Source organism: Peromyscus leucopus, chromosome 14 (assembly GCF_004664715.2).
Source record: "Peromyscus leucopus breed LL Stock chromosome 14, UCI_PerLeu_2.1, whole genome shotgun sequence".
Classification (NCBI taxonomy): domain Eukaryota; kingdom Metazoa; phylum Chordata; class Mammalia; order Rodentia; family Cricetidae; genus Peromyscus; species Peromyscus leucopus.
Genome location: NC_051075.1, coordinates 85967845 through 86112023, shown reverse-complemented (window position 1 = coordinate 86112023; position 144179 = coordinate 85967845). Strand labels below are relative to the sequence as shown.

The 144179-nt window shown below is 38.4% G+C and overlaps 1 protein-coding gene and 1 pseudogene across 1 annotated transcript; both read left to right on the top strand.

Moving 5' to 3' along the window:
* The first annotated feature begins 54027 nt into the window (after positions 1 to 54027).
* Positions 54028 to 134124, top strand: Itgb8 (integrin subunit beta 8). The gene is made up of 14 exons (XM_028880933.2): positions 54028 to 55124; positions 88255 to 88340; positions 94397 to 94571; positions 102509 to 102755; positions 104143 to 104308; positions 104785 to 104943; positions 111637 to 111732; positions 114948 to 115037; positions 119088 to 119222; positions 121478 to 121880; positions 124518 to 124743; positions 125692 to 125798; positions 128630 to 128793; positions 128886 to 134124. Exons 1-14 carry the CDS (start codon positions 54998 to 55000, stop codon positions 129006 to 129008), a joined length of 2304 nt encoding a protein of 767 aa, XP_028736766.1. The 5' UTR covers positions 54028 to 54997; the 3' UTR covers positions 129009 to 134124.
* Positions 134125 to 142386: 8262 nt separating this feature from the next.
* Positions 142387 to 143513, top strand: LOC114701033 (annotated as a pseudogene).
* Positions 143514 to 144179: the final 666 nt, after the last annotated feature.

Here is a 144179-nt window from a genome sequence, read left to right as displayed (position 1 = left end):
CTGAAAGGGAGGAGTGATCCCATGAGACTGTCCAGAGCCTGCACTTGACTAGGTATGTATGCAGGCAAATAATGTGTAAAATAGTACCAATCAGACGAGAGCTGTCAAACTTGCATGAGGAAAGAGAAAGTTCTCCAAATTTCAAGTGAGTCCTCAGTAAGGACTGCTTCTCTATCCCCTGTATCTTCTCCTTTGATGTTATATCTGAAGTCAGGAAAATGGAAGGAGAAAGGCTGGGAAACCCTACAGTTTTTCCACTCTTCCCTGGCCCCAACTGCCATGTGTCAAAAACAGTTGAGTGGGGTGAGAATGGGTAGGCTTGAGCTTGTTTAAGTCTGCCACTTCTCTGACAGCTAGGGTTGTCCTGTAGATGCCAGAAGGTGGGGATTCTACATCTGGTCCCCAACTGTCTTAGTTAAGGTTTCTATTGAAGTGAAGAGACACCATAACCATGGCAACTCTTATAAAGGGAAACATTCAATTTGGGCTGGCTTACAGGTTAAGAAGTTTAGTCCATTATCATCATGGTGAGATGCATGGCAGCATGCAGGCAGACATGGTGTTGGAGAAGGAGCTGAGAGTTCTACATCTTGGTCTGCAGGCAGCAGAAGGAGACTGTGTGTCACACTAGGCTTGAGCATATAGGACCTCAAAGCTGGCATCCACTGTGACACACTTCTTCCAACAAGCCACACCTCAACAAGGCAGTGCCACTCCCTATGGACCAAGCACTCAAACACATGAGTCTATGGGAGCCATACCTATTCAAACCACCACACCAACTATCACTAGCTCAAACAAGAAGCAGATCCCCACCAGCTAAATATATCACTGTAGAAAGAAAGTCTGCCCTTGTCTCACAAAGACATTGCTCACAGTGGTCTTTATGCCAGGTAAGTGACTATAGCTTAAGGAGATATAGTCACATATCTATAGTGGAAACCCATGCTGTCTGATTACCAAACACTCTACTCACTCAATGAACACCAAGGATCACAGAACATGTGACGAAGACCATGAGCACACAAGAAAAGTCCAAATGAATAAACCAAGCATTTAAACCTCTAAGTTTGGAAGAAGTGAGTAATTCATAAAGCAGAAGAGAACTTCCAATGTTTAAAAATCAGTATCCACACAAATCTTCAGAGACAGTGTATCCATCAAAAAAGAACCAGCCTGCTCAGAAAAGAAGAAAATGAGAACACTTGTGTGTAAAAACATGATTACCAAAATAAAGGTTTTACTATAAAGGTTGTCCCAGATAGAGTAAGAGAATAGACCTAAATCAAGATTACATCAATAATCTAGAAAGCGAAATAAATTCTCCAAAAGGCAAAACAAAATGAGAAGAGAATATATAACATGAAAAACAAAGATAAACAATGTAGATAATTGCTGCTAAGATTCCTTCCCAGGGAAATAACATCTACCCATTCTCCTAAGTTCCTAGTGAAAAATTGAGGCATGATTTTGCCAAGTTCATTCTAGGGAACCAATGAGTTTATTAGACTTCCTAACAAGGCATAGATGAGGTATTACTTAAAGGGGAATGGGTACTTCTCCTCTAGAAGGCTGCATCTGGAAAGCCTTTACTCAGCAGGGATTGGGTCTTCCCTGTAGCTGCACAGTTAGGGCCTCTCATCCCCTAGTCTTGCCTAGCATGCATGCATATATATACTTTAGCCTCTTCTTGAGGCCATGTGCAATTAAGGCAGAGTTGCATTCAACAAGTGGTAGGGGCATGGCTGTGTGCTCAGATGAGAATTTCATGCCCTCTCCACCCTTCTATGAGGAGATGTAAGCAGTCAATAAGCCCAGTTGGGATAATCTTTTGCAAGGGGGTGAAGCTAAACTCTCCAAGATGACAATTGTTTACCTCAGGGGACAGTCACTCACAACAATAATGCAATGTGTTCTCCAACATTCTGTTGAAGTTTCAAAGGGAGAAAACAAACTGTGATGAAAAAAAGAATAGGAGAAAAAATGAAAAAATATTACTCTGTATTTTGACTTATTTAAGTAGGCTTTTTCTTCAGGGAAATAACTAGTGATCCCCAAGAGCACACAAGAAACAATAAGGGAAATTCTGCTCTCAATGGAGCCTTTACCAATCTACTCCATTAGGTAAGTGGATCTAAACTGAGGGGCAGGGGTGACTTTTCCCCCAGATTACATCTAGAGACATTTTTACCACAGTTGGTGGGGGACAAAAAGGCTTCTAATCCCTTCAGACCAAAACTGCTGCAGGAACTGAAATCTCTATGCTAGACAACTTCCCATCTAACCAGAGGCCTTGATGACCTTCTATACATGATTCTAGAATTTTCCTTCTCACAAACTCTCAAAGTCCCCCTCCCCCCCCCATACACACTTCCAGGACTTTCTTTTTATAAAACTATGCTCTGGGAGTTTTGAGAAAATCCTGAGAGTAAGCACTGTCTTATGCTTTCAGAGAATATAGAATTTCTCCAGGTTACCCAGGAGGAAACCCACGCATTGGCACTTTCCTTTACTCCTAAGTTCTGTAGTCTACTGAACCTGATTTAACATTGGTTTGCCCTAGTTGTCTCCTTGTGATTTAGTTCAATTTCTTGAACTCTCATTAATTTGCAGAAATTCTTCCTTCTTGGCTAGTTGTGTTATGTGCTAGATTAGTTATGGTTTTATACATTTTCTAATAAACCTTTTGTTATTTTAATGGTCTTTAGAGAAACAAGACAAACACATATTGCATTCAGATTACTATTTTAAAGAAAAAGTTGCTGATTATTTTAAAATTTGTATCCATAGGGTTTATGAGAAGCTAACTGGTATTTGTGAGCATTAATATTTTCAGTATTTTGCTCAAAAAAATCACTAAAAGTGTTTTTGATGTGTTTCAAAATTTTAATTTTGCACTGATATTTTTACCAGTGAAAAGGTGTTCATAGAATGAAAACCTAGTCTAAAGTAACATCAATAAATACCATTACTATAATGTATAACTTTTCAGAGAGTGAGTGAGAGCTTTTATAAGCATAATAGACTCTTGGAGGTCTCCACCCAGGAAATAACTATGTTTTGGTCCTTTTCATTCAGAGAAAACTGCAATTTTGATAGGCTAGATGACTTCTGAGGATAGCTGCACAGTTGACTCTAACTAGAATCTTCTGGTTATATGTTTAATACACCTGCTGATACACTACACTACTTTCTAATTAGAAGAGCAGTGAAGTCTGTTATTTCATCCTGTAATGAGGAAGGAGTTATATGATGACCCAAAAAGAGGGCCTTGTAGAAGACCTCCCTTACTGCAGCTCAGTCAGTGCCAGCTGCCAAGCAATGTTGTGTCACAGTTCATCATTTCTCAAAGAATCAGTAAGCACAGACTATGTTGACAATTTAGAGAACTTCAAAGAAATCCAAAGTATTAGAACTGTGGATCATCAAACCAAGGAAAGACAAATTTTAAAGAATTTTCCCTGTGCTTCTGAGCACATCATTGTGTGTGCCCCTTCCTACTATGTAAGAACCGTTACTTGCTTGCTACCTTCATCCTTGGGGGAGGGGAGCTGAAATGTGACTCCTGTTGCCAGTCCCACTCTTGTGGGAAGTCACTAAGATGTTCTGACTCCCCTTTCCTTGAAGACACAACAAGCCATTTGACTTAATTTCAATAACATTTTTTCTTCTCTCTTATTTGCCAGGCCTGGTCTCTGCATTTGGCCCAAGGGAAATGCTTCTTTCCTTTGTTGGCTGTTCTTGGTGGTGCTGTGTCAGGGAGCTTTCTTGTGCTCTAACAGTTCTCACTTATGAAGCAGACAAGGAGAGAAAATTTAACCCCATGAGCCTACCAGGAAAGTATAAAGATTTCTGCCTTCATTTTCTCCTGGAATGGGCACCAAGAACAATAAAATACAGCTAAAAGCAATTCATCTAGTGTTTAACATATTATTCAAAAATCAATAATCTCTATTATGTATATTCTTCACAAACTCTTGGGTAGGGTAGTTTTATTTTTACTCTAATGTTGTATATTAAAAAGAGAAGGTTGGCACAGGCCTTTAATCCCAGCACTCGGGAGGCAGAGGCAGGTGGATCTCTGTGAGTTCGAGGCCAGCCTGGTCTACAAAGCGAGTTCCAGGAAAAGCACAAAGCTACACAGAGAAACCCTGTCTCAAAAAACCAAAGAGAGAGAGAGAGAGAGAGAGAGAGAGAGAGAGAGAGAGAGAGAGAGAGAGAGAGAGAGAGAAGGTAAGTAAATATGGTATGTTCAGATTCAAAGCCAGTTCATCCCACATGGGACTTGCTCATAAATTCCTTAATCCTTCATTTTAAGTAGAAATAAGTTTTTCACCACAACATTCACTCTCATTTTTTTCTAATACTAATATGTACTTTTATGGCAAACAAGCATTGGATATTCTGTATACAGAATAAAAATGTAAATAAAACAATGGTATGGCTTACATTATATTATTACTGTATTTGGTATCAAATATTTACACATTCCAAAGCGACTGGGTTTCTTAGTGTGGATGAGTCCTTGTGTTTTCATTAGCTCTTGAAAACAGGTGTAACAGAAACAGACTGGTTTCCATCTTCTCATTCCTGGTAAACTCCTTTTCACATTCTCTTAGGGAATGTCCCACTGCCTTCCAGATCAGGACTCCACTCTCATATCATCAAAGGCCTCTGCATATCAGTTCAGAAGGGCTGCCAAGCACAAATGTAGCTGGGTTTCCACTTCCTCACAGCTGAACTTCAGGAGCAGGTCCCAGCCTCCAGATCCCTCTGCCTGTTTTAAGGGAAAAGCTGGTCCTTAAACCTGGCAAGCCAATCTGCTTTGAAAGCAATTGTTATTGCTATTTAAGATGTTAAACCAGTAATTTCTTCTAGCCTTCTCTATTTTCAACACTCCTCCAGGGTCTGCTTTCCCTCATACAGACACACATATAGATATAAACAAATTATAGATATAATTTGTGCCTAAGCTCCTTCTATTAAAAAAAAGAAACAAGAAAAAACCCTAGTGTTTACTTCTCCATCTTGTATTTCCCAATTAGTTTTCTGCAAGTCTTATATAATTATCACTTCATAGGGTTCATTCACTGTCAGTCTACTGAGTTCAACTCCTATTTCTACTTCCTTGAAAAATTATTTTCCTAGCTCACTATGGTTTCATGATTACCACACCCATAATTAACTTTATGTTTCTATCTCATGGTTGCCTTCTATAAAGTCTACTTTAAGGAACTTTTCATTTCTAAATGAAAAAATAATATGTGTAAATTGAGACATTAATGTAGAAAAAGGTATATCTTACTATAACTACATGTATATATTACAGAATTTTTGTAACATGAAAGAAGTTTAATCATGTTTTTCTTTTCAAGAACAAAGAAGGGTATTGAAACTAAATTTATAGAACAAGGTATAAAAAGAAAATAGCCAGAATGTCTTCATGGCCATTAACTGTCTATCTGCCTATCTGCTTACTTATTTTCCTATCACCACTTCATTTCCTGGAGAGTTGCCTACTACTGCATGGTAGTTCTTCCTCTTCTCTAATGATTCTGCTGTAACACTGGCTTCTCTTTCATAGATGTATTGGATTCTGTTTTGGTCTCGACCAATTCTCCCTAGTTGTCCTAATCCAACTTCATCTATCATCTATCCATTTACTAGAAATCACTGTAGATATAACCCAGAAGTAGGTATGGGCCATTCACCCAATGGTCCTACAAGTATTCTCCATGCCCATGTTGAACAAAATCTCTTCTGACATATAGCCTGCTGTTCTTCCAGTGTTTCCTGCCAGGGGTTTAAATCGCCATCTATCCATCTGTTTTTACAACAGGATGATCCCTGAATCCTTCCAGGATCTCACCTGCATGTTACCTATTGTGAATAATGCTGAAATGAACAATTAGTGCACTAATGAGACTTCTCTTTCAATATTATTGGCACATACCCACAAATTGAATTGCTGAATCACATGACAATTCTGTTTACTATTTTCTGAGAAACCACACACTGTTTTCCACAACAACCATAACACTTTACCCTCCTATCAACAGTGCACAAGGGTTCCAACTTCTTCACATCCTCACCAATGTTTATTATTTTCTGTATTTTGGGAGCAGTTATTGTAATCAGGGATAGATTGCACCTCATCATAATATTGACTTGTATTGCCCTAATCATTAGTCATGTACATGCTTGTTGGTAATTTATCTTCAGAAAAAAAAATTCTGTTCGAATTCTTTGAGCAGTATATATCAAGTTTTCTTGTTTTTGTTTAAAGAGTTCTCTGTATAGTCATCTTAATACCCTATCAGATAGATGATTTGTGAATGTTTCTCTCATTCCATGGCTTGCTTTGATATTCTGGGGATAATATCTTTTGCTGCACACAATTACTGTAAAGTCCTATTTGTCTGATTTTTTTCATTAGTAGCACAATTACCTTTATGTCATATCCAACAATTCCTGCTAAACCAAACATCACAAAGTTTTATCCTATGATTTCTTCAAAGAGTTTATATAGTTTTATGTCTTTAAAAAGATTTAATTTTAATTGTTTTTGTGGTATGTGTATGTGTGATGTGCACATGTATGCACAGGTGCCCACAGAGGCCAGAAGAGGGATTCAGGTCCCCTGAGCTGGAGTTACAGGTGATTGTGAGTCACCTAACATGGATATGAGGAACTAAACTTGGGTTCTGTACAAGAGTAGTAAGTACTCTTAACCACTAAGTCATCTCTACAACCCCTAGTTTTATGTTTTGTATGAAGATCTTGGATATATTTTGAGTTAATTTTTGTATATAGTGTTAGATAACAGTCCAGCTTTATTCTTTTACATGTAGATATCTAGTTTTCCCAGAAACATTTGTAACAAAGATTCTTTTTCCCACTGAATGATTTTGAACCACTATAATAATTCAGGAGTAGAATATTGATCATTAGAGGCAGATGGCATGTGGAGGGCTGGAGATAGGGATATAATGATTAAAGAATATAAAGCTATAGTGAGACAAGAGGAATGGGTTCAAGAGTTCTGCTATACGATCCTTAGTAGAAATGTACTATAAAATTGAAAATTGCAAAGAGAATAGATCGTAAGTGTTGTCATCAAAAAAAAAACTTGACAGATACATGGAGTTACAAGTATGTAAATAAGCTTGATTTAACTATACCACAGAACACATATTATCAAAGTATCAAGTTGTATACTATACACATAAATATTTTTCTTTGATTAAAAATATGGAAAAAAGCCCTCTTAATCCAGAACTGACTCTCACTTTTCACTGTGGAGGGACCATCTTATATGCTGCTAGATTCATTTTGCTAATGCTTTGTTAAGAAGTTTTGCTTCAAACACAATACTGTTGGTTAGTAGCTTTCTTTTCTTGTGGTGTTTCTGGCTTTGGTACCAAGGTTCGTGCTGGGCCCATAAAATGACTGTAATTTTTATTTAAGTTTTTTTAAGCTATATGGATAGGCATCTAAGCTGTCCTTTCTCATGTACAGATTTCATTCTTCATTCTATTACTTTCAAGATTGTCTCTGTGTCTTTATAAGTAGCACAGAGTTGTCAGGCTGGCCTTGAACTTGGAGTGAGCAGTCCTTATACACAATTCTACCTATCAAGTGTGGAGATTACTGGCAAGTGTGTGCCACCACACCATCATCTTATTGGTATTTTAACTAATTTTCATGACTCTGCCTTTCTAGTTCTCTTTTCCTATCTTTTGACTGGATAGTTAAGTCCATTTACATACAAAGTGACCACACATATGGAAGGATTTCTCTCATTTTGTTGCTTGCTTTCAGTAGACTTTATTAGTTTGTGTCTCGTTTTCTGTATATTGCTTTTTTATTGTGTTTCAATGATTTTCTAAAATGAAAAGTTTTCATTACCTCTTTGTATCCTATAGTTAAAGCATTGTCACTACCCATTCACAGTTAATGATGACATAAAATTTCATAAAATCATTTAATTATGCACTAGAAGTTCAAAAATGTAACTGAATAATGTTTGTTATGTTTGATTTACTGTGTCTATGTGTGAGTACATGTGTGCCATGCTGCACCTGTGGAGGTCAGAAGACAGTCTGCGGGAGTCACTTCTCTCTTGGTCCCATAGACAGAATCCTAATCCTTAGCCCTTGCAACAAATACCTTTCCTGTCATAGCCATCTCTCCAACTGTAATCCAATAACTTTAGTGCACTAATCCTCCATTATGTAGAAAACAAATTATTGAGACACAAAGCACAGTATCAATAGCTATAACTTTTGCAGTTGCCCATAGATTTACACTTACTGTGATCTTTATTCCATTATTTGGCTTCAAATTACTGTTTGGTGTGTTTTCAAGCCCTCAAATCTCTTATCGTTTTTTGTTTGTTTGTTTGTTTGTTTGTTTGTTTCCTTTTCAGTGCAGATCTCAGGATAATTATCTTAGGTAAGATTTCTATTGTTCTGAAAAAAAAATAACCAAATCAACTTGTGGGAGAAAGGAGTTTATTTCATCTTTCAACATTCAGGTCATACTCCACCACTGATGAAAGTCAAGGCCGAAATTCAAGGCAGGGACCTGGAGAAAGAAACTGAAACAAAGACCATAAGGGGTGCTGCTTCCTAGCTTATGCAACCCAGAACTTCCTGTCCAGTGATGGCACCACCCAAAGTAGGCTGGGAACTCCCACATCAATCATTGACCATACTTACCTACAAGTCACTCTTATAGAGGCATTTTCTAAGTTGAGAACCCCTCTTCCAAATGACTCTAGCTTTTGTCAAGTTGACATTAAAACTAACCAACGTTTTAACAAATCCTCTCAGTTTTTTTCTATCTAGAATGTAAAAATTTTCCATTATTTTGAAAGGCAGGTTTACCAAATACAGGATTCTTATTTAACTGCCATTCATATTTTTAATCACTCTAAATACACCAGCTCACAGCCATCTGTCCACCAGTGTTTCTCCTAAGAAATCTGCTGGTTAAAGTGAGGATGCCCTGTATTCAAAGGTTACCTCTTTTCTGCCTTTTTTCAAGATTCTTTGTAGAGTTTGGCTTTTGCTAATTTGATCATAATCAGATGTAGATCTCTGAGTTCATCTCACTGTAATTCACTGAATTTCTTAGTTGTTTCTATGGATGTCTTCCATCAAATTCAGGACATTACCAACCTCTGTTTCTTCAGATACTGGCCCTTGTACCTTAATCTCCCTTTTCTCCACATGGGATTTCACATGACACGCCAGTAATTGGTGCTACTTGACATGTTATTTAAGAATTTTCATCTTCATTAACTCTTTTTTTCCTCTGATTCCTCAGACTTAGTAAGTTTGAGTTTCTTATTTTTTAATTTTCTTTAAAATTAAATTTTTCTTTTAAAATTAAAATTTTCTTTTAAATTATTTCTTGTGATTGCTCAGGTCACAAACAACAATTAACAATGAGAACATAGATGCCCAGTATTTGAAAGACAGATTCTCTGTGGCCCACTCTGGCTCTGCAAGACATTTATAAGCTGCTTCACTAATACATACCCAGTTGCCCACTGCTCTGTTTACTTAGCCACCATAGTAAGCTTTTCTTAGTATCTCATCTTCTCTGGGTTCCTTTCCTTCCAAGCACGTCCACTTCTATTACCATTGCAGACTTTCCTACAGGTCTCTGAAATGACCTACTCTGATAAACAAAAAAGAAAACCCATAACCAGGCCAGCCATCACAATATCATAAGACCATGTCTCTCCAGATAGATAGATAGATAGATAGATAGATAGATAGATAGATAGATAGATATTCTAATTAAAAGCAGACCTTTAATGGGAGCTCAATTCTTCTCACATCAGCTTATTCAATAGGGAACTGATTAAGAGCTGATGTTAATTGCAATTATCCAATCAACCATGCAAAGCTTTCCACAGAATTTGGAAAGGGAGGGGCCTTGGTGCTAAGTCTCACTGCTTGAGTTCAATTCCCAGGACTCAGATTTCTAAACTAATTATGATATTCAAATCCTGCCAATGTGACTACTGTTTGTTTTCTTCTCTGATAGTCCCATAATCTGCTCATTACTAAAGGCAACCAGCTTGCAAACCATTGACAACTTTATTTGCTGTAATGAATGCAAAGATTCAATGCTATAAAAATATAATTTTCAGAAAATATTTTCTAAATTAGACATGAAAAGATTCAGACCCACTCTCATACCATTTGTTCAGTACATCTGTAGAATTATGAATGCTTTTCAATGATTCCGAATATATTCTCAAACAACTGCTGAATAGTTATAGAAAATTCAACCAAGATTGTCTTCTGCATTCTTTCATATAGACTCTTAATTTTTATCATATTTTACTTAGTATGCATGTATGTAAGTGTGCTTACATGCATGCCCCTGTGCACACATACACATATGCATGTACATGCCATACCACACACATGGAAATTAGAGGGTAACTTATGGGAGTCAATTCTATTCTACCAAGGGAGTCCTGGGAATTGAACTCAAGCAGTGAGACTTAGCACCACGCCCCTCCCTGAAGAACCACCTTGCCACATCCTCTTAAAGTTTCTTTTACCTGATATCCCAAACACTGTGGGTAGGTGTGTCTTTTATGTGTTCTATACATGCCTACTATCAGGAATGACTTTCCTTTGCTGGTAATATTCCCTCTACTATTTAACATATCTTTTCTCATAGTCTCAGCTTAGATTTTTGTAGAAAAGTAAAATTTAAAAATAAAAGAGAAAATACTTTGTGTCACATCTGAAAAAGAAATCATATGTTCTTATAACTTCTTAAGGGAACTGTAATTACTTATGAAGGAAAGACAATAACACAAAACTTTAATAAGAAATCAACACTGGGGTTTGGTTTCTGTGGTAAACAAGGCATAAAGTCTGGAGTGAGGTGTTAAATGCATGTCTAACCTTGAGGGGTTTTATAGTTTTCTTTAAAATGGCAGTGATTGGGGTTTCTCCTTTCCCCTAGAAAAGCCCCATTTCTTCTCTCTAGAACTGAAAAGGGCTTAGTGTGTGTTTGGAGGTTCCTGGGGAATTTCAGCTAACTCTTATGAGGAAAGGGTTTGAAACAATCATTGCTCAACAATTCACTGATCAACCACAGGCTTCTTGTGAGCATCATGAGGATTCCCATAAGCCTCACTGAGGGATAAGTGATCAAAAGAGAATTACCACATCTAGTCATGATTGACATACTGACTGGCACTTGCTAACAACTCTCATCCCCCAAAAAACCTGGTCCTTGCTCCCACATGTTAGAAGGAAACAAGCAATGTGAACTGCAATGGTCATCATGGCTCCCTGACATGCTGGATTCATTAGTACAAATAAAGAGATGGATACCCAAGAAGACAGACACCTGGGAAATCAGAATAATACCCCTGCCAAAAGTATTTGAAATGAAATGTCCATGTTTTGTGGAACAGCATGATGTCATGTTCGTCTAACCACCAGCCACTCTGTTGAGTTTCCATGGTAAGCTCTCTTTTCTTAGCTTGCCATCTTCCCTCTGCTCCTTTCCTTTGAAGCACTTCCACCTCTGCTCTCATTCTAGAATCTTCCACGGCTCTCTGAAACACTCATTCTAAAAAAAACAAGCAAACCCAAATCCTGTGTCCTTCTGCTCTTTAACTCTCAGAGGGCACATTCTGCATATCCTTTTTAAAGGCAGGGAGGTCAATTGGCCTCATTAACTTATCAAGTAGAGATCATGTCTTCTCCCACATGCATCTTCGTGTCCCCTGAGGCATGACTGCCATCTTCAAGGCTTCTCCCTGTCATTTACTGCTCACTATACATGCCTTTTGTTTTATAGCCCCTTTATCTTTAAATGTATGTCATTTGGCTTTGTCCCTTTACTCAGAATCTATGGCTCTTATCTTCTGACTTTCAGGCAATCCTCAACATCTAAGGACAATATTATTATCTGAGCCCAACCTTCCTACCAGCCATACAGCATTCTTCATATACTACATCAAAGTTACTCAGATCTGCTCCAGTCTCCCAAAGATCTCTACTTCCATGAACTTCCACATTGTATTTGCAAAGTTGTATAATAGACCTAGTCAACCCCTAGAATTAAGTAAATTCTAGAACCCTAAATTGTGCCTACATACCACTATTCTTTAGTCCTTTTCCCATTAAAGGCAAAAGAAAAAAGAAAGCAAATCTTCTTGGTTTTCCTTGGCATCATTCCACTTTATTTTCACAGCTTAGTTCTTAAAAGAATGGTCTGCCTGCCTGCCCTAGTTGTTCTTTCTTCAACCTGCTACACAGCGGCCTTCGCCTGCTGCTGACATTTCTAATTCAGGTTCATGTTGTCTTCCCAATTCATGGGTACCACCTCAACTACTTCATCTTTAAAGTTCTTTGCTGGATTTTCTCAACTCCCTTCTCTTCTGCTTTCTTACTTCTAGGATTTTTTTTCTCCTTATTTGGCTCTCTACATATCTGTTGAGGTTTGAATGAGAAATATCTTCCATGGGCTCACATATTTGAGAACTTGATCCCCATTTGGTGGCACCATTTAGGGAAGTTAAGGAACTTAATATGGAGGAAGTACCTCATTAAGAGTGAGCATGAGAGTTTATCATCTTGCCCCATTTCTAGTTCCTCTCTCTCTCTCTCTCTCTCTCTCTCTCTCTCTCTCTCTCTCTCTCTCTCTCTTTCTCTCTTTTCTCTCTTCCTGTGATTATCTGAAGGTGTGATATCTCAGCTTTCTGCTTCTGCCACCTCCCATTATTCCTCCCCTGACAATACAGACTCTCTCTCTGGAATCATATACTCAAATAAGCTATTCTTTCCATAAATTGTTTTTAGTGATGGTATTTTATCACAGCAAAAATAGCCCTTAAATATCATTGTTTCCCAGAGCTCTGTTTAATATTCTAGATAGACTGTCTTCCAAATCAGCTTAATGAGTGCTACTGCTTTACCACCGATCCTTCACACTGGCAGTGTGTGCATTGTAATGCCATAGTGCTTTCCTAAGGTCCAGGCAGGACTTCCCTTTGTCTCCCAAATATCTCCACTTCAGTGTTCTAATGATTTATCAATATACACATGCTCTTTTTTGTGCAATTTAGTATAATAAACCACATAATCAAGAAAAAAGTGACACATCCTAACTCGGGGTTAGAGTTAGGATTAGGGCTAGTCAAAGTTGTCTGATCTATTTCTATAACTGCGCATGCAAACATTATTTATGACCTGGATTGTTACGCCACTTTCCAAATTATATAATAAATCATCCATGTTCATACCCTTATCTTTTATTCCTACCACCCTTTCCTCATCAATAGTCAAAACACTTTAAAATGTGAGAAATACTGACACCACCCAATATAAAATGAAATAGAATAGTATCTCCTTTTAAACTGAAGGTAAATTTTAATATGTTTGCTCTTATTAGCTAGTATAAAAACTAAGTTTTGGTTGTAACACAAACTTCTTTGTGGTGGTATTGTGTTCCCCAAAATATTGTGTACCTTAATAAACTTATCTGGGGTCAGAGAACAGAAAAGCCACTAGTTAGGCAGTGATAACACATGCCTTTAATCCTAGCATTCCAGAGACAGAAATCCATCTGGGATCTCTGTGAGTTCAAGGCCACATTGGAAACAGCCAGGCATGGTGACTCACGCCTTTAATCCCAGAAAGCAAGCCTTTAATCCTAGGGAGTAATGGTAGAAAGCAGAAAGGTAAATAAGGCGTGAGGACCAGAAACTAGAAGCATTTGGCTGGTTAAGCATGTGGCTGGTTAAGCATTCAGCTGGTTAAGCTTTCAGGCTTTGAAGCAGCACAATTCAGCTGAGATTCATTCTGGATGAGGACTCAGAGGCTTCCAACCTGAGGAAACAGGACCAGCTGAGGAATTGGCAAGGTGAAATAGCTGTGGCTTGTCTGTTTCTCTGACCTTCCAGTATTCACCCCAATAACTGGCCTCGGATTTGATTTTATTAATAAGAACTTTTAAGATTCCTGCTACACTTCTTTATGTTAGTCTAGTTTAAAGAGAAATGATCTCATCTATGATGGTTAGCACTGTAAACTTAAGAAGATAAAGTGCTGCCCATCACACAGATGTGATAAATTGCAATGTTATCTGTATGAATAAACCAAGAAAACCATGCACAAGGAGCCTGTGAACTGAAAAGGTGTGCTGTTTAATCCCAAGAGCCATGAAGTGTACAGTTTCACAAGTATCACTCACAGACTTGTAGATGACAGATTGGAAGAAAGAGAGCACAGGCAGAAACCATAAGGAGACAATAACTTCAAATTCTGAATTCACAGCCTGAGCTAGGTCAGCAGTCATGTAAAGATTAAAGATTGTTAAGATTAAAAATCATCTCTTTGTCATGTGAAACTGTTGAGTCAGAGCAAGGGTACAACACTTGGGTTCTTTGAGTGTTTAAGTATTATATATGAAGAGACACGTTTCTTTAAAATTAGTCAATTGATTGTTCTAATTTAAAAACATTAACGTCTCATGTAAACAAGTCAAATACCATCAGCATCAGCCATGGCACTAAAATTAATCATTTCCTTGCTTTCATCCAAAAGTCACCCCTGGAACAACTATTTTTTTCTATACCTCCATAATTTGTAAATCCAGTGGTATCTACATAAAAATGATTTCTCACGTTTATATCAAAAAATAAAACTGTTAAAACATCACTAACTCAGAATGAGTGTAGGCTCTTCATTACTGTTCTGTTTCTTTTCATGAAAGAATACAACTTTATCTATAGCATAATCCAGGGTCAGAACTCAATTAAGGAATTTTGCTTTATTTAATGTTTAGAAAAATATTCACCGTGTAAAACTTACGAAATAACCAAGCCATAGCACTTTGTATGATGATGGCTGAAATGCCATGTAGTCATGAGTAATTCAAGTGTCGTGACACCCTAAGCATCATCTTAGAAAGCTACATAGTCCCTCTCAAAGGGTTAGTTGGAGTTTGATGCTTCAAATCTTTCCTCAGCTATAAATGCTTTAGGTTTATTTTTGTTAAGTTCCTTTCTGATATCTGCACAAATATGATCATGAAAACTTAATTCTTCTGGTATCAAAAAAGTCAACTCACAACTCATTGGTAATAAGCTAATAAAGAAACTAATAACATTAGTGGACATTGACATGATTCACAGAGTAGCTTCCTTCTAACTCCTAGTGCTTCTGCTTTGTTTCCGTGGTCATCCCTCTGGTGGGACTCCTTTACTTTATCCTCTTCTGCATTCCTATATATAGCCTCAACAATACATGCATAGTAAGGCAGCACCATATCTCCAAGCCCTTATTTCACCTGTGGCATCTATGAATAGTTTTACTAATAAACCTGCTCTTCATTAAGCGAATAAAATTATTCCATCGTATTGTGTGTACAATATACATGGATGCAAAGAAGCCAACTTTGCTTAATATGTTCTGATATTCCTCATATAATGATCCATATGGCATTTGAAATTATCCATTGTCACCCATCACTATTTTAACATCTATCACTCTTAAGTTTGAACACAGTATGATCTGTGTGGATTAAGCACATTAGTGACTAACCCCAAGTTACCAATTAACACATTGGTGTCACATTACAGAAAGAAAGAAAAGCACTTCCCCTTGTAGTCATTTAACCAAGAGCAAGTCCAGATTTAAATTCTCCACTTCATGTTCCCTGTGTCTTCTATCTATATGAGTATCTCTCTGTGTGTTCTATGATGTGTGTGTGTGTGTGTGTGTGTGTGTGTGTGTGTGTGTGTGTGTCTGGTGTCTGTCCCTAACAAAGAGCTTCACTCTGCATTTATTGAACAGAACAGAAAATATCACATGGGGAAGAAATGGGATACTTTACAGAAATCTTTAACAGAGTTTTACAAGGGATTAAATCACTGGCTCCAGTGGATTCCAAATGACCCAGATAGCAAACATCATTGTTTATCAATTAATACCCATAAATGGTTGATTTCAATAGCAAACATCATTGCTTATCAACCAATACTTATAAATGGTTGATTTAAATAGTAAACATCATTGTTTATCAACCAATATCCATAAATGGTTGATTTCAATAGCAAGCATCATTTTTTATCAACCAATACCACTAAATGATTGATTTCAACATTTATGGTAGATTCTAGGAAGTTGCTTTCAACTTCTGTATTTGCTTTCAGCAAATGATACACATGTATTACAGGATCTGGGACATGGAAGAGTACATAAGATTGCAGCTATGCATTAGCTTAAGTTGTAAAAGTTGATCATATGGGATATCCAAAGGCAACTGATATTGCTACATTGTTCTCTTAAAGTCAGGTTAAGCTAACAGTTTGAATACATAGGTGGCTAGCAGTCTTAAATCTTAAGTAACTTCAAGGTATATGATTCACTCTGGCTGTGAGGTTCAGCAAAAGTTTGTCTCTAAGAATGTAAGAGATATTTTAAGAATATTGCATTGCCATAAGTTTCCATCACAAAATTGATAAAATGCAGAGTAAAATCTTGTGCTAGTCAGCTTTCCATCACTATGATAAAAAACCTGAAGCAATTAATTGATAAAAATAAAATATTTATTTGGGTTCAGAGTGAAGAGGTTTTGATCTCATCACAGGGCAAGGCACTTCTGTGTTATGTCAGAAGGTTGTGGTGCAGTAAGACCAACACATCACTGGCCAGGGATCAAAGAAGGAAGAAAGAAGATTGAGATGCCCTACGGACCTTCTCTAAGGCCTCACTTCTCAAAAGCTTCCATATTGCCACATGACACCACCTTGGGGGCTAGGCCTTTAATCTGTGGGCCCCTAGAAACATTCAAAATTCAAACTATGGTAAATGTTCTTTTTTAGACTCAGGGAAAAAGATTAGGAGATGAGTTTGAGGGACTTGAAAAAAAAACAAGCATATTCATAGTGATGTTGCTGACATTTTACAAATAGTGTCACATTTTGTGTTTTAAAATTAAGTCTTCATAGACAATAGACAACAGTAGTGTCTTAATTTTTTCTTTTTCAGATAAGAATCCTAAGGCTGCTATCAAGTAGGTAAGTAGAGCCCACATTTTTCAAAATGGAAGTATAAAATACACAAGTCTTAAATGTCATTACAAAAATATCTCTTTAAAAATAAGAACCTGCCTTTTTTAAATTTTGTTTTGTTTTGTATTGTTTCAGTTTTAATTTTTTGAGATAAGGTCCTATGTACACCAGTCTAGCTCTGAACTTGCTATGTGGCTGAGACTGGCACTGAACTCCTGATCCTCCTGATTCAGTCTTTCAAGTGCTGGAATTGCAAGAGTGAAACATGAGACCGATGAAGACATTTAATTCTCAAGTACCACTGTGAAAATTTCAGCAAATTTTAACCCTTAATTGAAAAATAGTTATTTACACCTCTAAGTTTTGTATAAACATCATTCTTCCAAATGCAACAAAATTTCCAAAATGATTGAAAATGAAAACCATAAACTTTGAAGTAGTATTACTTAAAATTATTATTTACTAATGTTCTCCTTAGAGATTGAACTAAACTGACTCACTCTGAGGCAGTCCAGTGAACTTACTAAAAAGTAGGCAGAGTTCATTATGGATACTCAGAAGGAAAAAGCCATGTTCATGTAGATGGTGCCATAAATACAGTAATTATTTTTACTATGAGAAAACACAGCACCTCTAAAACAGAAATTTTGCTTCAGTTATATGTGTCAAAATAAACTCAAATTGAAAATAAAAAAAAGTTCTAGTTCAGTGATAAGAAATAAAAGTTGGAAGTCTTTCTCCAAGAAAGAGAAAAAAGGATTTACCTTAAAGTACCGGAAAGAGAGGGCGTGGGGTAAGGCATGTCTGGCTAATATACAGAGAAGAAATCTTTTGGTTTTCCTGAGTTTGGTTCAGTTAATATGAGGTACAGAGACAGCTATGCTCATCAGTTTTCTGTCACTACAACAATATACTAAGACAAGCTGACTTAGAAAGAAAAACAATTATGTTGGCTCATTGTTTTAGATAATCTGACCATGATCAGGCTGACCCATTACTTGGGGTCAGAGGCAAGCCAGCACATCAAGACAGGAGCACATGCTGGCAAGATCATTTTCATTATGAACCAGCAAGCAAATAGAGCAAGGAGTGGGCTAAGAGCCTACAACCCCTTTCAATAGCACAACTCTTAATGACAGAAGACTTTACCAGGACGAACTTTTAAAGTCTTTGCCACATAGATCACTGGAAACATTCAACATAAATAAGTCAATAACAATGTCCCAGTGATATGCCTTCATGAAGGAAAAGGGTTTTTCTTTGAAGGATAGAGTACAGGAACAGCTTGCTGTTCCCTGTGGGAATACAGGTATTAGGACACAGGAACCAGTAGCTACACGCAGTACTCCAGAAATGCACAAAAGTGAAAGCAGTGAAAAAAACACAGAGGAAAACTTTAAAGTTTAAGGATAAGAACAACCTAGACCAAGCTAGAACTCGGATCCAAGGGGAAAACCTAGGACTAATGTCTGACATAACAAAAGGTAACACAAGCATGTTCGAGGTGAAGTAATTTAATGAGGGGGTAGGATTTACCAATAAAAGATTGCTTTTATGGCATGCTTTTATTGGCTACACAGGAGAAAATGTGGTGTGGGATCCTGGTTTAAATAAACTTTGTTGGAGATCCAGTTATAATAGGCAAGGTATTTCTTATTCTTGACTTTTACTTTCCTTTCCTTTGTTCTGACTATTTTGTAATTCCTGTCTTAGGTAATGACACCACCACTCCCTTCTGAGGAATTCAGAAACAAGGGAGTCATCTTGACTGTTCCCAACTGCCATCATGCCTTAGACTTGTCTTAAAGGACTCTGCAAGTTTGACTTACATAAATGTATTATGGGTGAAAATTTATATTATTTATTGAAATTGAAAATTATTGATATCATAATAAAAATAGTGTTAAAATGGTGAAAATAAAGCAATATTATTAAATTTTTGCACAAATCCACTGTGTTTAGATAAAGGCCAGTTAGCAAATATTATTTATGACATGGGCTAATATCAACCTAAAACTTTCTTCTTAAATAAATTGAGATGGTTGAATTCTTAATTTTCGTACAATATGATCTAATGGCCTATCCTTGTAACTTAAAAGTGCCATCTACAGATGAGTCCAACACTTGGAGAACACTGTGATAAAATTCAAACTTGATAGTCCCATATAATCTTCTTCCGATTACCCTTTTTAATCTCATTTTCTGCTTTCCCACATGCCATACCAACTAAATTCCAGGCGAAGAACTTAAAAGTTGACCACACATTTCCCCATAATGTCTGCTGAGAAAGCTCTTACATCTTTAACAGGTTTTGGACATGAACCCAGCAGGGACACCACCCAAGCACTTCCTTTTTAACCTGACCGTGTCTGTTTCCTTCCTTGGTGTCACTGTGGTCAGGTTTTTCTGAACTTTCTTCTCCAGGAGGCCATTATCTTGGACTTTGTTAGTCAACAAATGAGCCCTAACACAGTCTCTGGGATGGCATAGATGACCCCCTCCTTGCAAGGTCTGCCAAAAAAATTCAAGCCCTTCAAGAGAAAATACTTTTTGTTCTGACCTTTGAAAAATAAGAACCCTGTTGCTCAGGCTCTGTGGAAGAGTGTGGGGCCAAATTTCAGAAAGAGCCAGGTTGTTTGATAGAGCCCATTTCCCATTTCTTCTTTCTGTAATGTCTTACTTTCCTTGGACTCATGACACAACATTTATGTATAGGCTTAAAAAAAAAAAAAAGAAACAAAAAACTTCCCACTCAATTGATGTTTTCTTGTAGTGAATTTGGGGTTTCTGTGATAATTGTCTGTAGCTTGATTCCAAACCACTCAAGTAGCACCTTAACACCAGCACATGGAGACTGACCACAGAACAGAGGAGGCAAGTGAAAGACAAACTTGGTACATTGTTGAGGAGCTTTCCAGATATAGCAAGGGAATAGAAATTAAAATACAATAATGAAAGCCACATAGTGATATTGAACAATGAAAAATTGGGAAAGGAAAAGCGGGGTGAGGGGTTGGGAGTGGGGGGTGGGGGTGAGCTATTAATAAACACAGGCCCTATAGAGAAGATTGAACTATTTCCTAATAAATCCATGGGAAGGAAAGTGAACAGTTTAACTTCTAAGAAACTATAGCCATTTCATAACGTCAATCTTCCAAAATTATACAGTGGTAATTAAATCCCAGACCAGCATGGGACAGTTCCTTTTCCAAATATTTCCCACTGTGTTTGTCAATAGATAAATATATATAATAAATCACCACTCTTACAAAATTTAGTTACTACTGAATGACACAGAAAGTTGAACACAGAGACTTATCCAGAACCCATTTCATTCCTCTTACTATTTGCAATCCATAATCATCTAGGAACAAATTTTGGCTAAAACCCTAGACATTTATATGGGATTTTAATAAAATAACTAATATTTTTTGATTGCCATGAATCCACACAAAATGATAATCCCAGGAGGAATCAAGATGGCTACTGCTTAAAATAATTCTTACAGTACACATGTTGATAAAGTATGATAGGATTGTGCCATTTCTCTGTCAGCTTCCTTCTTTGCAGCATGAAAGGAAAGAGCCTGATGACCTATAAGTTTGAGAATAAAACTAGACTTGTCAGAGTAGAATTTCTTTTCTTTCAGATGAATAAACTATGGCAGAGTCTTGGTAAGGATTACAAAGTGAATCCCAGTGTATACCAGTTTCCACAAGTAGGTGAACCATGACTTCTAACATTGCAGCAGACTCAAAGAACACAGGTGTGTGTGGGGTGTGTGTGTGTGTGTGTGTGTGTGTGTTGTTGTTGTTGTTGTTGGCTTTACAGTTAGATCAGCAAATAAAAAATATATGGGTATTTTCTGTATCCTAAAACACTAACACAATAGTGAGTTAGTCTCCAACTCACTTCTTCTAAAATTTGTCTTTAAATAAAAATTTTTTAAAAGATTAGGTACAAAAGCAACAGACTGAGATAAACAGAGGAAGAAGTATCTAAACTGTAGTAGGGGGAACTGATTGCCCAAGTTTTAGGAAATATAAAGTCATGGGTTACTATTGACTATCTTAGTCCTTTTCGTTCATGGTTAGATGACTCAAAACTTACTATTCAGGGATTCTAAAAACAATGGGCTAATGTGACTTTTAGATGCATAGCATAAGAATCAAAAAAGAAATTCAATGTTAAGTATAGTGAAAGCATAATGATTCTATTACTGTGCTAAAGGAAGTTAAATTTGTAATCATGAAGAAATCAGGTAATAAGTTATGTCTCTTTAGTTCAAGCAATGCATCTAAATCTGAATGGATCACTATCTTTTCATTCAACCTACCGCTGCATATTTATGGAAATTAGGTAAAAATCTACAAAAGAAAATATTCAACTGTAACAGGAATCTTAAAAGTTCTTACTAATAAAATCAAACCTGGAGCCAGGTATTGGGGTGAACATTGGAAGATCAGAGAGACAGAACCGGCCACAGCTACCTCACCTTGCCAGTTCCTCAGCTGATCCTGTTTCCTCAGACTGGAAGCCTTTGAGTCCTCATCCAGAATGGGTCTCAGCTGAATAGCTACTCAAAAGCCTAGAAGCTTAACCAGCCAAATGCTTGACCAACCAAATGCTTCTAGTTTCTGGTTCTCATGCCTTATATACCTTTCTGCTTTCTACTACCACTCCCTGGGATTAAAGGCTCACTTTCTGGGATTAAAGGCATGTGTCACCATGCCTGGCCGTTTCCAGTGTGGCCTTGAACTCACAGAGATCCAGAGGGATTTCTACCTCTGGAGTGCTAGGATTAAAGGTGTGAGTGCCACCATTTTCTAGCCTTTGTATCTAGTGGCTGTTCTGTCTCTGACCCCAGATAAGTTTATTAGGGTGCACAATATTTTGGGGAACACGATACCACCACATTTCCCCTTCTTTGTCTAAAATTAAAAAAGCTTATAAATACAAGAAAAATTATATCCAATAAGTATATACAATATACACAGTCAAGATTACATTAACGATGTCTAGTCCATTAACATTTGACCAATTCAGACAAAAAAACTCAATTAATATATAACAATGTCCAGTCCAGTAACATTTGACAAATTCAGACAAAAAATTTTCATTACTTATCTTATTTAAAACAAGTAGTTCCTTTTTAAAGGTATTTTTTTCTTTTCATAATAGATTCAGTAATCTACCTTTTGTCATTTTTATATCTTCCCCCCTTTTTTAGTATAGATTCAGTGACCATTTATCCTATTATTTCTTTATCTTTTTTCTCAGAATAGACTCAATGATCTATCTCATTTCTTCTTTTTTTTTTAACAAAAACTCTGAATCTAATCTCCATGTTCAGCTTTTTTCCTGACCACTAACAATTAGCAACTTGTAACCAACCGTCATAAACAATGACAATATCCAAAACTCATTAAATGACCAAAAACCTCCCATCCCACCTCTTGGGAATGTGGGCATCGTTTTCTTAAAATTACTTCCTGCTTTCTGGGAGTGAAGACATCTTTAGGGGATCCTGAAAAGAAAATTTTTGGGTTAATTGTCAAGTCCTGTATCATTTGTCCAGTCACTGCATAATGAGAAAGTGCAGGGCTTGTTTCAAGTCCTTGTTCAAGTAGTCTGTCAGGCTGGTTCATCTCAGCTAGTCATCTCAAAATTGTCCTAAGCAATTTGTAGTCCAAAGTCGATCTTTCGGTGGTGTTAATCAGCTTAATGGCTTTACGATAGATAGTCCTTGTGGAATCATCATTGTGAAGTCCTGTTGTCTTTTTGAAGATTTCAAAGTCACTGTTAGACGTGGTCATGGTTCACTGCAGACTTTTTTTGTGTGTGCCTCCTCTGTGGTTTGGAGCAATCACAGTCTGATAAATGTCTGTCTCTCAGAACCATGAACATTCTTCCCTAGAAGAAAAAAATCCTCACAGCAATTTCTTCCCACCATTTGTCTTGAAAAAATTTTCCAAACTGACCTTTGCCGATGCTTTCTGGTAACACAATGGTCCTGGTAATTGTTCTCTGAACAAGCAGCAATAAACTCTTCGTCCCAGGTAGCAGCATCACTGCAATCACCAACATGATGAGAAGCCAACAACTCAGAGCAGCAGCCACTGCCTCCATGGTCCCACCACTGTTTGTGGCTCGGCCCCAGCCGAAGCTTCTTCTAGGTTGGCCTCAAACTCGAGATCCTCCTGCCTCTGCCTTCTTCAGCAACTCCTACCAGTGTATGCCACCACAACTGGCTGAGGGTAGCTCGGATCTGACCTGGGACCCTCAAGACCACAGGCAAGTAGCTTTTTTATGAATTCCTACCCGACAAGTTGGGCACCAGATGTAACAGGAATCTTAAAAAGTTCTTATTAATAAAATCAAACCTGAGCCAGGTATTGGGGTGAACATTGGAAGATCAGAGAGACAGAACCGGCCACAGCTACCTCACCTTGCCAGTTCCTCAGCTGATCCTGTTTCCTCAGACTGGAAGCCTTTGAGTCCTCATCCAGAGTGGGTCTCAGCTGAATAGCTACTCAAAAGCCTAAAAGCTTAACCAGCCAAATGCTTGACCAACCAAATGCTTCTAGTTTCTGGTTCTCATGCCTTATATACCTTTCTGCTTTCTACTACCACTCCCTGGGATTAAAGGCTCACTTTCTGGGATTAAAGGCATGTGTCACCATGCCTGGCCGTTTCCAGTGTGGCCTTGAACTCACAGAGATCCAGAGGGATTTCTACCTCTGGAGTGCTAGGATTAAAGGTGTGAGTGCCACCATTTTCTAGCCTTTGTATCTAGTGGCTGTTCTGTCTCTGACCCCAGATAAGTTTATTAGGGTGCACAATATTTTGGGGAACACGATACCACCATATTCAACTCTTAAAACTCAAGAGAAATAAAACAAGACAATAAAATCCAAAGCATGTACCTATTTGCTGAAGAATGACAGAGAAAGACTTATATATGCTTCACTGTTCTTCCTGCCCCCCACAACATACACAAGCAGATAGGAAAGGAGAAAAAATATCTTTTCAGTCCTATCTCCCTGTAAATTTGTCTTCAATAACTGCAATTAATCCTAGGCCAAACTTTAATTCTCCTGACTCCTAGTCAGCCACATAATATACAAAAGTTACTTTATCTAGAGTGGTGGTAACTACTTTTTGTAGCAGGACAGAGTTGATGACAGTCATGTTTTTTTTAAAGTTTAGTTGGGTAAATAATGATTGACTTAAACAAAAAGTGGAGATATCAAATCTCATTGATTTTACTCCCCATGAAACAATAGAGAACCTGAAAATCCTGCCTCAAAGTGTGTGTGTTTAATGGGGGGAGTGGGAGGCTTCTCATTAAGATGCCATTTTCTTTTTTTTTAACATTTGTGTATGTTTGTTTCTGTGTGGATGCACACGTGTGGATTTGTGCATGCATGCATACTTGTTACAGCATACATGTGGAAGTCAGAAAACAGCTTGTTTGTGGGAGTCAGTTTCTTCCTAACATCATGTTGATTCTGGGGATTGAATTGAGGTCATTGAGTTTAGCAGCAAGCACATCACCTGCTGGGTCATGTCATCAGCCTGATCCTATTTTCCAAAGCAAATTTTTCTCATATTTTCACACTTAAGAAATTCTTAAAATTGTTCCCAATATAATCTTTTGCACAAGATCAGTGGAACTAGAATTCAGGGAATCAGGATAAAATAGCACTGAACATGAGTGAAGGAAGTCATTTAGGGACATAGGAGAGGAAGAGAAAAAGAGAGATACAGACAGAGGGAGACAAAGATGGAGAGCACAAAAGGCACAAACTGCTAAAAGAAGGGGTACAAAGCGGGGGAGAAAAGAAAACAAAAATGAAAGTAACATCACAGAAGGAAATCAAAGGCAAGGATAATAGTCTAAGAGATGAACATTGAAAAAGGAAGAGAATAAGACACAGGAATAAAGTATGGGAAGGGTGGAAAAATGTAAAGCAAAAACAGCAGAGCAGAATGGGACAAACGATGCTTAGGTTTAAGGAAAAGAAAGCACAAAAAGGCTAGAGATCAGCAAAGACTTCTCAAACAGAAAGAGCAAGAGTCTACATTGCAAAGGGGTGAGGGCGGGGTACATAGCAAACAGGAGGATGGACAGGGCAGAGTCACAGAACCCCAGGACTGCTTGTTTCTTTTGTGAGTGAAGTTTAGTACACATGAGTGGAGCCAGCAGATGGATGGGAAATCATTTACTGGCATCCAAAATCCTGCTGTGGTGTTGTTAAGGATCTGGCATAATGGCCTCAGCCTCAGCTAAGGCTATGAGTTTCCTCTCCAGTAAATTATAGCAGCTGTATTTACATCCATCTGCAGTTTGCAAGCTGTTGTAATTCTGATAAGCTAGGTATATAGGTAGGCTAGAAAAATTGAGGACAAAAGAACTTGTTTGTATTGTAAAAAATAAAATAAAATAAATCAATAAATAAAATCATATCTACTTACTGATAGTCTTGCTACTTAGTTTACAAAGTTTGGTGGGGTATTTTGTTCTTGTTTGTTTTCAGACTAAGTTTACTTAACTTTAGGCAATCTCATGAAAATACACCCAATCCTTGAAGTATGGCAATTCAAATTACTACTAAAAAGACCAAATGGTCAAACAAAACAATACTTTAAAGGGATTTTGTTTAAATATCATGGTAAGTTTTAAAGATTGCTTTTGGGGAGACAAAACATGCTTGAACGTGTTCCTAATGACAGGAGATACTTTGTTGCTTAAGAAGTCAAAAGAATTCAAACAGCCAACTCATGCAGCAAGCCCAGGACCCGGCACCAACACACAGCTGCCTCCCAAACAGATCAAGCCAAATGACTGTCTCACCCATTCAGGGGGCCTGATCCAGTTGGGGGCCCCTCAGCCTTTGGTTCATAGATCCTGTGTTTCCATTCATTTGGTTATTTGTCCCTGTGCTTTATCCAACCCTGGCTTCAACAATTCTCGCTCATATAACACTTGGCTTGGTCTGGGAGGGGGGGACTGGTCCTGGCTGGACTGAGTCTACCAGGTCGATCCCGGTCCTCGGGGGAGACCTTGATCTGGAGGAGGTGGGAATGGGGGGTGGGGTGGGGGGAGGGGGAGGGGGGGCGAGAGTGGGAGAACATGGGAATCTGTGGCTATTATGTTGAACTAAATGATGTTGTAAAATAAATTTACTTAAAATAAAAAAAAAAGAAGTCAAAAGAAAGCAGATATAGCTTCATAGCTTGTAGCTAGAACTTGAAACCTAGATATATTTTCTGTTTTTTGATCTTTTCCTCCTTAAATAGCCTCTGAGCAAACTACCCACCAATTGAAGTTTGTCTTCAAGTTCAACTGCAGTTAGGCACTCATTTCTGCTTCTCCATGGGAACAAATATATTGCCATGGAAACAGGATAGCACAGAATACAGATATTACAGAAAGCCCTATAGAAAGAAACAGGCTCCTAACAGGGTTAAATACATAGTACAAGTACTAGCGGGATTTTCTAATGCTAACGATATAATGGCATCTCAATGAGAATTACTTAAAAGAAGATACACTGTGTCCTCATCAAAGAAAACATAAAAGTTTGTCTTTTCATTAAAACAAAATTACTAACCAGAAAATTAGTGGTCCTGATCATTTGCATTGACTATAGAGATGTATTCAAGATTTCCTTTACATTATAGGTTATCTTGCCATACTGAGGTTGTCTTTCATACCATTGTTTGTGCTTTATGATATGTGTGGTTCCCTTGGTGACAGGTGAGAAGTAAGGGTTTGAAATGAGGTAAATCACCAGCATTGCGAATCACAATATGAGAAGGTAGTGGAGATGAGTTCCTGAGCCAGGAATAATTTTATGGGGTTATAATCTAGTGGAAAAGATAAAGCACTATAAATTCCAGGAAGTATGAGGTTTAGGATCCAGAAAAAAGAAAGTATGGACATATTAGGTTGGAAGCACAACTCCAACCAATGTCTTGGAAACAAAATGTCAAGTTTAAATCCAAATACTAATCAAGATTCAAGCCCTCTATTAAAGAATTGAATATTTAGTCTAGGACTAGTTGTAACACCAAAAATAGAGGATGTCTGCAAAAATGGGCACCCTGCAGTGACTTTTAAGCCACAACATCTTTGGGTGTGATAGAGACTGCAGCTTGCCAGGCCCTCCACAGAAACTCTGGATATTAAGCACAAGGACACATAGTTAGTTCCAAACTACATTTAATAACTTTGTGGAGCTCTTAGCATTTGTCTGGCTGCTTAGGATTGGTTCAGAAACTGTGTGGAAGCAGAATGAAACAAGGTTTTAGGAATTTGCCTGGTGCTGAGTACAAGCAGACCTGATTTACCCAACATTACCCCACAACAAGAATTCCATACTTACCAATTAATTTTCAAATGCTTATTATACATAGGGAGAAACATTTGCAATTCACTGGCAAGGGAAAGATTCCCACATATATCCCAAGAAGAGTTTTATGTTTTCAATAGCAATAACATGCATGCTGGAAATTATAGCTTGATATTTTTTGATATTCAGTAAAAAAAATATGATGTCAGGTTCTTTGATAAAAAGCAATGGCATAAACTTCAGTAAAAGAGCAACGGGGGGCTGAGGTCACTTTCTGCTCTTCTGGAGAACCAGAGCTCAGTTCCTAGTGCCCATGTCAGGCAACACACGATTGCCTTCAACTCCATGGAAACTAACACCTTTTTCTAGCCTCCTTACAACACCTGCACACACACACACACACACACACACACACACACACACACACACACACACTGTCTCTGTCTCTGTCTCATCTCTCTCTCTCTCTCTCTCTCTCTCTCTCTCTCTCTCTCTCTCTCTCTCACACACACACACACACACACACACAAAGCTAACCATATTAAAGATGAGACTATATGTCACACCCTTACCTTGTTTTCGAATAGCCTAGAAGCAGTTGTTTATCAGACTCTTAAAGCTGGGAAACAATTTAAACAGAACTGTCTCAGCTTTCAGAAATGATATGATTTCAGAATGGGTGTTTTGGGGGTGAGAGTTGATGTAATTTGACTTTGTAGAGTCCCCTACATAGAAGAACATTTTCACCTGTTATAAGTAAATAAAAACCAATGTGTTTTGAAGTTAAAAATGCATGCAGCCTTTCCTATAATTTTCATGTAAATTCCTATGGTATAATTATAGATGTACTTTTACTAATTTAAAATACAATATATAAAAGTTAACTGAATAGTGAAACAAGAGAGTTAAGTGGGGGTGGAAAATGGGAGGACAGGATAGAGGTGGAAATATGGAGAGAAATAACTAACAATAAAGATACTTTGTAAAGCCATATTGAAATCTGCTACTGTAGGGGCTAATACACACACACACACACACACACACACACACACACACACACACACACACACTTTTAATGAAGCGGCCCTGTAATGGTGGATAATGACTCTCCAAAATACTATAGACTATCAATAAAAAGCCAGTGACTAGAATAGGAGACCTCATTTGGAGTTGTTAATCAGTGGTGTTCCATAGACTCCTCCAAACACTACAGGCTTTTACTATTGCTCTTGGTTATCCTCTAGAATTTGATGGTGAGGCCCTATTGTTGAAGACACCAAATGGTTGATTCATAGAGCAAGGAAAAATCAAGTTGGTACCAATATGGAAGCTTTATCTCTATTGACTAGCTTTCATAGTACTGGAAGATGCTAACCATGTCACCATGAAAAAGTAATCATCAGTCTTATCCAGCTATGAATCCTGCAAGCTATAGTAATGTCCAGCCTGGTAAGATGCACCCAATGATACAATAGCAGCATGAATGTTATGGGAGTGGCCAATCACTTCATGATTGGATTTAAGGCCCTGCTCAACAAAATCAAACTCATTCCTGTCTGGTATCATTAATGGAGCTGAGAACCTGAAGTCAGATATATAAGCCCCATGGGAGAACCTGCTACTGTTATTCTGCTAGTAGAGATAGGCTTAAATCATTTCCTAAGGACTTATCATTATACCTATAGATTCATGCCTCTCTCAGTCTTCATCAACAATTTTTCTTTTTTCAATCAATATCATTAAAAAGAGATCCACAACTGCTCAATGTGCAGAAAATAAGAGATTACAGAAGTCTCAGTTGGCTCTAAATGGAACATATTTATGACACTCTTTCCTTCCAAAGCTCGGGGATCATCAAGGAAGAGGGGCCAGAAAGATTGTGGAATCTACATGGAAACTCTGGATATAGCAGGTAAGTTGCACCTATCAACTCACAGCAGTTGTGACACAAGTCCTGCATAAGATAAAGCTAAACAAAATCCTAGCATGAAGGGCTAAGATGGTCAGGAAGTCCCATCACTAGCTGAGGAGTTATGCTATTGATGACTTCTAGGAGTCAAAGAGCCAGTTTTCTTCAGGAATACAGCCCCTGGGAGGCTACCAGTGCTCCAGCAGATGGCTCTGTACCCATAGACATACTACCAGCACTTAATGGACTCTGAGTTTAAAAACAATACAGTAAATTGGGAAAGAATAACAGTTAGGAATATGGAAGGAATCGGAGGGAGAGAATGGAGGTAGACAGCATCAAAACACATTGTGTTCATGGAATTCTCAAACAAAAAAATAATTGGCAATTATTTATTTAATGGTAAGTAGAAATCTGAAAGTAGAAGGCACGTGGCTTAACAGAAACACTGAAATTTGCTATGATTATTTCAAAGCTAAGAGGAAAAATACAGATCAGAAAGATGACTACATAGAAGAAGCTCCCAGGATTCACCCACTTCTCTTCACAGAGCCATAGCAAAAAAGCTTCCTATTGATGTGAGTGACCACAGTTGAACACTAGAAATCAAGACTACAGAAATGAAAACCCTATAAAATCCAGAGACCTGAGACAGCTGTATAGTAGGCTAGACAAAATATCTTATCACCTACTACCCCCATTCCACAGCCAAAAATGAGGACTCCCCCATTCAAAGGGATAAGTGTGAAAGAGAGAATCTCAGTAAACTCAGTCCGGATGGTGGAAATACTACAAGTTAGAAGTTTCATGGCCTTCACAGGCCTGCAGCCTAAATAGATAAGAGGCCTGATATCTACACAAAAGTCTGGCTTTGAGAAATGAATTCATTACCACACACGGTGTTTTCAGGGACCAAGGGGCATCTTTAAAAGTGTATTGTTTTTATGAATTTAGACTGGTAGGATAATCAAAAACCCATACACATTTTCGTTTTATGCACCTCACAAACTCTACCACACTGGCTGCTACCTCAGGAACCAAACATGACCTAACAGAAGTGACTTTGGCACTACCTATTGAAAATGCTACACTATAGAGCATGGGCATTGCATTGAAGAGAGAAATAGCACCATTCTAAAGAAATGAGGAAAGGATAAAGAACCTGATTTTGGAGAACAAGATTGTGTCTAGTCATATGTGGGTTCCTGCTGGTACCAGGACTGAAATTAGTAGTGAATGGGTATTTGTTAGAAAAATATTGGATTATTTTATTTCCTTCATAAACCTGTAGGTAAAAAAGAATGTTAGTCCCCTCTAATATACACAGGTACTAATAGGGATTCTTAGAGCATGAATGTGAATGCATTGCAGTGAGAGTGATGGCTGGTTGAGCAACTGAACACAGAGACTTAGAAGCAGGAACACACTGTTGTCAGAGACAAAGCTGGACACCAATGTGGCACAGACAGATTTTAATGGGTAAATTTTTCTAGACAATGTCTCTCTCTGTAGCAGGCCTCAAATTCACTATCCTGCCTCATTCTCCTATATGCTGGACCTATGGGCATGGATCACCATGCCCACTAGAGTCAATCTGATATAATAGTGGAAGTTGCCATAACAAAGGAGAGAGTTCAGTGGAAGCTGGACTGAACTCGGGTTTGCACTAAATTGCCTGGGCATCTTACATGGAGATGAAGATTCAGGAAAGAAGGGTGGAGACTTGGTCTAAATGCTAGCAGAGATCATTGGAAAACTTAAATGGAAAAATTACTATAGAGCAAATCTTAATGGTGATGCTTCAAACAGTTACAGTCAGTAGATTAATGCTGATATATATATACATATATATGCACATTTATATATATATGCATATATAATGATGCAAAGAACAAGCAAGGAGGTAAATATTAGTGTTGGCCACCAAAAACTCCAGATACTTATTTTTTTGATGTAATTCTTTATTGATTTGGGGGATTTTACATCATGCATTCCAATTTTGTTCAAATCCCATTCCCTCCATATCCACTCCTCACCCCTGCAGCATATCCCCACAAAACAGTCCCCAAAATTAATTAAAAACAAAACAAAAAGCCCACCTCATTCCTCTGTCTTTCCAACCAACACCTCTTCATTCATCCTCATGGCATCAGGAGCTGTGGTGTGTCACACATTCACCCTTTTTGTCCGATCAACCCACCCACAAAACGTTCACTGCAATGAGTCATTGGTCTAGTTCAAGGACTCTGGCACACCATCATCACTGGACCCTCACTGAAACTCCTCTTGGATATCCTACTGTTACCCAGAGTCATGGAGATCCCGCAGTTATTGCTCTGCGGGACCAATCCCTTTACATACTCCAACAGGCCATAGATGGGGTAGATGTTAGGGTGGGTCAGTCCAAGGCCCAGGATGTGAGTCTGGGTGATAGCTGAGCTATTTGGTCAAGGCCACTGGGCTCCCTCAGGTGAGGGGCACAGCTAGCTCAGGATACTTTTACATATTCTGTATTTTTCCATTTCCCTAGGAATGTAAGGTTTTTGTTTATTTATATTTTTTAAATCACCAGTGTATATTCATAGTGATGCTTAATAAGGACATTATATGCATAAAGACAGCTTATGCATGTACATCATCTAATTTGACCATCTTTACACCATTCTCTTCCTCCTGCTCCCATGTTCCCATTCCTGTTAGTTCTTTCCTTTACCAAAAACTTCTTTCTGTTGCCTAATTGTATATTTGCTTTGCACTTAAATGAATTAGGCTTAAATTGGCCCTTTTAACATGGCCACTTTCAAATAGTCCATAAATTCCCATAAAAGCAAACTAAAAAATTCATAATCATAGCTCTTGATCGCCACCTAAAGGCTTCTTTTTTGTTTTATTTCATATGAGACCTACTGTGCATTTCTTTTAAAATAAAATTGTTAAGGATGTCATCACAGGTTTCCATACAAGTATGAGTTAAAGAGTTATATTTTAGTGCATTATTTGTTTTTATGAATTGAAGAACATAGATAGCTGAAGTTATTTTATTCATTGTTAAACGAATAAAATATTTTCAAACTATTCATTATTAAAAATCCATTGAAACTAGCCTTTGGTGTGGTTTGAGAGCTTTACAATTATATCACGTGTCATCCCATCTCATAAACTCTCCTTGGAAAGAGGAAGCCATTAAAGTCATGGTCTTTAGAAGCAAGAGGGTTGCATGAGTCACCTATATAGAAACCAGCTTTTGGTCTTTCATACTCCACATTAAAATCACCATGAATTGGATACCACTGAATAAATCTAGGAAAAGTCTAAACAAAAGGAAATATTTTCATTTCCAATTTCCCAGGGCAAAGTCACTTAAACTCTTATCATATTCATCAAACCTCACCCACTTCATACAGACTGTTAGTAACACATACAATCTCTTAATTATGCTTGGAAGTAAATAAAATTTCAAAATATTATTGCTTGCTACATATCCTATTTTTATGTCCTTTATTCAACTCCTAAAAATACTTGGTTTGTCAAGTCAAGTATCTCCAATCTACTACTAATTCTGAAAAAGATTAAAAACATTTGGAGACTAGAATTAAAAGCAGCTGGGATACAATAATGAAAGTAAGACAGAAACTTTTCAAATTTTTAATTTCAAAATCCACATGGCCAGATCATCTGTAGATCACTTAGTATGTAGATATGTTCCATTGGTGAGTAAACTTGCCATTATACAATCTACTCATTTAGCTCATTTCATTTCTAGAATACCATGAACAGGTGGGTACCTACCATCCACTAAATGTGATCATTTAAAAAAAGAAAATTAGTCTTTGTGTTTAGAGAGAGCTTGTAAAGGAACTAGAAAGTAAATGAATAAGCAAAACACATAACCACATGGCTCAAAGGAGCTAATGTATAATGTGCTAAAAAATTATGTTGGGAAATGACCTTTCTAAGAAGACAATATTTTGCCTGGGACATCAAGACTAAGGAACAAGCTCTGCCAAGAATAGAAAGAAGCAGAGGGAATCATTCATGTAATAAAGTCCAAAGTACTAAGAGAGGGCAGAGGGAAGAAGGCAGAGTGAACAAAAAGGAGTGTGAGACATGGAATTGGGGAAGTATGAAGAACTAAATTGTGCAGGATCCCGAAAGCCACAGTAAGGACTTGGGGTTTTATCTGAAAGATAATGGAAAGCCACAGTGGCTGCTTAAAGAAGAAGTAACTTAGGGGATGGAGAAATGGCTCAGTGATTAAAAACACTGGCTGTGTGGTTGATATATTGTGCACCCCAATAAACTTATCTGAGGGTCAGAGAACAGAACAGCCATAATATTAAACATAGAAGTTAGGTAGTGGTAACACATGCCTTTAATCCTAGCATTCCAGAGGCAGAGATCCAGATGGATCTCTGTGAGTTCAAAGCTACACTGGAAACAGCCAGGCATGGTGACTCATGCCTTTAATCCCAGGAAATGATGGCAGAAAGCAGAAAGGTATATAAGACGTGAGGACCAGGAACTAGAGCTGGTTAAGCTTTTAGGCTTTTGAGCAGCACAGTTCAGCTAAGATTCCTTCTGGATGAGGACTGAGAGTCTTCCAATCTGAGGAAACAGGATCAGCTGAGGAACTGGCAAAGTGAGGTGGTTGTGGCTTGTTCTGCTTCTCTGATCTTCCAGCATTCACTGCAATAACTGGTATCAGGTTTGTTTTTATTAATAAGACTTTTTAAGATTCATGCTACACTGGCTGCTCTTCCTGAGGACCCAAGTTCAATTCCCAGCACCCACATGGCAGCTCACAACTGTCTGTAACTCGAATTCCAGGAGATCTGACACCTTCACATCAATGCACATAAAATAAAGTTAAATAATTTTTTTAAAAAAGAATAACTTGAACAGATGGTTTTGCAGAGAAGGAACTAGAGGCTACCAAGAGAATAGAGAGATGGAACACTGTCTTAGTCACTGTTCCACTGCTGTAAAGAGACACCATGACAACTCATAGAAGAAGCCATTTATTTGGGAACTTGCTTGCAGTTTCAGGAGTTCAGTCCATTATCATCATGATGGGGAGCATGGTGGCATGCAGGCAGACATGATACTGCAGAAGTAGCTGATGGTTCTACATACTGACCAAGAAGTGGGAGGGGAGAGAGAGAGAGAGAGAGAGAGAGAGAGAGAGAGAGAGAGAGAGAGAGAGAGAGAGAGAACGAACTGGGCCTAGCATGAGCTTTTGAAACCTCAAAGCCCACCCTCAATGACACCACATTTCCTTCAACAAGGCCACACATTCTAAGCCTTGTAATCTTTTCAAATAGCTCTGCTCCCTGGTGACTATGCAATCAAATATATAAGTCTATGGGGCCACTTTTATTCAAACCACCACAAATATAATTTGAGAAACAGGTGGGAGATCACTGATGATTGTGGTGGTGACTGTGGTAAAGGCAGTTTTGGCCAAGAGAAGTGGACACATTTGAGATGGATTAGAGTGCTGGACTCAGTAGAACTTCGTAGTAGATCACATGATCCTTTTGTTCATTCCCAGTTTGTTAACTTTGCTGATATAACTTTAAAAGTCTGATCTCATTCCCATCAAATTTAAATTTCCACATTATATTTACGCCACACATGAGTTTTAATTTAAATCTTTCAGAGACAGTATCTTAATTGAATGACCAAGTTATACTGCAAGAAATACTTATTATTTAGTATCTACTGCAAATGAGTCTAGAAAGACAATTTTATAAATAGTGGAAGTTTATTAAAAGCATCAAAGTTTATTTTAACCATGATGAATATTTTCTAAAACATTTCCTTTATCAACAATTCCTTTATGTCAAACAGAATATATTTAAAATAAGTTAAACTTTTGAAGAGCTCAAATTTATCTCTAAAACCTGGGGCAATATCAAAATGGTGACATATGAAACAGGGTTCTTTCTGTGACTGTGAAAAACTGAAGACAACTGTTTTTAAATGATTAAATTCTCATTCTTTTCCCTTATCACCCTTTGTGTTTGGCAACAGAAATCAGCTTCTGCCTGAATACTCTGTGCCTCCTGTCCTGTAAGCTGGGAGCCTGGGACCCCATTTCTTTGTGCAAGTAAAGAGTAAGAGGCTCTGAGGAAAGGGTATGAGTTTGTTTTCTAGTTTGATTGTCCTGAAGCTTTTTAAATGTTGATTTCTTAAGTATATTTCAAGTGTATGACGTTTTTACACCAGCAATATTCATCTCATGAAAATATCCCCGTATTTGCATGTTATTTCCCACATTCATAATGCTCCCTAAAATTGAATTCACATTAGAATGCACATTATCATTTTAAGTTTCTACAAAGGCTCCTTCCTTCTGAGACAACTTGAAAAACTTTATCATACATATTAGTTTTTCAATGGATGCCTAAAGTATACTTTTCAAATGTAACATAAAAGAATACAAAATTTTACCATAAAACTAGACTATAAAAATAATTCCAAATGTCTTGCTTGGCTGGTCCTATAATGTTATCTTTTTTTTCCATTCTGACAGAGCATGGAAACAAATAAATCAAATGTCCACAAAACCCCAATCGGTAACACTACCTCCAAAGTGTCTTTTGACAAGTAACATGTGCTGATTTCAAACCCAAAGACAGATTTTTAAAGTGGCTCTTCAAAACAGCTGCATTCCTCCGAGCTGTTCCTGTGTCAGTGCCTTGTTCCATGAAATGAAAAAAAAAATGAGTAAATGTGTAATGAAAATGTGTAACTGATGAAAGCATCAGTACAAACAGAACATTCTTGACAGCATAGAAGTCTTCTTGGGATTCTACTGAAACATCAGATTCCAGATGCCATGGCTGACCTTCCAACTGGAAATTCTTTAGGTAAAGGTCCAGAAATTAACATTCAATGTGCATGTTCCCCAGCTGACAGACTTGCATCTCTCAGAAGATCTCTTAGTAATACTGTGGTAGACACAGCATAAGAAATCCTCTGACTTTGTTTCTCAACTTGGGGTAGGTTTTATTTTCTAAAGGTGACTGTACTAATATGCAATCTACCATCCACTGGGTTCTCAAAAGTGGCATTGCCATCACAACATTAAATAGTGGGGTTTATGCTACGTTTGCCTGGATCTAGGCAGACTTCAGACTACTGTACAAGTGAATAGTATGTGACTCCTAAGATCAATTATTCAGTTGTGTTTCCACTTGGTTCTCTCTTGATCCCTTGCCTAAGGAATGCAGTCACCATATTGTGAGAAAGATAAGCAGCCCCATAGAAAAGTCATATTTGGGTCCTTCTTAAAAAACTCCTTTTTAATCCCCAACAGCCAGCTCTTCAGCTACCAGATGTGTGAGTATGAGCAGTTTGGGATGACTCAAGAGTCCAGCATTAGGGTGCCCCAGTAGAATGGTGGTGAATTATCTCACCTATCCTGGGCAAAATTTTAGATTTGTAAATAAAATCAATTAAACAAACTAACAAACAAACAAAAAAAAGCTCCAAGTACTTCTGCAATTTCTTCAGAGAACATGTAAATGTGTAAAATGTGTATGACCCAGGTAAATGTTCATGTGATCCAGCTTGAATTAAGGATTTCTTATTCTGTCTATTCCATCACAGACTAACTATATCCCATCCAAACCAACCCGACAATTGCTGCTCTAGGCAATTATCTGTGTCTACCATTCTTAACTAGGAGTGAGTTTTGCCTCCCAAAAAGATTTCCAGTGTCTGGGGACATTCAAGATAAGCATCCCAGACACTGAGGAGGTGGAAGCTAGGAATTCTGCCAAATATCCTATGTAGCTAGAGTTTTCCTGCCTTGCCCACAGTCAGGACAAATCTCTGTCACCCGCCAGTCCCACAGCTGCTCAGACCCAACCAAGTAAACACAGAGACTTATATTGCTTACAAACTGTATGGCCGTGGCAGGCTTCTTGCTAACTGTTCTTATAGCTTAAAATAATCCATTTCCATAAATCTATACCTTGCCACGTGGCTCTCGTGGCTTACCAGCATCTTCACATGCTGCTTGTCCTGGCAGTGGCTGACAGTGACCCCTTCTGCCTTCCTGTTCTTTCCTTTCTCCTCTCCATTAGTCCTGCCTATACTTCCTGACTAGCCACTGGCCAATCAGTGTTTTATTTATTGACCAATCAGAGTAATTTGACATACAGACCAACCCACAGCAATTCTATAATCCACAGTCTCTACCCAGCAACTCGGGAGACAGAAAGAGTACCAAAGTTGTAGAACTCTGACCTGGATTTGGCCCATGGTTCTAAGCTATTGAGTCCTTACCCAAGATTTTCTGCACCATTACCCAGGTTCTCCAGCTAATACCTAAAGAAACTGTTAGTACTAATATCATATTTATCCATTTTTAAGCTATCCAACACTATAGTATGGATGTTTGTGTCCTCTAAAGTGCAAGTATTGACATTTAATTCCAATGTGATGCTATTGAGGGGTGGGGCATTTGGTAGGTGATAAGTCCACATGACTCCTGTAAGTGGAGTTGGGCTATTTTAAAAGAGGAGCCACACCAGGACTTGTCATTTCAGCAAGAAGGTGCTATCTTTGAGAAAGTGTTCCTCACCAGACTGCTAGTATATTAATCCAATACTTCTCAGGTTTCAGGACTATGAACAGTACATTTCTATTCTTTCTAAATTACTCAGTCTTTTGCTTTGTTGTAGAAGAGAAATAGACCAAGACCACATGCAAACATATGGTGCTCAACCATGACTACAGGTTAGAAAACCTTTTCCCAAATCTGAGTCATCAACCCCTAATTCTAGAGATTGATGTCTTAAAAGTACTGCTATTAACATCTCTTATTCAGTTCTAATGGTAGCCAAGCATTACTGAAAGGAGTGGCCTTTTTACCTGGAAAATGACTCATAAACTATAGAAGAGCAGCAGAGAAGTCTAGAAGGTTAAGCTGCAGAATCCCAATGTGTGATATTGGCATCTTCTCTGTTCCCCCACTGAGAGATCTTGGCATCCATGATCTGTACTTATTCTGCTCTGCACTGTCAAGGAGAAGACATGAAGCAAAGCTCATTCTTTATTCCTCTGTATATATCTGGAAGGGAAGCAAACAAGCTAATCGATTCTTGTTAAGTCAGGAGGCAACACCATTCAGCAGATGCTGAACAACTGATTTCAGCATGTGTATTGTCTACCTCTCATCAATAAATATAGCCAGCTTTTCTTACTGCACTGCCCATTAATTACCTAAGAAGTGTATAAAAGTATCAGCCAGTATCTGAGAGTTTTACAGCTAGACTGCCAAGCATTAATCAAATAACAATTTACATAGTTTAAATGATGACAAAGGTAGCTGACAGAATGTTACTCTAAAGTTCAGTCCATCCTTTTATGAACAGAATATACCTTGCCCCTCTCCCATTGAAGATATATCACCATTTGCCTCAGATGCTAAGCAGATGAAACTCTAAAAATTGTTGGGTGGAAGAATGAGAAAATGTGAAATAGCCTATGATTAGAATAATTACCTCAGCAAAATGTGTGATTTCATCACGACAATGAGCTTTTCTAAGCATGTTATTACATTATGCTTGTGGTAAGAAGAAGAATCAAAACTGTTTTCCTTTTCAAAATTTATTCATCAAAGGAAAACATCAATTTAATCAATTGCTCAGTAATTACCAAGATATAACTTTTTTGTTATTTTCTCTCCCATTAAAGCCAAAAACCAGAAAGTCTTTTATATGACATTTATGCTCACTGCATGTCTATAGTAGCTATTAGTACTAATTGCTAAAAGTTAGTCATGATTAAAGGCATGGGGTATTTAGTTTAATCGACTAAATTGAACTTAACTCCACCATCCGCAGTAGTGGTTTTGGGCAGTTATCTCTTGTAACTCGGTTTCTTCTTCTGAAAAGATGACAATTAAGAGTCATGAGAACACAATTGCCTCTATGGAATAACCACAGAATGAATAGAACACAGTTTGCATAGCCCCAGCACAGAAGACATACTTGAGAAGTGAGTGTATTTTCACTCCAAAATCTATAATGAAACTTTACATTTAAGCTTCAGACCTGAATTTCCAGCTGCCTTCTGAAGATTTCCACAAGAAATTTTCCATTCTAAATGATCTTCCCATATCTTGAATACTCCACAATTAATCATCAATGTCACTTTACTGAGACTAAAAAAGCTGATTTTTCATCCTTCTAAACATGAACCATGCATCAATTATACTTTGTTACTATTGCCCTCCCTTCTCTACAGGCATACTGTTGATAGCAAAGAGTGTCTATAGTACTTCAGTTGACTTCAAACCCTTACTAATTTTAAGCATCTTTAATGTCCTAAAGAATATTTTCAATGGTTTTCTGAAGGGACTTTGCATATTGTATTATTGAACACTGCATAAATATTAAAAACCTGAGGCTGTCTAGCTGTGCATACATCATATCTTGAACTCTCTCCTTGTATCCATCATGAAAAACCACAGTATCATTTACTTCCAGGGCATAAAGTCAATGGGACAAAGGATAAGGCTGCAGACCTAGTTTGATAGACACTATGATGGTCAATAATTTATATCAGGGATATTTTGCTAGGAAAGGCCCCAGTCAAAACATTACTGAGTAACATTTATTCAAACTAGAAATGCCTGTTTTATTCAGAAAGATTGATAATTCAATAAATGGAATTGATTAAAACTCAGGCAGCAGTGGTCTATAATAAAGCTAATCTCCTGATCATTTGGTCTCCTATAAAGTAAAAGTGTAGGATATTTTTCACTTTACAGAACCTTTCTCTATTATATTTGTCCAAGGACGGTGGCCAGTGTAGATGACATTAAAGGGGCTTGCTTGTTTCTGGATTTAATTGCATGTGACCCAGCTGGGGGCATTGGCAGGCATTTGAAAGGAAGGAAGAAATTAGGGTCAGGGTACTTGTCAGCCTGCTTTTCAATGCTAGTCAATGTGGGCTCCTTCTTCCCTGTGAAAGCCTCTTTCTACACACCAAACACACACACACACACACACACACACACACACACACACACACACACACACTTACACAGACCTATATGTGTGGATATGTTTCTTGCAATATTCTTTTTCTATTTTCCAGGATATGTGCAGTAAAGGCTTCTCACAATAGTGCCAGCCTCCATGGACTATATCACTTGTCCGTTTCCTTACAAACTGTCCTACAGTCCTCAAATATCAGTTGAGGTCTGCTTTCTCTTTCATACTTGAGACTTGGCTTTAAAGACCATTTCAAAAGACACAACTGTTGTTCAAGGTTGACATCTTCACTGGGCAAAGTATCCCATGATTCTTTTAATTCTACCATCTCTGGGGTGTGTCTGCCTTCTTTATCTTTAGACTGCCAAATCTTCCCCCAGCACTCACTAATTCAGAAAGCCCGCAGATAACTGATAAAGGAATTATTTATTAAGAAATTATATTGAGCCGGGTGGTGGTGGCACACACCTTTAATCCCAGCACTCGGGAGGCAGAGCCTGGTGGATCTCTGTGAGTTCGAGGCCAGCCTGGGCTACCAAGTGAGCTCCAGGAAAGGTGCAAAGCTACGCAGAGAAACCCTGTCTCGAAAAACCAAAAAAAAAAAAAAAAAAAAAAAAAAAAAAAAAAAAAAAATTATATTGAGGAGAACAACTCAGTAACACAGGAGAAGGCAAATCTGTAGCAGGATACATAGATTAATAGTTATGGGCTAATTTAAGATATAAGAGCTAGCTAGCAAAAGGCTTGAGTTATGGCCATTCAGTTATAATTAATATAAGCCTCTGTGTGTTTACTTGGGGGAGGGAACGCAAGTGGGAGAGATTTGTCTGGACCACCAGCAGGCTGGGGCACAGGAAATCTTTCAACTACACCACACTGCTTTCTGCCACCTGAGTGAGTCTCCACCATCCAAGAACACACACACACGAGAGAAGGGGGCCCAAGTATTGTGCTCTTCAGGTCTTAAGCTAGCCAAGAGGCCACACCCTAGGGACTGGTACCCCAAGGTTATAGGTGGGACAAATACCCACTATATCTCCCCATTTTGCCTAAATAAGGAAGTTCTAAACCCAATACAAAACTATATACATTAAGAATGATTATCAAGAATTGTCCAGGAGAAGGTGAAGGTAATAACAAACAAAAATGGAAATACAACCAACAAGAACAACATCAAACAAGAAACACCCCCAAGGTAATAGGTGGAACAAATACCCACTATAATTCACAGCATGATTCTCTTCTTGCTGGTTGTCAGAAAGATTTCCCTAAACCTCTGGGTTTATGATTTAATGACAGAAGTGTACTCATGCCTTTCTGGAGGATAAGTTTCTATAGACTTCTGGAAAAGCAAAGCTATTTGGCAGTAATTGTTAGGAGTCTTGAAAAGTCTTTTATCTTTGATCTAATAACTTCAACTTTGCAGTTTTTCCTAAAGAATCTTAAATACTTAAGAGTTTGGATAAAGATGCATGAATGTATGTTATCCATAGTCAAAGGCTCTAAAGAACCAGAATTTATTATAGGGTATGTCAGGTGTCTTCTGTTTGCCAGGCAGACCCCACACCCAACTGCTTTCAGCCAAGAAATCAGCCTTCTTCATGCTCTGTCTCTGTCTCTGCTACCACTGACTTTGGATTGAGCTTCACAGTGAGCTATCCTGATAGGAGACTGGAGATGTGGAAAGGAATAAAGTATAGATCATTATTCTCCTGTATCTTCTATGCAGGTGACCTCAGGCTGGCTATGATTCTTGAACCAATGTGAGAGAGTGTGCCCTGACCCTCTCCACACTCAGTCCTGCTGGGGTCTAGTAAGGTATCCTTAGTTTGTCCTTTGAAGCCTAAGGATGGTGCCCCTCCTCTCAACACTGCTTCCCATTCCATAGGATATGTGTGCTCATGGACACCACATCCCAGGAATGTAAATTGTTATTTTATTAGCAAATCCTCCCCCAAATTATCCAGTTAATAGACAATTTGTTAATGAATCTGGTGGAACTAAAGAACATATTTAAGTACACAGAGCAACACTATATTATTTCCTATAGACTTACACACACACACACACACACACACACACACACACACACACACACACACAATTTTTGACCAGCAAGTGAAACGAAAAAGAGAAAGGGGAAAAACATGTCTGACCAAGCATGAAGTTTACAAAAAGGCAAGTGAAAGTCGCAGAAACCCAGGGTCCTCGTCTGTAGAGTACTAGGCAGATGAAGTTGGAAAGGAGTAGGGGAATTTCATAGAAAAGGGCACTGGGAATATGATGTGGGGCCAGAATGTCCAAGGTTTCAATGCTGATGTTAAATGTCCCTTTCATGGCCTGGAGAGAAGCAGGAATCTGATGTGAAATGAATTGTGGAAGAGGATAAGTGGTTCAGATTTGTGTTTCAGAAGGAAGACTTTTAAGCACTGTGGAGAAGAGATGACTGAAGATTCCAGAAAAGACTGACAAAGCCTTGCCTAAAGAGACTTCCTAAGGATATGGTTCTAAACTGTATAGAAAAATTGCTATCAGATCACTTCTCTATGATTTATATTAATGATGAATTAATAGTATTTAGAGGCATCTAAAGGAATGACCAATCAAGAGAAATCAATGAAGAAAACAAGGCATACTTCTGTTAGACCACAATCTTTCTTTGGAGGAGAATAAAAATCCAAGTAAGGTTTAATCACAGATGATCCAGCTGTGATCACCTTCTGAAAAGATCTAAGAACAAGTATGGGTCCTGAGAGCCACAAGTGGCTCGACAGACTCTAGGTATTACTGCTCTCTCTACTATAGTTCATGGTCATGTCTTCAACTGGCACCAATCTCTGAAACAATACATCTCCATTTACTATTAATTATTTGTCACTGAAAGGGGGAGCATGGGAAGTTTATGTATAAGGGTGTGTTTTCAATAATTCCTGCCCACACAGAACATCCTTAGGTTTTCCACCAGATGCCTTCATCACAATATAAAAGATTTTTTAAAAGCAAATATCCTGCAATCTAATGTATGCTACATTCACAAAGTTTTTTCCCAAAAGGAAAACAAACTTAAGATTTTTCTCTAATGCTCAAGAATAAATTATACACCATTTATGAAGCACTACAGGAAAAGCTATCGCTGTGCTGGATCTAAGGGGCTCAACAAGTTAAACAAGCTTCCACTCTTCCAGCAACTCAGACATTTGGAAAACATCAATGTGCAGACATAGCCATGGAGAGGCAGTCATGGTACCGACATTGATGTGATAGGTTTGATACAGGCTGTAGAGAAGAGGGTTCCAGAAGCCCATGAATGAAAGCAGAGAAGCAAAAAGCTCATGGTGAATTCAGGGAGTGGCAGACAACACCATGTGAAAAGCAAGGGAGCAGTGCTGTTTGGAAGGGCTTATTACCCAAATCCCAAGAAGTAGGCAGATGGATCTGACTGCAAAATTCCTATCGATTTTTTTACTGCAGTTACTGGATTGCAACTTGGCTATTTTAAGTAAAGGGAAAAGATGACTATGGCTATATTTTTTAAAAGGGTCTTTTCTTAATAAACCAGTTGTTGGCAGTGGAAAGAGCTTCACTACAGGACTACAACTGACAAAAGAATAAGGGATTGGGTTATCCAGCACCCACCTACAAAAGGAAAAATAAGACACAGATGTACCTGAAAACCTATATAGGGTTCTAGTAATCCAAAATATTGTTTCCATCTTTTGTTGTAATTGAATGTCATGCTGAGACACACATGTAGCAGGAATCTTAAAAGTTCTTATTAATAAAATCAAACCCAAGGCCAGTTATTGGGGTGAATACTGGAAGGTCAGAGAGACAGAACAAGTCACAGCTCTCTCACCTCACCAGTTCCTCAGCTGGTCCTGTTTCCTCAGACTGGAAGCCTCTGAGTCCTCATCCAGAATGAATCCCAGCTGAACTGTGCTGCTTCAAAGCCTGAAAGCTTAACCAGCAGAATGCTTAACCAGCCAAATGAGTCTAGTTTCTGATCCTCACACCTTATATACCTTTCTGCTTTCTACAATCACTCCCTAGGATTAAAGGCTTGCTTCCTGGGATTAAAGGCATGAGTCACCATGCCTGGCTGTTTCCAATGTGGCCTTGAACTCACGGAGATCCCAGATGGATTTCTGCCTCTGGAATGCTAGGATTAAAGGCGTGTGTTATCACTGCCTAACTAGTGGCTTTTCTGTTCTCTGACCCCAGATAAGCTTATTAAGGTACACAATATTTTGGGGAACACAATACCACCACACACACACATTTATAAATAAATGCCTCACATTTCTGAATCTTTAGAAGTTTCACTCCACATATGTGGGGTTAGTGGTTCAAATATTTTGGAGATTTTTATTAGATGTCACTGACTGCAAAAAGATATAATTTAAAATTCTACCATAAGTGAGGGTTTTTTTATTTCAGTCCTCTAAATTTTGAAGTCATTTGGGTATTTGCTGCATGAAAATGTCATTTTACATCTTTTTTGTTGTCGTTTTTAGAGATAGGGTTTCTCTGTGTAGCCAGGCTGTCCTGGAACTTGCTCTGTAGATGAGACTGGCATCGAACTCACAGAGATCCACCTGCCTCTGCTTCCAGAGTGCTGGGGTTAAATAAAGGTGTGTGCCACCACTGCCCACCTTCATTTTTATAAACGGTAATGCTGAAATATTCCCATATGTCTTTAAGCATTTGCATTTCCTCATCTTTACAAATTTATCTACTCTAGACTAAGTGTTTTATCATCTATTTATATGCTCTGAAAGGTAATTTTACCTTTTCCTGCATTTGTAAACACATAAAATTCTAAAAACTCATTAAATCTGTTACTTGTTCTTATGATATTGACTAAATTATTTGTACATTTGTTATTATCTATTAGTATTGCTAATGTTAAATTATTACCAATGTCAGAAAGAAATGACACACACAGTCTCAAGATTGTACACTATGTACACTACAGTATTTAATCTATCACAAACATTCTGCTAAAAGCATCTAGATTAAATATTTTTTCCAAATAAATGACATTAAGTAATTTATCTTTTCAATTAGTTTGTGAATTATGTTTTACATTACATTAAATTGATTACTGATACTAGGATTGGATTCTCATCCATTCTATTTACCAATTTAACAACTGAGTCATCTTTTTTCCCCAAATCTGATTTAAATATATCTGAGAAGAAAGATTCACTTTCACTAATGTTTGTATTTTCCATAGGGCCCATCACTTTACACATAGTAAATGTTCAATAAATAGTTATATGTTTACTAAATGAATGCTTAAATTGAATATCCTGTGTCTAATTCACAAAGAATTTCCTCAGTATGCTAAAAGGTCACATTCTTCAAGGTGAAACATGAAGTAATATTGAAATTAGAGAAGGGGGCTGATGTTGGCTGAATGCCAAGTCTAAACATTCCATGTGAATTCAATTAGAATAATTTAAATTTTGTGATTACTTCTCTCTCCAGAGGCCATGTGATCATGAGAAAATGCTGAAAGAGAATCTTTTGGTCCTGGACTCAATGACTTACTGAAGTTTAGAAGGGCCTATAGCTGTAAAATGATGTGTGACTCCATCCAAATACCACAGTGGCTCAACAAATGAACTATGTCAATGTGAAATGTTGTCTTTATAATATCTGCAGATACCTCTGTAGGAGAGACCCAGCTGTGGGGCTTTAAAATTACTACACATTTGAAACAGTAGCATATAATACTTAAAAAACATTCATTTAGCTTCCTAAGTGCATAAAAGTTTAAACACCTTAAATTTGAATTAAAAGGTAATGTTATGAGCACGTGTCCCTTCATGAACATATCAGTGAATCTGTCCATCCTGTAGTTGTATATCATACTGGACAGGGACTGATTGAAGATTCAGAACAACTTTTTCTGACAAAAAAGGCATGAAACTAGATTGTCATTAAAGATGCTTGGGTTACAGATTTCTATATAGAGAAAAGCTCACTGCATCTGTTACTGTGAGTAAAGAAGCAAATGGATATCAAAAAAGCAAAGTTAAGCATTCAGCAAACCAATGGCATTTGATGTTGCTTTTTTTTTTCTTCACAAAATGCAAGTCTGGTGAAAATTTTTACATATTTACATGTCATAAAATTAAAATAATTCTAATTACCAATTTTTTTAAACCCTATGGGATTAATACATAATGAATTCTAGTGTGTTTTGTTCATGATCTCACTTTTAATTTGAACAATTATCTTGCTGGGTAGCTTCATGTGTGGTATGTGTGTGAATACTTGTGGGTGTGGATATGTATTTATGAACTATTTTTTACAACAGCTTTAGGTTGACACCACAATTAAGGAGCACATACATAAACTTCCATATACCCCCGCTTCCACATGCATACAGCCTCCCCTATTACTACCCTTGCACCACAGTGATGTTTTTGATAGAGCAATACTACATATCATCTGCAGTCCATGGTTTATATTATATTTACTCTTGCTGCCCTACATCCTTTGGTTGCGACTAATGGGGCATGGCATTTGTCCACCATTGTACAGATGATGTACAGGACACTTTCCCTGCAATAAAAACCCTATGCTCTTGCTGTTCGTCTTTTTATTCCAAATGGCCTCTGCCAACCACTGATCTTCATACTGTCTCCATAGATTTTTTCCTTTTCCAGAATGCCATGTAGTTGGAATCATATCATACAGAGCTTTTGCAGATTGGCTTCTTTAATGTAACAAGACTCACTTAAGTTTCTTCATGTCTTTTGTGATTTAAACATGTACTTAGTTTTAGTGCTGATAAATATTCCATTGTCAAATATATTATGCTTCACTTATCTAAGTGATTTGAAGACAATTTTTAAAACTTTATTGAATTTACTCTTTGACAATTCCATATATGTATAAAGAGCTGATTGCTATAACCTTCTGATCTTGCATTTCCTTCCTGTCCTCTCCCTACAAGTCATATTGTTTATTTCCATCTATTTCTTTTCCTTTTCTTTTTGTCTTTTCTTTCCTTTGTTTGAGACCGCCTTAATTTAACCAGGATCATCTGTGTGACAATTGATTTAGAATTATCCACTGGAATCCTGTGGGCTCTTCAACAGGTTCACAACTAAAGACAGTGACTGTCCCCCAAGTATCCAGCAGTAGCTAATCATCCAGCAAGGAGGGGCAATATCCATGAGTCCCTCCCCAATATATGATTGACTGTTGATAGCTCAGGCCTGTCTAGGCTCACTTCAATCAGCCACATATGCTCTGACCTCATTACTACACTGGTTGTTTTATATCTAGAAGGCAGCATTTCACAGCCTTTGAAGGACATCCTGAATGCTTCCAAGTTTGGGAAATGATGATTAAAGGAGATATAAACACCCATGTGCTGGTTCTGTGCAGACAAAGCTTTCAACTTATTTGGATAAATAGCAATGAATATAAGTAGTGGTTCATTTGATTTATAAGAAATGCCAGACTGTCTAAGGAGTAGTCATGGCACTTTGGATTCTCAACAGCAATGAATAGTAGTAACTCCTGTTGCTTCACGTCCTCACCAGAATTTGGGGCTGTAAGTGTTAGGAATTTTAGCCATCATAATAGAAATGTCATGATGTATCATTTTCATTTGCAATTCTGGTAATTATTTTAATGTCATCATTGCAAAAATGAATAAACTGGGGCATACAGAAAATAAATAACTTGCCCATGACTCAACAGCTACTAAGTAACAGGTTCAAATTAGACTTTTTATTGTCCAAAGTTTTGTGATTTTTTTCTTCCTGTGGTTGTTTTATATATATACAAGAATAAAATTCAAATTTTCATATCCAGAACACTAAAGGTCAGTCTCAATTAGATTCATCACTCGTGTGATTTTAGTTCCCCCTTGAGACAAGGAAATAACAGAGAACAGTGGAGAAATGAGGGAGACAACTACTGGCATGCATGGATCTACTACAGTTTATTTTCAAGGGGGAGTTTAGGGGAATGTACTCAGTGTTGTTCAAACTGTGATGTGATGTGTGTTCCTTTTACTGTTTCAGAATTGCCTGAGAGACCATTCTTCCTGGTTCAGGAAGAACATATAAAGACGGAAAGTTTTCAGAAACTTATATAGCAAATTGACAATTTAGTGACTTCCATCACACTAATAATTCATCTTATTTTATTAACATTAACCTATGATAGATAGAAAATTATTTTTGAAAACTATTCCAAAAATACTGTAGAACACAAGGTCTCAAGTGATTCCATCCAAGGAACAGGGAACTGGAGTATTTATACCTTGCCCCCATCTGGTCAGTTGCAGTTTAAATAGTACCCATTCACTGGCAATTCAAGCTATACAGTTAGCCAGATCAGACAAGAGGCAACCTGATAGCACTTGCTATAGGCTCGAGCCAATAAAGAATTTCCCAAATTTTTTAGATGAATTCAAACATTTCACATTTCTAGAATCCCCAATAAATATGAATTGAAGGCTAAGTAAGCATCAGTTTGCTGCACGCTAAAAATGGATAAGAGAAAGCTGGAATTAGACTGTGCACAGTTAAAATATTTCAAAAAACTTATATTTTAAATATAATGAGTTGTGGCCTTGTTAAGGGAAGTATGTCACTGAGGATGGGCTTTGAATTTTCAGATGCTCAAACCAGGCCCAATGGCTCATTCTCTCTTCCTGTTGCCTTGAGATCCAGATGAAGAATTCTCAGCTACTTCTCCAGCACCATGTCTACCTGCATGCCACCATGTTTCCCACTATGATGACAATGGACTAAACCTCTGAACTATAAACCAGTCCCAATAAAATGTTTTTCTTTATAGGAGTTTCCATGGTCAAGGTGATTTTCACAGCAATAGAAACCCTAACTAACACAATAGGCCAATGTCTCCCTTGTTCTGTGGCCTTATTCAACCCTGGTATCCCAGCTTGATACTAATTCCATAAGCTCCCAACTTCTTCTCTTAAAAATAATAACACAACACTCATAATATGATTCTGTTACTTGAAACCAAAAGTCATCACTGATATATGGTGGTCCAATAAATTAGAGTTCTGATTTATGCATGCCCAAGAATTCTCTTAAAGAAACGAAGCTGTTCTCTTTGTTTGGGCCTCAGTTTGTACATTTGTACAAGGGAAGCAACTGAGCTGTATGTATTAGATGATGGTCTTGGAGTAAAGTTTTTCAAAATCAAAAGCATGTTGACCTATTCAAGCTTCTGGGAATTTCTCTAAGAATGGTTTAACTTTTAACTCAAAGTTTTTCAAGCTTGATCATAGAATTTTGTTTCAGAAAATATTAGCAGATCATAGCCTTAGTCAGCCATCATTTACCTTTGTAAGAGACACTGGTTCCACTCTACACATGCATTTTTTAAATTTTACCCTACAGACTTGGTTTTTAATTATTGATGAAGACTTTGAGAACTCCTTATTTAGCCATTATCAAGGGGCTTCAGTAGTCATGAGCATACAAAATCTATTCTAAGAGCTTACTTAGACAGTTGTTGGGCTGTATACAAGACAAACTAATTCAAAATCTCCTGGAACAGAGAAAGAATCAGAGTTTGTGAATACTCTATGATGATTATGTGGTAGGAAGTATTCAGTTCACAAAATAGTAGAGATGAGCACTTTTCAGTGGTTTGTATGCTTCATCAGAAGAAGTAGCTAGACATTATCTTCATAACATAGTCCGATTTTCAGATCACTTTTCATCTCTTATGAACTGTAGATGAAGGAAGCTTATAGACAACTTGTGACCACACACTGAAAAGCTACCAAGTAGCTCTAGCTTCAACTTCAAAAGACATAATATTGAAGTGTTAATATGGCTGTAGATACAAGTATGAAGTCAATCATTTGGGCAAAATCAGTTTCAAGTTTACATACTCAATAAAAGTCTCTCAGATGTGTCTGTCACTCCTACTACCCACATAGATTATTCATTCTTACCATAGACTGCATTGCCAAGAAACTAAGGTTAAAGGAGTAGGGTAGAAGCTTAAGTCATCTAATTCTATGACTTATTAACTAATGATTCAAATGCTGGAATGAATAGTTAGAATGTTATTTTAGGCTATCTTTGAATTTCATTTGTTCTCATTACCACAAATGAGGAAAAATTAGCTGTCAGAAATTTCAAAGCAAAACTGAGAAACATTATAGAAAACAGGAATTAGTCATCATTTTGAAGATTTTTCTCTGTTAAAATTCTTCAGGTAATGTAATGGAGATAATACTGTATTTCTTTACTGTATCATGTTCATTTTTTACAAGAGAAATTATAAGTTGTGTAGCCAGTGGCATTTATTGAATACAAGTAAACTTTGCTCCTAGGTCACTTGTGAAATTTATTAAAAGAAAACTCAAGGATGAACTGCAGAATTTCAGGAGTAATTAATTATATTTTCATAGCCAAAAATGTTCAGATAACTTTCTCATAAATAACCTGTAAGCCCACAGTCTAATGTCTAGTATATTATCTTATTTTATTTTGGTTAGCAGAGTTAACGCCTCTTCCCAGCTGGGGAGTAGTGGCAAGCAATGCTGTAGCTTATTCAATAACTCCATAAAAATTGGCATTATGGAGTTTTGGCTGTATGTATGGGTGGTGCCTGTGTAATATATGTACTTGTGTGGTGGTTGCTAGTTTTAATTGTTAACTTGACACAATCTAGATTCACCTGATAAAGGAGTCACAATGAGGAATGTCTAGCTAGGGTATGCCTATGAGGAATTTTCTTACTTGGGTTCATTGATGTGGGAAGAGTCACCCTGGATGTGGGCAGCACCATATCATGTACTAGCCCTGGACCGAATGAAAAGAGGGTGCTCTGAGTAGTACTTAAGCCTGACCTGGATGATTCATTGCTTCAAGTGTCTGCCACCTGACTCTTCTTGAAATAAAGGACTGTCACCTGGAATTTAGAGCTTAACAAACCCTTTCTTGATTTGTGAGAGTATTTATAACACACCAACAGGAAACAGTTGAGATAACTTGTTAGTGTTGGTGCATGTACATGTACCTTGACATACATATGCATGTGTGTGTGCATGCCTGTGGACAGTGGATGGAGGTTAACATTGGGTGTTTCTCTCAATTTCTCACCATCTTTTGCTTTTAAAAAGTGAGCCTTTTCATTGAACCTGGAGCTCATTGATTCAGCAAGAATGGCTGGCCAATGAGCATCAGGGATCCGTCTGGCCCCCTCCTCCTGAGGCTAAGGGGAAGAGCTCTGTGCCAGACTTTTTATGTAAGTTCTGGGGATCCAAACTCGGGACCTCATGCTGTGTGACACAGACTTTACTAACTACACATTCTACCCCAAACCCTGGCATTTATTTTCATGGATTTCATGGCCAAAAATGGGTTTCTTTTGAATGACTTTCAAACTTTCCCAAAACAGATGTTTCATCGTTTTCATCTTTCCACACAGTTGGTTTGAGTTCATGTGTAAAGTATATCAACACCTAACAACATAAAGTTATATACCTCATCACTTTCATAGTATTATATCCATTCTTATTGTACAAGCTCTGACTCATTTAACATTTTAACTGCCATTTCTGATCCAGTATTACTAGCTAGATGTAAAAGCATGTGACTGCGACTTAAGTCCATCAGTAACATTACAACGCAGACTGGACACACACACACTTGAGACTATTTTGCTGTGGATATTGTTCTATATAAATAAAACACTGATGGCCAATGACCAGGCAGGAAGTATAGGCGGGACAAAGAGAGAGGAGAATTGGGGAAACAGGAAGAAGGAGGAGAGAGACTGCAGCCACCGCCAGGACAAGCAGCATGTAGAGACTCTGGTAAGCCACCAGCCACGTGGCAAGGTATAGATTTATAGAAATGGGTTAATTTAAGATAAAAGAACAGTTAGCAAGAAGCCTGCCACGGCCATACAGTTTATAAGTGATATAAGCGTCTGAGTGATTATTTTATAAGTGGATTGTGGGACTGCGGGGCTTGGGGAACCTGGAGAGAAGCCCTCCAGCAACACTATTTCATTTTCTTTGTTGGGATGTTGCACTGTCTCAAGGGTTGCTCCATTGCCTAGGTTTGTCACATAATCTCAAGAAAATAAACACACTTCCCAGCTGAATAGTCTCTAACCGTATCTTGATTATGCTAGGTTTGTGCTCTGCCCTTTATCAGGCACTTTGCAAGCCCTTCATAGACATTTCAACTCATCTATGAAGAAATTTGAAAAATCAAAGAATGAGAGTTTGAAAATGAAATGAGGCTGCAGTTTGTTTTACTTGCAAAGAGAACAGCTTAGAGTTGTGTTGACTGACATCAGTCATTAAGGTTTGGATCGCCCCTTTAGCTTCTCAAACGGATCTCCTTAACAGATCTAGGGCACTTTTCTAGGTTCCTGGCTTTATTGCCAGCCCAACGTGCAGTCCACACCTGAAGAAAGGGGAGTTTTGATGCTGTGGTTTATTAACCAGGTACTTTCCATTCACTGTTAACAATTAGAAAACAGAAAGAAGAAATTTTTAAGAGGGGGGAGCCTCCTACTTGTTTTCTTTACTCCAAATAGGAAGACGGAAACAATTAAATAAGGAGGGAAACTCCCTTATACTTTACCTTGACCTGGCTGGACTGGTCTAATGTAAGAGGCAGCGCTCTGTAAGCCTCTAAAAAAAAGTCAAACTTCAAGACGCTGAAATTACTTCTGCCCCAGCGGAAACTGAGAGCCACCATCGTCCAGTATCAAACTGGAAAAGGTGCTCTTTCCCAAACCCAGAGGTCTGAGTTCCTTCCTTCTGGTTAAGGCGGCATTGTCGCTGACAGGACCTGGCGAGGCAGCTCTACTTCCTTGACTGTCAAGCTTAGCAATGCTCTAGCCTCACACAAAAGTCTGAATTGCAAGCCTGCACAAAGGGCTTCCCATCCATCACTTCTCTTAGCTCCTCACTCACTCCTCTACCATCGTCTGTAACTTCTTGGTACCCTTTACTGGAAAGGTGGTGTTTAAGGTCAAAAGATCCACCATAACCAAAAGGCCAAAGAGCCAATTGACCCTGGGAAAAAGCGAAGCTGTCCCTTTCAGGGCTGGGGGTCCACAAAAGGGAACAGTGAAACATCTATCTCTGCCACTAGAGTAGGTCTTGTCTGACTCTCCAAGGGGAGACTCCTGACAGAGTTGGGATCAGACACAGGGCGAGCTCTTAAGGCTACTCCAAGAGCAGAGTACCGGGTGTGGGGAGAGGCCCCTGAACTCCACTTTGTATGCAGCAGCTGCAGACCAGTGAGTACTCCTGAACAAAGAAGCATGCAGGACGAGGATGAAATGTTGGGGGTCACAGCTGCCACTCGGGCTGAGCAAAGTCTCCCACTACGCCCGTTATGAGAGCGTTGGGGTTCAGGATTCCAGGGAATGAGGGGGAAAAAAAACTCAGCGTGCGATTCCTGTTGCGGCGATACGCACTAGGAATTCTTGAGAACGATGGGAATGGCAGTTATCAGATTCGAGGGGGAGAAAAAGAGCTGGAGTGAGCAAAACAAAGAGCAAGTGTGGGCCGCAGTGACTTCATGCCTCACCAATGTCCCGCCCACGCTGAAGCTGTTGCTGCTTCTGCTGCGCGGCTGCTGCTGCTGCTGCCCTGGGCCGCTCCGGCGCTTGCTGGCTACCAGAGCAAGGAGCACTGTAGCGTGGGGCGGTTTCCTAGCAACTCTCAGCTCTGAGCACACCCAGCCACCCGAAGGCTGGGAGCCCCCCTCTGGGGGGGGACCCACAGAACTAGAGCACCCCATCCCTGCCTCGCCTCCCTCTCATTCTCTCCTGGTACAGCCCAGGGAGCATCAGCTGTCAGGGTTCTGGGTGACCAGACGCCTGAGCCGACTGAGTCCTAAAGGACAAGGGTACGCAACTCCCTCCCGGCAAGGAGTGTGGAACCTCCCCTTCCAGCCAGTTAATCAACGACGATGCCTTGCTGGGTGCCTGCGGGCGCAGACCCGGGCTTCTAGGGTGCTCGTGGAGCCGTTCCCCCAGCTGCTGGCACTCGAGCCTCCTCTCCCGCCAATCGGGACGCTGACGCCCTTGGCTAGCTGAGACTAAGTGGAGTTGGCCTCCCTGCCCACCTGTGGAAGAAGCTCACACGGACAGATGCGCCAGCGACTCCCCTCCCACCCCCTTGGCCTTCTAGCCGTCCCCTCCCACTAATGCAGCATCACCCTGTGAATTACATTAGGGTGGTTTTCCCCCCAGCCTCGGGCTTTGTTTGGGTTTGATTGTGTTTGGCTCTTCGCTAAGCTGATTTATGCAGCAGAGCCCCATCCGCTGGAGAGAAACAAAAGCTCTTTTCTTTGTCCCGAGCGGACTGTGGAGCCCTCACTCGCTTCGCCGCCGCGGGCCATCGGCTGTCCGAGGAGGTGCTTTTGGTTGAGACAGCGGGGCCCGCTGAGCGGAGCTGGGAGGGCCGCTGGGGCCCTGAGATGCAGAGAGCTGCTCAGGCCCGCGTACCTGTATCGCCTACTCGGAGCCCCTGGGTGGGTCAGACCGGCCTGTGGAAAAGATCCTAGGGATTTTCGGACAGCGGGCCCCAAGGTGCGCCCCCAAGTCGCGAGCGCGCGTCAGGAAAGCGGCCAGGCAGCGGGCGCAGGGCAGGCTGCTTTGCATTATGTGCGACTCGGCCCTGGCTTTTCTGACTGCTGCACTGCTCTGCCTGCACAACTGCCAGCGAGGTCCTGCCTTGGTTCTCCAGGCGGCCTGGCTGTTTTCACTTGTTCTTGGACTGGGCCAAAGCGGTAAGTTATTTTGCTTTGTTTTCTTCCCTTTTCCCAAAGTCTTGGGCTGGCATTGAGAGCTTCTGGCCTGGGCATCCCTGACAGGTAAGTGCCAGATGTCAGTCCTGGTCAGTCCTGAGACTTAAGGAGAGAGTGTGTGTGTGGTAAAGTCCTCCATAGAAAAGCCAGGTGCCAAGCATTACTGTCCTGTAGTGACAACAATAGTCCATGGTGCTGGGAAAGTAGTTCTTGAGTTGAAGTTTGGGAAAGAGACTGTTGTATTTACAGAAGCCAATTTTGGGGTTCCAGTATTTCCGGAAGATATCGCTGTAGAGACTGTGTTCCCCATCTTTTCACGGGGGGCAAGGGGCACAATTCACTAACGACATTTGGATCAAGGCTGTGGCTAAGATGATTAATAGTGAGATGGAGTCTTCCATTTTTGGTCTATGAAATAACAACATACAAGTTTCTTCTACTATAACATTCAGCCTGAATGAATTAAATACCCTTGAGAAGTATCCATTCATGCTTTAAGCCACTGGAGGGGGTGGGGTGGGGGAGAACACTGTTGTTGATAAACGTTTGTGGCTAATTGATCCCTCCCTAAGTTCAGTCTCTGATACGGAGAGGTCATCTCTCCATAAACCTTACTGTCCTTGTCTGTAAAACAGATAAAGATAACGGCCTTTCCTAAGTCACAAAGGACAGACAGTTCTAGTCAAATAGTGCATGAGGAGGAGTTTGGGACTTCAGCATGATAGCATTGTATTCTTAGTGACCCATGAAACAAAATAAGCAATAATAACAATTAGCAGTCTAAAGATCAAATTTACCATAGAGGTCAAATATTTATTTTGTGAATAGAGTCACCATTGCCATACTTTAATTTTTTTCCACTTTTCTCTTCTGGTCACTAATCCCTTTAATTTTATTAGAGACTACTATAGTCTCTGAACCTGAGAGGAGTTTTAATTAATAGCCACACTTCTGTTGTAAAACTAAATTTTTCTCCTGCACTTTGTTTGAATTGATGTGCTGGCTTTCTGCCTGAAGTAAACTGAAGCTTATATGTAAAAGTTTATAATGGAAAAATTCAGGTAACTTCTTATAATTGTTGTATATACAGTCAGCTAACACTTGTTTTGGGTGTGAGATTTGCCTAGTTATCTGAAACAGGACAAATTAAAGTCAACTTTTATCTTGTGGCTATTTTGAGACTTATTTATTTCAAAATAAGTGAAACTTAATGCAAAGGAAAGAATCACACTCATTATCAAGTGTCTTTTAAATGGAACATGCATTTGCCACATCAGAGTTTCCACTGAGCATAATTCCATCCTATGCCAGTAAGTAGTAAAGTGTTCTTTTACTACTAAGAAAGTTAGTAAACATTCACACTAGTAAAACAACCAAAATTTATGCCAACAGAATATATTTTGTTCTGAAGAAAGTCTCACCTTTAACATTAGCTAATAGAGATTTTAGAAGTTCATTGTGCTTATAAAGATAAATCAGGTTCCTGTATAATAGCAAGATATTTCCATCCAATGACTATTATTGATTTGAAGTAAGTATTATGAATGGGCTGCCTTGCACCTGCTGACCTGAAAAGTGACTGCTTATCTGAAATCAAAACAAGGCATCCTTTCCCCAGCCTCTGTCAATATACAAAGGCTTCTGATATATACTGACTTGCATGGTAGTTAAAAACATGAAAAAAATTTAAATTACAGCCAGTACCACTCAGCAAATTAGAGATCAGTATAAACAGCTGTACTTTGTGATATAGCTACAAGTCTTAAATTACAGGTCTCTACTGTGCAAATTGAATGCTTAAAGCAGAATAGGAATTTAGGTATCAGTTACAAAAGAAATCTTTTCCCCATGCCCAGTAGTTTACACCAAGAAAATGTGGAGGGCAATAAAGCCATACTAAGAGAAGACTGTAAGCTACACAAGAAACATATGACTTTGGCTTTAATTTTTAAAGTACAATTTTATACAAATGCACTGGACTTTTAGTAATGGAGCAGAAGGAGCTGAGGGAGGCTAAATACAGAAGATGAAGCATGTTATGAATGAGATGCAAAGATTTCTTGTGTAGGAAACATTACTTCAGTTTCTTTTAACTTTTTCACAGAAATTAATGGGGATTGGGACTATTAAAGTCATTTTAATACCAATACCAACACTAAAAAACTGGTTACTAATGGTTTTCAATTAGTACTCAATACCAACACTAAAAAACATTTAATACCAACATTTAATACTCAATACCAACACTAAAAAACTGGTTACTAATGGTTTTCCATTAAATACAAAAATTAGTTAATATTTGAATAGTTAACATAGCAATACTTTATTTCTACATTTGCTAATTTTAAATGATTAAAAAATCTGTTACCCAATTACATAGCAATAGAAAAATGACACATTTCAAAACTCACAATTTCTTTACAACAAGTGGTAACTGTTATTACAATGAAATTTAATTTTCTGTTTATTGAGCTATCAGGTTTTTATTCTTTTCCATTACAATCAACCAACAGAATGAGCATTGCTTTGTGACAGTAGTATGGCTTTCCCTCAAAGAGATTTAATCATATCAAGTAGTCTATGAATATCCCCTCCCCTAGGTTTTATTGGGGGGGGGTGTGCACATGCACTCATATATGCACAGATGCACAGCCTTGTTTTTGCACATGTGGGGTGCACATATGTGTGGGTAGGAATGCATGTGGGTGCACATGCATGTGGAAGCGGGATATTGACGTCAGAACTATCCTAAATAGCTCTTTCACCTTATTCATTCAAGCAGGGTCTCTCAGTCAAACCAGGAATTCAGATATGGCTAGTCTTGCTAGACAGCTTGTTTCTGGGGATTCTTTCTCCATCTTCCAAGACTGGAATTACAAGCAGGTCAATATGCCAACTGGACATTTGTGTGTGGGCTTCTGGGGACCTAAACACCTGCCATGCAAGCATGTTAACCATCGAATTATCTCATTAGCCCCTAAAATTCTTCAGCTAATTTGGAACAAAAAGCTATTTAAGGGAACCAAAGCTTCATTTGGATAAAGTCCAATCTTCTATGTCACTTCCATAAAATGTGTCTATATTAACTCTATCTTTAGGCAACAGAGACACTTTGGGGTCTATTTTAAAGTCATCTATGATGGCCTTACATGTGAAAACAAGTAGCTGATATGATTTCAAAAATGTCTCTTCTGTTGAAAGAGTTGCCATGCTTGTTTCCTCCAATGCTTCATCTAATCATATTGAGCCCTTGTGGGAAGGCTTTATTCATCATGTTACGGTTCTGCTCAGCTAAGATGTGATAGCTGCCCAGTTGTCAAATCTGTTATCCAATCCTTAGTTATCACCCTGCTAGACCTATCATCAGTTAAGAAGTTGACAGTGTCTACACACAAGTTAGTTTCTTAGACCTATGATCTGGTTTAACCTCTTTCTCCATCTCTGATTTTGATTCTTGTTCATCCATGAACTTCAATAGCAGCAGTAGCTCCAGAATTTTGTCCTCTTTTCTCTTATCAATACAGAGACCCTAAGAAGTGAATTAATTCAGCTTTGGGGTTTTATATTGTGTTTCTATGATGACACCACCCAGATGTCTATTTCCAGTCTTGTCCTCTTTTTGGCTTTCCAGAGGAGACATCAAACTGCCTATTCAACATCCCTATTGTGTGTCTAAAGACAAAAATTGATCCCTATATATTTAAAACCAAATGCCTAGTTTTCTCCCCTAAACTTGCCCCTTTCACAGATAGTTCAAACTAACACTTCATAGCATCCTTGATTGTCTGTTTCTGTCACATTGCACAGTCCACCACCACACCTCTATTGTAAAGATGCACATCAGCTCTTGTCACTCCTCTACTTGGAACTCTACATAGTTGTCATCTATCTTGAATTCAAGGCCAAGTTTTAGTTTTAGACTTTATAAGAGCTATAACACTGGACCTGTCTGTTCCTCTCTGATTTGGTTCTAGAAATACTGATCCTCGCTGTCTGTGGAGGTACAAGGCATGGTCCTACTCCCTTGCTCTATGCCCTGTCATTGAAATGCTCCTGCCTGAGCTGTATTACTTCTTTCTCACCCCATTTCTTCTCAGTGTCTAGCAAACATCATCCTATCAGAGAGGATGTCTCTGTGTTTCCTTTGGACTCTGTCTAATCCTGCATTCTGCATATTTTACTTTCATAGTCCTTAGTACCTTGTGTTATATTATACATGATTTTGTTGTCCTTCTCTCTTTCCAGTCCCACAACTAGAATACTGCTAATGACAGGAAGCATTTTCTTCTTTTTCTGAAAAACACCATCCATATATATACCTACACACACTTGCAGAAGAGTCAAAGTAGAAAAATAGGAATATGCTTCTTCTAGATTGAGTCTCCAGTGAGTCCTTGTTTATTTCAAGGCAAGATTGACTCACTTTCTCTTCCTGTAACAAATAGATGTACTTCTCAAGCTCTAATACATTTAATAGAAAACAGAGATCTTCTAGAGAAAAAGTTCTTTCAACATTTGTAAAAATGAGAAGAAAAGCTGTCCTAGGTTATACAGTTTCCTGATTGGGGAAGAGGTGCTCCAATTTTAAAACAAAAAACAAAAACAAAAACAAAACTGAATCACTCCCATAGCCTGACTTTTTGTTCAGGAGAGCTATAAAATCCATAGGCTATGATCAGGTAATAGAGCCATGTGGAGAATCTTAAAAGGAAAACTGACCAGGGAGCAGAATTTCTTAGAATATATTTGCCAGCTGATCATTTTTAGATGTATGTTTAAATTTGAAAGATATAGTATTATTTAATTGTGAATATATATATGCCTGCCAAGCTAACTATGTCTTCATTATAAACTGAAAAACAAATTAGTTGGCATCAAAACAAACAAATGAACTGTCAACAGATACAGTTCATGAAAGAAAGGGAAACTTTCAAATAGAAATAGGATAGGCAATCAAGATAGGTATGATAATTTCCACTCCAATTGGATATTTTATGAGAGTTAAGAAATATGATGTAAAATACTATATTGACTTCCCAATTTTTTACATACTACTATTTTAAATAAAACTTTCTTGCAGAAAACACAGCATGTAAGATAATCTGGTCTTTGTTCTTTACATTTACAGACTTTTGGACTTCTTTTGGTTATATCTGGTATAGATAAGTATAAATAGTCTGGTGTTAAATTCCTCACTTTGCTCACAGACAATCTCCCTTGGGTCCTTTTATGGACTACTGAAATGGAAGGTTCTGTTTTGATCTAGGCTTTTAAAACTTTAACAAATAAGTTCAACCCCTCTATAGACATCAGCCAGTTTCCTTGCAACTCAATAAACTATTTACCTTTGGTGAGTCTTTGTTTGGGCTTTCCAAGAAGAGATGCACACATCATCTTCCCTGATGGTGCCTGTTCTCTGGTATCTGAAGCCACTGCAGAGCTTACCTTGTTCCTGCCGTGATAACTTTATTATAACTGATATAAAAACTCTTATGATATACTTGAATGTTACCTTGCCAGACTGACATGAAGATATCTTTTTTTTTTGCATTCATTGAATAACCAAACAGCTTCTCTCCCAATATTCCTATATTTGCTCAATCCTTCTTGTTCTTAAAACTCTAGCTTCTGCTGCTGTGCAAGTTGATGCCTCTTAAACGCTATCAGCAAAAGACTATGAGGTCCTGTGAAGGTTCTCCAGTTTTATAATACATTCTCTGAATTACATACTCGCTGTATCATAAAATAAACCATAGGAAAGAGCAAAATTTTATAATAAAGTATTTGGCTATATAAAGTTGAAGTATTAAATTTAAAGGCTACCCAATTAAAATCTTTAAGAATGATATCTTAAAGATACCATTTGTCGCCTGGCAGTGGTGACACATGCCTTAATCCCAGCACACAGGAGGCAGAAGCAGGTAGATCTCTGTGAATTCAAGACCTGCCTGGTATACAGAGAGAGTTCCAGGACAGTCAGGGCTACACAGAGAAATCCTGTCTCGAAAAATAAACAAAAAGGATATGTTTGTCATTTGAGCTCCCATTCTCTGCCACACCTCTTTTCTAAATGATTCAATGCATTTATTAAATCTTCATAACACACTGTGAGAAAAGTGAATTTATAATCCCTACTTTTGAAAGGAGAATAGACATAGAAGGAGATGAATAATGCTCATATTTTATAACACATAGCCAGTGTGAGGAGAGCCAGGATTTGAGTTCCTTTATATGGCTTCACAATTTCTTAAGGAAATTTCTGGATGTTATACAATTATGTCTGTCACACATGCCCCACCTGGTGAGCCCTTGGGCACCTCCATAGTGTGAGTAATGTAGAACGCTGCTGCCTGTGCACAACAATCACAGAGAGAGGACTTTGATTTTAGGATCATGGGATCTTCGAAATATGCATCCTGGGGAAGCTCCCAGTTAAACCCAGGTCACTTCGTGTACACCTCACTATGGAAAGGTTTCTTGTGTATGAGTGATGAAGGAAGAGAAAACAAGTGGCTTGGTGGGGAGCACCCTGTTGTAAAGTCCTTCCTTGGGGTCCCTTTGCTTTCTAGTGTGTCACTAATGTGTAAGCGTTGCTACTAGAGGGAAGAAAGACAAGAAGGAAAAGAATGAGCATCCCAGGTCAATAAAAAGTACTTACAGGAACAAATCTATGACATTGTCAAACTACTGACCAACTCAGACCTGATCATGCTTCTAACTGCTTATAGCCAGTGTGTTACTATGTAGCTGAACTTATATATTACTTTGTATATTCATATCAATTTTTTTACCCCATGCACATTCACTAACTTGGACACTCCATTGGCTGTTAATGGTTTTCAGCAATTCTTCATGTCTGCAAGATGGGTCACTAGAGCCTGGCATTTCAGTATATGCTAAGCTCAAGGCACATGCTGCTCTGCTCTCTTTACACAGCTTCAATGCTGAGAGAACCAGGCCTCTGTTTTAAGCACTGGGAACACAGAGCATAACAAAGGCCTACTTCAGGAGATTTGCCTTCCAAGTATGTATGTGTATCTGAGAGAGGGAGAGAGAGGTTTGAAAAGCAGACTGCTATCTCATACACACACACACACACACACACACACACACACACACACACCCTTTTCTTATTTTGTAACATTAAGTTTATTTGATTTTTTTAAAGATTAACTTAATACATTCTGCAGTTTAGCTTCTTGGGGAAAATGTGAAAGGGAATATATGTTAGGATTTTCAAGTTGGTAACTATAATAGGTTTTTTTAAAAAAAAAATTGAATGAATGAGAGAGCAACATAAGAGGTTGATACCAGAGAAGATAAAAATAAAATGAAAATTGATACCGAATAAAATGATTAAATTTCAACGGGGATTCTTAACATGTTTCTCAACATGGAGATTTTTGTCCTTCATGATCTCTTTAAAGTGGCCTTGCCTTTCTCAATAGGTAGAGAAAGCCTGGCTGGGCCCTCACTACAAGGGCTCCTGAAGCAATCTCATTCTTTATGACCTTTGTATACATTCTACTCAGAATCTACCATGCCTTTCCATTACCTTCAGTATCCTCAGAAGACCAAAAGTCAATGCCCTCTGCTTTGTTTATGCCCTGCCGCCATTCCCACCCATGACCTCCTGGACAGGATACACTAAGCCTGCTGATTCTGTAACCAGAGCTGTAGGTCCAATACATAATTTGAATAAGTCACACTGAATAATATAAGAATACTAAGCAGTTTTGAAAGCAGCCAAACCCCACTCAGTTATGACCCTTTCATGAACTACAGAGAGTTTCTTCTAAAAGCTAAGACTCTGTATTCTTGAATCTTAACTACTTAAGTTTGTTCTTCCTTAATAATTTCTCTCACACTTTGAATGGTTGGTAAGATGAGGATGAAAAGATGAGTACAAAAAGTAATAAATGCACAAAGTATTCTCATCCACTTGACCATTATGCAGGCTTTTATTAAGCCTTTAGAGTCACGACAAGTAGTACACTGAGCTTTAGAGGTAAGGGTAAGAATAGTTGAGATTTGTGGAGGATTTCTACAGGCCAGGAGGCCTCTTATGCATGTTATGTGAAAATTTACTATCTCCTTAATGTTACAGCTCTCTGAGCTGGAGGAAGTTACCGAATAACTTCTGAAAGTTCTCTTAGCTAATAAGTAATGGAAACAGAATTTAGAGCTGGTTTTTACTCAGCACTCTGAATTACCATCATAGACTGCCATCTACAGGGGAGTGTAGTTCCTCCCTGACCTTGTGACACCTAGTTCTAGCCTCTTTTGGTTATTCCCCAAACAAGCATAAATAGTCCATGGAAGGTGTCCTTTCTGTCAGTCACTTCTAGATTATTTCTAAAATTCTTGACCTGGGCCACAACCTGTTTTCTTGGCCTTCTTTCTGTGGGTAACTGCTCCTGTGCCAAGTTCAAGACAAACATGCCCAAATGTGGCTGATGGAAACAAGATAGTTTAGACACACAGGCTGCAGTTTCTATGCAAGTATATAGCTGCCTCTTTGCATTGCAGAATGATTCTAGGGCTGGAAGGGAAAAAGATGGATCCTGGACTGGAGGTTTAAGGTTCATACAATGCTAAGTTCCTAACCAGAAGACAAAACTCTGTGTTAACTTTGCATCACTTTGATAAAACACCCTGGAGAAATAAACTGTGGGGAGTAAAGATCCAATTTGCCTTAAGGCTCCAGAGATTTCAGTTGGGATTTGGCTGTATTCAACCTCTAAACAGTTGAGACAGGCTAACACAGCAGTGGAAACCTGCAGCAGAGGAGAGTGTTCACCTCATGATAGCCATGATGCAGGGTGAGACGGGGAAAGAGAAGACAATGCTGGGGTGGGGGTAGAGGAGGGTGGGGGCAGACTCTCAAACAAGTACAAGAACAAGATCTGCCTTTCTTCAAGGGCAAGTGACCTACTTCCTTCAAATAGGCTCTGCCTCCTAATGGTCCATTCAGATATGAATACTTCAATGGATTAGCCCATTGATAAGATTAGAACCCTCATGATCCAATCATTACTCAGATTCTCACCTCTGAACTGTTGCATTAAGGACCAAGACTTTAGCATGTGAGTCTTAAAGGGACATTTAATATCCAAACCACAATGAACTTCTTTGACTTAATTATTTCTTATTCTAGTTTGCAAGTATTAAATACTTGGCCTTGTTCTGCCTATTGCTGTTTGTACTCTGGCCTTGGCCTTGAAAAGTTAGAGCAGACTTGGCTAATAGTTTAAATATTATTGGAGAGCGGGACAGACAAGAATAGTACCAGAGTAAAGTGCAGAAGGACTCCTTCACATCAAAGGGCTTTTATATTGCCCTATTTTCAGAAAACTTCAAGATGTGAACTAAGTTTTACTCTCTTGCAAATAGTATGCCTGTGAAAGTGCCATGCATATTCTTAAATTAGTTTTACTTTTTATTTCCTGTTATTAATTTAAAACATCTCAAGAAAGATCTTTTTATTCACATGAATAAGCTAAATTATCCAGCTGCATATAGTTAATATCCATAGGAGAATGAACATGTAGTAAATGCCATACAACTTTCATAGAGTAAAGGGACTATTTTTCACTTTAAAAATCAGCATTGATGTCACCTTATTTTATCATTCACAGTCAGTAAACCAGAAGAATTTATAGCCAAACAAAACTGTAGTGAAAGTAAAAATGGTATCCAGGAGGATTTTATACATTAGTTAAAATGATCCCACCTTTCAACAAGAGCAAGAATCAGTTCTTGCTAGAAACTATGATACTAAACAGACACATTCAAATTATCTCACTGAGTTATTTTTAAAGGCCCCTAATTAACTTAGGAAGTAAAATGAAAATCATTGACCAAAAATTACAAAATAAATTATAATGGTCTTATTATGTATATTCTTTAATTTTCATTCAATTTAAAGAAGTTTTGCACTTATTTATTGTGGGTATGTGTGTGGTCATCCATTCCTTGGTGTGAGTTTGGAGGTCAGAGGACCACTTGAGCAAGTTCATTCTCGCCTCCACCATATGGGTTCCAAGTATTGAACTCAGGTTGTCAGATTTTCCTGCTCCACATGTATATTTTCAAGATAACTTTAAATGATTTTTATTATGAATGGTATTTTTTGAAGTACTTAAAGTTCACATTTTAGAACAGGATATAAGCTTTTAAGAAGTAGCCTTTCATTCTGACATTAGTAATGAGCCACTTATTATTCCTGTAAGTAGTTAAGAAATGTTAGCTCTTTTTATAAGGAGTTTAATTGTTGTTGTGTTTTGCCTGGAGAATATTGAATTTGTCAAAGAGTCTGTTGTCATTCTAAGTATTGGTGCAGTTTGATTGACCTAGAGCATTGCCAAATACATCCAATGCCCAATAATGAAATATGAAGCAGAAGTAGCTCGGGAGGGCTGGGTTAAGCCAAAGGCCCTGGATGGGTGTAAGCCTGGAAGTGTGGGGAGAAAGGATAATACAGACAAAAGGATGGGACATTAGACACAGGTCAACCTGTTGAAGTGTGCCAAACATGTCCTGGTAGGTATAGAAGATGTACACTGGAATATTTTCATGTTTGAATAGCTTTGTTTGGACAATTTGGATTTATACTGGTATTTCAAGATATGCTGATGCAAAATGAAGCCACCTGATCTGTGTTTCCCTGCCTTGAATTGAATGACAAGTGTCTTTCCAGAAAGGAGCATTTTGCCTGACCTCAGAGAAGACTGTGTATTCAGTGTCACTCTTCAGTAACTCTGCCAGATATCGAGTACTGGGGAGAAGAGGAGCTTCTTGCTGAATGAGTGATCACCTTTATCCTACAAGGGGGCTTTTGAATATTTAGAGATCTAAAAAGGGAAGTAATTAAAATACAAACTCTAGTTTCCTTAAAAGAAGGTTGACAGAATGTACCTTGTGGTGTGCCAGACCGGGGGTGCCTTTCCTAAGTCCTGCTAGAGAGAAGCTGAGAAGCCAGGCTGGCTTTGCCTAGTCATGTAAGGTATTCATTGACTGCTGGAGAACAAAGAACACAAGAAAGTAATAGGATGGGCAGGGATTGCTGTAGAACTAGCTGTTCTAGTTAGAAACAAAGAAGTCATTGTAGCAAGCTTTATTGTTGGCAGAGAAAAAAAGATGGAGCCAGTCTCCCTTAGTACAAGGCATACCTCCCAAGGTATTTCTCTGCTGTCTTTTTGAATTAAAACAAGAAGATTATAATTTGCAAGAGACAACTCTATACAAATGATGAACACTTAGAGAAAACTTTATCTGGAAGGTTAATACTGAAACCAACAAAGCAGCCGAACACACATTCAAGATAGAAGTCAGTTCCAGGAATCCCAAGTTTGGTTTTTAACAGTCACTTTACTGGTGTGTTAGTGCTGATCTCTAATCCCAGCACTCAGGAGGCAGAGGCAGAAGTATCTCTATGAATTCAAGGCCAGTTAGGTCTACATAGCATGCTGCAGGTCAGCTGAGGCTACACAGTGAGACCCTGTCTCATAAAAGGCTAGAAAACCAAACCAACCAAATAACAAAAAAGGCCCTTTTCAATGATCATTTCAATTCCAGTCAGCTCTAGTGACAGTCCAGAGGTAAAGTCTAAAATATATGGTCACAATACCAGACCCCCAAGTTCATGATTAAAAAATATAAGAATTAAATATTATTATCATCATTAATTAATGGGATGCTGCACATATGATGCTTTGTAAAGAATTAAGACCATACAGGGTTTAGTGCCATCTTATGGCACTGCAAAAATGTAGTAGAATAGGAAGGGGCTCCTGAGAGTTGTACATGCTTTGCTGAAGCCAGGGTAGGGCATTTGGAGGATGAGTTCCAGCATTTCCTGGCTACGTCCCCAACATGGCAATATACAAGTCCAAGACTGATCTTGTCCTCTTGGAGGTCAACACAACACCAATACCAGAGTCCACTGCTCTTTGAGACTGAATTACCCGTGACAGACTTGGTGAGACAGAGGGTGATGTATGAATATTATGGAAAAAGCAGACATCAGGGCTTTGGAGAGAAATTCTACCTGCCAGAGATGTTTGGCTTTGAATAATAAATAGGCAAGTGCTGCTTCTGAATGGACTCCTGAGCAGGGAAGATATGTCTGGTCAGAACTATCACTGGACTTTACATTCTTCCTCACAAATAGACATCTTAACTATTGTCTAGAGGTCACAAACTATTTTCTTTCCACACTACAAAATTGTAATTCTTTAGGCTTAACTTTTGTGCAGAACATAGGCGTCCTTGATCCTGTGTGGTTACTAGGTATTTCTGTGTTATGTTAAGGGACACTTAGCAACAAATTGCAGCAAATCATATAAAGCTTCTATAATCTCAGAGAGCCTATAAATCATCAGTCTATGAGAATCTTTATTAAAGACATTTATTGGCAAGCAGGAAATGAATGAAATGTCCTGAAAAAAAATCACAAGAAATACAGAAGTATTTCAATTTTTAGAGGCCTTCTTCTAGCCAAATGTCACTCTATACATGGCTGTCCTAGAAAGAGTCTGGGTCACAATAATTTCTGTTTCAATAGTGCATATTCACCTTTGTAGAGCTTTGATGATGCTGGTAAGTCATCCAGAATGGTGCAAATGAGTTGGTCATAGAAATCCAGGTTCCTGGATACTGCTTCCTAAACCAGTGACTTTTACAGGTGATGGGGCATCAGCACTGGGAGAATGGCAGGAAATCCTAGACTCCAGGAGATGTTACCAGTCACATGCAAACTCATGTCATAAGAGGCCTTTATCCATTTCCTCTCTGAATTGGTTTTATATCAAAGTAAAATGTCATAAAGTTCAGGATGCCTCTGATTGTCCATGAGGCAAGGATTAAATGACTGTAGGCATTCTCAATCTGAGTGTGGGAATATAGAATCCTATAAACTCCATTTGTGTGTCATTCACTTGGTAATATAGCAGAGTATTCCAGACCAAAAAAAGTAAATAAAAACAGCTATATCTGCATGGACCTATGAGTTCTGAGTAGGTAGGGAGACAATCTATAGCCTCATTATAGTGAACAAGTGGCTTCTTTATTGCCCACTCAAATATGATTTTGAATCTTGGAGCCTTTAACAGAAGCATTAGGTTTGAACCCTGAAAGAGGCCAGTAGGTGTTCAAAACAGAAAAGACCTGAGGTTTGAGAGGAATCTCAGCAATCAAAGATTAAATGTGAGGTTCTGGATATGGGGAGTCATTTCATGTCTCTGAACAGGCTGCTGCTGTTGTGTGGTCTGGTATCAATCCTAGCCCAGCCTTAACAATAGGGTGTGATTTTTCACAGGCAGCATGTAGTTGGGAACCAGACAGTATAGAGGTGCAATCTTGCAGTAAAAAAAGGCTCAGGAACTTCCTCAAGGAAGAGTGCTTTGTCCCTTTTTGTCTCCATTTGAGGTGACAGGTCCCTGTTATCTGATGCCACTGCACCCTGCCTGGTCCTTTTTGTGACATGCTTGTAAAGGTTCTGTTTTATGTCTGGTTTGGCTGTGATGCCATAAACTTCACACAGCAAGTACTATAGCCTTAAAAATCCTCTGCAGTAGCAGGTATTACTAGAAAATTCATAGGTGAAGAAATGCCATCAAAATCATTACTACTCCAAAATCCTGAAGTAGACTCTTCTCCCTCTAATTCCCAATGATTTGATGTTCTTCTTTGAACTAAATCCTTAACCACTTCCTTTATTCTAAGCAACCAGCTTTTACTAATACTAGCAGAGTTCTCATGAGGTGAATAGTTTGATTCCATGTGCTACATGTAAAAGGTATTTTAATCAAATTCCATGGTCATTCATATCCTGACTCCTTTTTAAACTGTTTAAGATGTATATGTATGCTTTCCTCTGTTGACAATGGCCTTATTTAAATGGTTTTTGTTAAAAGAAGAAAGCCTTAAAGTTATCATTTTATCAGAATCACAAAACTCACAATTACAGCTGAGTCATAAAACGTCACTTACCCAGGAGGTGTATGGGACCTTGGTCTGGCTGCTACAGACATTGCTTGCAGACAGGGTAACTGTTCCCGAGGATTTGAGAGAAAACACACAAAAGGCAGTGGTGTGAAGCTGCAGAAGAGTTCTTTCACTCTTGGTGCCTTGAAGCTTTAGATAGGATATAGGGCAAATGTGTTCTGATGGAAGACAGAGCCTCAGTGTCTTTATAAATATTAGAGCTTCTGTTTTGTTTTTCCTCCCCTAAACTGAGTGTTAGGGTGTGCGGCTCTGATTAATGGAAGATTTCGAGAATGTTCATTTCTCAGTCCACATGGGCACAGTATGTCCCAGATTGTCATGAAATGAGTCATCAGAAAGTGCCATCCAACCAAATTGTGCGTTCTGCACACCAAGAGCATGGTCTGCTTGCACTGTGTTTAAATTGTGATATATGTGTGTAGGATGGAAAGGACAGGGTTAACTAAGCAAATGAGTAGACTTAGGATACCAAAGAACCCAAATTCAGGGATGGCGCCTGGAGTAAAAACATTAGTATATGTGTACTGGAAAGTAGTGCGGAGCCTAACAGACAAGCACAGTGTTCAGGCTAAGCACTTCCAAGATGGGTGTGCTGAGTTCCTGAGTGGACTGAGGAAAGGGGACACAGATGGGGAAAGCTACATGAATGACACAGAAATAAACACAAGTCAGAGAAGTGGGGGAGGGTGAGAGAGAATACACACAGGGCATTTTGATCAATGAAGAGAAGATGCCCATTCATCCACTCACTCCACAAATATGTACTGTTTGGAGAGTGCCTGGTCTTTCTCTAACCCCTGAGGAGATGGCAGAGAACAGAATAAACAAAAATGTCTTTCTCATCAGAGATTACATTCATATGGCAAGAGAACAATAATAGACAAAAGAAAGAAACGGAGGGATGGAGCCGTGGCTCAGTGGGTAAAGTGTTCCTGAATTCTATTCCCCAGTATAAAAGCCAAGCATGGTGGCATCCAGCTATAGGCACAGCAGTGGAAGTACAAAGACAGGTAGATCCTGGGGAAAGTCTTGTCAACCACTTGCTGAAATGGTAAGGTCTAGGTTGTGGAAGACTATCTCAAAACCAAGGTGGAGAGAGACAGAGTACGACACCAAGCATCAATCTCTTACCTGCACACAGGAACATATGTACAGAAAAACACATACACAGCTCTCCTCTCTCTCTCTCTCTCTCTCTCTCTCTCTCTCTCTCTCTCTCTCTCTCTCTCTCTCACACACACACACACACACACACACACACACACACACACACACACACACACACCTGCCTGTCCTTTTTCTCATTAGTTTATAATTTTGGTAGCAGAAAACAGAATAAACAATAAATGGCTGTGTTCTGCAAGGCTCCAATGATTCACCTACCTTGGGTTGTGAGGAAATGAAGAAAGGACAGGCACATAGACACAGAAAAGCTGGGATCTGATGAGCTGATCTATCTGGTGGAAAAGCCATCACAGTAGAAGTTCCTTGTGCTATTTATATACAGTTGAAGGATTATTACATACAGCTGAACAAGAGACAAGGTTATTGCATTCAGATTTAAAAAAAAAAAGACCAGCTTATTATATACAGCTGAACAAGGAGGCAGGTTTGGTTAATCTTGGTAAGTGAAGTCTCTGTAGAGAATAGACTTCAGGCCATAAATATTCAAGAGGAGAAAGCTATGGTGATTATCTGCACATCCTATCAACATTCACACTCAGACCAAAGGGAGGCTTTGCCGTCCCTCTGAGTATCACCCAGGGAATCTTTGCTATCACCATAGGGTAAAGGCATTGGTGCTTGACATGGCTGTGCCATATCAACAGCATACATTCACTCAGAACTTCACTCATTCTCTGCAATAAACCTGTGTAACTGTTGATTGTTTTTTATGTTTCATTCTTTTTGGTGGCCCACCACCTAGCTCCCAAATAAATCACACAGGGAGGCTTATTCTTAATTATAAATGCCCAGCCTTAGCTTGGCTTGTTTCTTGCCAGCTTTTCTTAAATTATCCCATCTACCTTTTGCCTCTGGGCCTTTTCCTTTTTTTAATTCTGTATATCTTACTTTCACTTCTACTCTGTGACTGGCTGTGTGGCTCAGTGGCTGGGCCCTGACATCCTCATCTCCTTGTTCTCTTGCTCTTTCTCCTATCTTCTCAGATTTCTCATATTTCTTCTGTCTGCCTGCTAGCCCCACCTATCCTTTCTCCTGTCTTGCTATTATTTAGTTCTTTATTAGACCATCAGGTGTTTTATACAGGCACAGTAACACAGCTTCACAGAGTTAAACAAATGCAACATAAACAAATGTAACATATCTTTGCATCATTAAAGAAATGTTCCAGAGCATAAACAAATGTAACACACCCAGCTACACAACCAGCAAGCCATGGAGTAAGAGTAAGATTTACAGAAGTAAGAGAACAGGAAAAGCCCAGAGGCAAAAGATAGACAGTGCTAATTTAAAGTTAAGGAAATGCTAAGCTAAGGCTGGGCATTCATAACTAAGAATAAGCCTCCATGAGTGATTTATTTAGGAGCTAGGTGGTAGGCCCCCTAAAAGAGTAAAAATAACAGTACCCCTTTCCCCCACAGTACCCACAGAATCAAGTACAGGATGATTTACCTTGAGTTCCTCAGAACTAATCTTACTTTTCCTTGGTTAAACCAATCACTATAAGATGCTCAAAACTGCCAAGTTTCCCTGCACCCATCCCTCTCTCTAGTCCCCCTAAGGCTCTGTGGGACCTCCCTTCATCTTCATCCCCTCAGCCATCACAGCCCTGGTGGCTCTCATTCTCATTCCTTGGTGTATTACAGGAGAATTGCCTGTATCTTAGTCTCTTCTCAAAGCATCCCTTTATCTTCCAGTCCCCACAGAGTGCTCTCATGAGGACTGTGCTTCTGACTTATGAGAGGTGATGGTTCTTCCTTCCCTAGCTCTCATGGCAGGGTCTGGAGATGGACTGACTGCCTTCTTCATTGTCTTTTGCAGAGCTCTCCCTAAGTGCCCCCACTCTCTTTGAGCCTCCTAACCAGGTGTCTTTCAGTAACGAATTGTCAGGCATTCAGTGCCATTTACTGACCTCAGGTTGAATTCCCATCCCTGGCTCCTCTTTTTTTTCCTCTCCTCCCAGATTTCTCCTTCTATATATTCTCTCTGCCTGACAGCCCTGCCTATCCTTTCTCCTGCCTTGCTATTGACCACTTCTTTAATAGACCATCAGGTGTTTTACACAGGCACAGTAACACAGCTTCACAGAGTTAAACAAATGCAACATAAAACAAAAGTAACACACTTTAAAATAATATTCTACAACAAAAGGGGCAGGGGCTCAGGGCTTTCATTTGATTGCTGCAGAAAGAAAAGAGGCCCAAGGAAGCCTGTTCTCACTCAAGTATGAGGCTTACTCTATCTCCTTTCCTCCCTAGTGGTAGATAGGTTTCTTTGTGACTACTCTTGATTCCTGGTGATAAAGCTGATTGTCTGAGATACAAACAAACAGTACTTTGCCAGAGAAGGTATCAAAGGAAGTTTTCCCAATTCGACTTATAGTGTCTCCTTCCTTGAGGAATTTGCTTCTTGGTAAGTATATTTGCTTGTGTATATATAAATTACAGACCCAGACATAATATGCAAATATCTGAATAAAAAAACGTAAGTAGAAAATAGCATGCAGACAAATAGCCCGGCATAGTATAAGAATTGTAGTACAAATTGTGGAAGCATTCATTAGTGAAGTGATTAACTATGCCTGAAGGAAAAGGGAGGGTGTTTTGGTGACAGAGACATGAGGTAAGTGATGTATGTCTAAACTAGAAGCAAAAGGACTGTCTGGACTGTACAGATGGAAGTGCACAGGCTGGCACTATATAGGTGGGAGAAATATTGACCTGACCTAGGGCAAAAGGGGAGAAGTGAGACAAGGCTATAGAGTTAGCAATAGATTTTTTTTTAACTTTGTTGCACAGTGTCAATACTTGGGTGCCTCCAAAATGTAAATATTAAAATCAAATCCTGGATGTGACAGTGTTAACAGGCAGGGACTTGGGAAGATGACTAAGTCATAAAGGTATTAACTGTCCTCAACAAAGAAGCCTTAGGCAGCTATCAGAAAGGGGCCACTAAACCTGTTAGCACTTGGATGCCCCAGCCTCCTCCAAAACAGTATGCAATAAATTTTGATACTAACAAGTTACTCAATCTAAGTAATTTCATGATAGCAAGCTAAACAGACTAATATCACTTTACTTCTCAGGAGGAGGGAAATTACACAGGATTGGGAGTTTATTTTGGCTTTTGAAATTTTGTGTTCATGGGACAGATCTACTGTATCAGAAAGTGAAGCTGGAAGAAATGTGTCTGATGACTTTACATATGTATGTACATATGACATATGTATGTATGCATGTTTGTGGAGGTCAGAGGTCAGCACTGAGTATTTTCCTCATTAGTCCCCATTTACTTTGTGAGGCTGACCCTAGAGCTAACTGATCTGGCTAGACTTGATGGCCAGAAAACCTCAGGGATCTTCCTGTTTCTACCTCCATACAACTGGAATCACAGATGCACCTTAGCAAGCCTGAGTTTCTGCAAGGGTGCTGGGGACCCAAATAACTCAAGCAGTCATTTTTGCATGACAAACGCTTTGCTGACTGAGCCACCCAGAAGCTGTAGGATGGCTTTGGATACCAGGCACCTGGGTTACTTAAATTTGCTGTTGATTTGAAAATGGCACAGCCATTTGCAATGCAATTTGTTTGTATCTCACATAGTGATGTTTATACTTACCATCTGCCCTATGACTCCTAGGCCCTTAAACAAGTGATGTAGAAACACAGCTCCGTACATACAGCTGTGCATGAATGTGAATGGCACCTTCACTTATAGTCACCTCAGACAGAGATGCCTCAAGTACAATTAGCCAAGAATGCATAAACAAACCATAGAACATCTATAAAGTAGGATTTTGTAACTCAGAAATACAAAAGGAGTAGCACATAGAGGCAAACATGCACACACCACCATGCCTAGCTTTTTATGTGGATTCTGGAGATCTTCAGGTTTATGTGGCAAATACTTTATCAACTGAGCCATCTCCCCAATCCTTGTTTAATAACTTTTAGTGCCAAGCACTGGTTGAAGGAGACTATAAGAAAGTTATCACGACAGAGTAAATGACAAAGAGCCTAAACCAAGACGAGAGCAGAGGGAATGGTGAGAAAGAGGCTGAATGCTAAGGATGCTGAAGTTAAAGCAGAGTCCTGGGAACTGGTAGGCTGTTGGAAATTGGGTTGATCACAAAGATTTAGACTGAAATAAATGTGAAAATAAGGTTATTAATGAAAACCCATTTGGGTGAGGAAGAGGAACACTTGTGGATTTTGAAGATGTGTCATGGATCTAAATAGATACCCAGAAAGTTGATGGAAATCCAAAACAGAAACTTGGAGAAGAAATTGGAAATTAAGTTAAAAAAAAATTGTATTCATGTTTGAGGAGGGGAATCTAAAGTTTTATTAGCTCATGGAATCTCCAGGTGTAGAATCTACTGAGAGATACAAAATAGTCAGACGTAAAAAGAAGAGAAATTGTCAGAAGGGGAAATGAAATAGAGTGACACTCCTTGTTAAAGGCACAGGACAATCAATCATCACTGAATATCAGTTGCTAAATGTAATTAGGCAATAGCCATTTGCCTTTGAATGAACCATTCACTGAGCACATAGAGGAGGAGATCTTGTAGGGGAGAGCTTGTACTAAAGAAAAAGAATAAAGACAAGTTGGGGCAGAGAAGGCAAGCCACTCTCATGTTCTCTGCCAGAGAAAGGTTAAGTCTGAGTCATGTCTTAGTGGGAAGACTTAGAAAAAAATAATTTACCTCTTAATCTGAATTAAAGAAGGTATATAAATTAACCAAAGACCATATAGGCCTAAAAAACCTGAGCTGGTCACCAAGGGAGCTGAAGCCAAAAACGTATATAAGGTGTTATTAGTTTACTTTTAAAAAGCTATATCATGTAATTGCATGTTTTTCTGTATACTGTCAGGAGAAAAAAAAATCTTTTACTCTGCACTGGTTGCCCTCTATGAAAATAATATTCTAATTTACAATGTCAATTGTAAGTTTTATTGATATAACATGAGAGGGTGAGTGCACAGATTTTGACAGACCTGTGAAGGCAGTGCTGTGCCTACATGCAGAGCCCTCCCATTATCTGCAGGAGCTGCTGATGCCTCTCAGTAATGTTAAAACAGGAAACAGTGAATGCTCATTCAACATTATGGGCAGGTGTTGTAGCTAAAGCATGAGGATTTTGCCGGCCTTTAAAATAAATCTTGGCTCTTATAAACTGTGTCTTAAAACAGCCCCATATGCTGAGAGAACTGTATAGGCTAGCTGCATGATCTTCACCACTCATGTCCAATAACTCATACTCTGCTTTTTAAAGGAGTTTTACAACTCAGAGGATGAGCAAAGCCTGTGATGTGGGGAGCAGCATCCCTCATCTGCCAGCAAGCAGAACTGCAGCAAAGTTCAGTGACAGCTAAGGTCAGAGAAGCAGTAGTGACAGAAGACCAACCCAATCTCTTTCCTGGTCCAGATTTGACTGCCAGGGCAGAACTGGAAGTTAGCAAGTGAAAGGCCACTGTGAACAGCACTCTATGCTTCTGCCTAATTAGTAAGCAGCTCAGAGCGTCTCCTGGCAAGAGGTTGGGGAAACAGTTGAAAAGAGAATTCTGCCTTCCCCTACGCTGAGCACTGGCCAGCAGACCTGATTCATGCCTCAACAAGAGGCTCGGGCCAGGACTTTCAAGCTAAAATTCATAGTTACCTTGGGCATAGAAAGAAAATGGATCTTGCAAAGGGATGAAGCATTTAGGGGTTCTTTGACATTGAGAATACTAAACACTTGCTGTGGAATATAATATCCTCACCTTTAGAGTGGGATAATGATAGGAAAAGTAATGACAGAGTGCTTGTACTTAAGCCATGTCTTTGGGTACATGGGGTTACTGAGTCATCACTTAAGGACTAACATTAATAACTTTAATACCCAGGAGCTTCCAGCGCTACTTTGGGTAAATTGTCTTTTTGTTGTTTTTAACTACATGTGGGACAGTCTTCACCAGAAAGTGCTCTGTAGTCACAACTGCCCACAATGCCTGTCCCCAGGCATACTAACTGGATGACTTTAGATTGAGATTTAGCTTCTCTAGACTTTAGCTCATCATCCAAAACACAGGGACAGTAGTGCCACCCTCAAAGGATTTTTATACTATCAGTAAGACTCAGTACAGGGCTCAACATGGGGTAAAAATTGCAGGATGGATCATTACTGTTTTAATTTCCCAAAATTCTATCTGATGGTAAATATAGACTTAACTTTTCAAGTGGCAGTATCCAGAACTTTGAAATACAGTTTGAAGAAAACCAATTTCTAACTGGGCTTCATCCACTTAGGCTCTTAATAATTTGTTTATTTTACTTAAAACTAAATTCCTGGACTGAGAAGGGAAGGCATGGCCACATAAGCATGAGGATCTGAGTTCAGATCCTCAGAATTCACAAAAAGTCATGTGTGGGAATGTGTATCTGTAATCTCACTGCACTGGTCGGTGAGATGGGAGCCAGAGACAGGAAATACCCAGACATTTACTGGCATTCTACTTGAGTGAGGTATTAGATTTGGTGAACAAGAGACCTTTTAAAAAACCATGCAGGTAGGAGTCATCATACTCACAGACAGACAAACACACAAGGTTTACTGAAAAGCAAACTGAATTCCTTACAATTTAGGTGTTGCCTTGGGGTTTTAGTCATATACATCTGCAATATTACTCCAGGTTTGGAAGATTCAATGCAGACAAGGCATTCCTCTTACCACAGGACAGTTTTCTTTTGCCTCTTTAACAAGCCATTTTCCTGGCATGAAAAACAGTGTTTGGGGGTTTTGGTTGTTGTTTGTTTTGTTTCATTTTTAAATGGGAGAATGGAAATTCCTACCTGCCAAGAATTGGAAAGGAAAATAGGAAGAGCCACTGGAACTCATTCAATCCAGTATGCTAAGTTCAAAACTTGTAGGGTGGAAAGCTGGTGAATATTTGGCTTTTATAGAAAGGGAGTGTGCCTCATAAACAGGATAGTTGGAATGTATGGAAAAGTTCCAGTTAAAACAAGACACAAAGCACATGACTAATATTGCCTTTCCAAGTCAGACAAATGCAGCCTTAACTAGGATTTACCTCAGAGGGGCCTCTGGAACATTGCTTGAGTCCTGAGCTGTTGGTGGTTTTTGAAGTTCTGAGGCTTCAGTAGAAAGGCTGTACTGAGATATGAGTGGTCTTGACCCCACCTTTTTTTCCTGAGTATGTCTCATTTTCCTACCAGGTGAGTATCTGAAGACAAATTGACATGCCAGATGAACAAACACATTGGATCCTTTTTGGATCTACTCTTGTTGTTTGTTGAGTGACAAGTTGGCCCACTCAAGAAATTTCATGGCCTAGGGATAATAGGAACAGTAATCATCAAGGAAACAAATATTCGTTTTGTGTGCTCATCTGCTTCACACATCAAACAATAAATACCAAGGTGTTCATGGAATGTAATTTAAACATAATCTACTTTTTAATCTGATTTCTGCATTTACCTGGCCTTCAATCCCCACTCCAGGCCATCCTGTGAGGAGGGAGTCCTTTCTCTTTGACAGCTTGGTGAGTAGAGACTCACATATCTTCCAACTACTGACTAATTGCTCTGTTGTTGTTACTTCTGGATTGCTCACCACTAAAACAGCATTTAGGACCAATGGTTCTCAATCTTCCTAATGCTACAACATTTAATACAGTTCTTCATGTTGTGGTGACCTCCAGCCATAAAGTTATTTTCATTGCTACTTCATAACTATAATTTTGCTACTAAGTGGTGTCTCAGTTACTAAGGCCATCAGAAATATGTGTTTTCCAATGGTCATGAACCACAGATTGAGAACCACGGATTAAGGTTTATCTTGACCTTTGGCCTCCCTGGGGACTTCTAGTTTATACCAATGACATAACTGTAATTGTAATTAATTATACCAGGGTCTTGTTTGATGTAAAAAGTGACTGGAGATAAAGCATAAATTATAGTCACCCTATAGGTGCACCAGTCAGAGCCTTTCAAACTGATTATATATATATAAATAAATAATAATGAAAATTTCTGCTATGATCCCTTCTGACCAGGCCTCTTGTGACCATCACTTTCAACACAAATGAAGGTTACTTGTAGCTACATACTAGTTCTTCTTATAAACTGGCATTCAAACTTATGCCATTTTAGTCCAGTGCAACTGGACACACTTTGGACTACCCCAAAGAGGCACTAGAATTTTTTTTCACCCCAACATTCATGAATATTCATGAATCTGCCCATAGTTAAAATGGCCTTTACCCACTTTGCTTTTCTAATACAATTGCATGAGATATTTTCTGAATAATGGGAAGGTTGAGTCTTATCCTTGAAACCTAAGGTAACATATACTAAGGGCCTCCTCATCCCCAAATCCCCACCTGGCTTAAAGGAGCAACACTCACAAAGAGTTCCACTACGGAATTATTCCACTGTAGGACAGGAACACTTAAAGAATACAAATGGATTTTGTAGTTTTGCATCTGATGAGATTAAGATTAAAAAGTGCTATTTTAGTTATATCATCTCATCATATAGTCAGAGTTCTTTTGAAAAAAATTAATTTTCAAAATAAATTATATTTTCAAATGACTTTCAAAATAAAAGTTGTATTTTCAAAATAAATAATGTCACTAGGGTATGTTTGCTTTCATGAATTGGGAGAATCATGTGCTTCAATCTTATTGCTCAAATCTTAAATTAGTCTTTTAATAAAAAACCAGAACCAGATATTGAGGTAAATACTGAAAGATCAGAGAGACAAAGGAACAAGCCACTGCCACTTCTAGGACTCCTCATACTGAAAAGGCTTCAGTTCCTGTCTCCTTGTGCCTTATATACCTTTCTCCAACCAACCATCACTTCCTTCTTAGTGCTGGGATTAAAGGTGTGTGCCACCACTTCCTGGCATCTATGTTTAATCTAGTGGCTTGTTTTGTTCTCTGATTTTTCAGGCAGATTTTATTAGGGCACAACATATCACCACATTTCCCCTTTTTTGTCTAAAATAATAAAAGAAGGTTATAACTAATATAAGAAAAACTATATGCAATAAGTACAATAAGTATATACAATATATACAGTCAATAATTACATTAACAATGTCCATTCCATAAACACTTGACAAATTCAGAGAAAATACTCCATTATCTATTGTATTTTGGTGAATCCAAGGTGTTCATTTTCTATCCTAACTTGTATTACCAACCAAACCCTCTCTCTCTCTCTCTCTCTCTCTCTCTCTCTCTCTCTCTCTCTCTCTCTCTCTCACACACACACACACACACACACACACACACACACACACACACATACACACACACAAACACACAAACACAAAGTAATAACAATATAATAAATAAATTAATTCAATTAAATAAAAACAAACAAAATATGTTGCAGGAGGCCAGCTCCTGTCAAATGGTTCTTGGGAGGAGCACAGAGGAATGAGGAAGTATTAGATAGAAATATAGGCCTAAAATGGATGGATCTAGAAAATGTCATCTTGAGTGAGGTAACCCAGACTCAAAAGGACAGACATAGTATGTACTCACTCATAAGTGGATTCTAAATGGGAGGGAAGGGATGGCCAGACTGCAACCCACAACTCCAGAGAGGCTAGGTAACAGGAAAAGATCCTAGGAGGGACACATGGATGATCCTGTGAAGGAGAAGTGGATGAGAGCTACATGAGTGGACTGGGTGAGTGGGGGGGTGGCAGAGGGCAAGGAGTGGGGGATGAGAACATAGGGATGGGAGGGTCGAGCTGGAACAGGGACAGAGTGGGAGGGCAGGTAGGAAGATACCATGACAGATGAGGACATCGTGGGAATAGGAAGAGGCGGGGTGCTGGGGAGGCTCTCAGGAATCCACAAGGTTGACCCCACCTTGGTCTGCTGGCTGTGGTCCAGAAGGTGCCTGGACCGGTCTATTCTGGTAACCAGCCTAGCAAATAACCTAGTTGTCATCATAGAGCCTTTGTCCAGTGACAGATGGAGGCAGATGCAGAGATCCACGGACAGGTACCAGACTGAGTTCTGGGAATCCAATTGATGAGAGAGGAGAGATACTGCAGGCGAGTAACGTCGAGATCATGATAGGAGAACGTGCAGAGATGACCGGCCACACTAGTGGAAGCCCATGAACTGGGGACTGGTGGCTGTGGAGCCCCCATGGGACTGGACTAGGCCCTCTGGATACGGAAGACAGTTGTTTGGCTCGAACTGTTTGGGGGGCACCCAGGCAGGGGGATCAGGATCCATCCCTGGTCTATGGGCAGGCTTCTGGAATCTAGTGCCTGTGGTGGTGATGCCTTGCACAGTCTTGGTGCAGTAGGAAGGGGCTAGAACCTGCCTAGGCTCAGTGTGCTGGGCTCTGCTGACTCCCCATGAGAGAACTCGATTTGGGGGATGTGGGGTTGCGGGGTGGCTTGGGAGAGAGGGCTAGGGGTGGGAGGAGGTAGGAGGGGGGATTGTGGATAGTATGTGGAGTAGAAAATTTCTTAATAAAGAAAAATGAAAAAACAAAAAAAGAAATATTGGCTTAGACAACGAGAAAGACAGAGACACAGGATAGCTTCAGGAGGGCTCTGGGTCAATAACCAGTTACCTAGAGTTTTATTCTAATGGGCTTTTTATACATTATCAAGGGAAGAGGTAAAAGACCTTCCCCTTTCAAGACTGAAGCACAATATACAGCCAAATATAGACCCTTCAAAACACCCGGTAACCACATCCCTGACCAGATCATCCCTTTATGCAGCCCTGCTGGGTAAAGCAAGCTCAGATTCTCTGACCTTTAGTAAGGCCTTACTAGGAAGCCTCTGTGGGCCCCCACAATATGTTTAAGGAGTCTAGTCATTTTCTCCAAGGGAAAGCAAGCAAACAAAATGTGTGTGTGCCAGGGGGTATCTTTTCAATGTGGTAAGAAAAGGCTTCACAGTTCTTTTAAAACCATGTACTTAATTTTTTTTGTCTCTCCCTTATTAACTTTTTCAAACTCTCAGATAAAAATTTGTTAGTTAATAGCTGTGTTAATATACTAGTGAAAGGGTTCCTAAAAGCTGTGAGTTAGTTAAGATCAGGGTATCTCTATTCTCATCCTCAGATGCAGCTCTGAGTGTCACAGACAGACAGACTCAGACAGAAAGGCATGGGCTCTTTCACTCTGAATCCTTAGCATTGACTTTTCTGAGGCAAGTTCTCTCTGGTCTGAAGATGGTGGTGGATACTACAGACATGTTGATGTGGCAGGAAGGACAAAGCAGGACAGGCAAAGGACAGAAAGGTCCTTTTTGAGAATCTTTCACAGATGACCCATTAAGCAACTTTGGGATAACTGTCATCAGGACATTCATTCAATCACCATCATTGTAAGAGAGGCTGGGAATTGTGACATTCCAGTTCCTCTCAATGTGTCTTTAAAAATCCTGGGGACAGTAATTAAAAAGGAACAGGCAGGCCACTAGCCACAGTACTCTAATGATTTATCACTAACTGGGGTAGACCACTGCAGACATTGGTGGTATTCTGCCTAGACCTCTTTCATCAGGCTGTCAGCCTCTTTGCCTTCTGCTTTGAGCTCTGTTGTTTGAGGGACAATAACTGCTCTCTTCTCTGAAGAATTGCTTTCCTTCCAAGGAGCCACATTTCAATGTAATGTATTATAATGTAATGTCAAGCCATTACAACCCAACTCTACACTGGCCTGCCTACAACCTCTCTCTCTAATCTGAGTTTAAATTTAGGTCTTGCCTTAAGGTGGGACAGATTGTGATGCCATTTGTGCTCTGGGGTCTGCTACTACGCCCTCCCCTGACTATCTTTCTCAATAAACCACTTGCTAGGAATCTCTATTCTTCTTCTCATAATGACCTCATCTCGTCAGTTTCTCTTCAACTACTACTAAGAATTAAACATTATTATACCACCTTCTCTTCTTCTAAAACCCCTCCAGAGTTCTCCACCTCAAAAAGCAAAACAAGAAGGCAAACATGAATACAATTTGCACTTTTTTCTAGATGCATGATAATGTGTGGTTTTCTACACACACACACACACAAACACCAACACATGCACAGCAAAAGAAGGTGAAACCTTTAGACAAGAGTGCTTTCTCCAAAGACACACTCATCTCCATTGCTTTGAGTTGAATGCTTATTTACTACAAGTTTGAAATAAATTAAACAATATGCTAGAGAACAAAAAGAGGAGTCTGCTAGCTAATACTGTTTACTATATATGTTAGAAACTAGTAGCTTCTGATTCCATAACTTATGAGTAAACTACACATATAAGACTAAATTTTTAATTACTTATAAATGAACATAACTGAGATATATATTTGTTCCATAAGTTATTTTAATAGCTAAAGTTTTGACATATGTATTGTAATTCATTTATCTACTGTCTTATCAGTTCCAAGAGTAGAATTGTTGCCTATAGTCTAAGCACTAAATAAAATAGCAAATGAAAAATGCCAACCTACACTGTTTGAATGCTGTATATATGAAATCTAAGGGTAGACTCAGGGGAATAAAAGAAAATGGAAGACCCATGCCCTTTTCTCATCGCCCCTTTTTTTAAATCTCAGTCCCAGGAACTAACTCGTTTAGTCTCATCTTCCTTAGCCTTCAAAAATTCCCTGCTCAGATCCCCTTTCAGAGGAGCTCCTCGCCTCCTCCTGATCCCTACTATGCATTGACTTTTGTGTAGCAGGAATCTTAACAGGTATTATTAATAAAAATAAACCTGGAGCCAGATGTAGCATGAATCTTAAAAGTTCTTATTAATAAAATCAAACCTGAACCAGGTATTGGGGTGACCACTGGAAGATCAGAGAAGCAGAACAAGCCACAGCTACCTCACCTTGTCAGTTCCTCAGCTGATCCTGTTTCCTCAGACTGGAAGTCTCTGTGCCCTCATCCAGAATGAATCTCAGCTGAACTGTTGCTCGAAAGCCTGAATGCTTAACCAGCCAAATGCTTCTAGTTTCTGGTCTTCACACCTTATATACCTTTCTGCTTTCTGCCATCACTTCCTGGGACTAAAGGCTCACTTTCTGGGATTAAAGACATGTATCAACATGCCTGGCTGTCTCCAATGTGGCTTTGAACTCACAGAGATCCAGACAGATTTCTGCCTCTGTAATGCTAGGGATAAAGGTGTGAGTGTCACCATAAGTAGCTTTATGCAATTATCCAAACATAATTTGATTTGTATAATAATAGAAGAAGGAAAGGGATACTGCCTGGAAAAAATTCATTTTCTTACAAATCATTCTATCTAGGAGTAATAGAAGAATCTGAAATAGGTGCTTTTAATTATCAGAGTCTACAATGCCTGCCAATCCTATTTGCTTTATAAGCTACCTACTAACAACAGATATCATGTGAATCACATCAAAAAATTGTTGTACAGTCCTTACAGCAAGAAAAGAACACTAGAAATCTTGTCTCTAGCCTTCACTTAGTCTGATCATTTGATTTGGGGAAAGCTCTAAGTCCTAACACCAAAACATCTACTGTCTTTTTTGGTTGGGAGGGGTGCTGTGCTTGTTAAATTTTGCTTGGGGTTCTTGTCATCTGTTTGAGTTTCCTAACTTCTACTGACGAAACAGTCTCAAAATAATTAGTAAGTGACACCATCTAAACAGAGGACTGAACTGAGCATCATGGACATGCAATTTCCTAGTCTGTCCTCTGGGGGTGATGGATCCTTATTATTCTATACATGGAGTCATAGACATCATTTCATATGTATCACAGTAAAAACATGAATAAAATGATTGTGTTCTCAGAGAGCTTCTGTAATTTGGTCCCCAGTTGGGCCTGGCTTTTGCTCATGGGACTGGATTGGTACATGTTTCTTTAACTCCCTTGTTCTTAATAATCATTTCAAACAACTAAGTTGAGTACATAAACTTTTTATTTACTTATATTTCTATTTTAGCTACAGTTTAAATTTTTGTCTTATAACTGAAGAGACTTTCATGTTAAGGATAGACAGCATGGTATATTACTATATATTTAAACACACACCAGCATCCTTTTGGGAACCTAGAACTAAACACATAAACACACCTACATATAAAGGTACAAGTATACATATGTCCATATGGATCTCTCCATATAATTAGTAATGTCAATTATTATACCATTATCACAGGTCCCCTACTCTGTGCTTACTGTGTTTGCATGCTTTACCTTACAGCATCATTGTAGAAACAGGTGGCTATGGGTTAGGTACTCATTAGAAGGAGGAAATGAAGTCATAGAGGTTTTGGGCACATGTTAGTAAGTGGAAGCAGCATGGATGTCTGGTGTTTTCTCCCAGTAATCATTTAGCAATGCAGCCCCAACACATTTGCCCCTTCCAGTTTCATAATGTAATGTGAAAATTTGCTCATAGGTCAAGGAATAAAATTATTTAGAAGGACAATAAGCCATTAAACCGTTTACTGAGTTCTGTCACAGAAAAATGACACAGAGTTCAGGGGGACTTAAAAGGTACAAAAGGTGAATTGGAATTGTGTGCTTTAAAACATTGTCACCATGCTTCCTGTGGCTTAAGAATACTCATTACAATCAATACAAAGCTATTGTGTTGTGTTGTGTTGTATTGTATTGTATCGTATTGTATTGTATTGTATTCTTTCCTAAGAATGTAAGCCTAGAATATAAAGAATAGTGAATGTAAGGCAACAGCACTGGACAAAAGACTGAACAAGCAGACACTGCAATCATAGATGGGGGAGGAACTACTCAAGCCCACATCCTAATGAGGTGTCAGGGCAGGGCCCTGGGCTGCTAGGAAACCACGTTCTTGCATTAGGAATGAGAAAGCCAATGAGCCAAGCAGACCCAGAGACTGATGACAAATGCCAGAGTCTACAAACAGCATTTGTGCACTGATATGTGTGCTTTGTAAGGATTTCTCCTCTCACAGAAATATGTATGTGTGTCTGTATGTGTGTGTGTGAGAGAGAGAATTTATAATACATGCTGACTAACAGTTCTTACAATAATTTGTCCACTCAGTGACAAGAATTGCCATAATTAACATGTTCTTTAAATGTTAGGCATTTTCTAACTTGCATATTTTTAAATTAAAGAGCAATCTCTTAAAATTCTATCTGGCAAAGCATATCTGTGAAGTGTAACTATGACACTGTCCAGAAATAATGTTTGACACTGTTCCCATGGAGTTCAGTTCCCTGCCTTCTCCCAGATCTGCAGAGCCATCAGTCCTGCCTCCTCTAAATCCATCTCTGGGCTCTTTCATTGTCTGTAGTTCTGTAGACTTGAGCAATGTCATCTCTGGGATCTGTGATTCATTGACAAGACTATGGTCTCTATCCATCTTGACTATCATTTTTAGGTATCTGAAGTTGGAGAATAGAGGTTGGCCCTGGAAATATTTTAAAATAAGAAAATTTTTGCAGCTCTTCATGGCCACTCATTTGGATTGTCTAGCACATGGTCAGGAAGATCACTGCTACTTCAAGGTCAGCCTGGGCTATACAGAATTCCAGGCAATATAAAAAAGGAAAGAAAAAGATTTTTTGCTTGTAAATTTGCTATGTTTCCTATATGCTGTGGAAGTAGGAGCCTAACATAAGCTTTAACCTGGGAGCACTTAGGTCAGAATTGGACAAATATTAGTAATAAGGACCAGAGCCCTATATTCTGCATCTGTCCTTCCTGGATTCTGCAAACTTGACTGGCAATGCAAAGTTCTACCTGTTAAATCAGATGCCCATTCAAGTCTAAACTGAAATAGATGTCCCTCTATGTTCCAGTAAGGTCAAAGCCAGCACTAGTAAAGGTCAAGTCAGGTCTGTATCTTACTTATTTCTTATTGATGTAACAGTATATCTGATATTAAGTAATTTATAAGAGTTTTGCTTCTCATAACTCTGGGGGCTGGGAAATATACCATAAAGGAGCAGGCATTCCATCCTAGTGAGGATCTTCTACCTTCACATGACAGAGACCAAAAGGCAAAAGGGGACAACCACGGAGAAGCCTCTTCTATAAGGGCTATTGTCTCACTCACAGGGGAGGAACCTCAGAAATAGTTATACCCTAAAGGGCCCACCTCAAACACTGCATTGGAGATGAATACACTCAGACCACAGGAGTTTGCCAGTGTCCCTGATTTCTAACGATTTTGGTTTTCTTTCTCAAATAAAACTGAAAAGGTCACTCCGTCTTCTGAATATTTTAAGAATAAGCAAGGTTTTTTTAATTTTTATTTTTTCATTTTGCAGACTAAGCCAGATGGAAGATTTGGAATAGGGAGTCTCCATATTTAGATGGCCAAGCTGGTAGTGAAGAGAGCCCAAACACAAGTTATTTTTAGTTCTTGGAATTCTAGACTAGATTTTGGAAAATCAGTGAAGAATTCATATATATATCACAAAAAAAGGTTGTTCTAAAGCCAAAGATGAAGGGTAGGAGGAACCATAGAGTAAATAATAGCCCATGAGAGAGGGTGTTAGGGAATAGTGTATGAAGCTTAATGCAAAGCCTACGTAGGGAAGTCAGGGGAGGGTGCACACTAGCCTGACACTCTGCTATAGTTAGTGCCTCTCTACTGTAGTTACCACCCTCGCTCTGCCCACTCCAACACCTGTGCTATGACACATCCAAGTCAGAACTGTTTCACCCTGGATTCCAGAACACTTAGGAAAGTTGAAAGAGACAAGAAAAATTGCAATAGGAATTTGATAGGCTATGTCCCTGTAAATCCTATGTTCATGTGTGATTCTGTCCATAGGTATTCACATTTTAATGCTGAATGCATTTTTAAGGAGAAAAATACAGATTAAAATATGTGAACTAAGATAGCAAAGAGAGTACCAGAGGCACAATCTCTATGGAGCAATAATTAAAGAGCCCCACCCTTACCCCTTTCTATTGCTCTGAAATAGAGAGAACCTCACCACATCATAGCAATTTGATGAAATCTCCTGTGTTTGTTACACAATCTGCATATTCTCTCCCACCTGAAATGTATGTGACTTGTAGCCTTGATGTCCACCCCATTCACTGTGTGCCTATGAGTAAGGGGGTAGGTACATAATTTCCAGTGCCTGTAGGCCATTTCAGGTTAAAGGATAAAATATAGGAAAACTAGCCCACTAAACTCAAGAAGAAAAATGATACATTCTTATTCTGTATTAGAGTCTATGTGTCTATGTTTATAATAGCGAGCATTGTTTTCTTTAAGAACTGAGTACATGGAGGAATAAAGGCAATTTCAAGATACAGCTATCTATTCAGATACAGCCCAGCACAAGAATCAATGATCTTAATGTGATCCAGTCTGAAAACCACATTGAATTAGCTAAAAGGGCTCACTCACTTTAACCACTCTGTGTCTAAAATACTGAATCATGCCACAGTGTCTAGATCTTTATTACACAAAATAATCAATATTAACGCAATCAGACCTTCCACAGGAACTACTTCAAATGCCCATCAAGATTACTTCTCGGAAATTTCTCTCACTGTGACTCAGCTTCACATGTTAATATGCTAATTTTTACAGGAAAAACATCAGAAGGAAAAGTACCTGCTTGGTTCAGAGATTATGAACTATGACTTCAATGAACTAAAACTTTAAAGGATCCCCTTGCAGTGCAGCACAACCTATAACAAAGCTAAAGCCCCAGATACGACAAAGGTCACATTTCTACCCTCCTCCTCTCTCCTGATCTTAGAAAATTAAATGCTATCCAGGTGCTTGTTAATGGCAACGAGCAAGTTAATGTTTCGTAAAGAAACTATACATTATCTGATGCCATCTGTTTATAACAAAAGATGACCTTATTTCACTTTTCCAACTGCATTTCAAACTGTGTGCACTTTCTACCTTGAAAGAAAAGCTTAATGGTTCCTCTTTACTTGAATTCCAGAACACAATAGATGTGCCTCTTCAAACGTGGTCTCCTGTGCCAGGTGCCTCCAGATGGGTCCAGAATGCGGATGGTGTGTTCAAGAGGTGTGCCTTTGTTGTTGTTGTTTTTGTTTATTGTTGCTGCTACTTTTGAGGGTTTTTTTTCATCCTTAACTTTCTCTCTAACCAGACTTCATCCCCCTAATATTCTATTCTATAAAGATGCATCAGGAACAAGAAAGATAATCCTGAGCATCAGGAAAATTTTATTTGGTTTTCTGTGGAAAAGCAGCTTATCTGGTTGAACATAAAATCAAATGTAACATTTTTATTAGGAAAAGTGTGGTAATTTTGACATGAAGTGCAAACTATTTTATGTTTTCCATCTGTTCTATAGAAGAAGTTGGCAAATACATATAATAACTTTTGATAGTTCAGTAGACTTTGATATAAGATTCTTGCAGAGCAAAGTTATATGCCCAAGTTTGATTGCTTTCTTAATACTTGCTTATAAAAGAAAAGTAAGATGATTCATTGGTCCATTTTACTTGTTTTTAATATGAAACACTAAAAGTTCAGTTATTTCCTAACTTTGTATAGCAATTTTTATTTTCTCATGGAAATGTGATAGCTTTATTTTTACACTTGAACCTGTTCCTGAAGTATTGTGTATATTTAAATTCTATGGAGTAGAGAATAATTCAGTATTATTGTTAAAAGTTAATGCTTTTCATTCTGTGCAGAGAAACAAATTCCAACAAAATTCTTAATAAAAATTATAATGACTTCTTTTTGTCTTGCTCTAAAATTGTTTTATGAGGTATTTAAAATCAATAATCTTAAATCAGGGGCACCTACATATAATGTTTTCCCAAGGTGTCATCTGCTAAATTGGAATCTCTTTGTGAGATTGCCTGGGTAGTTTTGTAGTTACTTATGCAACTCCTAGAAATTGCAACTAACAGGCTTTCAGAGACTTCTCCCTGACATGGACATGAATCTCTAGTTTTACTTCCTCTAATTTAGTTCAACGACTAAATTTCCATTATACTGTCACCCTCTCTTCTTACCCCCCACTTCATGCATGAAGCAAGAAGACAGAGACCACTGAAAAGTAGCAAGGATGATGGGTATTGCTCTCTTCTATGAACAAATTAGGGTTCAAGCACAGAAGGGATTCACATACAGTAGCCATATCTAAAAGTTGCCTTTTCTGCTGACAGTCTCATGTAATCCTGTGTGCTCTGGGCTAACATACTGGGAAAAATCAGATGTCATTAATTAACAAGGAAGTACTTTATCACAACTCATCAAGTCAGACAATGTCACAAAAAGGAAGATTCCAGACTTTCTTAGTCCAAGTTTTATTATCTAAAGACTAGACAGAATTCTTGCCATTCTCTGAACGACGATTTCCTCACTCATCTCTACAGCCTTGAATGTGGAATTGACTTGTAGGATTCTCTCTTAGGAATGTTTTGTGGCCTGGTTTTCCTGACCCTAAGCCAGTTATCCACTCATCACTAAAGAAGATCCTTAGAGCCCTACTGTTTGTGCCAAGCCAACTTCAGTTGCTGAGTGCTTCAGTGGGAGTTGTTGGAAAGAGCTTTCTGAAATATGCTTCAAAGCCTAGTTGTCAGCCAAGTGTGACATCGGGTCCCAGAGACCACTCCTCCTCATATTTGTGATTGGCACAAAAAGGGAGAAAATTAGCAGCCCTGAAAATACCCATCTGTCTTGTCACAGAAGCAGGGACTTAGGAGCGTGCCAAGGAATGGGAATTGAGAAGGAAGAAAGCCAATGCAAGGGAGGTGCTGAAAGGGACAAAGGAAACCTGTTTCAACTGTTGCACTTGCAAACAAGGACCTTGGGGAGAATTTGCAAGGTTATTCTTGTCTACATACCACAGTGTAAGGTAGTATATATAGTTTAGAATGATCAAATCCTAGCTCCAAGTTTCTAACTATAGACTATGTAAACAACTATGTACACTATGTTGCTTCATCCCTTTAAATCATTTCCCTATCTCTAAAATGGAAATACTGATTGTATCCACCTGACACTTTAACCAATATATAATGAAATAACATACAGCATAGGGCATTGCTTGAGATACAGGAGTTGTGACTATAGATACTTTACTTATATTTAAGGAAATGGGACTGCTGTGTCAATAATTCAACCAGGAGCTGGGGAGATTGCTCAGTGGAAAAGTGCTTGCTGTACAAGGACTTAGTTAGGACCCCCATTACCCATATCAAAGCCAGGTGTAATGGCACACATATGTAACTCCAATACTGGAAGGTGAAGACATATTCCTAGGGCTTGCTAGCAAGGTAGTCTAGTTGAAATGGCAAACACCAAATTCAGTAAAAAGACCATATCTCAAAAACTAAGGTAAAGAAGCAATGGAAAAAGACATCTAAACATCAACTTCTACTCTCCACATGTAGTTGTGTGGGCAAGCACAGTTGCATACATATACATACACCACATATGCACACAAAAATAATAATAAAATAAATAAAAAATAACACAATCTCCAAAGGTACAATCTGCCATTATTCATAAGAGAAGGAATTGTGTAATCCCTGTAGGCTGGCACGATATCAAGAGGTAAGATCACCCATCATATAAACACAGATATAGGTGGTGACCCTGATTTCTCAGCCAGAAAAGATGGAGGGAAAGAAAAGGGTGAGGGAGTGTTTTCCTGATCATAATGATAATGAATGAAACATAGCTTAATAAACCTGACTTGTATAATTTTCAAAGCTGGTCAAAATCCCATCCCCTCCAAGGCTCAGACAATACTCCAGAAGGGATGGTAGAAAAGATGTAAGAGCTTGAAGATAAGGCTAAGAAATGCTATCTACTAGGAATGAGGAAGCCCTTGCACTCCAAAACTCACAGCAGTTGTGGCTACCTACACTGGACCTACATAAGATTGGTCTTATCAACAACTGGTTATGGATGGGAGAGAGGTTCACAGAGCCCTTCCCTCCCTACCAAAATATTAGCAACTTAAAGATCCTAAGAGAAGTGTGGTCATTGTCTTTAGCTGTGAAATAAATGGTGAGCCCACAGGCTTTAGTAGATAATTCAAACCCATGAACACAAAGACAGCCCTGGGTAAACAGGAGGTCACAGAACAAAACAAATAGACTTGAATGTGGGAAAAAGCTTTGTAGGGAGGAGGAGGCATTAGTGGCCGAGGGAAATAAAGGGGGAATAATAGTTATCAGAGAGTATTATATGCATCTATGAAACTGTCAAAAAATTTAATGAAAATCCTGTCTGAAAAATCACTATGAATATAGACAGTATATACTCAATCTGCTTGCATTCTTAAATGGCATTTTAGTCTATCATTCCATAATCTCTATTTTCCCTTCCTTCCATGCTCAATAAAACTATTAGAAAAATAATTGAGATAGAAAGAACTTTATTAATATTACCTAGTTAACACTCATGTTTCTAGTTAACATGGTTAAGAGCCACATTGTTTTGAGCAGTTCTCTTCTGTCTTGGCTAACACAGCCATCACAGTGTCACAGTGTGGGCCTGACTTGAAACCACAGTTATCATAGAATAGGATGTGAAGGGCACTCACTGTTCCAAGGGAGATGATAAGACCCTTCCATTTCCAAGCAGATTGCTGGTTTTGGAAGCCCAAAAGACTCAGACACTAGTAGGGGGGAAATGCATTTTGTTTATACACCCAGAGTTTTGTGCTAATTCACAGAAGAGGTAACTGGTGAAAAGCCAGTGACTTCAGCCTGGGACTCTCATTCTCAACAGATCTTAGCTACAGAAACGTGGAGTCTGATTTCCCCAGTATTTTTCTTGAAGAAAAAGTAAAACATAAGGGTTAGAAGAAATTAAAATGACATAATCTGCCAAGAAATTAGAAGAGTGTGGGTTCAAATTGCTTTTCTTTCTAACGGAAAGTAAGTCACAATGGGCAAGAGCCTTTTCTTTCCTTTTCAAACCTAATTGGCCAATTGGCAATGCTTTTCTGACTTAGTGCTTACAGTGGGCTAAAACAGCTATTCTGATTCAGATATTGCAAAATAATTGAGAAGATTTTGCTATTTCAGCAGAACTATTTGACATTTAAAGGTCACAAGGCATATAGCTTGATGTATACTTACAGGAAAGAAGCCACCCTTCCTTTCTCTGTTCTGTACACCCAAGTTCAGAAAATCTAGTAGGCTGAAAAGGAAGATGGGAGTTGTTTATATTTTATTTCCATTGCATGATCTAAAATCTTGGGGATGTTTTATCTGGAAAACGCATGTGGCCCTTCACATAACATGTGAGTACAAACCTTGTGTACTCTGTGTCCCCACAATGGGAGAAAGAGTTAACCTAACCTAAAGCACACCAGGAACTAGGAATGGTGGCACATGCTGTAGCAGTTATTGGCTACCTTTCTCTGAGGAACTCCAAGCAGTTTATAAACTACATCTGGCTGATAGTTGTAGGTGTTACCAGCTGATATGATAAATTTAGATATAAGTAAAGGCTCTGACTTGTAAACTTCTGGTTAAAATCTAGGTGAAGGTTAAATGTAAGGCAAATTTAAATGTCTGTTTCCACTGCACCATTTAGCAAATGCCTGGAAAGTTCAATCAGAAAGAAAGGCACATTGCCTTCTTCCTTTTCATTGTGTTATAATCACCAGCAAGAGCCATACACTAATTAGGAATAAACACTGTGAAGACCAGACAGCTGCCAAACACAGTCTGCAGCATGTTCTTCTTGCCTTGATCTATTGCCGTCTTCTAAAAACGGGGCATTTTGACACGAACCATGTAAAGACAGACAAAACGTCACATTTGTCCTACAGACTTTAATTTTCCAAACCATGCTCTAAATTGAGAAAAAACAAAATTTTTTTGAATGTTTTATATTGCCTGCTATGAATCTACCTAATCCTTCCCTGATGCTGGGGATTCATTCTTCATAATTAATGATCTCATTTTCAGTATGCCATTTAAACTTTATAATTCCCTTTTTTCATAACATATGACATTCTCTTGCCCCTAAGCTTTACTTCCATAATAATTATATTTTTCTGTGTAGTGACTGATCTGTTGATTCCAGTAGTGAAGACTCTAGCTGCCTTGATCTGTATCCTGAACACTTTGAAAACCATTGTTCTGTAGTTAAGTATCTGCTCAACAGTCTTTAACCAAATGATTAATTAAGTAGAGATCAGATTCCCTGAATCATAGGAAATAAAGGTAAAATGATTGAATGCTGGACCAAAACAGCCCTTCCAGAAGATTGCTGAAAAAATATTCAGCTCACGTGTAACTATCTCAAATAATTTATACCAATATATATCCATAGAAAAATATTTCCATACTTTTCAATACAATCTGAATGGTCATGTGAAAAATAGAAGTATCCTTTTTTATCTCAGAACAAATTAACTTTTAAACATTTTCCATTAATCCTAAGCATATGGATGACTCTTAAACAACTAGCTACTGTTTTATGCTGAACTATCGTGACGCTTTAGATGCAAAATCAGGAGATTCTGAACTGGAATCTTCTACCACCGTGTCATCAAAAGCATCTTTCTTGGTTTATCCAATTATTCACAGGTTGATTTCTGTATAAGAAGCACCAGAGATTGATGGGCTGAGAAGGCAGACTTCCAATTCCTTCTTATATGAGCTGTAAGCACAGTTAGGGATGTGATTTTGAAGAAGTTGTTCTCATCTCCTGAGCACAACAGCACACAGTAGACATGCCAGCTGTGTTCCCTGAAACATGAGGCATGCATGTGGGAACAATAAATTGTCTACTTTGATTAATTACTTTTTAGATCTGTCTTCCCGAAGTCAGATGTTTAGAAAGAATGAAGCTGGTGTAATTTTACAGTGCTCAGTCAACAACAATGAAAGTGCTTGATTAATCTTCTCCTCTTTATTAACTTTTCTTATTTTTAAATAAAATGTAGAAGTAAAACTTTTATTCCTGACAAATTTACCCATACTTTTATTGGAAGCATGCAGCTAATTTATGCAATGACCTAATTTGCTCTACACGGGAAATGTCTCCTTTGTAATATTTGCATTGTACAGGTTTCTTAAGTTGTCACTGAGAGGATTTGCTAAAACATCAGTGATTTTCCTTTTTTTAAACAGGATTTTGTTTCAAGTGGATCAAGAAGTGAACGCTGTGATACTGTTTCCAATTTGATAAGCAAAGGCTGTCCAGTTGATTCTGTAGAATACCTGTCTGTGCGTATAGTAACACCAAGTGAGAATGAAATCAATACCCAAGTGACACCAGGAGAAGTCTCAATCCAACTGCATCCAGGTTTGGTGATTTTCAGAGAAATCTGTGATGACCATTAATTTGCAATGACAACTTGTAGTGACTTGCTCACAGTTAATATGCTGCAGCAGACAACAATGTAGTTGAAATCTTAGTGAGCTCAGATCAAGGAACCATGGTTCTACTCCCTGTCATGTTTGTAGCTAAGCTGTGTGGCCTGGGCCACACTATAAACCTTACTACAACCTATTATAACTCTGTTCTGATCATACAGGCCACTCACACTGTGATGTAATTGTGCTCTGGTTCCAATGAAGCTCTGGGGAAAGAGAACTTTTTGTTACATTTAGTTATTTAGTTGGTAGAGGGTGAAGAGGCATGCATGCCACAGTGCACATAGAGGTCAGAGAACAACTTGCAAGAATCAATTCAATTCTCTCCTTCAGCCTTGTCTGTTCTGATGGCTGCATGACCATTGTCAAGCCTGGAAGCAAGTTCTCATATCAGCAAAGTCCAGAAAGGGAACGTACTTTTGTTCTCTTTCGCCATTCCTCAGAGTGCTAGAATAGAGTAAATTCTCCATGAGTACTTATATGATACATTGATTCATTAGTTAGTGGGAAATACAAATGAATTAAGTACTTAGAGCCTTTGGTATGAACTTTTAAACACAAAACTATCAATCATTATTACCATAATTACCTTAAATAACTTTGTGATGGAAATTAAGATTAATGTGCACTTTTCCTCATACATTTCTCTTATATCTCCCCTTCTATAGCAGTGTTCCCCACAGTCTGACACATATTGTAGCTCTGGAAAACATCCATGCCCCCAGGTACAAAGAATTCCAATATACGAACTATATACAAGATGTCAAAATACACAAATATGTACCACAGAGCTAGAAGACTTGTTTAAAATAATATTAAATTGTTTTCAACTCTTCATTAGTTCACTGTGGGTGGTCATGTCTTGTCATTAGGGTGGTCATGTCTTGTCATTAGTTTTGTTTTTAATAATAAAATAATAATAGTAATAATAACAATAATTCTTGCTACGCTTCTCATCCCACTCTAAATGCTGAACTATTTTTTCCAGACTGATTAGTTACCAGCAAAACAAAGTCTGTTTCTTTCCCTGGACATGTTCCTAGTTTCCAGTTAAAGCTGGGTTCTTCACCATATAAAATGATTATACAGTTCAATATGGAAATATATGAGCACTAGCAGGAAAGGGATTCATAGCCAGTACAGGAATTCTAATCAGTTAATAAAGATTATGGTTCTTGTCACCTGCTATTTTTTTTAAAAAAGGCAATGTTTACTCAATCCAGTGTATTCACTAAAATCTGACCTTAACATTACAATAATTACACGTCTTGCCTCACATACAGCCTTCTAAAGTTATAATTGTCCAGCCACCTCTAATGACTTTTTTCTCTACCTGGTTTTACAACACATTCATGATCTCAGGTTTTCTAATCTCTCCTAAACTACTTCTAAAAATTCCAGTCTCCATATCTTACCAGCCTCCATGTCTTGACATTCTCATCCATCACCTTTCCACCTTTGTCTCTACAGTCTTTCTAGGGTGGGTTTGTTTTGTTTGTTTTCTGTGTTAACATTGAATAGTAACACATATGACACGCCATTATATCTTGGCTTTCTGACTCAGGTTTCTGGCTTACTCCCAGAGTACACCTGAATTTGAAGGCACTCTGTTACCATGCATGGTCTTTACCCTAAGCCTCTCTTCAAATCCTACAGATTCCTGAATCACCACTCTGCACTTAACCTCAAGTTCTTTATTAGAGGAGAGCGTAAAACTATCCCCTTCAATATCTGCAGAGGAAATAAGGGGTGGGGGACTAGAAAGCAGAACAGCTGAGCTTAATTAATAACTTTGATGCCTTAGCCTGTTCAGCTGCCACAACACAAATGTCTCACATTTGGTGACACAATGTCACAGAAAGGTTCAAATTTCAAAGACCAGGGAAGTTCAAGAACAAGGTATAGGCAGATTGGGTTTCTAGTGAGGGTTCACCAGGCTTACAGGTGTTCACTTCCTGATAAGTCCTCACATGGCAGAGTTGAAGAGGAAAGTCATAGGAGTGGGGATGGTATGGAATAAAACTCTCCAGTATATCAGAGGACCACTAATCCTATTATGAAGTACCATTCCCCATGATCTCATCTAAACCTAATTACATCCCAAGGCCCCCTCTCCAAATACTATTCAGATTATAAGACTTGATAAGTAAAATGTTATTTTTAAAGTCCATAAAATATATTAAGAAATCAACCACAGAGAAGAACCCAGTTATAGAAAGTAAAAATTATTTCATGATCCATCGTCTTTAAACATAGTGCCATAAAATTTGAAATTAAGTCAAAAGATATAATCAAAATTCTAATCATAAACTAATAGCAACAGTAACAAAATACATTCAAATATATAGGTTGTAACTTGAATTGTTCTAAAAAAAATGAAAGGTTTGATTTTATTTTGAAAAATAATGAATAAAAATGGACAGAGCATCCAAACAAAAGAATAGCAAAAAATAAGCAATCATAAAATAAAAAGAAGTAATTAATAAATTTAATTTAATAAAATTAATGAAATAGAGCATTAAAACAAAAAAATATAAATAGATATCTCTAGATTTTGGATGTGATTTGCTTTTCCATACTATTAAGCCAATGACTCTATTTTTATAATTAAATACTAATTTCCAGCAGGTTATCCTATTTTATATATTATTTATGGCTGATAAATGCAGCTATATCCTTTAAATGCCCTGCTCTTTAGAAAATATTTGCAATGTAAGGACCTATAAATTGTACCTTTTTGCTTATGTGTTCATGAAATTCATATATGTCAGTAATTACAGTTTTCCCCTTTTGTAGCTATATTAATGATTTTGGTCTTCTGAAATTATAAACAGATACCAGAGGCTTCAGAGAAGAAAAGCAGTCCTTACCCTAAGGTTATTTAGAATCCAGTAGAAATAATGGCAATAATATATGTGAGTACATATATCTATTTACTGTGTGCCAAATATGGAACTAAGTATTCTGTGTAAAGCTATCTCATAGTAGCTTTTAGAAATTGAAAGAACATAAAGATACCATGTCTGGGACCTCATAATTATATGGCAAACATTAAAATGATGGTATGAACCAGTTGCCAGGGAAACAAGGCAGGGAAGCTCAGCCTGGTCCAAGGAGGAGTAGCTTACTGAAGAGTGTCTTAAAGCAGTAATTACATGAAGAAAGGGAGGTTAGCTCACCACAGGCAAAAGGAACATAAACAGGGCATGGAAGTGTATGTTTGCAGAGTACTTCTGGGAACTTACAAGCAGTTTTATCTTGTTATATTTAAGATGAAGAAAAAATCAAAATGAGGAGATGCCTTAACCTGTCATGATTAGCTGCTTGAGCACCTTAAGCAGGTAGTGACACATACAACTTTTTGAGTTTTAAAAAGACAGAGTCCATGGTATAGTGACCATGGAGAGCAGCACAGCAAAGGACAGTGAAGTGAGAAGGCAAAATGCAGGGGAGAGTCAGAAAGTTGATTTTGAGGCCAACCTGAGCTACATAGTGAGATCCTGTCTGAAACAATGGTAAAAGGAAAAGCTGGTAGAAAAGGAGATAAGACAAGAGGGGAGGAGAGAGATTCACAAAGGAAAGAAAATACCAAGGAGGAAATGTTATGGTCAGCCCCAGACTGTAGTCAATTATAATTATTTTCCACATAGTTGGCCTTGACTATCAACTATGTTTAGTGGTTTGACTGTTTAATGTTGGAGATGGGATCTAAAATTAGTTAGAAAATGTGATTTAAATCACATATACAAAAAAGGGGGGCTTCCATCCAAGAGAACCTGACAATACTTTAAGGATATTCACATAAACACACACCCCAGTATATTCTTCATACTCACTTGCACTCCACAAATAGAAGCTGATGAAGACATGAGAAGTATGTGCCAACATCAAAAACTTGAACAAAACTGAGGCATAGTCAGAAACTCACTTATCACTGTCTAAGATTTCCTCTTAGTGAGGTTGATAAAGAAAGATATCAGCAACATAATCAGTCATTGCCCTTCATCCTCAACACTCAAAGCAAAGCGACTTGAGTGACTATGATCTTCTCCAGCAAGCCCACACCTTTTTAATCCTTCCCAAACAGTTCCACTGACTAGGCATCAAGTATTCAAACATGAGCCTATGGGGGCTTTCTCATTCAAACCATCCTAACCCTGGAAAAGTAATATCATTTGATAAAATTACAAGTCATATTTTGCCTCTAATTAGAAATGTATGAGGTTATTCTTTTCAATTTAATTATTTTTATGTTATGGGTATTTTGCCTGCATATATGTTTGTGCACCACTTGTGCACAGTACCCTCAGAGATCAGAAGAGGGCTTTGGATACCCTAAGACTGGAGTTACCAATAGCTTTGAGCAGCATGTAGGTTCTGGAAATCAAATCTAAGTCCTCTGGAAAAGCAGCTAATGCTCTTAACCACTGAGCCACGCCTTTGGCCCAGGAGGCTGTTCTTGTAGGAGGAAAGATCAAGAGTGATGATCTCTCACTTCCTTCCTTACCCACTACTGTCAGTCTCTTAGTTTTAAACCACTGGATAGAACCAACAAATGCTTGATGAGCCTTGTGTTGCCACTTCATACCAGAGCTCCATGGTCCACTGGCACAGTTCTGCAGTTACTCTCATAGTTCCTTTGACAGCAATCCTGGGAAGCAAGACAAGCCTGAGTACAACAAGCTAGGTGCAGCCTCTTTAATTAAATAGGTCATTTTGGAATTTTAGTATTTGGATATCCTAAAGTTTCCATGTAATCTCGTTATAGAATCACTTATCATTGCGCAAAGGACATAGTCTGGGTTGAGTGTGGCTTTGGCAACATTTAATTAAAGAATTGTTTGATTAGCTAAAGTATACCAGTTGTGTAGAGTATATGAATGTAGTACATCCATCTCAGCATAGCTCATCTCACATAGTTCCTCTAACATCAAAACATTGTGGACTGCGTTAACAACCAGGTCTTAAGTCATGTATCTATAGATACATTTCTCTCTGAGCCAGCTTAACCAAACCCTTTTTAGTGTCATCTGGTTATTGGTCTGTGTTGACTATACTCTAATATAAACTAAATGGTTATACAGGGGGACATAGTACCTACATAGCCATGAGATGGTGTTTCTACTACCTTTACCTATAGAATATTACAAAACCCATATCTAATTCTTTTCTCCCACATATATACTTGTCTAATCCAAAGGCATCCTGAGAGCACATTGTGGATAATGTCTCAAACTCACAGGCAAGGAAGGCATGGTAATCAAACTTGATCCCATCTTAACAAGCAAAGTGGGATTTGGGGTCAGACTGTCTAGGGCTATCTACCCTGAACTGGCAAAATCTCACTGGCAGTTTAGGGGTCTTGAAATGTAAAAGTAGCAATTACTGTTTTCTTGTGCAATGACTAAATGGCTCAGTTAAGAAAATATTTATTTTTAAATGACAACTTGTCCGATTGAGGTCGTATGCCATGTTGAGGACTGACCCAGGTACCTGTGCTAAGGCCAGCACCTAGGTAATCAAAGACCCTGTCACAGTAGCCTCCAGGGCTTTCTTATCATCTCTCCTCTGCTGAGCCAGTGAAAGGAGATTTTGCTGGCTGGGCTGTGAACAAGTGTTGTCAGCACAGGTCCCCTGTGTGGCTGACATTTGTCTGGAGTACCTTCAGTAGCATAGGCCCCCTAAGACGCCTTTGCAGATGCTGCACAAACTGTGCCTTTTACTGAGGTCAGCACCCCACACTTTTGCTGAGTTCCATGCACAATCTGCTGAATAACTGCTACATCTAGCATCATCTGTAAAAACACAGAGACTCATTCAATGTCAGGCAGTTACCATAAACTGTAATGATTCACCAAGATAAAAATACTATGCAGCTAATGCTTAAGGCCTTTAGCAATATGCTCAAGTCAACAGTCAAAAAAAAACTACATAATTTATATATTTTTTAAATGCTGACCCATGTGTCAGCCCTTCTGCATGAACTATGCTCTCCAATTGCCCCTGTGTACTATTTTCTGATATTCTCCTACATTTAATTCTCCATTTTAATTACAGAATGTTTCTACTGGTACTTTTCAGTACAGAGTCAAAAAGTAAACAGAGTAAATGTGCTCTGGAGGCAGGCCAGCTCCCAAAGAGGAATAGAGAATGGAGGAGGCTGGGTTATGCTTGCCCCACTTTTCCTTCCAAACTTCTGGGATGCAGAACTCAGAATATTACATTCACAGGGCTTCCTACTCAGGCAGGAAACTGGAAATGAATGAACATCCTTCCTTTTCTGTATTTGTTTTTATCCCCCAGTAAAGCATTGCTATTTCGATAGGTTAGATAGTTCAGATTGAATAACATTGGAATGGTAAAAGAATTTAAAGAAAAATACAGGAATAATTAATTGATTAGGTAAATCTTTTAATAACTATAACACCCTACTGACTATGTAGATATACAAATTGTAATTTTTTTATAAAGTATTTCCCAGTTGAAATGATCCCCATGGATGAACATTAGTGATTTGAAACCTTTTGATCTATTATTTTAAAAGGAGAAATTCACATATTTTAAATAGGTGACTTTTCACAGTATAGCTTAAATGCAGACCTAGAATTTGAAGAGTCTATATGAAAAAAACAACAACAACAAACCCAGATTCTATGTCAAATTATAATGTGGCCAAGAACTAAATAATGTGAACTGCAGACAGGTGCCCTTGGGAAACTCTTTACCTGTTGTGGTGATGACTGTCTCTTCCAATCCAGTTATTTTACTCAAGGCCAATACCTGGCCTCTGTGATCTTCATACATTCACTGAACCCCCTCCAAGTGTTGAACTAACAATCTGCATACCTTCAATATGGCATGCCTGGTTTTCTGCTCTAACCCACTGCCTCACCTACTAACCAAAAGGAAGAAACTCATCAGCTGATTCATAATGTGCAATCTCAAAGAGCTTCATGTACTGTCAAGAGCCAAAGGGTTCACATCTCATTGGTAAAGGCACCTTGCCTCAGAAGAACATCTTTCTGATTAGCACAGCCACCTGGAACCTTTTTCAGACAGAATACTGCTTACTGTTTTGCATTATGCTTTCCTAGCTTTGAGGGTGATGGGCAATTCATGTCATGTAAATGATTCCTCCTACATTTGTATTGAGCTGGTCTATTTTTTATTATTTGTATATTGTCTCTAGAATTGTCAGAAAATGCATTGTTGTAGCTTAGATCTGAAATGTCCCTCGTGGCTCCTGTGTTTGAACACTTGGTCTTGGTCCCCAGCTTCTGACACTATTTTGGAAGGATATGGCTGGGGGAGTGAGTCACAGTCGTAGGCCTTTGAGAGCTGGACACAACCCTGTTTCCTTCTGTAGCACTCAGCTTCCTGATCTACAAAGATGAGAAAAAAGTGAGTCATCAAGCTACTGCTACCTCAACTACTGTGCCATCCCCACCAAGATAATAGGCTGTATCCTCTGATCTGTGAACCCAAACAATCCTTTTCTGCTTAAGTTACCTCTATCCGGTACTGGATCACAGTGATAAGAAAAGTAACTTGATAATGTATAAACTTAGGATTACTGTGCTGCTACTAAAGTATCACTGCAAACCATCAAGATGACTCTGGCTGCATGGAGCTTGTCATACCTGACTATCCTGAGTTCAATCTCTAGGATCCACAAGAGAGAAACACAGAACTGATTCTAATTCCTATAAGTTGTCATCTGATCTCATCACATATGTTGTTACAAGTGTGCTTACACACATATATACATACACACATGCATGCACACACCAAATGCAACGGAAAATGCCACTTACATCTAAGATGTGTAAGTGGAGACTATATGATGTTTTTCTTTCTTTGAATTAGGAGCTGAAGCTAACTTCATGTTAAAAGTCCGTCCTCTGAAGAAATACCCTGTGGATCTTTATTATCTGGTGGATGTGTCAGCATCAATGCACAATAATATAGAAAAATTGAATTCTGTTGGAAATGATTTATCCAGAAAAATGGCGTTTTTCTCCCATGACTTCCGTCTTGGTTTTGGTTCATATGTGGATAAAACTGTCTCACCTTACATTAGCATCCATCCAGAGAGGATCCATAACCAGTGCAGGTAGCTAATGTTTCATGTGGATAATATTAAAAGAATCTTTCTTATAAAAAAAAAAGCTCATGTTGTTTGTTCTTATAGACTTACAATATTTCAAAATATTGTCTTATTAAATAAAAGTTTAAAATATTTGAGGAGGATCTTTGTTCCTCTATGGAAACATTTGCCTGTAGCTTGGGTTTTAAGTTATATTCCTTCAAATATTGTTTATTCACCTTTTGTCATACAAAATAATCTTACCTATTATTAGTAACCCTGTATGAATTTCCAACAATGAGGCTGACATGCATATAAGTACCTCGGGAAATTCTATATGCCTCCTTTGTGGTTGCTCCGAATTTATTAAATTTAGGTTTGACACATTTTAGAGTATTTATCACCTCAATGCTACACTGATACCTTACTGTATTGTGATGGTATATATTTATGTTGTTAATGACGTAACTAACTTCCTGAAAGACGAGGGATAAAAAATAAGAATTTGATTCTAAATAGCATTTGCCTCCCCAGGGAAAGAAAACTAACTTCAAGCATGCAAGTTTTCTTATAGAGTCATCTGTTGAATTTTCAGAGAAATGACTTTGTAAATCTCTTATTCCATAAATCATTTTCTTTGAAGATATTTTCTACTTCTATAAACTGCTCAAATAATTTCACTCTACACATTCCAACTTGTAGACTTCGAGAAGTCTTCTCCTAATTGTTATTTCTTTATCATTCACTGTGGTTTTCTGAGGTCAGGTGTTATTTTGTAGCTCAGATTGACCCTGAACTCATGAATCCTTCTGCCTCTGCATCCTGAGTACTTGGGTTACATTATGCCCAGCTTGAACAATCTCCTTGAAGGAGAGCCCACCTGAGGACTGAGTCTATTTCTGAAATACAAGAGTGTTTATCAAAGTCATTCTCATGCATTTTACTACTCACTAGTAATTCCACAGCAAGCATCATTTTCAAAATTAGTGTGATATCTTTTTAGAAATAATAAGGTAATATGCTATTTGAGCTGAATTCACAAACTATCCCTTTGGATGTGTTTCTCATCAGCTCCAGGGCCAACTGTGATAGGAAATTACTAAAAATCTTTATGTTCCTTTAAACAAAGTGTTCATTAGCATACTGAAGCGCTTCATCGTCCTGTGTTCACGAGACACATAGAATCTTCTTCATTTTTAACATTAATCATACAGTTCTATTTCTGATCACAAACAAGTTTCACCAACATTGAATTCTCTAATCTTATAAATTTTTATGGTGTAAAAATATCCCTACACCTCCAAAATAATCCCCTTCTTTCTTTTACCAACTACATAATTTGACTATTAGTAGCACTTTGAAAAATTTAAGAAAGCATAGAAAACTAGATTTTGGACTTCTTTTTTCCACACAGTGACTACAATTTAGACTGTATGCCTCCCCATGGATACATCCATGTGCTATCTCTGACAGAAAACATCACTGAGTTTGAAAAAGCAGTTCACAGACAAAAGATATCTGGAAACATAGACACTCCTGAAGGAGGTTTTGATGCCATGCTTCAGGCTGCTGTATGTGAGGTAAGAAGTTTTGCATGCTGAGTGTTTTAGTTCTCAGATGTAGCAGAGGGTATAAGAGTTTTATGTTCTGGTTGGTTCGTGGAGCAGAAACAGCATGGAAGAATACATTTTTAAAAAATCTCATTTCTCAACACTATTAGGATTCATTTTGGTATATGCTGGGATAGAGGGGCCAAGTTGGGGAAAGGCTATAGAGAGAAGACAAAATTTTACAAAGGAGATGCTCTTTGCTTGTATACACCCCAGGAAAAAGCCAGAAAGAGCCTGTTATCCCATTTTCGTCATGTTGTCCAGCCTATTCTTCCTCCAGTGGGGGAGTAAAGGGTAAACAAATGCATGGGTATGCTATTTTAGAGACTCTACATCATTCAAGCCTGACTTGGTGTTTGTCAACTCAAACATATCGTTTACTTGAGGGAAAGACCACAGTGAGATCCATGTCATTGTACAAGGTCTAATTACATGTTTATTTTAAGAGTCACATTGGATGGCGAAAAGAAGCTAAAAGATTGCTGCTGGTGATGACAGACCAGACATCACATCTTGCTCTTGATAGCAAGCTGGCAGGCATAGTGGTGCCAAATGACGGAAACTGCCATCTGAAAAACAACGTCTACGTCAAATCGACAACCATGGTAATGTAGCAACAGCTCCTTGCTAGCTACACTGATTCCTTGGGCTAAAATGCAAGTTTAAATTGTCAATTCAGCCATTCTTGTCTATACCTATAGAACAGTATAGTAAAATCACTGCTCAAGAAAGTTGATGGCTAAAAGACGTTGGCATTGTCTAGTAGCTGACTCTTTGACAAGCTACTACGAATGGTAGAATTTTTGAAAGAAAGTGATACATGAGATTATTTTCATGGGATTCAAAGACCTTGAAAGAAAGAAAAGCATGGCATTGTTTTATAGAAATAAGCTATTTCTCTGAGGTTGGTATCTATAAATAGAATAAGAAGTGATAAGAAAAATGGAATTGGTCTAAGAAATCTTCAGAATACAGTACTAAATAAGCTAAATAAAAATCATTGGGAAAAGCATAAAACAAGGCAGACTTTGTATACAGACACCACTCATCCTCCCTCTGCAACACATCTTTGTATAGGACTGCTTGTTAGATGAAGCCTATCTGAATTGCTCCCTAGAGGTTTGCATAAGATTTGAATCGTGTATTTAAATACAACCTTTTATCACCACATCTTCCCTGGTATTAGCTAATTGCAGATATTTTTAAAAAAAGGAATAACAAAGTATCGTTTGTGTCTGACGTTGACAGCTATTTACTTGGAAACGTTTTCAACAAAGCTGCCAAGTTTCTCAGCTCACAAGCCCCATTGTCTAGTACCACATAAACTAGTCACGGTGGTGCCGTCTTGAAATTCCAGCATTCTGGAGGTAGAGACAAGGGGATCAGAAATTCAATATCATCCTCAGCTATATAGCAAGCTCAAGACCAACCTGGACACATCAGACTCTGTTTCAAATAATATAATAAATGAAATAATAAACTATAATATATTTAAAATTCAGGCTTTGGAATAACTCCAGGGGCATCTTCTCTCCTGTGCAACTACATTGCATTCTAGTTACTCATTGCTTATCTAGCTTGCTTTCTACTTGGCCTCATTGAATCTAGGGTAGAGGTCTAATGTGTTCCTTGGCAATGGAAAAGGAGACAGGAGGAGCTACTCTATTTTGAGAGAGAGGGAAGCTTTTTAAAGGAGAAATGACAATGGTATGATTCCCAAGTCCTGTTATTCTTTTGAAGTCTTGCCAAGTTACTGACATCATCTCTTCATCAGTATATTTGAAAGGATGTTGTGGCTCATGCAGGGATGAATCTTTGAGCAAAAATAAAATGTCATGATATTAGACCTAGGTTATGTTAAAAAAAAACTTGTGGGGATAAGTTATAATTTTGTATATAATTTTTGTAGGATTTTAAACCCCATTTGTGATATGGAAAAACAGGAAATGCATCATGCCCTTCTTTTGTGTCCTCGGCCATTATTTAGTGGAATGACTTTTACACATGTCATTCCTGTGATTTATTGGGTAAATCAAAGAGAAGTGCACTTAATAATAACTTAAAGAACACCTTTATTTCCATTACACCAGCTCTGTATTTTATAACATTTATTTCAGTGCACTTTTTTACTAAAAATAAAATTTCTTTAGCAATTTCAAAGTCACAAAGGCATTTATAATTAATATTGACATAAGACAATTCCATTTAAGCAAAGACTTATAATCTTTTAATAAGGAAATTTGTTAATTATTTTTGCCGCTCTTGATTAAGAAATGGGCTACTCAATGTCAGAAAGTGTTAAGAATCCTTTCACTTTTCATTATGTGTCTTGGATGCATTAATAAAAATACTTATTCTTTAGCACTCTTAAATACTTCCAGAAAGCCGGAAGCCTGTATGTGGTTTTAACAAATATTGTTGCATCTTGTGGTTTTTTTTTTTTTTAACTAACAAAATACTTGATAGCATTTGATTGTACTATTTGTTTTAAACTGCAAACATGCTGAGAATATTTTTGCAGTTATTTTATGAAACCTAATTTGAATGTTCTACATGTTCACAGAAAACTAGCCAGGAAATAATCTCTGCAAACAATACCTAAATGAACATATCCCTTAATTGAAAGCAAATGCTACATGCAAAAATCACCTACCCAGAATAAAAGGAGTCTGGCTCTGTTTCTCTAGAATGTCTGGAAAGGAATTCAACTAATAACTAAAAACTAAGCTCAAGAACATTTAAATTTAATTTGCAAGTTTATGGGACAAGCTATCTTGATTAAATTAAATGTTTGGGTTAAAACATTTAAGCAGAAAACATCCATTCCCATTCTTTTTGAAGTTCTTGCCCTTCTTCACCAAGTAGAGTTTCATGATTACAGTTGACACTATCTGGGGCAGAGGAGACAAATTTAAACACCCCAGAAGCCAGGGGAACAGGGTTAATGAGTGAGGCAGATCCACCAAAGCACAGTTTAGAGCATGCCTACAGTGTTTACTATTAACAGTCTTATTTTAAATGGTCTTCTACTAAGTAGTCCTTCTGTGCATGCCTTTTTACATTTTGGAAGCACAACCTCACAGCCCAGAAGTAGGGATAATGCTTTTCTTCTCTTGGGTAAATATGGTAACAGTCAGAAGCTGAACATAATCCCACTCTACTCCATGACAGAGCCTGCAATAGATGCCAGTCAGTGGACATCAAGACCTGGCCACTTCTCACTTTTGGTATGGGCTTAGTAATTCCAGAATCCTGGAGCAAAGCCTTTTTATTCAGTAGTCCATTTATGTAAGATAGTACTGCCATAATTCTCAGAAATATAAACTAGTATTTCTATATGCCTTAATTACATGGAAACAGGACCTCAGATACCTTAAAACTGTGTCCTGGTCACATAGTGTGCTGATCACCATCCCCTCTCTATGACACCTACCTGAAATGATCAGCTTGTAAAGAGGTAGGGTTTATTTTGAACCACAGTTTGGGAGGCTGTGATCCATGAATGTTTGTCCTCATTGCGGTGGTGGTAAAACTGCTTACCTTGTGACCAGGGAGCAAAAGAAGGAAAGAGGGCCAGGGACCCAGAGTTTTTTCCCAGGGCATACCCCAGTGCCCTGAACACTTCTAATAAACCCCACCAGTCAAAGGTTCCACCTTCACCCCCTAGATTCACAGTGTGTGGACCAGGCTTCTACCATGTGGGCTGTTGAGAGACATTTAAGGTCCAAACTAAGGGCAAAGCTGGCAGTTGCAGAGCTAGGAAATGGAGCTCCAGCATCGTTGCTCTGTCCAGAGCACTAGTTCTTGATTTTCTTTGGGATATTTCACTTCTAAGAGGACATTTCCATGCCAAAAACATTTTAGCTATCGTGGCAGAGGGAGGGGTTCTACCATTTAATAGGCAGTCAAACAGTATGTTTCACATCCTCCGTTGCATAGGACACACTCTGTACAGACACGCTCTCAAAACAAACCAGTATCTAGCCCCCAATGTTGGCAGCCCCACTTCTGCCTAACCTGCCCTGTGCCATTACCAGGATCTACCATGTACTTAAAAAGCCAGGCTGTTGAGACAAAAGTAGACAAACAACCTTTCAAGTTTTCATCTCCAAATACATTTTCACTCCCACACTGTTTCCACTTTGTTTTACTCCTCTAAAACATAAACTCACTGAAAGTGAAAGTTTCAATATATTATAGTTCTCAGTACTGCAAACTCTAACTTACCCTCCTAACTTACTTTTACTTAGGAAGAAGAGACTCTTTAACACTTTCTTTGTCCCCCTGGATATGCATATTATTATAATTCAACTGTACTTCCCAAACAGTAATCTCTTTGACTGAAAGTGTTCCTGTCAACCTCTCTTCCCTCCTGACATTTATAAGCCACTTCCCACAAACTTAATTACTTAGTGGTGCTCCTGGCATGTTCCTTCCCTTCTCCCTTTTGCCTCTAAAATGTACCTTATCTCCATTAATTATTTTCAGAGTTTAGAGAAGCAATATAATGGGTTAGGTGGAGGGAGGAGGGGATACTTGCTAGAATTGAGGAGTCATGACATCACCAGGACAGGGCAGCTGGCTGAGAGGGAGTACATTCTCCTGCTTGCAGAAAAAAAGGACATAGAAGATAAAATGCTTAAAAGATACTGTGCTGCATGGAGGAGAGGTGAGGCAGCTTCAGAAATGGTAATTAATCCATAGCCACTTGTCAACAGTGGTTTATTTACATATATGTTAGACATTTATAATCTAAAAAAAATCTGCCTCAAGGTACTTGGGATTATTCTTTTAAGACAGATTTCTCTCTAGGGGCAAAAAATGTTCTTTTAAACTTAGAAGTCTGATGAAGCTTTTGACCAGCTTGAATGAATGTTCTAGACTTGAATTTTGTGTAATTTTGTCTAACGTGACTTCCTGTTTGTGGATAAGAAAGGAAATTTAAAAGGCTCCTAAAGCTACTCACATTTTCAACTGTTCTTTAAATATTGACTTTGTGTGGATTAAGTATAAGCTGGTTAAAAACATGTGGGCTTTTTTTCTTATTTCAAATGAAATGTTTTTAAAAAGTAAGAAGAGTGAGTGCTTGGCAAGCTGTTACTATTTTTTTGTCAAAGAAAAAATATTTTAAAAGTAACTGTTGCTATTAAAATAATATTCCCAATGTATCTAGATTTGTCTTACTTTTTACTTATTCCCTGTAGCTTAACTGGTATTACGCAAACTGTCACAAATCTATTTTAAGGTCATGTACTTTATTAGGAACAGGAATAGGAATTTGGCTAGAAGAATTTATACTTAGGAATTTTTTTTCTATTACTTTAAAATTACATTCCTAAGAATTGCTCTGGGCAGAATTTTCCTTATGCAAACCCATGTGTTAACACTTTTCAGGCCTTTTTGTGAATTGGTTTCATATCACATAAATGCAACTAATAAAAACAAATACAGACAGAGTTGGGCCCAAGGCCTCATGTATGCTAAACATATTATTCTATAACACCAAGCACATCTGCTGCCCTAGTGGAATTTTTAAAAGCAAGGCTGTATCTGTCCATATGCATAAATTTTAAATGCAGGCCACAGAACATTGGCTATAAGTAAGACTAGTTAATTTAGGTTTATTACTAAATTAACATAGTCTTCATATTATAGAGACATTAGCTAAGCTAGATTAACATTGGTGGGTATAACCTGGTATAACCTGGTATGATGGTTTAAAAGAAAATGGCCCGCAAAAGGAGTGGCACTATGAGGAGGTGTGGCCTTGATAGAGTAGGTGTGGTCTTGTTAGTGTGTCACTGTGGAGGTGGGCTTTGAGGTCTCATATATGTTCAAGCTATGCCCAGTGCGACAGTCTACTTCCTGTTGCCTGCAAGTCAAGATGTAGGACTCTCAGCTACTTCTCCAGCACCATGTTTGCCTGCATGCCACCATGTTATGCCATGATAATGGACTACACCTCTGAAAATATAAGCCACCCCAATTGAATGTTTTTCCCTTATATGAATTTCTGAGGTCATGGTGTGTCTATTCACTTCAATAGAAACCCTAACTAAGACACCTGGTAAACTACAGAACAGCTTGACCTTGACCTTCATGAAGTTAGGTAGGCTCAGTCACACAACTCTTTTTTTGCTCCTATACTTAGGCACCAATGAATAGCCAGAGTCACAGCAAGTGGAGTCTGACATCATCCCTCTGTGGTTGTCTAATCATGAACCTGTTGTTTGAGACAATCAGTTTAATTCCTAGATGAACATTTATGGAAAGAAACAATACCTCTGTTGTGCCTTACTATATAAGAGTAAAAAGCAACTTCTGCAGTTGTCAAACAGGAGGACAAGACATTGCTAAGAATTGAAGCCAGGATCCTTTGTGCTCTGGGCAAGAACCCTACCACTGCATTCTCATCCTTGAGCTAAACTGTATTTCCTTTCCTAACTCATCCCTAGTCTTCTAACAGCCACCACACACCAACAAGCTACGTTTGGCTTTTCACATTTTATTTACCAAGGTAAAATGGCTCACAATATATCATACAACAAAAAAAGTATAATAACAAATTAAGGGGTCATTCATCTTCACACTATATAGGAAGTTAAAGTAGAAACTTTAGTGTGATTAGTTTTAAATACCTACTGAGTACATCTTTCTAATTTAATGTACTAGTGCCATCTTTCTAATTAACCAGCAACTGTAAAAAGTGGACCTCATGCAAATGTTAGAGGATAGAATTGAAGGCTTTTGTTATCCAAGTGAAAACCATGGGGTTTTCTACATCTAAAGAGTGTGCTATGTCACAAGTCAAATCAAATGTTTGCATGCACACACACACACACATATACACATAAATGTGTGCAAAGATGTATATGTGCATACACACTGGATATGTATAAACAAATATATATTTTTAATTGTTTCTTAATTGAACTTCAAAACTTTCTGAGTTCTACCTCAGAATGCACCGTCTCCACTTCTGAGTATTATGCTATCTCTCAGTAACATCATTTTCAGTTCACATAAACCTAACAAGGTTCTGATTCTCACTTTATTGTGTGAATTTGACCTTTTTTACTTTTCTTAGTAGACTTTGATGGATCTCTGCTTCCAAGACATCCTGACTTCATTGATATTGGTGTTGCATTTGCAAAGAGTTTACATGTCCCTTGACTGCCATAAGCAAGTAGACTCACTGTTATTCTAAGGCACTTGGTTTCTCCATTCTGAACATCTGGAGATGTGTGAGGCTGAGCTGCTGAACTTCACTTCCTTCTTTGTTTCATTGTCCATTACAGGAACATCCGTCACTAGGCCAACTTTCTGAAAAGTTAATAGACAACAACATAAATGTCATTTTTGCAGTTCAAGGAAAGCAGTTTCATTGGTACAAGGTATGTTCATGCCTGCAACATCAAAGTTAAAATGCTTGGATTGGTGGATGAATTGAGGCTGTTTTCAGAAGCAGGGATGGGGGTTCTGGAATTCTGATACACTATGTAAATTTAATAATGTCTCAAGGTGAACTTTATAGTATCTTATGTTAGCGTTTAGGTGTAAATTCTAAGTCTGTGACACTCTAGGACCATGACATGTGGGCAGTGAAGGCTGGGTGAAAACTATACTCAATACACAAGGGCACAGCCTGACGACTAAGCTGGTACTGAATGTAACAATAATGGGAAACTCCCATCAGATGAGAAGTATTTCATATTCCAACTCTGTCCCTTTCACGTCTGAAGTCCTGCTTGTACCATGGTTCATGGCCATGTCCTTGAAATAGGCTAAGACTAGAGAACAACAGCTGTCTGCTCTTTATTAAATTTTTTTGGAGAACTTCATATATAATCACTGTATTTACATAATTTCTACCCCTTCCTTTTCCTTCAACTCCTCACATGCCCCTCAACTCTTCCTCAAATTAATAACATCTTATTATTGCTAAATATATACATATATATGCATATACACATAATATAAATCCTGCTGTTTTAGTGTTGCTTTTATGTACATGTGTTCAGGTCTGACTTGGGATTAGATAATTTACTAAGACCTGTCAGAGACTCATCCCTAGAGAAAAGTGATTTTTCCTTTTCTTGATTGCCTGTAGCTTTTCATCTAGGGGTGGGGCCTTGTGAAAATACTCCCATCCTTGTTGGTATGTTGACTAGTGTCATCATTATGCAGGTCTTGTTGAGGCAGCCATATTGTTGAGATTTCATGGGTGAAGCTTCAGTCATGTGAAGCAAGCATCTGAAGCAGGCATCCTGGTCCTCCTTCCTTACAATCTTCCTGCCCCTTCTTCCATGTTTTTCCAGGAGCCTCGGGTGTAATTGTATTGTAGATGCACTGATTTTTCAACAGCACCAACACACCTAGCTTTGATCTAGATTATGAAGCAAAGAGCCAACAGAAGTCATGAAAATGGCTAATCCAGCCAATACTGTGTACATAAAAATCATCTCTGTGGTTCCCAGAACCCTTGAGTGTATGTGAGCCTCCTAAGCAAAGCAAACGTTGTGCATCATTACCAATCTGGAAGTGTGATGTAGCTCCCAGCAGAGAAGTGTTCTGAGCCTGTGGCACTGCTGTCTCTCACAGCCTTCTTAGAGTGTCTCTTCCAGCTACTCTGCTACTTGTTTCCAGGAGAACATAATAACCTCAATTGTCCTCTCTTCACTCAGCCTTCATCTTCTTTACAATTTTTTCTTCTTCCTTCTACTCTCTAAACCTCCTGCAGTGGCCCATCTGCTTTGCCTGTCTGTTTGTTTACTTACTTACCTACTTACTTATTTATTTATTTTGAGCCCTTTGAGCAGCCACATTTTCTTTTGACTTCAAAAAAAAAAATTCTGAAGCTCATTTCCATCTTCCACAAAGCTAGTGTTTCCTTCACGAGTTTACCTCATACCTAATGACAATGCTATCAACCTGAAAGTGCAATTTTAAGTGTATCACTTATTCTGTTTGAAGTTTATGATGAAACTTTAATTCCTTGATTCCCCAAATATATAAACATACCATGTAATCATTTTTTAAAATAATAGCAAATCAACATTCACGTGAGTTAGTTCTGGTCCAAACTGAAAGGTGCAAACCACCAATGGCACAAACAGCTTCTGTTTGCTGAGTACCAGCCAACTTTCAGACACTGAGCTCAGAAATAGCCATTCTTCCAGTCCTCTTAGCTACACGTAACAAGGGGAGTATTATGAAGATGCTCATTTTAAGATGAGTAAACATTTAGAGAGGTTAAAAGCTTGCCTGGTTTCCTAATGACTCAAATCTTGGGCTCTTAACCTTTAAGGTTAACAGCTGACCTTGAAATTCTATTCAGCTTTTTGTGTCTTTTGCCTCCTGCTTCTCTACTGCTTTTTGTTTCTTCATGTGTTGTTGACACCAGGGCTTATCCTTCCCTTTGTAAATCTGCCATTGAATGATACAATAGAAAATCAGGTTTATTATTAACTGAATTATGTGCAAAGTAAGAATCACTGGGCTCTCCAAGCCTGACAAGCTCTGCTCAGAATCCAGTACCCCTACTCTCAGCACTCTCACGGGTGTCATTTGACAAACCATGTTTATCTGGGTTAAAATGGCACTGGGAGCCTTCTCTGAGGCCCATTCTCTACCTGGTTACTTAGAAAATCCACCGAAACCACAGAGATATCCACAATACTCTCTATAGCAAAATGTTCTATTGAAATCATCCTTTGCTTTCAACAGCTAAGTCTCTCATAGGACATAGGAAACTATGGCCTCTGTTCATCTCTCTGGCCTCATTCCCTAGACTGTTTCCTGCCTTGTGCTTGTCTTTTCACTGTGCTTCTAATTGTTTGTGCATATACACTCTTCAGGCTGTACTTTTCCTGGGTGGCCTGGTTCTTGCTCTGCTTCCACCCCATAGAAGCCATTTTCCCTCATTACTTGCTTAGCTCTCACTTATTCTTTGGACAAAACTTTTAAGTCACTTTCTTGGGGAAATAGTACATGACAATGTTCCCCAGATTGAAATGTTTGCTGGTGTCCCTCCTCATAGTCTTACTCATCATCTCCATGAAGCTCACACCTTAACTATGACCTTCCATCCAGTCCAGCATGCCCCAAAGTGTCATTCCACAGAACAATATTCTTATTAAACATTTATCTATGTCACATGGGAACAGAGTTTAGTAACTAAAAGAGAACTGAGAATGTCAATTATAAATATTAAAGTATTTGCAAATTGCAGGCCTATTCTGAATAATTTGCAAATGTGCATTTTGAATCTCTAAGTGGAGAAAACAACCATATAACTTTATCAGCTTATTTGCACTCAGAACACTTTTCATGTTAAAAATAGTTTAGGAAATGCTGAGCTAACTTTAATTGGATTTGAGGTCATGTAATTCAGTATATACATACATACTCATTTACATACAGACCACACACACTGATGCTTCTAGGTTCTCTGGATTGGCAACTCTCTTAGCTTCCTTATGGTTTTTGTCATTTTTTCATTCATATAATGGCTTGCCTTCCAGATAGCTACAAAATGTTTAGCGTCTTGATTATGCACTGTTTCTATGCTACTGTCATATTATGTACCTGTGACTTACATGTTTTACAGGATCTTCTGCCCCTTTTGCCTGGTGCCATTGCTGGTGAGATAGAATCCAAAGCTGCAAATCTCAACAATTTAGTAGTAGAAGCCTATAAGGTATGTATGTACAGCCTATACAATTTTCTCCAAGTCTACCATTTTTGTGGCAATGTTCAAAGCAATACTGCTGCATCTTGCAAGGAGTGACAGGAAGAATGTAGGACTAGCTGGGGTTAACCCTGAATGGACCACAAACCAGCAATGATGTCTGATGCTTGGAATAGTCAGTTCTCTGTGCCTCATTTGTCCCATGGACAGGTGAACCAAAACTGGTCCAGCATCCAAGTTTCCTTCCAAATTGAAAATTCAGTGAGTCACCAGCCTGTCACAAAAATTTGAATCGTTTCCTACATCATAAATTTAGCAGTAAAACAAAAACCACCATGGTGTTATTTAAAAAAAAATCTGCAGGGGGTGAATAGACTCTCTGGGATATAGAGATTACTAAGAAGGCTTAGTAAGGGTCTCCTTAATCAGTCATTGTAGTGTTCAGTCAATTATCATTTTTTTAATCAAAACAGTTAGACCAAAGTTTCCTTTCCCAGTTGTCCTCTTGGATCATTGGTTGTATGTTGTCATCGTTCATGATGTTTAAGGGAACACTTGGTCTCTCAAACTGAATCATTCCTGCATTAAAAAAAGCTCTATTAAAATGTGCTAATACTGACTTTTCTTTTCATGTCCGTCACTTTCTATACATGACTTCACTTAAGCCTCACATCTGACCTTTCAGGCAGCGATTAGAAGTACTATTGTATATTTGTAGGAACAAAGTAAGCAAATTAACCATAGTTCACACGGCCAATAAGCAGAGGCATCAGGATGAAATTCCAGGTGTTACTCCATGCCCCCGCTGCTGTCAGCTGCATGATATGGCCTGTTGATCTTTCTTTGATTTTTTTAATAGGGTGTCAAAAACTATGCTTTATTCTTCCATGGATTTATGGGCCAGTTATAAAGTCTCACTTCTCCAGATTTTCTGCCTGCCTGCTTGCCTGACATGTAGAATTAAAGTGTTGAGAGAGCCCCAGAGCTGTGAAAAACTTCAGGCTGCTTTGTTAATTGTCTTCAGGCAGCACCTGCTTGCAACTTGGGTTCAAAGCAGTGAGGCGGGAAGCAGACACAAGGCAGAAAATGAAGAAACTGTTTAAACATATCATTATTTAAAGAAAAGAAATCTTGCTAGGTTTGTTTTTGCCAGGGATGATTTTTTTTACTGTCTGAAAACTGCATAGAATGAAATGAACACAGATATCTTAAATTACATCTCTCACTAGTATAAAAAAAAAACAATGTTAGCTCCAATAGCTGAAGAGATGGCTTAGTGGTTAAGAACACTTGCTGCTCTTCCGAAGGACGAAGGTTCAGTTCCCAACACCCACATGGTGGCGTACAACAGTTTCTACCTACAGTTCCAGGAGACCCATCACCCTTTCTGGCCTTCATCAGCACTGCACACACTTACATACATGCAGGCAAAACATTCACACACATTTTTTAAATGTTAGATCCATAGAATTTTGTATCAAGAAAAGGAAAACATATCATTCCTATCAGTAGTTTGTTCTCAAGAGTCATCCAAATGAAAGGGGAGTTTATGCATTTAGTCCTTTCAATTACTACAGTGTGCCTCCATTATATTATCCCAAAATACATAAATTGGTTTCTTTTCTGCCTTTTCTGCTTGTTTGGTAAGCCCAGGCTTGTACTCCTGATTCTGCTGTCTCAGCCTCCTCCTGAGTCCCAAGATTAAAGCACATACCACCACATTTAACTTTTTTTTTTAAATTTTTTTTATTTATTTTATTTTACAATACTATTCAGTTCTACATAACAGCTACAGATTTCCTTGTTCTCCCCCTTCCTGCCCCCCTCCCCTTCCCCCCAGCCTACCCCCCTTTCCCACCACCTCCAGATCAAGGCCACCCCCGAGGACTGAGATCAACCTGATAGACTCAGTCCAGGCAGGTCCAGTCCCCTCCTCCCAGATTGAGCCAAGCGTCCCTGTATAAGTCCCAGGTTTCAAACAGCTATCTCATGCAGCGAGCCCAGGACCTGGTACCACTGCCTAGATGCCTCCCAAACAGATCAAGCCAATCAACTGTCTCACCTATTCAGAGGGCCTGATCCAGTTGGGGGCTCCTCAGCCTTTGGTTCATAGTTCATGTGTTTCCATTTGTTTGGTTATTTGTCCCTGTGCTTTATCCAACATTGGTTTCAACAATTCTCACTCATATAAACCCTCCTCTTTCTCGCTAATTAGACTCCCAGCGCTCCACCCGGGGCCTAGCCATGGATGTCTGCATCCATATTCCTCAGTACTTGGATGGGGTTTCTGGCACTTTTTTTAAACCTTTGTGTCAGACTTATGAAAAATGAGACAGGGAGCTATGAGTGAGACATTGGCTCAAATGGTAAAAGTAGACAGCACTTTCCGGCCTTACATTCTTTGCCTTGTGCAGATGTGTGACTACCTTAGCCCACTGTGGTTCTGTACAACCTTGCAGTGGAACAATGTTAATGAACTCAACAAAAACTATCTTTGGCTAAGCCAATCTCCTTAGGACTCCATTATTTTTATGTGTTTATATCTTTAAAATTCTTATAGAATTTTATTTGTTTTCAAAGCCCAACAGAAACAATTCACAATTCATTGAAGTATTATAAATCAGAAAAAATAGTGTCTCTCCCAACACCTCCTAGATATGAAATGGAATCTGTCCTTTCACCAGAATCTTGATTTCCAAAGCACAAAGATGAAAAATATTGCAGAAATTTGTCTTCACACGATACTTCAAAGACATTAACCCAAGTGGTTTGAGCTCTTAGAGGAACAGCAAGCATGGCATGCTGAGTGTGCTACAATGGGAGGCATGTTCTGCCCTGACAATCAATACATATCCACATCATTTAATACCATTGAAAGTTTCTCCTAGTTTGCCAGAATTATTTGGGATTGCAGTATATGAGCTCTTGGTGAGAGGAAAATCATGTGTGTGTGGGGGGGGGGGGGGTGTCTAAAGTAGTCTTGTCTACACAAATAATATTCATGAACTTGAGGACAGCATCTTCTTTAGAGGATATGTTATCAGAATTCCATGATCAATTAATTATTCATCAATGGGTATCTATCTCCTTATCAAAGATACATTGAAGAAATAAAAGTACTCAACTAAAGAATGAGAAGCTACTGGAAGTGTTTTTTCCACATGATACAACTCATTCTCCTTGCATAGCTGCCTGTTTCACATTTCTGTTATTTTTTTGTTTGCAAGTATAAATTCAGGATTTTTGCATGTGCCAGGCTCAGATTTATGTGACCAAATACATGCATATCTAAAGGGCATATTTAAAATAGCTGTATCTTTTGGAACTAAAAGATTGTGATGGAAGATGTTAGTGTGTGCCCAATACATGGCATCATGCAGTAGATATTTACTGAATGAGCCTATGAATGATGGTGTAAATACATGCATGGTTTTATACCCAATAAGAAGTCTTGCTTTAGAATTACGGCTTGGAAAAAAGCATTACAGATGCAGGCAAGCATGAAGACTTGATAAAACCCTAAGCCCTTCTTAGAGAACTTTGTATGATAGTGTTTGCATGGGGATTCCTGTGCATAGCCACAGTTTAGAAATGCCACCCCCACAAAACTATATGTTTCAACTTTATATTTATAAAACACTAGCTTTTCATGAAAATCAAAAGCATTTGAAATTCAAGTTTCTTTTGTCAAAACTATATTCCCTGCTGTAAACTGTCAAAATTTACTTGTTATGAAGACGTTTCTTTAAATTTCATCATTAAATATCAGCAGTATGATTTTGAAAGATTATCATTTCAGCACTGGATAAGAGATATTTCTATAAGTGATTAAAATGTGTAATCATAGATGTGTGGAAAATCAAGCCATTTAAACACAGCTGATCATTCAATGTTTCTTACATGTTTTAAGTATAATTGGATTGTTATGAGGAAGCACCATTTTATCTTTTTTCAGAGCTAGACTTTGATTAAGTTAAATATTAAATCTAGAATGATATAATGCATGAGTCTGCTTTGTTGCTATACTGCAGTATGTAATTATAACCAATGTTTCTGCAGAAACTCATTTCAGAAGTAAAAGTGCAGATGGAAAACCAGGTACATGGTGTCTATTTTAACATCACTGCCATCTGTCCGGATGGGGCCAGAAAGCCAGGCACAACTGGATGTGGAAATGTGACAAGCAATGATGAAGTATGTGTGGTCTGTTTTTCTTGTTTAAGATAAATTGTTTGGTGTACTTTCTCATGAAAAAAAAATCAAACTACTATAAAAAATTTGCTACTAACTACAAGAGTCTTGTTTCAACTTTAAAGTAGCCTTGTCTCTTCTCAAATTTTCTTCCTAATTGACTATTTTCTCAAATTTTCAAGTTAACACAAATATATATTGCTTTAAGTACTTATTAACTATTAGTAGTAATACATTTTGTGGCACAATTGGTCTAATGAGGAAACTACATCCTTCAAACAAGCAGTATCTGTAGTTATACTAGTGACAAAGTATTTTTAATTTCAAATCTGCTCATCCTCAGAGTATGAAATTGAATTTAGCCATAGGAAAGAATGGGACAGTTGATAAAAGCTAAGAATTCCAAAATCTTTCACTTTGTGATGGCCTCAAGAATGGGATAAAGAAATTTGTTAAAATCAGTCAAATCGGAGGGATGACATCATTTATATAATAACTAGAAAGGGTTGGGATGCCAAGAGAACTCCAGGTTTCAGCATTATCAAGAGACAGGACCAGATAAGAAAGTGATTCTCCAAGAACTGCCACAGCAGAGCATAGCATGCAGATTATGCTCTCAGCAGGGTTCTGGGGCTGTGGGGTGTCACCTCTACAACATCACTTACTTAGATTGTACTTGAATGAGCTGGGTGAGAAAATTTCAAATCTTTCTTCCTTCTCACTCTAAGGTTCTATAATTTTATTACTTTAATTCCATCCTGTGTTGGGAAGGAGGAGTTTTCAAAGTCCTAAAGTTCTAAGATTAAGTCAAAGGGAACACTTTCCCCTCTTTAGTTAGAAAAATTTTTCCTTGTGAGAACATTACAAACTGTGGGTAGTGTGACTGTGCCCACAAACCATGTATCTTTAATAAATTATCTCAAGCTTCTAATTCTGTAGTTTCCTCTGTAATTATTCCTTGGATATTGTTCAAAAGATGTCATATACTAGTTTAAATAATACACATTTGATTTCTGCAAAAGTTTTTGTAGCAAAGTAACACTAAGCTAACTGCTTAAAAACAAAGTCTTTCAAGACTCTCAAATTTATAGCAATGATTGACCTTCCTTCTTACATGTTTTTTCTTTCTTTCACTATATCACCTTCAACTAAGTTGTATAAACAGTTTGACTCCTGGGAGCAGTTTCATTCTATTAGTCATAGTAGCTAGTAGTGACCACATCATTCTGCACATCTGTGAATCCTTAAAATTCTTAGAGGTAGAAATAATTTAAGTACAAACCACCAACAACTGCACTGATTTTTATGTGATAAATCCAACTCAAATACCTTGCACATGAATGCCTAAATATAGGTCTTTCATTTCATGCTACATAAGTTCCCATTGAAAAGCTCAGAATACATTATTTTAATGTTGGAATTTAATTATTGATATGAATGTTATGTATATATACCTGTTTGTGTGTATAAATTTTCTGATTTGCCAAAGCATGTAAAGATGGAAAGTCAAAAAATATATATTTAAATCAATCATGTTATGGAAAAACAAGGAATTAGAGAACAAGGAAAAACACTGTCAGGAAAATAAACTGTAGTTTTGGGAGGAAAAAAATGAATTCTTAATTCTTGCCAATACATTATTTAGTTCTGGAATGATTTCTCCACTGTGACAACAGAATGATTCTGTATTGAGGTCTTGAAATTGGAGAATAAGTCCTAAGCCTCTTTCTCCTAAGTAACATCAGAGACAGCATTGTCTTCTCCTTCATGGACAACCTACATATGCTAAAGATCAACTCTGGGCCTTCACTTTGGCCTCTAGAAAACAGAATATAAATAAATAATATTGTCCATAGGAATACCTCAGGGTTCTGAGCCAGAAGAGCAGAAGCCCGCTACTTTGGTTCATTGTTTCCTAACGACAAATGTTCACTAACCCCGTATTTCCAATTCAGAAAATAAATTACTGTTTCACCAGTTTTCTATGAAATCAGGTATCTAAGGGGCACAGACATGTGAGGACAAATGGACACATGGTGATTTATAGGCCATTAGCAATTGTTGCTTCCTTTAATTCTAATTAATCAGGTAAAAATGGAATTAAAAGGATATTTTGCACCTATATATGAAAGAGATTGCATGTGTTATTTGTAAATATTATGTCTGTAAGATGTTTGTTGTTGATTCAAATATTATTACTGAATATAGTATCAGTATCAAAGAATGTAAATATATTTCCTTTTTCCTTTGAAATTTAGGCTCTTTTCAATGTAACAGTTGTGATGAAAACCTGTGATGTCACAGGAGGAAAAAACTATGCAATAATCAAACCTATTGGTTTCAATGAAACCACTAAAGTCCACATACACAGAAGCTGCAGCTGCCAGTGTGAGGATCGCAGAGAGCGCAAAGGACAGTGTGCTGAAACTGCCCTGGATCCCAAGTGTCCACAGTGTGATGACAGCAGATGTCATCTTGATGAAGACCAGTTTCCTTCTGAAACTTGCAAGTTGCAGGAGGATCAACCTGTCTGTAGTGGCCGAGGAGTTTGTATCTGTGGGAAATGTTTATGTCACAAAACCAAGCTTGGAAGAGTATATGGCAGATACTGTGAAAAGGATGACTTTTCTTGTCCATATCACCATGGAAATGTGTGTGCCGGTGAGTTGATACACACAGGCAGTTTGAATTAATCACAACTATATTGACATATACATGTGTGTATCTTTAAATCTGATGTGATGAAATGTTGCCACTCAACCCAAATCAAAGTTTAAAGCCTCATAGTCTATGAAATTAGGTCATGGCAAGATCATGTTTATATTTTTAGCTTAAGTATAGCAACTATTTTTTAAAATCAAAACCTAAAATTAAATATGAATCTCATGTATCCCTTGATCTTGGAAAGATTTACATCAAAAAAGGAAGTTACTGGTGATAGCAGACATGTTTCCTAGAAGAATGGGGGGTATTCTTCTATAAAGGTCTGACTCATTCTGACAAGTGGTCCCCCTCCTGCTTGCTCAGAGGATTTTATTTCTGTCAGGATGAGGGGAAGTGAGCTATAAAAATATAATTCCACTCACTGGAAAATTCTTAAAGCATCATTGTATATGGTATTGTAAGTTTGCAGCCATTCAAACCTTGCCAGTTTATTTTTGGAAAGCCACCAGCAACAGAATGGACAAAGAACAACGTTCTTCAGAAAGCACTGGATTGCGAAGTAATCCAGAAGATTCTCTCTGGCCACACACAGACCAGATTTTGCAATGAAATAGGATAAGATAAAAATATCAAGATTACTTTTTTGGCTGACTCAGTTCACTGCCACCTGCTGGTTAAAGTCCAGAAAAAAAAACCTATGCAGTATTTGAAAATTAAAACAAATTATTGTTTTAAAATAAACTACCTGTCATTTTAATTCCTTGATTGTTTCTCCATGAAAAGGTAAGCTTGCTTATCATAAAGATCTTTTTTTGTATGTGCATGTTAGTAAGAAAATATGTGTTAAATTATTGGAAAATGAAAATCAAAACCTACAAAATTTAACTCTCTATTCTTGTATAGGCAGAAATCTTGTTGTAAATTACAGAAAAACACTATTACAAGTCATCTTTTTATTCTATTATATACACAAAACGCTGTGCTCTAGACACTTATTCTGCTGTAACTGGAATTGTGGATAGGAAAGAAGATAACGTCAGAATAAACCAGCAGTTGTCTATTATATTTTATAGGGAAAAGAAATATTTGACAGGGAAGAAGAGAATGAAGTTTGTCGTCAGTCAATAGAACGGTCTCTTAAAGCAGTTTTATATACAATGAGAATCTGAAAATCTCAAAAATCGATATACTGACCCTGTCTATATGACTGTAACCACATACCTCACACACACAGAGTCAACTGAAATCTGCTTTGAATTGCTGTGGGAGTGCAAGCTACAAGGCTGACATGCATTTACCTACCACTTTCCCTTGGGAATGAAAACTCATGTTCACAGGTCAACTGGCTAGGGTTCAACATGCTAGCTACATCAGGGAAGGGGATATAGTGGACATTTGTTTGCCCGGACCTCATTTGTTTCACAGTTAGCAAATTGAGCTGATCCAGCAGTAGGCTCTATGGAACAATTAACTTGTGAGGTATTCAGCAATAAAAGGGAGAGAGAGAGAGAGAGAGAAAGAGAGAGAGAGAGAGAGAGAGAGAGAGAGAGAGAGAGAGAGAGAGAGAGAGAAGGTAGAAAATAGAGGGAAGAAAAGAGGGGGAATACAAAGAGATTAAAAAAGCGTAAAGAAAGAAAGAAAAAGGAAGGATAATTCATAGGCAAATAAGCTTGAGAAATACTATATAAAACATAAAATGTACCTCCTTTTGAGACTTCTATTTCACATTGGCATATTAAATTTGGGATACTTTCTATAGTCTAAAATCCATTTAATAATGTGTATCCAAGATTTTCTCAGGTAAATTGTCTGCATAAATGCTCCCTCCACCCCCTCCACCACCACCACCCGACACACACACACATCCCTTTCTCTTTCTCATTGTACCGCCTAGTAACAGCTCATAGCACAGATGAACCCTGCCTGCACGAAGGTGTTGAGGATAAGAGGGATTATTTTAGCTTCTCAGAAAACCTATCTTTTTTTTTTTTTTTTTTTTTTTTTTGGTTTTTCGAGACAGGGTTTCTCTTGTGTAGCTTTGCGCCTTTCCTGGAACTCACTTGGTAGCCCAGGCTGGCCTCGAACTCACAGAGATCCGCCTGCCTCTGCCTCCCAAGTGCTGGGATTAAAGGCGTGCGCCACCACCACCCGGCCAGAAAACCTATCTTTAACCATGCCTGAATATACAGAAGCAATAACATAGCTGCCTGGTCATCCTGCAAAACTTTCCTGGGCACCTAGCAACAGTGACTAGGGTAGACTGTGGAATCCATTGACCAAATACTTACTTGCTGATTTCAAGTCAGCCTTTATGGCTTCATTATATTTATGCACTTTTAATTTAAAACTTGAAAGCACAATGACATTTAAGAAGTTGGGCAACCACCAAAGTAGGGGCTTTCTTTATACATGTTAGCATAATATATTGAATATATTGGTAGGGGGAAATTATCTACAATAGAACAGCTTTTAAAACAGACATTCCTAGATCTTGGCACTGCTTTGTCAAAACAAGTAGAAACGGATGCTGTTTCCGTTCATAAAACTGTTACATGTTTCCATTAAAAAGAAAGAGGTATTACAAGGTTAGTGAGTGGGACTGGTGACCCTGATCTTGGTGTGATTTTGTTGCAGGGCGTGGGGAGTGTGAAAGTGGCAGATGCCAGTGCTTTAATGGCTGGGAAGGAGATCGGTGCCAGTGTCCGTCAGCCTTAGCACAGCACTGTGTCAATTCCAAGGGCCAAGTTTGCAGTGGGAGAGGCACCTGTGTATGTGGCCGGTGCGAGTGCACTGACCGCAGGAGCATTGGCCGCCTCTGTGAGCACTGCCCAACCTGCCATCTGTACTGCAGTGAAAACTGGTATGATTCTGTCTCCATCACAAACAAAGCAGTCTTTGCTGAAGGCTGTTTTTGTTCTTTATTCTGCTGCCTTTAATCTTAGTTGCTGGATCCTTAGTTACTATCATACAAAAATAATGATGATGATGATTTTTAAAAACTGAATGGGAAATTTTAAGAATTAGGATACTAAAATTCCCATCTTTGGCTAGTAAGTTGCTTTGGAAAAATTAGAACAAATCAACATAAAGTCACTATTGGATTTGTTTGGTTTTTAAAAATAATTTTCTGAAAATAGAGGCTTCCAGCTAACCTACTTATTGCCATTTAGCCTTGTGATGTACAATAAGTTGCTAAAATTCTCTGTGCCTCCGGTTAATGTGAAAGAATTAAAGGTGCTATGAGCACTCGGGATGCATAAACGGAAAGCCCTGTGTTACATGACAGTGACATTATTATTTTGTGCTAAAAATATTTTCCAATATTAATCTGAGACCTGCTCAAAGAACACTTGTGTAAATGTCACTGTGCCTCCAGTTTGTTTGTTCAAGTTTTTAAAGCATGTACTTTCTCAGATCAGTAATGCAAAAAAGAATTTTATAAATATGCAAAGTAATTTATTTAACTCATTTAGAAATACATTGTTTTAATATATTGGTGTTTATTTATTTGCTACTGGGAATTGGATCCAGGTCTCACACATGTTGAGCAACTACTCTACCAAGCAACATATCCTGCCTTTTTTTTTTTCTTTTTTTCTTTTTACTTTTGAGACAGTGTTTCACCCTAGCTGGCCTCTGGATTTAGCTCAGGCAGCCCTAGAACATATAATCTTCCTGCCTTAGCCTTTCGTGTAGCTGGAATTACTAGCTTGGGCCACCAGGCCTTGCTGATGGGATTAGTTCCTAATGGACCTAATCCAGTCGATTGCCTTTTTACAGTAGTAACCCTGTCCCATTCCCTGCACAGGAACTGCATGCAATGCCTTCACCCTCACAATCTGTCTCAGGCTGTACTTGATCAGTGTAAAACCACTTGTGCTGTCATGGAACAGCATCGTGCAGACCAAGCGTCAGGTAAGTGTGTGGAGGCTCCTGGGGCTGAGGGGTCCGCCAAGTACCACTTACTTCCTGAAGGAAAGAGCAGTAGCTTCCTATTGATTAAATTATAAATGTTTTTAAAACAACTTTTATCACTATGCCACAAATATAAAAAAAAAACTGTGCTTATTTGTAAATACAATATTGAATTGAGTTGGTGATCCATTTTTAATCTCTCAGAGATGGAATTCCTAAGTAAGTGGTCAGAATTCCCTTCTCATCCTCACAGCCCTATTTCTGTGCTGCCTACCTCCACCAAGGAGCCTAGTACTTCCATGAGCCAAAATATAGGTTCCCCGTGTAGAATAATTTCTTTAAGAGGTCAGAAGCCATGGTTTTTCTTCATAACCTAAATTTGCTGATGACCCGCCTCATATCTATCAAAACTTTATTCTCCTGTTTCAGGTGAAAACCTAAGATTTTAAGTGATCATCTGCTGTTGCAGTATACCTAACTTCCAAAGGTTATGAGGCTGGGTGTGTAGCTCTGTTGGTAGAACACGTGCCTGGCATGGGTAAAGCCCCATGTTCAATACCCAGTATCAATAAAACTAGGCATCATGGTATATAACAGAACTTGGAAGGTGGTGTCCAGATCATAAGATCAAGGTCAGTTTCAGATACATAGGGAATTCAAGGCCAGCCTGAGCCATGTGAGATCCTGCTTTTAAATTTTAAAAAGAAAAAAGAAAAACATAAAGAAAAATGAAAAGGTGATGTGTAAATAGGAAAGATGTGAGAGCTGTGTGCAAAAACTACTTTCAAGCAAGTTTATTGGGGTACTCCCACTCACCCCCCCAAAAAAAAACCCGAAGCCCATTTTGCACAGGCCTAAGCTGTAGAACTATCCATGACATAGAAGCTATACTTGTAGTTAAATATTCAAAAACACACCCATTGCTTCTACTATTTCAAGAAATAGAGAAGCCAGCCCTCAGGGACAGCAGAGTAGAAATGTCCTGCACGTCTTAGTTTCCCATATTTCATTCCCACCCATGCTTATCTTAGCCCACAGTGAATTTGGCTCAGAAAAGAGTCCCATGTGCTGCCAGCTGAGCCTGCAGCAATCTCTCCAGAAAGCCAAGTGCCTCCTAATAAAGAAGGGCCCTACATGTCATTAATTATGTTAAGTAAACACTACTCTGACTTAAGTGTTGTTGCAAACAGTATTTCCTTAAATCTCCTTAGAAAAAGGCCCAGCCTGACCTCAGCTATGAAAAGCATGACCAGGGGCAAAGGTTAGACCATCCATAACAATATGGGGAAAATGCACAGATCTGAACCCTCAAAGGGTCCTCTGGCTAACACATTAGTAATATTTCTGAAATGCATCAGTAGCTACAGGGCTTCCCTCCCCTTGACAACTATTGTGCAAGGAGAGGAAAAGGGCATTTGTTAGGCACCTCAATTATCTGTCTACTCAATCACACTTACAGGGTCTTCTTTCAGTCTCTCTGGCTAAGCTCCCACCAGGCAAAAAGCCAAGAGTAGGATCAAGCCACGTGCCCCTCTGAGGATCGGCTAAGTCAGCCAAAGGACCTCAGTCTGTCAGGACATACGGCATGAGGGTCATTAACCTGAAGGGAGTTGTAGAAAATCAAATAGTAACATCTTTGGACACACATTCTGTTTTCTGTCCCCATGAATCTTTAACAAGGAAGCATTATACTGTATTGGCATCTGTTGTTTCCATTCCAATAAGTAGGAATGGGTGTGTCTTTGACCTCCTCAAGGTCTTTTGTCACCAATCACAAGAAATGGTCTCTATTAAGTCCACCTAGTTGGAAAAGACCTCTTATCCCCATTACTGAAACTTTGCCTTGTTCAACAGGCATGCTGGGTTATTATTGGACTTTCTGGCCAGAATCAGCCATATCTGGATGCTACTCTGCTTGAGGCCTTGGAATGTCCTCTCCCGAGAGACTTTTTCAGAGGCAATTGCTACATTCAGACCAGGTCCCTGAAGCCTGCCGAATGGGTGGAGAAACACATGCTTCAGTCCAGGAAGTCATTTTATGAATCTGGGGCAGCTTGTGAGCTCTGTGGAATACCCACTATTGTGCAACCATGTTCCTCAGAGATTAAAGTAGACTCCAGGCAAGCACAGAGCCTGCAAATTTTCCAGTAAGAGTTTGCCAGAGATTTGGTGCTAAAACAAAGGTTTAGCATGTTCCCTCTCCTAACAGAGCTTTTCTTTCTTTAGAGCTAGTGATCATTTGTTCTTAGAGAAACACATAATGAATTTGTGCAGGCAAACAGACTAGATTAGTAAAGTTAATTAGCGAAAGATGAGACAAGATATTTATGTATTGTCCAAGATATGGCATTTTTACTTCTCAGAGTCATGATGTGTAATAAAAATGAAATCCTACACCAGGGTTTAGAGGAAATATTTATTTGCCTATTAGAGTGGTACTGAGTTTAACTTCTGCAGATGTTTACTTTATTTTCCATTACTGCTGAACAACAAAGTAGGAGAAAGCACAAAAAGAGAAACACATGCTAAATGCTTGGGGCTGCTCAATAGTTTTTAATCGTATTTTCCATATAGTGCTGAACATTACACACCACTATATCTCTCTCTGTTGTACAGAAACTTACATGCAGGTAAGAGATATTGTGGATATTCTCCAAAAACAGGTTTACTGTTTTGAGTAAGGAGTAATGCCAGCCTCCTATTTTGAAAATATAGATTTGTAAATAACTCTGATTCTGTTATAGGAATGTAAACATCATTTATTTGACAGAAAACTTTTATTTACTTTTCTAAACTTTTTTTAACCCATCAACTTGTTTTCTTTCTTGCAGAATGTTTATCTGGCCCAAGCTATCTGCGAATATTTTTCATTATATTCATAGTCACATTCTTGATTGGGTTGCTTAAAGTCCTTATCATTAGACAGGTGATACTACAATGGAATAGTAATAAGATAAAGTCTTCATCAGATTACAGAATGTCTGCTTCCAAAAAGGTTGGTGAATTCAGAGGATAGCTGTCTGTATGTGACTGTCCTGTTCTAATACTCAGCTTCTTCACTAATGCTACTATTTCTTCTCCACCAAGGATAAACTGATTCTGCAAAGTGTTTGCACAAGAGCTGTAACCTACCGACGAGAAAAGCCCGAGGAAATAAAAATGGATATCAGCAAACTAAATGCTCACGAAGCTTTCAGGTGCAACTTCTAAAGAAAGATTAAAACAACAACAACAATAATAATAATAACAAAACAACACTGTTGGAAACTGGATTTTTTTTTACACAATTACTCTGAAAAAGTATAATATAAAAAGTCACAGGAGGAGACAAAGTATTGAAGATTGTGCCACGAAGACTGGCAAGTGTCTTCACAACCATGTGACTCACCCAGCTGCTGAACCTTTCAGAGAACTATGTGTCTTACTACTGTTGGATACTAGTGTTGTAGCACTTTACTGTAATATATAACTTATTTAGATCAGCGTAGAATGTAGATCATCTGGAAAGCACTGATTACACTTTACAGGTTCCTATCATCCCTGCACTTCCCAGACACAGTGCTGTGACACAGTTTGGCATGGTGTTGTTGCCACAGTGCAGTGTTTCTTGCACACAGCCTGCTGATGGGAAACATCTAGGAGTCACTGAAAGCAGTCAACCACACCAACTGGCATCGTCTAGATGTGCACAACCAGCTGAATAATGGTTAGTATTTCACTTCAGTTGGAGGTGAATAGATAAAACCTTAAACCTAAGGGGTGTTGCTTTTGAAACTGTGTGGTTTGGTGCATGTGCATTTCTGTTTTCTTCTCTTTTGCAAAATGGATATTGACTCCAACATCTTCTCCTTTTTGCATTTATACTCTGTTTTTTCTTCCTTCTGGAATAAGTTTATAATGTCATAGATGACTGGATTAAATAAGTGCTAAATTACTACTGCCATAGAAATTTATATGACAATGTCACTTTATTAGAATACTGGTTTTTAAAGCTGAATGTTAATAAGGGTCACTGTAAAGTGTCACTGAAGTCCACGGCTTCTTTGTTGGAAGATACAGAATTTTGTACTTTCTTACCTGTCAAACTGGATGCATTGCTTCCCTATCTCATTAATCTAACCTGTAGCCTGAAATCCACAAGGTGTCTACAGAACTGCTTCAAGTGGAGTGCCCTTTTCTGAGTATGCTCTCTTGATTTTTACTCCAAGTTGATATCAACCGTTTTCAAAGGGAAAGCTGTACTATTCCCTTCCCCCACCCCCACCCCCACCCCATGCAGTCTAAGGGCATTCTTTGAATCATCCCAACCTGACTCATGAGAATTAACAAGGGCATAAAATTGGAGAAGGGTGGGTAATATCTTAGAAATAAGCTAATCCCCTCTTTTTGTTAGCCAGGGAACTGAGGCTTGGAGAATATAAATGATTCACAAAAACACAGAAGCAACCAAGTGGCACTATTAGAGAAGATCTGCCTTATAATTACAGGCCAGCATTGCACAATAGCACACTACCTCTTAAATTTGCAAAATATCCATGGCAAAACTTAAAACATAATTTATTGAAGTCCTGAGTGTATTTTCATGAGAATATTTCAAAGCAAGGTAGAAGAGGGTACTTTAAATGGATTTGTGTATAAGCAGCTTATTGTTTTTCTCATTAGCCACATTCTGATAAGGCTTTGGCACAGCCCTTCCCTCCACACAGTGGCTATAAGAAGAAGTCTCATAGAGCTGTGAATGGCTCAGCTTGAAGCCTTCATGCAGAGGCTTGGTACTTGAATCCTAAATTCCAACTGTCCTATGAGTAGCACATGTTTTACCTGTGACAACAGAGGAATCTAAAGAAGTGTCTCTCCCAGGTTTGCTGCTTCCCAGCACTTGAAAGTTCTAGATATTTGCATTTTGATGAAGACTAACTTCCATTAGATATTGTATCCTAGGGGCCTGGAAAGCCTATATGCTGTTTTCTAGCCAGCCAACATGACAAGTCCCTTAGAAGTGCAGTGGTGATACTGCTATCTTGAACTGTTTCTTCTGCCTCCAAGGAGGATGGGCATCATCAAAATACTACATATTGTGACTGTGTGTCAGGAAACTGTAGTCACTAAAGCTGGTGTGAAAAAATCATATTTTGCTGCTCATAACATACAGTATCCTTTTATAAATATATAAACTAATGGATGCTTGACAGTTCCCCCCCAAAAAAAAATGGAAGATATCCACTAATTAAATGCTGACAACTTAAAAGTAAGCAGTGTTTATGTACAATAGATTATTTCCAGGTGGAATGAGCAAAAGAGCATACTTAAAGGGAATCCTTGAAAAGCAAGGATTTGTACTCTTTCAGGCCCTCACTAGTTTGCACTAATTTTAAGATGGAGTAAGATTGTTGTCACAGGAAAGACAAACTTCCTTGCCAGGAATTCAGTGCCAGGTGATAATATGTACTTAACACATGGAATGTCTTGTGGTTTCTTTTTCTCTTCTTTTTTTGTTAACTTAAAAAGCTAATTCTTAAAGATTGTAGGGCTCATATTTTACTTGAATAATTGATGTTCTTCTGTTTAATAGTTAGTGAGATGAAAATTAATATTTGACTAGATAGAATTAATTAACAGGTAAGGGGAAACAGGGTATTCTTAGATTAAATAATTTATGTACTTAGAGAGTTTTTTCAAATGCTATGATGGCAAGAGTCTTTTGAGAGTTGTTGATAGTAAACGCAATTAATTGAATTTTAAATTGTTAGTAAAATTAATGACTTGAATGATATTTTTTTGGCATGGCAGCATTTTGTGCCCTGGTGTGTAATTATTCAGAAATGTTCCATACATCCACTACATATGCAAGTTGTTTCTTTGTTGAGACATTTGTACACTGCAGTACACATGTATTTATAGACACTTGATACACTTGATACAATTTTTAGATATTTTCTACTATTTATTAAGCCATAGACATTCTCTAAAAGACTTAAAAATTCACTAAAAAAATCCAATTATGTCCCAAATTTCAATTTAACCTAGTTTGCAAAAATAACAAAAAAATAGGTATCTCTAGAGACAAATTTTTCAAAACTCAAAAAATTAAAATTGTGTATACATCAGATGCAAACCTTCACCAAAGAGTAAATTTAAAATATTTTAATATTTACCTAATCTCCATTGAATATATTCTTGTATATGTCAACAGATATCCAGGAGATACTGAAATCATTTATTATTGATGGATTATGAATATGTTTCTCCATTGAATTATATTTTTTCTGGTACTTGGTAGAATAGATCATACTTAATGGCTTTTCCTTCCTTTCCTGGCTCCTGTTTGTCCCATTCACACTTCTCTAGAAATAGGCCATAAGCTTCAAGCCAATAAACCTAATTGCAAAAAAAATAACTGTTTAATAATATACTTAAGTTCTTCATTTACAAAGTTCTATTAATTTAAACACTCATTTGGACAAAGCCCCACTAAAAACAAAGAATTTTAAATTTTTACAACTAGTGATTTATGTTTTCATTAAGGCAGCAACTCAATTGTAGTCTCTTTGTTTACTTTTAATACTTAGTTTACAGCTATCCTTATGTCTTTACGACCTTAAGAACATTATTTCATTTCATGTGATGCAAACATTTTCAAAGGGATATAGAAACAATATTCCTTCAAAGTTTTCGTATTCCATAATCCCTGCATGGAAAATTACTTGTGATAACTTATTAGAATACCTACTGTATGTCTTGCTGATTCTAGGACACACTTATTCAATTTAGCATCTCCAAAATTGTGATGTCTCTTGAAATTGTCATCTGTAATGCAGTGTTTAAAGTTGTTGGAATAAACACTACACTACTTCAACTTAATCAAATGTTCATGTGTACAGGGAAATTCCTTTCCTTATACATGTTTATGAATTTGTGATAACATGTAAAGCCAGTTTTCAATACAACTGAGCCACATACCACTCAACACAGACCTAACTGGCTATCAGCTTGGATCCTTGCGTCTCCAAGTTACAAAAGCTCTTTAAGGGTCCCATTTATGTGTTATTATAATAGCAGTGATTTAAGCAAACCTAAGTTAACTGATGACTGATGAAATCAGAGGTTTCTCGAGCTTTCATTTAGGGGTCTTTAGTCTTTATTCCTTTTGAAGGGATTGTTTGAAAGGATCATCTCACTTTTAAATAAGTTAACTGGAAAAAGGTTACATGAATACATCATAGTTAGATTTCACAGCAATTTGTATGCTTGACGTCAGCTGCAAAAGAATAAATAATGCAACCAATTGGTCTTGTGGAAAAGATTTCCTCTCAGGTCTCCCAACTTTCTTAGTTTTCCTTATCCTTTCTGTTCTTTTGCTGTTTTCCTTGGCTTTAGTAACTTTCCTTTCCAGCCCATGTGATGGCTGTTATAAAACTGCATAGTTAAAATATAGTACTTATGTGAAACAATTGTTCAACTCTCTGGGCAGCTTTTGATCAAATATGTGAGAGTAATAACACTACCCTGTGTCTACCTGAAGTACCTTCTTGCATAAAATGTATCCTTGTAAGCTAACTCTTTCAATCAGGTGTCTATTCTTCACAACCAATTTCAGTACAATTGTCTAACACATCAGCATAAAGGAAAAAAAAAAACACTGTAATCATCAAGGATGGAAATCATGTGATTTGTGTAAAGAACTTTTACTGACTTTACACAGACAAATGTGATTTTTGACAGCAAGTCTGCACAATGACAACTATGGTACATAGATTTTTTATTGAAATATTGAGTAAAATTATTTTTCATTCTAAATTATAAGAAAGTATAAATTTGCACATATTAATATAGAAATTCATTTTGTGTATATTTAACATACCTTTAAAGCTATTTTACATGTACTAGCTACTTTGTTAAGGTTTGTAAATCTCTGCAAAAATGATTAGACATGTTTTTAAATTATCAATAACATAATCTTTGTTTCACTTAACAAATACTGCCTTTGTAAAAAGAAATTTAATATAGAATGTATTTTTAAATCAAAATATTTGAATATAAAATAGCTCAAAGAAAAACAAATTATTCATGAACAAGTTTTGTGTTGTTTCTGGCTTTGAATTATATACAAGGTGAAACTGCCTTAAATGATACAGAAGACTGATAAATATGACAATTTCACATACTATACTATGAATCTCTTCACATAACTGGTTGACTACTAACTTATCTTTTATGTATTTATTAAAAGCTGACACTGTAGATTGTTGTAAGATGTTTATTTTTCTAACAGAGCTTATAACAGTTTGTGACAAGGCATTTAATTAATAAAACTATTCTGTCTAAATGTACGTGTTAATCAATATAAAATTTTATGTTTTAAAATGAAACTTTAAAGCTCTAATAAAAACATAAAGAATATATTAAATTGTGTTTTATTTTCTACGTGCTTCACAACCCTCCAAGTCTCAGGAAACAGCATTGACACGGGGGAAAATGTGGCAATAGTCACATGCTGTCACTGACAGAGGATATTAAATCATTTTTAAAACCTACTGGTTTTAGCTATGAGAACCACTGAGGAAGAGCTGTGGCATCCTAAACTGCCTTTGCCCCTTTAGGTGATCCCTAGTGATGGAAACAGAAAGACCATCCTAATGACAGAGTATTAAAAAAAAATTAGTCCATTTTAAAATTGGCATTCTCTACCTTTAAGAGATTTCTACCATGAGATATAGGATACATTTGACACAAACATCACATTACTAATATCCAATTGTTCATTCTAGAATGTCACCACTAAGCAATTAAAATTTATTAAAAGGTGTTGCAGATCTCTCTTGTTTAACCTAAGGGAAAGAATATGACAGAAAGGTGGAAGACATATTAAACACAACAGATTTTATCTTTAAGGCGCTCTTAATAATTTGAAGAGGTTGTGTAACACACCATTAGATAGAAGGCACAGTGGAAAGTTCCGAGAGAAGCTACTAGAAAGTCGATCTCACAGCCCTTCATTTTGAGGATTCATCCCAGTTGTGTTTGGACTACACCCAGTCTTAGAGGGGCAATTCTTCCCACCCTGGTGTAGTCACAGAATCTTCCTCCTGCATTTCAATAGAGTACACTGCAATTTCCAGACTCCTTTGCAGCCAAAAGAAGATATATTGAAAGGAAAGAGAACTGATGTGTTCAAGTCTGATTTCCCTTTCTCCTTCTCCCATTTCATTATCTAGGGCAACTAGAGAAACTGCGTTGGCATAGGGAACTCTGTCCTGAGACTGACAACTTCCTCTTTACCTAATGGTGCTCACCTCAAAACTCTCAAAACTGATCCCTGGCAGGTAAACAGTGTAGTTATATATACCATTTGACACGACAGCAGACAACCTGTAATACTGACTCATTATATAATTGTCTCAACGAATCTTCACTGATATAAATACCTTTCCCCCTAACTGTTCAAAGAAAAATGAGTTACAGAGAGGTTCAGGAACTTACAAAAATGCATCAAGCCAATAAATGGCCAGGCCAGTGTCCACCATACCCAGGTCTACTTTTCTTTTCATAAGTGATTGACCATGTGTATTTTGAGGATAATTAACCAGTTCAGCTATCAGAGGCTACTTTGTCCCTGCGTCCCCAAAGACACACGCAATGAATAAAACAGAGGAGCTGCTATGTGAGCACAAATGCTACATGGTAATAAATGGTAATTGAAATGCCATGTACACTAAGATGCCACAAGTAAAGGAGGACATAAGACTCAGAGAAAATAGCACTGGCCTCACAGGAAAAGTGTGTGTGGACATGGAGAAAGGGGGCATCAAGAGAGACCTAGGAAATGGTAAAGCATGACCACAAGGCAAGGAAGTGGTAATTCCATTCAGAGACTGTATAGGATAACAAAAGGCAGTGACCTACCAGTCCCAGCTATGGAACACTTGGAGTCAAAGGTAGGCCTGCTACATTTTGAAAGTGGTATTGTTGGAAGAAACATGATTGGAATATAATTACAAAAACTATAATTCACATTAATTTTATATTCTCAACTGTAAATACTTATTTAGTACTACAAAGTATTTAATTCTAATGAATTCCCTTTGCTATTAAATTCAAATACCATTTAATTGTTAAAAAAACATACAAAATCAATAAGAATTCAAATTCTAACTTCTGAGTGGCAATCGCTTTCATATGTAAGCATATTTATATTTTCACTTTGTTTTCTATGTGATTTATGACTATTATTATGCAAGTGGTACATATATATTACAGAAGCTCAAAACTCCCTAGACATGGAAATAAATTCTCCAAAACAACCACCCAGTTGATTATTGCCTTTTTTTTTTTTTTTTTTTTCAGAAAAGGCACACATCTGTAGCTAAGAAAGACATGATAAATATTTGTACTTGTTCTTCCTGGGGTTTTATATATTAAGATACACCTTTTTCTTCTAAAATATATCAAATATTTTGTCTGTAAAGATTTAAAACTAAATTTAGGGTAGTTTTTGCTGGTGTCTGTGCGTGTGTGCACATCTGTATGCATGAAGACCAGAGGACAACTTCAGCTGTCTCAGGTGTCGTTCCTCAAGTGCCATCTACCTTACTTTTGAGACAGGGTCTTCCACTGGCCTGGAACTCACTGAAAAAGCTAGACAGGCAAGCCTCCAGGATCTGACTACCTCCACCTCCCTAGCCCTGGACTGACAGAGTGTGTGCAACCACACCAGCTTTTCCTTCAGTTGCATTCTGGGAGTTGAACTCAGATCCTTATGTCTGCAGGACAAGCACTCTGCTGACTGAGCTGTATTGCCCCTAGCCTAAAACTCTGCTTAAGAGATAAACCGTGCTTCACCCATAAGTTTATCATAATCATGTTCACTGAGGAAAGAATAGACAGGACAAGATATCAAATATCAAGTATTGTTAACATCAATATTCAGGAAAAAAATTATTTTTAATGGGAAAGACTTGTCTACTTTTTTAAAGATTGATTTATTATGTATACAGTGTTATGCCTGAACATATGCCTATAGGCCAGAAGAGAGCACCAGATCTCATTATAAGTGGTTGTGAGCCACCATGTGGTTGCTGAGAATTAAATTCAGGACCTCTGGAAGAACAGCCAGTGCTCTTAACCTCTGAGCCATCTCTCCAGTCCAAGCTTGTCCATTTTTAACAAAGAAGAAAAGAAACCAGAGTAGAGAGAAACATTCATATTGGGAAGGTCTGGTGAATTGAGATATAAGGGTGGCCATTTCAAACTGTGACAAAGTAGAGTCCATTAAAAAAAAAAAAAGAACAAAGCTTTTCCATGAGAAAGTAAAGATCCAAATAAAAGTATAGAGACAGGGACTATTGGCTATTGCCTAAAGAGAATTTCAAGGAAGCTTGGGGACTGAGTTGATCTAGGCTATAAAGAAGTTACTCCAAGAGAATTCTAATGCCAACTCCAATAGTTACTCCTGGCATCTGTCCAAACTGGATCAAACTCCCAGACTGGTCTCACAAACCATATTATTCTTGCCAATCTTTGACTTGTAGACTAAATTCTCACATTATCAAAATATTTGGCCAGACCAAACCAAAGCAGGGAATTTTTAAACCACGTCAATGGTCATACTTTCAATGATTCGTAAAATAAATCTAATTGAAAGAGCAACAATATGTGTTTTAGTGTGGAAATTGTGGTCATATTTACAGGCCATTGTGTGCTGCATTAGAAAGGCAGGTGGCACCTGTGCTCTGCTCTGCATCCCCTGCAGCACACTGAAGTTGCTGCACTGTGGGTCAATGCCATTCTGACTTCTGGCCTTAATCAGACAAGCCCTCAGACCAGACTGGTAAGAGGGATACTTTTTCTTTATTTGCTTTTTCATATTATGTACTACTTTGTGATTATGATTATAAAATTCACTGTAACCACCACTAAAATAATGAGAATAACCCACTTAAGAAAAACACTTAATTTGCCAATATTTTTCCATATTAAGTGCCTTGTAATCTATGAGCCCCAGACTTCCACAGAGGAGCCCCTGGGTCAGTAGTAGCATCACCAGGAAACCCTGCTGATAAGACAAATTTTTGGTACCTAGCTATCTCAGTTAGTGTTCTATTGTTGTGAAGAGACACCATGACCATGGCTACTCTTATAAAGGAGAACATTTAATTGCAGCTGGCTTACAGTTCAGAGTTTTAGTCCATTATAGTCATAGTGGGAAGCATGGCAGCACACAGGGAGACTTGATGCTGAAGAGGTAGCTGAGAGGCTTATAACTGGGTTGGCAGCTAGCAGGAAGAAAGAGAGGGAGAGGGAGAGGGAGAGGGAGAGGGAGAGGGAGAGGGAGAGAGAGAGAGAGAGAGAGAGAGAGAGAGAGAGAGAGAGAGAGAGAGAGAGAGAGAGAGAGAGACTGCCTGACAAAGAGAGCACCACTTGGCCTGGTTTGAGTACTTGAAGCCCAAAGTCCACCCTAGAGACACACTTCCACTTTAACAAAGCCACACCTACTCCAAGAAGGCCACACTTCCTAATTCCTATCAAGTAGACCCACTCCCTAACGACCAAGCATTCAAATAAATGAGCCTGCGGGTGCCATTCTTACTCAAGCTACTACAGTAGCCAAAATTTTCTGAGTCAGAAACTCTAGAAATGGGTTCCAGCAATGTGCATTCACAAGCTCTCTACAAGGCTCCAATGACTGGCAACATTTAAGAATCACTCCATAAAGATGGGAATGGGCAGCAGCAGTATTCTGGTAGTATTTCTACTTTATCATAGGCTTGATAGAAATGTGTACTGGAGGAAAAAGAAGGGAGTTGGATTGATTGGAAGTACAAATGGAAAAGCATAAATGTACCCAACTTAATTTTCAGTGATACTCAAGCTCCAAGATAAAAAAAAAATCTAGGTACCTACCCTGCTAGGCTTCTGCTGGTTTTTCCTATATCCTTTTCTCTAACATCATTAAATGGAAATGAGTTCCAGCATAATTGAGGGTATACACTGTTATAGAGAAAAAAAAAAACTATCTTCTCTTATAAGTGTTTACCAATTATCTGGAGAGGGAAGGACCCTCATGTTAGTCAGGCATGTAGGTGAGCCTACTAGAAGATGAGCAGAGAATACTATTGGGGAAAGAACAGGAGCCTGGGAGGGTCATTCTATGCACTATGAATTAAAAGTCACAGATTGTTACACATTAGATGCTATCTCAGTCAATGTTCTATTACTGTGCAGAGACATCATGAACAGGGCAACTCTTTTAAAGGAAAACATTTAATTGGGACTGGTTTACAGGTTCATAGGTTTAGCCCATTATTATCATGGCATGAAGCATGGTGGCACACAGGCAGACATGGTGCTGGAGAGGTGGCTGCATCTGGATCAGCAGGCAGTAGGAAGAGAGACAATGGCCCTGGATTGGACCCTCGAAACCTCAAAGCCTGCCCCCATTGACACACTTCCTCCAATAAGGCCACACCTACTTCAACAAGGCCACACACATATCCTAATCCTTTCAAATACTGCCACTCCCTGTGAGCTTATGGGGCCGTTTCCTATTCAAACCACCACATTCCACTCCCTGGCCCCCATAGGCTTTAGCCATATCATAATGTGAAAATGCATTCAGTCCAACTTCAAAAGTTCCAAAGTCTATAATAGTCTCAGCACTATTTAAAAGTCCAAAGTTCAAAGTCTCTTTTGAGATTCATGTAATCTCTTAACTGTAATCCCCTGTAAAATCAAAATGGAAAAGCAGATCATATACTTCTAACAACAGCACAATGTTATTCCAAATGGCACATTACCATTCCAAAAGGGAGGAAAGGGAGCATAGTGAAAAAATACTGTACTAAAAAGACTAAAACCAGCTGAGCAAACTCCAAAGTCTGCATCTCCATGTCTGATATCAAAGGGCTCTTCAGATCTCCAACTCTCTTCAGCTTTGTTGATTGCAACACACTTCTTTCTCATGGGCCGGATCCACTCCCTGTTAGCAGCTCTCCTTGGCAGGTTATCTTGCAACTTTGGCATCTCCAACATCTTGAGATTTCCAAGGTAATCCAGGCTTCAACTTCACAGCTTCAGGTAATGGCCTCTCTAGGCCTCCATTCAGGGACACCCCTGACACACTCCTGGCCTTGGGGGCTTTCCTTAGTCACAAACGGATAGCCCATAACCCTTTTCTTCTATCCTTGATTCTAAAATCAGAATCACACAGCCAAAGCTGCCAAGTTTTTCTATTTGCAAGGCTGCAACATGGTCCCTTCTTTCAGTTACATCTTCATTAGCTTTCTGGTTTTGATGGTTTGCTTCACTACCTAAACTTGGCTGTCTAAGAACTTGCTCTGCAAACCAAGCTGACCTCGAACTCAGAGATCTGCTTGCTTCTCTCTGCTGAGTGCTGGGATTAAAGGTATGCACCCACACGCAGGCCTAAGCTTCGCTTTAATTCTTTATCACAAATTGAAAGTTTAGCTACGTGGGGTCTAGCGCTGAGGTCACCACACCCTTTACTCCATTTAGGCTCAGGCTTTTCTTTAACTTTTTTTTTATCTCCTTGAGAACTGGATTTAGCTCTATTATACTTCCTGGTATTCCTTTTCTTCTCATGTATAAAAAGTACATTTTGTACTTTTCCGTGCTCAGCTTGCTCATTTTCATTATAGATCTTCATATATCCCAAAGTCTACATTCTTACAAACAAACAAAAAAAAGGGGGTGGGGTGGGGGGGGGGCAGGCCTATCACAGTAGTACTCCAGTTCCGACAGGGTCTCTATTGCTGTGGAGAGACACCATGAACAGGGCAACTCTTATAAAGGAAAACATTTAATTGGGGCTGGCTTATAGGTTCAGAGGTTTAGCCCATTATTGTCACAGAAGGAAGCATGATGGCACACAGGCAGATATGGTGCTGAAGAAGGAGCTGAAAGTTCAGGCAGCAGGAAGAGAGAGAGAGTCACTGTGCTGGACTTTAGCTTCTGAAACCTCAAAGCCCACCCCCAGTGAAACACTTCCTCCAATAAAGCCATAACTATTCCAACAAAGTCACAAGTACTAATCTTTTCAAACAATGCCACTTCCTATAAGCTTATAGGGGCTATTTTTACTCAAACTATCACAGATACTCTTTGCTCTTTTCAATGATTACTGAGTTCAACCAAGTATAATTAACACCAGTGGTTCCTCCCTTATTCTTTCAATAATACATTATTCATTTATTTGTTTTGTTTAAACTATGAATTTCCAAGAAACAAGCATTTATCTAAGTTTCTCACAAAGGTATTTTTGATAAAAAATATACCTTAATTATTCTTGATACATATTAGTATTTAATGCCTCAGGAAAAGTTAGGAACAGTAGTAGGACGTTGTCATAAAAATTCACTCTGCATCTCTGAATGAATCAGGAGTCAGATAGATAAATGAGGACACAAGGTATTGGCATCCACATGTCAGTCTGACCTGGGGCATTGCTCATAGTTACCAGAATGCCAGGCTGAGAAGATCCCTACCTGTCATATGCAGATTTTCAGAATAAAGGGTATTGAAATTCTAGCTGCCTCCTGTTGGACCTAGAAAGGGAGGGGAGGAGAGGGAAAGGGGAAGGAAGAGGAGGTGGGACAGTAAGGGAGAAGAGAGAAAAAAAGAAGACAAATTTATTTGTTCATTTATTTATTTTAGAAATTCACCTTTACTGCTCCCTGCGGATAAAATAGGATATATCACTACCAACATCAAGCTCCATATGGATCATCAATAAATTCCTGACATTTAGGATGCAGGGAAGTCCTATGCCAGATTCATGCCAGAAGAAGTCTTGGCCATAAATTAGTTCTAATAACACACAAAGCTGTTATAGCCTAAATCCTGTCTCCGCCCATGAAAACAAAATGGGACAAAGTTGAGCATCTTCTTTCTAATGTGATACCAAAATGAGCCATCTTAGAAATAAGAACAAAATGCTTTCACCCTAAAACTTAGGCCTAAGATTTCTCCTTCTAGGAATAGGCCAATAGTTACTGAAACAAGTCAGTCCAGATTCCAGAATCCAGGAAGTGTAAAAGTACGGTGTCACAAGGTAGTCATGAGGTAATGATCGCCAGACTATAGAGAATGTTCCAACCCTGGTTTCCAGGCTAACTGACCATAAAAATGTCCCTACCTGAGGGCAGCCAATGAACAATGGCAGCGGGCAACCACCCCCTTAGAAGTAAGATTAAGCCATGATTTCTAGAAAGACCCTAGAAACGAGCCAGTCAGAATTGTACCTGTACTAGCACCCCCTAAATGATGTAACCTTGTGATTTTTCCCTTTAAAACACTGAGCTTGCAGACAGGCGGGCACTTCCTCCAGCCAGACGAAGTTCCTGCCTAAGCTTGTATTGCTTTTGGATATCCAGAATTAAACCTTGCTTTTGCATTCCGGCATGCTTGTCTTTGGTGGTCTCTCTGGGGGTCGCGATCTGGGCACAACACTAACTCTGACTAAATGTCTATGCTCACTGTATAGCTTGCTATATAACTTGAAAAACTAATCAGAATCTTCTCAGAAATAATTTGGACATGACTCACAACCCCCTATTAACCAACCAAAAATATCTGAAAAAATTGAAAAATGTTAATAAAATTGGTCCTGGAGCCTCTGTCGCCAAGCCCAGACCACGCTGCTGTTCATCGTGCACTAGCGGTCCCAAGAGGTTCAAAGTCCACCAAGATGGCAACCCTCAAGGACCAGCTGATTGTGAATCTACTCAAGGAAGAACAAGCCCCCCAGGACAAGATTATGGTTGTTGGGGTTGGTGCTGTTGGCATGGCTTGTGCCATCAGTATCCTAATGAAGGACTTGGCCGATGAGCTTGCCCTTGTTGATGTCATGGAAGACAAGCTGAAAGGAGAGATGATGGATCTCCAGCACGGCAGCCTTTTCCTCAGAACACCAAAAATTGTCTCTGGCAAAGACTATAGTGTGACTGCAAACTCCCAGCTGGTCATTATCACAGCGGGGGCCCGTCAGCAAGAGGGAGAGAGCCGACTCAATCTGGTCCAGCGAAATGTGAACATCTTCAAGTTCATCATTCCCAATGTTGTGAAGTACAGTCCAAACTGCAAGCTGCTTATTGTTTCAAACCCAGTTGATATCTTGACCTACGTGACCTGGAAGATAAGTGGCTTCCCCAAAAAACGAGTTATTGGGAGTGGTTGCAATCTGGATTCAGCTCGGTTCCATTACCTGATGGGAGAAAGGCTGGGTGGGCATTCACCCGCTAAGTTGTCATGGATGGGTCCTAGGGGAGCATGGAGACTCCAGTGTGCCTGTGTGGAGTGGTATGAATGCATGTGTCTCCCTGAAGAATCTGAACCCAGAACTGGGCAGCGATGCAGACAAGGAGTAGTGGAAGGAGGTTCACAAGCAGGTGGTTGACAGCGCCTATGAGGTGATTAAACTCAAAGGATATACATCCTGGGCCATGCCTCTCGGTGGCTGACCTGGCTGAGAGTATGATGAAGAATCTTAGGCGGGTGCATCCCATTTCTGGCATGATTTAGGGTCTCTATGGAATCAAGGATGATGCCTTCCTCAGTGTCCCTTGTATCCTGGGACAAAATGGAATCTCGGATGTTGTGAAAGTGACTCTGACTTCTAAAGAGGAGGCCCGCTTGAAGAAGAGCGCAGATGCACTCTGGGGCATCCAGAAAGAGCTGCAGTTCTAAAGTCCTCAGATGTCCTAGAGCTTCACTGTCCAGGCTACAGCAGGGTTTCTATGGAGACCACATACTGTCTCCTCATCTGAGCTGTGTTTATGTGGTTGTGTTAAGGTGGCAGTTCCCACAGCTCTACCCTGATGCTAAGTGGTACTTGTGTAGAGGTAACCTGGTTGGTGTGGCAGTCCCACTCGTCCCACTGTCTCTGAGACACACTGCCAACTGTGTGCAGGCTTCGGTGATCTTGGGAGCCTGCTGTGTCTGCTGCGCACCCTCACCAACATGCCTAGGCCAGTGAGTTCCCAGTTAGTCATAACGTGGCTCCAGTGGGTAAATCCCATGGATATTTGTGCATAACTGTTCTAAAGGATATTATTTTGTGTATTATGTGTCTGTAGTGTGCACTGAAATATATAAAAAGATCTGCATATGGATGATGCAACCAACTACCCAAGTGTCATGCCAATGAAAACACCAAATAAACCTTGAACAGTGAAAAAAATTAATAAAATTATCCTTTCTACTTCATTATAATTTATACTTTTGCCCATTTCAATTTAGATTACTTTGCATACAAAAATATTTGCCTTGATTTACAAATTGATTCTTCAAATATCAGTTGCTTCTCACTTGATATTTTCTAGATTCTGATTATTAAACTAAGCATTTTGATATTTTAAGACAAATTCA

What these genes read in the sequence shown, in the direction of transcription:
- Itgb8 (XM_028880933.2), top strand. Translation starts at nt 54,998, where the DNA reads ATGTGCGACTCGGCCCTGGCTTTTCTGACTGCTGCACTGCTCTGCCTG. An exon ending in AGGATCCATAACCAGTGCAG is followed by an intron (nt 102,756 to 104,142) that starts GTAGCTAATGTT and finishes TTTTCCACACAG; the next exon opens with TGACTACAATTTAGACTGTA. An exon ending in ATGTGACAAGCAATGATGAA is followed by an intron (nt 119,223 to 121,477) that starts GTATGTGTGGTC and finishes TTTGAAATTTAG; the next exon opens with GCTCTTTTCAATGTAACAGT.